General features: G+C 44.0%; 3 protein-coding genes across 11 annotated transcripts; 2 read left to right on the forward strand and 1 right to left on the reverse strand.

The window, feature by feature from the left end:
- Nucleotides 1–3,351: 3,351 nt before the first annotated feature.
- CBY1 (chibby family member 1, beta catenin antagonist) lies at nucleotides 3,352–13,843 on the reverse strand. Of its 8 annotated transcripts, XM_032346264.1 has the most exons (6): nucleotides 13,753–13,769; nucleotides 13,101–13,152; nucleotides 6,685–6,800; nucleotides 4,798–4,903; nucleotides 4,599–4,717; nucleotides 3,352–3,562 (listed from the first exon to the last, which is right to left on the reverse strand). In XM_032346264.1, the coding sequence occupies exons 2-6, from the start codon at nucleotides 13,132–13,134 to the stop codon at nucleotides 3,482–3,484; spliced, it is 456 nt and encodes a 151-aa protein (XP_032202155.1). In that variant the 5' UTR covers nucleotides 13,135–13,152; nucleotides 13,753–13,769; the 3' UTR covers nucleotides 3,352–3,481. The 8 variants fall into 8 exon arrangements, with proteins under 8 accessions (XP_032202155.1, XP_032202156.1, XP_032202157.1 ...); XM_032346265.1 differs by lacking the exon at nucleotides 13,101–13,152 and having other exon boundaries at nucleotides 6,685–6,797; nucleotides 13,753–13,843; XM_032346266.1 differs by lacking the exon at nucleotides 13,101–13,152 and having other exon boundaries at nucleotides 13,753–13,840.
- A 4,611-nt stretch (nucleotides 13,844–18,454) lies between these two features.
- On the forward strand, nucleotides 18,455–95,689 carry FAM227A (family with sequence similarity 227 member A). Of its 2 annotated transcripts, XM_032346272.1 has the most exons (17): nucleotides 18,455–18,596; nucleotides 20,325–20,407; nucleotides 27,118–27,187; nucleotides 27,755–27,831; nucleotides 29,956–30,102; nucleotides 37,286–37,387; nucleotides 37,858–37,962; nucleotides 39,900–40,023; nucleotides 45,624–45,728; nucleotides 46,995–47,074; nucleotides 55,825–55,912; nucleotides 62,166–62,260; nucleotides 75,264–75,421; nucleotides 77,696–77,848; nucleotides 86,942–87,082; nucleotides 89,100–89,226; nucleotides 95,595–95,689. In XM_032346272.1, the coding sequence occupies exons 1-16, from the start codon at nucleotides 18,455–18,457 to the stop codon at nucleotides 89,176–89,178; spliced, it is 1,749 nt and encodes a 582-aa protein (XP_032202163.1). In that variant the 3' UTR covers nucleotides 89,179–89,226; nucleotides 95,595–95,689. The 2 variants fall into 2 exon arrangements, with proteins under 2 accessions (XP_032202163.1, XP_032202164.1); XM_032346273.1 differs by lacking the exon at nucleotides 89,100–89,226 and having other exon boundaries at nucleotides 95,595–95,673.
- Nucleotides 95,690–102,994: 7,305 nt separating this feature from the next.
- On the forward strand, nucleotides 102,995–140,474 carry DMC1 (DNA meiotic recombinase 1). Its single transcript, XM_032346274.1, has 13 exons — nucleotides 102,995–103,072; nucleotides 103,850–103,894; nucleotides 104,827–104,973; nucleotides 107,890–107,972; nucleotides 111,134–111,186; nucleotides 112,972–113,013; nucleotides 114,318–114,390; nucleotides 119,079–119,170; nucleotides 119,583–119,656; nucleotides 119,780–119,894; nucleotides 120,257–120,317; nucleotides 132,590–132,706; nucleotides 139,869–140,474. Exons 1-13 carry the CDS (start codon nucleotides 103,022–103,024, stop codon nucleotides 139,936–139,938), a joined length of 1,023 nt encoding a protein of 340 aa, XP_032202165.1. The 5' UTR covers nucleotides 102,995–103,021; the 3' UTR covers nucleotides 139,939–140,474.
- The last annotated feature ends 2,943 nt before the right edge of the window (nucleotides 140,475–143,417 follow it).

Genomic DNA, 143,417 nt, shown 5'->3' on the forward strand with positions numbered 1-143,417 from the left:
TGCGGGGCTCAATCCCAGGACCCTGAGATCATGACCTGAGCCAAAGGCAGAGGCTTTAACCCACTGAGCCACCCAGGCGCCCCGGTGATACTAGCAATTCTTAACGTGGGTCAGTGGGCAAGCACAGATCCCTTCAAGAATCTTAGAGAAGCTGTAAGTCCCTCCCATAAAAAAACATGTATTAGCCTGCATCTGCACAATTATGCGGGTAGATCCCCTTTCGCCTGTAGGACCTTAAGGACTCCCTCCGATAGCCTCTAATCCTGTGCGCTTCCTGACACCCCCGAGTTCTCGTGCCGCATCCCCAGTAACTGCTCCCCAACCTGACATGCAGTGCGGAAATTCACAAAACTGTTGTAGTATCTATAAGGTCTAGTAAATGGCACTATGTATTTGGGTGGCCCCTGGGCAGCAGATCTGGTTCATAAAGTCTAATTTTAACCAGAATCTTAAGGATGTATGTGTCTAGATAGGGAAGAACTTGAAAGTAGATAGCATGGACAGGGGGACAACAGACACAAAGGCTGGGGTCGTGAGATGTGACCACCTTCCTTTTTTTCCTCACATCCATCACCCAACACAAACTGATTGGTGAGGGCGCCTGTGTGGCTCAATTGGTTAAGCCTCTGCATTCAGCTCTGGTCGTGATCACAGGGTCCTGGGATTGAGCCCCGCATCGGGCTCCCTGCCCTGCAGGGACTGTGCTTCTTTCTCTCCCTCTGCCTGGTGCTCCCCCTGCTTGTGCTTTGTGTCAAATAAATAAATAAAATCTTAAAACACACACACACACATTGACTGGAACACCTGGGTGGTTCTCAGTTGAGCATCTGGTTCTTAACTTCAGCTCAAGTCCTGATCTCTGGGCTGTAAGATGGAGCCCCCACGTCGGGTTCTGCGCTCAGCAGGGAGTCTGTTGGAGGTTCTCTCTCCTCTCCCTCTGCCCCTCTGCTGTACACTCTCTAAAATAAATAAATCATTACAAAAAATTGATCGTAGCACCACTCCCCTGTTCAAACTCAGCAACAGCTTATTGCCCTTCTCACTCAAAATGAAAGTCCTTCTTCACTGCAGAACTGTCCCACGTAACAGCTCCAGTCCTGTCTAGTGGCAGGGAGACTCGGGGACCCACATCTTTGTGACAACCAAACCTGCCCCTCCTGATTCCCAAGGCTCCACTCTTTCCAGCTGTGTCACCTCGAGGGGCCTTGTTTCTACCTCTAAAACCAAGGGCCGGTAACAAACCAGAATCCTAGGAGATCCAGCAACAGGTGTCTGGCCTCGAGGGCACTCAGTAGACGGTCGCCACTGATGCCGGGCCAGGACGAAGCCAGCCTCCCCCGCCGCGATCAGTGGGAGCGCTGACGGCCTGCTTACATTCGTATCACCCCACTTCTTCTGAGTTCTTCTCTCCTCGGTCGGAAAGTGAGCTTATGGGCTGGAGCGTCTATCCATCTCTCCCAGAGCTGGCCCATTAGAGGCCGTTCCCCACCAGCCCTTCCCTTTCACCAGGAGCGGCGAGTCATGACGCAGGCTCTCACACTTCTCTGCCCTATGATCCTGGACCAGTTTCTGAACCTCCTGGAATCTGGCTCCTTACCTCTGAGGACACCTGCGTCCAGTCCCCCACTCACAGGGCTGAGCTGAGGGACACTACAGTAGGAGGGCGAGGTGCTGAGGTCCATCCCACGCAGGTTACGGGCTTTCAGAACTGCTGCCCGTCGTAGCCATCGCCAGGCTAGAGCTCTGGGCTCTGCCCCCATCTCAGTGCCCTCCCCCTTAGCTTTGGGAGCTGGGCTCCGCTCCCTCTTACTCATTCCCTCCTCCAGCCAAAGCAGCTCGGCTCACATGGACCTAGGCACAAATTCCCTCTCTAGGAATGCGAACTCCCCCCACACCAACCACGACAGACCCCCCACATCAGCCACTCCACGACTCCACTGGGTCCCTGCCAGGTCCGAGCTAGCCCCCAATCTCTGACAGACTGATGAGGGGAACAGAAGGCAAGCTGAGGACAAAGCAGAAGCTGACACCCCGCAAACCGCTCCCCCGTGGGCACAGTCCTCAGTGACAGTCCTCAGGCACCCCTGGCTGCCCCAAATGAAAAACAAATCGTTACCTGTAGAGATCACAGTCCTGCAAGACCTGAGCCTCCCTCAGTTTACAAAATGTCCTCGTGATTGACAAGGAAGGAGCTTTCTTATCAACAGTCTAATTTGCAGAGAACTGTAACTCAGTTCTTGACGTCCTGACATCATCCTACAACGGAGGGAGGCTGAGGCAGAGGGAAATGTAAATGAAGCTCAATTTCTTCTAAACCTAAAGCTCACTGGCCAGGATGTGTGATGGCAGGAGTGGGATATTCCTCCAGGAAGCACCCAAATATCTCACGGTTAATGCCTTGCCAAAAGGAAAAACCACCTTAACTTGACAATAGCAAAGCCTCTGGGATCCTGCGTGTCTTCTTTAACACAGGAAAGTTCTTTCAAACCCTCCCTTTTTCCTTACATCCCCCAACCCCGTGTTATATAATCAGCCGCCCCTCACAACCCTGGGCAGCAGCATTTTTTTTCTGCCCATGGGTCCTATCCCCATGCTTTAATAAAATCACCTTTCTGCACCAGAGATGTCCTAAGAATTCTTTCTTGGTCATCAGCTCTGGCCCTCACGTCTATTCTAAAACTTCATCAGGAATGCAAAGGAATTTGGGCAGCGAGACTGTTTCTGTTCCCGGTCAGCTTCGGCGGATGCTCAGAAAGCTGGAACGCTTTTCCTGCCAGGGTGACATTTCCCCACAACTTTAACTTTTTAAAACTGTGTCTCTGGACAGCCAACGAGACGCTTAGACTCCAGGCTCCACTGACTACTTCAAGACCTGCTGCTTTCATTTCTCAGTCACTTTGGCCACAGACAGATGATATACCATCATTTAATTGTGAGAAAGTACACAGGAAAGTAGCACAAAAATAGAGTTTTCGTGGAAGCCTGGGGCTCGCCACAAGAAGCTGAAGCCAGATGAGGGGTGGATTTGGAGAATAAATATTCCTTAAGGGACCCCCAGGGAGGTGGCGCAGAGCCAGGAGGGCTGTTCATCCAAGGGCCCCAACACAGGACTCTAGAACTGCTGGCGCCACGCCCTAGATACCAGCGTCAAGGGTGAGGCAATGAACTTCAGCCGCTGCGGCCAGCAGCCTCTGTCCAGTGAGGCCAAGCCTGGGAAGGTGCGTACGAACGTGAAGTCACCACTGGACAGCACCCCAGGGTTTGTTCCGGCCCACCGCCCTGGCCTGGGGTCCCGGTTCCCACCAGCACGTGGTACCTTCCTGCTGCCAACCCAAGGGGGCCAGGGCCTGCTGGACCTATTATATGACCCTCTCTCCCAGGACCTAATCCCCTAGTTAGGCTACAAAAGACCCTTAGCCACATCCCACTCCTCTGGTCGGTGGGCTTCTCCCTTTTCTCCTGACGAAGGCCTTCACGGGCTTCATTTCCTCCTGCGGCTGACGCTTTTCAGCTCCTCCAGCTCCTTCTCCATGAGGTGGGACTCGGCGGTGGTCTCAGACAGCTGGAACGAAGCAGGAGGCGGTAATAGACCAGCGCCCTCTGGGCTGTGCCATGACTCCAAGGTGCCCCGTGCCCTGGAGAAAGGGCCCCCTGGCCTCTCTCTACCCTGCCCCCCCCACCAAGGGAACCCCTTGGGGAACCCCGAGGGCCTCCAGTACACAAAGAACAGTCCTGACCCACCCTCCCAACATTGTGGTCATGCGTTCACTGCCTTAAAGACAGCAGGCCTCGGGAGATGATGAAGGCAGACCATGGGCCATCCTAAGGCTAAAGAATTAGGGGTCTGAGTTGTTTCTGAGCCGTAGCTCACGTAATGGTGATTAGGGGGAAAATGCTTGAAAAAGAGTGCCACTTTCCTCATTCGGGTCTTTCAACATACTTGGGGTGGAGGCTACTCAGGACACGACAGAAACTTTACTCTCTGAAGCAGAGGACAGCTTACTGCCGGGGCGTGGGGGGCAGAAGGGACTATACTTCTGAGCACTTCTCTAGGCCAAGTGCTTTACTTGGGTTATTAACTCAGTACGAGGCCACTCCTCTTCTGGTGCCTGTTTCACCCATGAAGACACTAAGCTGCGACACACAGAGCCGTGAAGGAATTTGCTGAAGTCACAAAGCCCATGGCGCGGTTGCGCAAGGACCATGGCGGGCTGGCTCCAGAAGGCAGGACAGCTCTGCCGCGACCCGGACCCATCTCACCCGCACCCCAAGGCCCAGGAGCCTGTGGAGCTTCCGCAGCCACAGGAAACCGAGACCCGCACAGAGTGTGCTCCTTGGCAAGTCTGGGCCCGCTCGATATGGGGCCCCCTCCAAGCCACGGGCAGACTGTCCTTCTTCCTGGAACGCCTGCATCCCACCCTCCGTTCCTCCCTTTATCCACATTCAGTTCAAGTATCCCACCCTCCGACACGCTCCTGACTCGCAGAACGACTTGCTCTCTCCCCTGCGCTGACGCTGGTGCCCGGCCCGGACGCAGACTCCAACTGCGCTCTCCCACAAGGAGAGTACGAGGCGTCCCTTCCCATCGCCCCCCTCACCATGTCCAGCAGGATGTCCACCTTTAGCCGCAAGAGATTGTTCTCTTCCTCCAACTGCTGGTTCCGCCTGCGGAGGCGCTGGGCCTCCCTCCTGTCCACACCGCCGCTGATCCCCGTCTCTGGCGGAAGGACAGAACCGGCAGTTACACGGGGGCTCTCTTTCCACGGTCTTGGTGGACACCACGGCAGATCAGCCCACCTGCTATCCACTGGCCGTTTTCAAACTTCAGGCTTTGCCCGGCCAGGTTCATAGTGGGGGTCCCGTAGTCGAGGCCCAGCTCCACCTCCCGGGTTGACCGATCCAGCTGTGGATGAGACATCGCCCGGGGGTTCAAGAAGCACATGGACTCCAGTCCCTGCGCCTCTCCTGCTAACAGTGTGACGCTGGCAACTCATTTCTTTTCTCTAATCATCACTGGGCACATTTCATCACTTTTGTTCAAAGTCAGAAAATCAAATAAGGTACAACAAAAACTTTTAATCTTAGAAGAAGGAATCTTCCACTTTACTATACATGTTTCCCAGAAAAACTCTGTAAGCCGAAATCTGAATTATTTGACATCTGCTGGGCACGTCACAGTTTAAGAAATCCTACTATAATTTTTTTTAAAAGATTTTACTTGTTTATTTGAATGAGAAGGGAGAAGGTCAGAGGAAGAGGCGGACTCCTGGCAGAGCCGGGAGCCTGATGTAGGACTCAATCCCGGGACTCTGGGACCATGACCTGAACCAAAGGCAGTTGCTTAATCAACTGAGCCACACAGGCACCCCCTACTATAAATTTTTAATAAAGCAGAAAATCCTTTTTAGAGGTAATAAGTCCCTACATTATTCCTTGTTTACCATGGAGCTCTACAGGTCACAGAACAGGCATGAAATGGGGGCGCCTGGGTGGCTCAGTCGTTAAGCGTCTGCCTTCAGCTCAGGTCATGATCCCAGCCAGGGTCCTGGGATCAAGCCCCACATCAGGCTCCTTGCTCAGCGGGAAGCCTGCTTCTCCCACTCCCACTCCCCCTGCTTGTGTTCCCTCTCTTGCTGTGTCTCTGTCAAGTAAATAAAATCTTAAAAAAAAAAAAAAAAAGAAAGAAAAGAAAAAAAGAAAAGGCGTGAAATGCTAACACCCAATCTGCAGTCGAGCTGGTCTGTAATGTAGTTTTCAGAGTTTCTACCACTCACTCGGCAGCCCTGGGGTGCTGGGACCAGGCCTGGGCATTTCGGGGTACATGCGACCAGCCCTGCACTCCAGAAGCTGCATCTGGAGCTTCGACACACCCCTGAGCGCCACTAATGATGGTAAAACATCGTCCTTCAAGAATGAATTTGATTCTCAGACACAATTAAAATCAATTCCTGGCCAGGTTTTGGGAATAAAGTGAAAGCAAGTTGGATAATACCATTTGGGGACAAAAATCATCCTGAGAACGACTGTTTTACTAGGTTCTTGAACATGCTCTGATGATGATTTCCAAACAGGAGTTTAAAATGGTTTTTTTTGGGTGGTTCAGTCAGTTAAGCGTCTGCCTTCGGCTCAGGTCGTGATCCCAGGGTCCTGGGATCGAGCCCCACATCGGGCTCCCTGCTCAGCAGGAGGCTGCTTCTCCCTCTCCCTCCCCCACTGCTTGTGTCCTCTCTCTCTCTCTCTCTCTCTCACTCGCTTGCTCTTGTTTCTGTTCTCAAATAAATAAATAAATAAATAACAAAATAAAACCTTCTTAAAAATGTGTTTTTTAAAACTCGCAACTCCAAGGCTCGCACACTCTTCTGACTGAGCCAGACAGGCACCCCAGGAGTTAAAAATATTTTTAGCAATGGCAATAATACAAATTAGAAGGATGTGTTCCTTACAAGGAAGCCTGCTGGGGCTTCTGCAGCCGCAAGAAACCAGGACCCATGCAGAGTGTGCTCCTGGGCAAGTCTGGGCCCGCTCGATATGGGGCTCCCTCCAAGCCACGGGCAGACTGTCCTTCTTCCTGGAACGCCTGCATCCCACCCTCCGTTGCCACTGGAGGACCACACCCTCCGTCGGACACCAGGCCTGATGCTCCAGTCCCTGCACACTGGGATGGGCCTCGGTGGTGATACTCACGTTATGCAGGTTGGAGAGAGACGCGGACTTCCGAGGGGGCGTCTTCTTGGGACTGAACGTGTTCCCAAAGAGAGGCATCTTGGGCCTGATGAAGGAAAGGTCAATGCTCTCTTCTACTGTTAGAAAAAGTCACAAATACAAACACATGGGTCAATGACCTTATGCCACCATCCTCCGATCACGGAAACATACATCTTTCCACGTGGCTCTCAGCCATCCTGGGGAGGGCACCCATGTTGAGAGCTCACTAGAAGAACGCTCCGTGAAGCCCTTGTGTGAAACTCAACTCACAAGCCCCCCGTGTTTATTATTCTTCTTGTAATCCCCCACTGAACAGAGGAGGTCTAGAAAGACTAAAGTCCTAAGTGGGCATGAGCATTTCAGTGCAGACCTGTGGGGGTCTACAGTTTCGTCACCATGGACAAGGGCCTAACTTGCCTGTTTGGAGTTTTGTCACACAAGGTGACATCACCAGATTTATAATCTAGAGCAGGGAACACAGTCCTGCTTGTTCCTGGATGCTGGGGAGAATCACACATGGGGCAAGAGCCCCTGCACAGACTCTATCTTAAAAAAACGAAGCTCTAGGGGTGCCTGGGTGGCTCAGTCGCTTAAGTGGCTGCCTTCGGCTCAGGTCATGATTCCAGGGTCTTGGGATCGAGCCCATATTGGGCTCCCTGCTCAGCGGGGAGCCCGGTTGTCCCTCTCCAGCTCCCCCGTGCTTGTGTTTCCTCTCTCCATCAGAATAAATAAAATCTTAAAAAAAGAGAGAGAGAGAAATGAAGCTCTATACTTCCAGAGAGAGAATGGTGCCCCTCACTCAGTCCGAAGTCAGAAGGTCTCCTTTCTGTGTGGCCGGTGAGGTGTCCAGCTGAAGGAGGAGGCCCACCACGTGGCAGGGCTGACAACGGCCACCATGTGCTTTTAGCCCATCGCAACCTACTGCCATTCATGCTGGCCCAGTGAAGTCGATTTACCGACACTGCCCATTTGGGGGGTGGGGAGGTGGGGTAGATATTTTCGTATATTTATGTGTAACACAGGAGAGTATACAGATAGTAAATGTATGGCTTCATGAATTTTTACTCCACACACACACACACAAACACACACGCACACACATGCACGCACACCCTCCAGACCAGGATACAGAACATTTCATCACCCTCAAGCCTTGCCCAGCAGCCCTGTATCCATGGATTCGTGCAGGATGTCTTCTGTGTCTGGTTTCTTCCCACTCAGTATCATGTGTGTGAGACTTGTCTATGTTCTGTGTAGCTACACTTTGCTCACTCACATTGCAGTAAAACAGTCGACTGAGTAAGCAGACATTTGGAACTGTTTTCAGTTCTTGTCAATTAGAAACACTACTGCGGAGAACAGGCGCGGACATGAACTTCTGTACGTGTCAGTACGCTTCTCTGACTCTACTCCTGGGGGTGGAACTGTGAAGCTGTCAAACCTTCATATATTCAGCTCTAGCAGGACACTGCTAAATGGTTTTCCAAAGCGGTTGAGACAACTTATATGTCCTGCCAACAGTGGACAAATTTTTGAACTTTGGGCATTTCCTATCTTTTTCATTTTATTTACTCTGGTAGGTATGTAGTTATAATGATTGAGTGCTTAAACTGTTCAATTACATTGAGTACCTTTTCATATATCCATCAGATGTTTGGATAACCTCGTTTTGTGACATAGTTGTTCAAGTCTTCCGCCACATTTTTATTTTTTAAGATTTTATTTATTTATTTGTCAGAGAGCGAGCGAGCGAGCACATGCAGACAGAGTGGCAGAAAGACAGAGAGAGACGCAGGCTCCCTGCTGAGCAAGGAGCCAATGTGGGACTCGATCCCAGGACACTGGGATCATGACCTGAGCTGAAGGCAGCCGCCCAACCAACTGAGCCACCCATGAGTCCCTTGCCACATTTTTTTAAAAAAGATTTTGTTTATTTGACAGACAGAGATCACAAGTGGGCAGAGAGGCAGGCGGTGTGGGGGGGTAGATTTTGCCACTTTTCTATTGGGTTTTCCATCATTTTCTTACTGATTTGTAAGGGCTCTTTATTTATGCTGAATATATGTCCTCTGTTGTAGAGAGAGAATACTGAAAATATTTTCTCCCCATCTGCGACTTGTCTTCTTGCTTTCTTATTGGTTTCTTTTTGATTAAAGAAGTCCTTAATTTTAATGGAATCTATCAATTTTATTTAATGATTAGTGTTTTGTATCCTATTTTTGTATTTGTATCCTATTTGTATATTACTTGTATCCTATTTGTATCCTAATAAGTAATTTTGCCTACTCCAAGGTCATATTTTCATATATATAACCCTTTGCAAATTTTATTGTTTTAGCTTTCACATTTAGGACTATGATTCATCTGTAATTAACCTCTGTGTAAGGTGTGAGACAGAGGTCAAGGTTCATTTCTTCCCAGATATTACCCTATTTTAATTTATAATACAAGTAGTGGGGCACCTGGGTGGCTCAGTGGGTTAAGGCCTCTGCCTTCGGCTCAGGTCAGGATCTTGCGGGTCCCGGGATCGAGCCCCGCATCGGGCTCTCTGCTCAGTGGGAAGTCTGTTTCCCTCTCTCTCTCTGCCTACTTGTGATCTCTGTCTGTCAAATAAATAAATAAAATCTTAAAAAGAAAATACACAAGTGGTTTAAAAAGATCCTTCCAAGAAACTGCAGAGTGAAGATAATCATAACAAAAGCACAATGAACAGAAGGAAACAGAGCACTCAATTTTCCTACTCCTACATACAAAATCTTCTTCCACCACATTCTGAGACAAAAGCAGTAATGAATTAATTGGGTGCCTGGGGGGCTCAGTTAGTTAAGCATCTGCCTTTGCCTCAGGTCATGATCTCAGGGTCCTAGGATTAAGCCTGACATCAGACTCCCTGCTCATCGGGGAGTCTTGCTTCTCCCTCTCCCCTTGCTCCTCCCCGTGTTTTCTCTCTCTCAAACAAACAACACACACATCACCCCCCACCCCGCCCGGCAAAAAAACACACAGTAAGGAATTAATCACATCTGACAAGAAGCTGGCCAAAAAAAGGAGAGAACTTCTCAAGACCATTTGAAACAAGGCTTATATCAACTATCATTAAAAAGATAACTCACTGTACGAATCCATCAGTTAGGAAGACATGCACTCTATGAGAACGTGACGAAAAACCATGCTATTTTCAGTGATGTAAAAATTAATGTCACTAAGATTAAAGATGAAAGTCTAGAAGCTTGTTTGGAGGTTTTACAATAATACAGACGTTCATGTCTGTATGATTTATAAATAAATAAAAATAAAGATATTTGGAGCAGGTGTACTCATGAAAGTTTCATTGGTAGGTGTGTATTTTTAATTAAAAACAACAGTAGAGTGGCTCAGTTGTTAAGCGTCTACCTTCAGCTCAGGTCATGATCCCAGGGTCCTGGGATGGAGCCCTGCATCGTGTTCCCTGCTCAGCGGGAAGCCTGCTTCTCCCTCTCCCACTCCCCTTGCTTGTGCTCCCTCTCTTGCTGACTCTCTGTCAAATAAATAAATAAAATCTTTAAAAACAAACAAACCAGCAGTAGATTCACAACCTAGGGGATGGCATTTGGGCCAACACAACACAAGGGCTTGGACAGAGAAGAATGCTTCCAGCACGGGGGCAGATGGGACAGCGCTGGGGACCAGGATGCTGAGGGAGACTGAAGCTGCACTACCATGTCATCCAAAACAGTGGAAAGCTCTGGCCTCGTTCTGTTGGAGAAAAGTAAAAGGGTGGGAGAGGGAAAGACGATCTGATGACTGTAGAGGGCAGAACAGGAATGAAAAGGGCCTATCTGGGAAGAAAGAGTTTAACTGCAAAAAAGAAAAGAGTGCAGTAACACAAACTAGTATCATTTTCCGCAGAGCCACCATGGGTTGGGCCAGATGCTGAGCACACTGCAGCAACCCTATTAGGTAGGTATTTTCTTTTTCTTTTCTTTTCTTTTTTTTAAAAGATTTTATTTATTTAGGGCGCCTGGGTAGCTCAGTGGGTTAAGCCTCTGCCTTCGGCTCAGGGATTTTATTTATTTGAAAGAGAGAGAGATCACAAGTAGGCAGAGAGGCAGGCAGAGAGAGAGGAGAATCCCTTCTAATCATTAATTAGCAGAATCTCAGCTCTCTGCTGAGCAGAGAGCCTAATGTGGGACCCAATCCCACACCCTGAGACCATGATCCGAGCTGATCCCACATCCTGAGACCATGATCCGAGCTGAAGGCAGAGGCTTTAACCCACTGAGCCGCACAGGTATTTTCTACCCATATCAGGGATGAAAAGACTAGACTAGGGCGTGGACAAGTTAGCCGGTTTTCCCCAAGGTCCACAGTCATGGTCAGTCGGCTAAAGGTATATATTGACCTTGTATAAATAACTAGTGGGGTTCATCATAAAAGCATTTTCATTCACCATACTGGCAAAACTTAAAAGATAAGTAATATCCAGTGCCAGTGAGGGTGTGGAGAGAAAGACACTTTCGTTTTCTTTAGGTGGAAACAAGATGTTATAACTTCCCAGTCAGGCAAAATGTAGCAAAATTTTAAATGTGCACACTTTTTGGCTGTCAGATCTTCTAAAAATGTATCCTCCAAAAAGAATTGGACATATACACACATATGTTCCCTGCTGTTGGTAACAGTGAAAAATAAAAAACAATCCAAAATGTCTGCCAATGGTTGGTATAGGCAAATACATGGTAGCACCTTCTTCCAATGGAATGCAACAGGACAAGTAAAAACACTGAGGCAGCTTTATATGAACTGACCTGGAAAGACTTCCAACGCACTCTAAACATTAAGAAAGCAAGATGCAGAACAATGTATATAAAGCCAGGAGAAGACAGAAAGAAAAAAAAAAAGGGAAGAATATATGTACATTAAAAAAAATAGAAAAAAATTTGGAAAGATACACCAAACTCCTCACTGTTTGGAGGGAGGTAGGATGGCTGGCTTTAGTGAAATCATCATTTTATAGGTAAAAGGTGGTCAAGTGGTAAAAATTTTATATGTTACAATATCAAATTATATTATGTAATATATTAAATGATATATATGATATTAAATTATATTATATTAAAGAAATATACTTCTGGGGCGCCTGGGTGGCTCAGTGGGTTAAGCCGCTGCCTTCGGCTCAGGTCATGATCTCAGAGTCCTGGGATCGAGTCCCACATCGGGCTCTCTGCTCAGCAGGGAGCCTGCTTCCTCCTCTCTCTCTGCCTGCCTCTCTGCCTACTTGTGATCTCTCTCTGTCAAATAAATAAATAAAATCTTTAAAAAAAAAAAAAAAGAAAGAAATATACTTCTGAGGGTGCTTGGGTGGCTCAGTCGGTTAATCAGCTGCCTTCAGATCTTCATGATCTTGGGGTCCTGGGATCAAGCCCTAAGTCGGGCTCCCTGCTGAGTGGGGAGTCTGCTTCTCCCTCTCCCCTTTCCCTACTCTTGTTCTCTCTCTCTCAAATAAATAATTAAATCTTTTTAAAAAACTAAACAAAAGAGGGATGCCTGGGTGGCTGAGTTGGTTAAGCCACTGCCTTCAGCTCAGGTCATGATCCCAGGGTCCTGGGATCGAGTCCCTCATCGGGCTCCAGGCTTAGCAGGGACCCTGCTTCTTTCTCTCTGCCTCTGCTTGCTACTCTGCCTGCTTGTGCGCGCTCTCTCTCTCTCTGACAAATAAATAAATAAAACCTTTTAAAAAAAGAAATATACTTCTGGATTTAATAAATTACAATGATGTTCATTATGAAAAAAACAAAACGATGAACAAAAAAACAACTAAAAAGCAGCCCTTAACCTTCCAAACACCTGGAGACGTCTGAAGAAGGAAAAATATTTGGCCAAGTCATTCTTGGAAAGCCTGCCACTGTGCTAAGAGTACTAGGCCTGAGCATATTACTTGGACACAACAGACTAAGTTCCAGGTCTGGCTCTGCCCCTCAGTTGCATCCTAAACCTTGGCCAAGTTACTTTCTCTCCCAAGGTTTTAACAGGGGCACTTCCCTCGTGACCTCATTCTCATAACCCTTAAGCAGAGAACTATCATGAATATATTTCAGATGAGGAAAAGAAAGTGTCTGGACCAAATGCCTTTTAAGTCATATCCAATAATCCACAAACAACTTTGGCTGAGACCCTAAGATCTGGAACACAAGTGTGGACCCTGAGGTCCCAGCTGAGCTGAGCCCCTTGGCACAAGGTAGCGCGCTCTCTAGTGAAACTCCCTAGAGTTGAGAGGGCTCAACTCTAAGCGAAGGGAGAACATCTGGGTTCCCATCATGGCTCTGCTGCTCAGCCCCACTGGGACCCCCCCCCCCAGCTTAAAGCTCTCTGGGCCTCAGCCTTATTTGTAAACAAGGATAGCAACAGTACCCACTTACATGTAGTTCTAGTGTTTATAAAAAGCCGGGGCATTTGATGCTCACAACAACCCTGAGAAATAGATCGAGGTAAGTATGCCTCAGGAAACAGACAACTGAGTGTGAAAGAAGTAACTCGTCCCCATCACAGGGTGGGAAGGTGGTGGAACTGGGCTTCAAATAAGGTCTACTCCTCTGAGTTGATGAAAATCACTTCATCGCTGTGCAATGCTTTACAGTTTGCAATGGGCCATAAAACACATTATCTTTTTAAAATCTAACAAGAAGGGAGGGATTCTCAAAGAATTCAGAGCTAGCCAAGTACGTGCCACACTGATACTCTGCCTCCCCGAGCCGCTGGGCTCAACTAACGGTAGAGAACAAACGTGCGCCCGCACGCACTCTCATCCTCTTCGCAGCCGATCTGCGGAGAGGAATTACCAACCCAGTTTATAATTGAGGAAACCCACTTCGAGGAGGGCGACGATCCGCCAGGGGCGAACCCAACCTCCGCCCTCTGTCCCGCGCCCTCCGGCCGCTCCAGCGGCTGGGAAGCCCTGGGTCCCTGGACAACGCCCGGGCGTCCCACCCCCTCCTCGGGCTCTGGGGCGACGCGGTGCTCAAACCTAAGCACGTCCCATACGGCCAGATCCACAGACACACCGATACTTGCCGGAAACCGCGTGCAGGGTTCCGCGTCACCCGCCGCGACCACGACTCTGGCGTTGCTCCGCCCCCCCCTCCGCCGATGTGCGCACGCGCATCCCCGCCCAGGACTTTACCATCGCGGGCGGTGGGGGCGCCCGGCGCGGTGAAGTGCACAAGGGGACCCTACGCGAGGCACCAGAAACCCTTGAGGATTGCGCTAGGAATATTAAAGAGACTCTGAAGGGGATGTCTCCTGGAGCCACTGACATTCCCCGTGCTATAGACTGGGAAGAGGAACTACACTCTCCCCACAAACCCATTGGTCTGGTCTCCCCAGCCCCCCACCCCGAGCCGTCACCGTGGTAACGGCGTCTCGCGGACGCCGCCGAGGCTCACCAAGGTTCCATTGTTGTGGCAAAGGTGGAAGTGGTGACCGCGCCTGGCGTTGCCTTGAGAACGCCAGGACTCACAGTGGCAAAATGGGCCTCTCCCCGACGCCCCTCTTCCTCCTCACCACAAAGCAAAGGGCACCCCTTCCTGGTGGATGTGGGGGCAACAGGTGTCGGATGTCCCATCCAGAACTTTGCGGGGTCCGCTGAATGACCCGTGGCGGAACCGGCCCCAAGTTCGTCAGATTCCGCCGATGTCTTCAGGTAAGACGTAAAGACAGACGATGACCCGCCCTGCCCTCTTCCGCAGACTGCCACCTCCCCACGTCCCGGCACTGATCTGCTTTTACAAGCAGGGGAAACTGAGGTCCAGGGACCACTTCAAGGTGACACAGTGAACAAGGGCAGAGAACTGAGCCAGGATCAACGCCAGATCTCCTGAAGTGCCAACAGTGTGTATTATTGGTTCCATTTGAAAAATTAAACTAAGAGCCATTCAGGGGATGTTTATTGGGTACCTAGTACGTGAGTGCACCGGGTCATCCATCCAATGAGGACCAGATCCCATGGGTCTCTAGCTGCAAGTCCACTTTTCTTCCAGCTGCACTTAAGTGCATTGAAAAGGGGAGAGTTCTATGTCCTAGAATCAAACTGCATGGTCTAACCCGTCACTATCCAATGGAAACATACGGGGGCCACATGTGTCACTTAGAATTTTCTAGTAGCCATATTTTAAAGAGTAAAAAAAAAAAATCAGGTTATATTAATTTGAGTCTTTAATTTAACTCATGTGCCCCAAATATTATTATTTCAACTTATAGTCAATATTAACATATAATCATTTCAACATATAATCAACTGCTTCAGTTTGTAAGTTTAACTTAATTAAAATTAAAATTTCTATTCTTCAGTCACACTAATCAGATTTCAAGGACCTCAGTTGTCACATGTGGTTAATGGCTACCGTGACACACAGATCTAGCCTTTTCCTACCTGTCTGCACTAGCTCCCCTCTGCTTGGATGGTATTTCCCCCACCTTTATCTAATTAACTCCTGCTCTTCCTTCAAGCCATAACTGGGTCCATACCTAATTTCAGCTCATCTCACAGCACTGCATTCCTTCCTTCAAAGCAGTGGTTGCAGTTACAATTCACAATTATTTGTGTAATCATTTGATTATTGCATGTCTCCCCTGTAGACATAAGGTCTTTAAAGCTCATTAAAGCAGTAATAAGGTCTGGCTTAGCTGACCACCCTCTCCCCAGTAAGAGCACACTGCTGGGTTGTGCTGGACACTCCGTAAATCGAGTGGCTGAAGTTTATTTATTTTTTATTTTTTATTTTTTTAAAGATTTTATTTATTTATTTGACAGAGAGATATCACAAGCAGATGGAGAGGCAGGCAGAGAGAGAGAGAGAGAGAGAGAGAGAGAGGGAAGCAGGCTCCCTGCTTGAGCAGAGAGCCCGATATGGGACTCGATCCCAGGACCCTGAGATCATGACCTGAGCCGAAGGCAGCGGCTTAACCCACTGAGCCACCCAGGCGCCCGAGTGGCTGAAGTTTAAACAGAACAGAAGTCTGATTCCAAAGTCGGCACATTTTTACTTATTTAAACATGCTTAAAATCGTGTAACATGTTAACTTCAAACAGGAAACATCCCAGCTGTCAAATATGTGCTACATGAGGGCAGAATGTTTGTTACTCTTGAACTTGTCTGCCCCCAACACAACAGTGAAGCCCGCAGGGTAGAGAGTCAGCAAAATTCATTTTCTCCCCCATCGTTTTTTCCTCCCCAAGGAGTGCTGGTAAAAGCGTATCCTGTTTCAGAGAATACCTAAAACGGTATGCTGAAAAATTCAGAAGAGAACAGTGTGTATTTTAAACATTTCTTTTAAGAATCATAATAATAGGGGTGCCTGGGTGGCTCAGTGGGTTAAGCCTCTGCCTTCGGCTCAGGTCATGATCTCAGGGTCCTGGGATCGAGGCCCACATTGGGCTTTTTGCTCAGCGGGAGCCTGCTCTCCTGCCCCCCGCCCTGCCTGCCTCTTTGCCTACTTGTGATCTCTGTCAAATAAATAAATAAAAATATTTAAAAAAAAAAAAGAAACAATAATAGGGGCACCTGAGTGGCTCAGGTCATGATCCCAGCATCCTGGGATCAAACCCTGCGTCGTCGGGCTCCCTGCTCCGCGGGAAGCCTGCTTCTCCTTCTCCCACTCCCCCTGCTTGTGTTCCCTCTCTCGCTCGCTCTCTCTCTGTCAAATAAATAAATAAAATCTTAAAATAAAAAAAGGTCATAATAATAGCCAATTCTTCCATTAGGCATGAGGGAGAATGTTTAGCTAAAGCAAGAGGCTTCTTGACAGAGTCGTCCTAAGCCTGCTTCTCAGAGAACATGCCATAATTTTGCAGTCATGCTGGGGAGTGGGTGGGAGGAAAGTGAGAAGCCCGGCAATGCACCTGTCTCCTCCTTACCCTCTCCCCTTGCCTACGTAGTGAAAGACTAGGAGCTGGAAGGAGGAAAAATAATATTAACCTGGGCCTGGGACAGCCTTTCCTGTGATCCAGCTGACTTGGGACAGCCCCAAACTTCTTCAGACTAAAAGTAGGTATGGTGAATGGGTCTAAAATGGAATCGAATATTGAGGGTACTTAATCCCTAGGGATCAATTTGCCCAATGGAGAAATACGTGGAAGCAAATAATTCCAGTTCAGAATTATAAGTGCTGTGATGGAGAGATGAAAGCAGAATCCAAAACTTGCCAGAGGAGGGGCGGTAACTAATGGCCTGGAGTAATTCAAGAAGGTTTTCCAAAAGAGGGGCACCTGAGTGGCTCGGTTGGTTGTGCCTGACTTTTGATCTCAGTTCAGGTCTTGATCTCAGGGTCATAAGTTCAAGCCCTTAGTTGGGTTCCATGTTAGGCGTGGAACCTACTTAAAAACAAACTGTTTATAAAAGAAGGTTTTCCAGGGCGCCTGGGTGGCTCAGTGGGTTGGGCCACTGCCTTCGGCTCGGGTCGTGATCTCAGGGTCCTGGGATCGAGTCCCGCGTCGGGCTCTCTGCTCAGCAGGGAGCCTGCTTCCTTCTCTCTCTCTCTCTCTGCCTGCCTCTCAGTGTACTTGTAATTTCTCTCTGTCAAATAAATAAATAAAATCTTTAAAAAAAAAAAAAAAGAAGTTTTTCCAAAAGATACGTCATGTGGGATGAGCATGGAGCAGAGGGAACGGCAGGTGAAAAGACACAGGGTCACAAGAACATAGCGGAGCAGGGGCAGACATACGGGAAGCATGACTGCGGAAAAGAGGCAGAGCAGAGGGCTTCAGGGCTTGAGGGAAAGACAGTGTGGTAAGCCCTTGGGGTAATTTTCCCACTAAACTACCTTTTCTCTCTCCCTCCATTACATAGGAGCTTACTGAGGGCCGATCTGAGTCTTAACTTCTTTAGAACCAGGCCTGTGCTCCCAGGCTCCGGCCCTGGAAGACCCACAGATGGTAGCAGGAACTCCTGGCCTGTAAGCAAGGACCCAGGAGAACATTTCATCCAGAGTGTCCTGAAACCAGGAGGAGGAGCAATGACAGGGCCAGTTTTCTGGGAGGGAGCAGGAAGCCTTGAGTAGATCAGCAGCCCATGCTGAGGAGATGGACCTGGGGTCACAGAGTCCAGCATCTGAGAGCTGAGAAGGGTCAGGAATCCAATCCAGAACTCTGACTTGGCAGAGGAGTCTCCGAGAGACAAGGATTTGATTTCCTTTCTAATTTGGAAACTGGTTTGCTGGGTGGCCTGGAGCCCTGGCCTTTTCAGCCTTCTAGTGTCCTTGTTTAAAAAAAAACTAAAGGGGCACCTGGGTGGCTCTGTCATTAGTGTCTGCCTTCGGTTTAGGTCATGATCCCGGCGTCCTGGGATCGAGCCCCACATTGAACTCCCTGCTCAGTGGGAAGCCTGCTTCTCTCTCTCCCACTCCCCCTGCTTGTGTATCCTCTCTTGCTGTCTCTCTCCCTCTCTCTCTCTCTGTCAAATAAATAAATAAATAAAAACTAGAACCGTGTTCATGGGAAACGGGGCGGAGGAGCATCAACAGGAAAAAAAAAGTATGTATGTCTGGAATCGCTCAGAAGGGCTTGTCAGATGATGGCCTTCATTCCCCACGTGGCAGGTAGCATGTGCCTTGTCATCAGCCCCACTTTACCAGCTGAGCATGGTTGTGTTTTCTAAGATGGTTCTATGCTATCTGTGATTTCCAGCAGGCTGGTTGAACAGAGAGCAAGCTTGGAGTAGGAAATGGGGGGCTCTTAGGCAGAAAGTTACTGTTTTGTCCTTCTCCGAGAAACCGGACAATGGCTTATTTCAGGAACATGGATGTCATCAATGTCACTGCCTTGCCCATGTTGCCAATGGATGAGCACCTGACCGTCTCCCTCATGACCCGGAACGCAGTGGAGAACGCCCTGAGGAAGAGTCTGGAGGACAACCCACCCAGTATCCTTCTATGGTGCCGTCTACAATCCAGGCCAAATACACCTGCCCCAGAGGGGTAACCACTGCCTATGTCTGTGTCACGCACGATCAGCTCCTTTCCTTATGTGCTCGTTAATTTTTTCAATCAGTTAAGCCCTACCTGTCCTCTGAAAGAATCTGTTGAGACTGACGGATTGTTTGGTTTGAGTTTATTTTACTAGGATCATCAGAAAGGGCCCTGGAGGAAGAAGTACTAGAAATAATGGTCGAAAGGCTAGGGAAGAAGAAGGGGGAAAAAAAAAAAAAAGCTTATTCTTTTTTTTTTTCATTTTCTCATTCTTTCTCTTCTGTCTTCCCAGGAATTATAGATAGCAACTAAGAAGTCCCAGTGTAGCCCTCTGTCCCCAGATAAGTGACCTTCAGACACAACTTTGTTGTTGTTCTCACCCCAGCTGACCTCGCCTCTTGTCATCACCGGCCCTCTCCCTCTTCCTGGACTCCGAGTTTGCCCATTCTGGCATCTTCCAGGCTCTTCCAGCATCTGATTTCTCTTGCCCTGCCTTCGTTGATCCACATCTCACTTCTGACTCTGAACTCTCCGCCAGGGACCCTCAGAAGCCTATCTGTGGAGGACCTTAGAGCTCATTTGTCATATAACCCTTTTGGGTTATAAATAACCCCAGGTCGTCTTGTCTCATCAAGAGCTTGTTGACCTTCAAGTCCCGCTGCTGCCAGCCAGGCTGGCTGGGTCTGCACCTCTCAGGATCCCTTCTCAAGATGAGCACAAGTGATCCCATCAGGGTCTGCTTCAAGGACTTACTTTCCTGGGCCTTTTTCTGATATCCCCTCTTTCTTCTTAATCCCTCACTCATCTCAATGTAACTAACCCATTTCACTTTCTGTGATTCGTCATGTCCCTCCTGGGCATCTTCATTTGTCAAGTATCCTCCAATCTGTGAGAACCCTTGAGAGTAATGGAAGTAAGAGTGACCCTGCTTTATGTGAAGGCAGTGAGGAGTGATAGGATTATGGGGCTACTACAGAGGCTATATCCTAGACTGGTTGAGGCCAATATAGAAAGAAATGCATAGATAGAGAGGGTAACAAGAGGGGCCCTTGAGCTGAACAGAGATTTCAACAGTGATAAACAAGGTCAAGATACCCTCTGAGCCAGTCATCCCTCACCTGAAAATCTCTGTTGGAGGAATAATCCAAAATATGGAAACAGCTCTCTTACTGTGTACATCACAGCATTATTTTTAATTGTAAGACACGACGATCAACTTAAATATTCAGTAACCATGGAACAGTCAAGTGGTGTGTTCTCTAAATAGATTCATACAATGCCATTTAAAATAGTAGGATTATTTAGCTTTTTGGAAAATGATCATAATAACGAGTGGAAGAGAAGTCAGAGCCCTAAAATAGACATTTGCTGAGATTATAATGATAGGAAAAAAGTATGTATATCAAAAATACCGGAAGGAAATCTCCCCAGATCCTAACAGAAGTTGTTAACATGGGAGTGTAATGGAAGAATCTTTTTGTCTTTTCCAAGGTGTCTAGGATATGGTTAATTTTCATTTAGAATTCATAAAGCAGCTCATTTAAAACGATCAAAGAGGTGTGCATGTTTGTAAAAAAGTTAAGTGGAGAGAGACAGCTCAGAAAGAGAGTGAGCTAGGCCAGCCTGCCCCACGGCCGTGTGTGATCAATACGCAGAGAGTTTCCTTACAGACTCCCCACCAGCCTGCATTATTGGCTCCCTACGGCGCGTGAACCAAAAGATTGCCGAGCTCAGTCTGAGTCCCAAACCGTTGGCCAACAGCCTGGTGAGTTATGGGTGCTAAGACGAGGCTTCCAGGCAGGAGGGGACCTGGGGGCTCCTCCATTTGTTGGAAAGCACATTTGCGCAATAGAGATGTCAAAGATATATTTTAATACTTAGTAAACTTTATTTTTTTGGAGGAGTTGTAGGTCCACAGCAAAACTGAGCGGAAAGTAGAGAGTTCTGGCCTTCTTCCCCTGTCCCAGCCCATGGACAAGCTCCCCATAGGTTTGTTACATTTGTTACAATTGATGAACCTGCGTGGACACATCATTATCGACCCCAAATTGTTTACATTACGGTTCAGTGCTAACACATACTGTGAGCTGGGACAAATGTGTAACGACATCTGTCCATCTTTGTAGTATCATATGGAAGGGTCTCACTGCCCTAAAAATCCTCTGTACTCTTCCTTTTCATGCTGCTGTCTCCTGGCGACCCCTGAACTTTCTGCTGTGTCCATAGTTTCCTAGAGTTAGAACCTCCAGTGCGCTGGCTCCTTGCACTTAGTAATAGACATTTAAGGTTCCACCATGGCTTTTCATGGCTTGGTAGCGCATTTCTTTTTGGCGCTTGAATAGTATTCCTTTTCTCTGGATGCACCACAGTTGATTTACCTGTTCACCTCTTGGTTGTTTCCAAGTTTGGGCATTTATACATAAGGCTGCTGTGAAGCAGGGTTTTGTGTGGATGTATATTTTCAGTTCATTTGGGTAAACCGCGAGGAGTGCCATTCCTGGGCCATCTGGTAAGAGTATGTTGAATGTTGTAAGAAACTGCCAAGATGTCTCCCAACGTGGCTGCACCATTTTGCATTCCCAGAAGCCACGAATGAGAGCTCCCGTTGCTCCCCATCCACACCAGCCTTTGGTGGTGTCAGTGTACTGGATCTCGGCCGTTCTTTTTTTTGTTTTGTTTTTTGTTAGAGAGAGTGAGTGAGCACAGGCAGACAGAGTGGTAGGCAGAGGCAGAGGGAGAAGCAGAGCAAGGAGCCCGATGCGGGACTCGACCCAGGATGCTGGGATCATGACCTGAGCCAAAGGCAGCTGCTTAACCAACTGAGCCACCCAGGTGTCCTGATCTTGGCTTCTAATCAGTATATAACGATATCTCCCTGTCGTTTGAGTTTGCAATTTGCTAATGACATGTACTATTGAACATCTTTTCATATGTCTGCTTGCCATATGTCGATCATCTTAAGTGGGGTGTCTGTTCAAGTCTCTGGCCCATTTTTTGATAGAGTTGTTTGTTTTCTTCTGGTTGGGTTTTAAGAATTCTTTGTATATTTTGGGTGACAGTCCTTTACCAGATGTATCTTTTGTAAATGTTTTCTGCCACTTTACTCCAGCTAAATCTCCTAATCACCCTTGGCAGCTTGCTTTCCACCAAGTTTCTCTGTCCCCAGGGCACTGAGCTGGTGACTGTCTCCACAGATTTCAGCTTCACCCCCCTCCCCTAACTTTTCTAGTGCTGACTTTTGAGGTCAAGTCTGTCTTTTTTGGGGGAGGGATTATTTGACAGAGAGAGACACAGCGAGAGAAGGAACACAAGCAGGAGGATTGAGGGGTTGGGGGGGGTGGGTAAGCAGGCTTTCCGCCGAGCTGGAAGCCTGATGTAGGGCTCGATCCAAGTACCGTGGGATCATGATGTGAGCCAAAGGCAGACACCTAACAACTGAGCCACCCAGGTGACCCCCTTTTTCTTTTCTTTTTTAAAATTTAAGTGGCAAGGCATGCATGTTTATCCTAAAATATTCAAACCGGGGTGCCTGGGTGGCTCAGTCAGTTGAATGTCCAACTCTTGGTTTCTGTTCAGGTCATGATCTCAGGTTTGTGAGATCGAGCCCCGCATTGGGCTTAGCGCTCAGCATGGAGTCTGTTTGGGATCCTCTCTCTCTGTTTCCCTCCTCCTGCACCCCTCCCCCTGCTCACACAGTCTCTTTTTCTAAAAAAATAAATACTTTTAAGTAAGTAAGTAAATAAATAAATGGCTCAAACCATTTACAAGTATACAAGTAAACTTTGAAAGTTACTTCACTCCCAGCTCTATTTTCCTCCTTAGAAGTGACCATCATTAGTCGTTTGGTGGCTATCCTTCCAAAACCTTTTTTTATACGTTTAGAAATATAGAACACACATATTTAGGGTTATTGTTTTCTTTTTTTTTAAGATTTTATTTATTTATTTGACAGATCACAAGTAGGCAGAGAGGCACGCAGAGATAGAGGAGGAAGCAGGCTCCCTGCCAAGCAGAGAGCCTGATTCGGGGCTCGATCCCAGGACCCTGAGATCATGACCTGAGCCGAAAGCAGAGGCTTAACCCACTGAGCCACCCTGGTGGCTGTTTGTTAACCTGCTTTTTTTTTTTTTTCCTTATTCATTTTTAGAATTATTTTAGAATCTCTTGCAGATTCTTCAAAGTCCGTACTGTTGCCCTGCCCCTTTCTTTTTGTGGCTGCGTAATCCTGGAGAGCCCCTGGGGAGACATGCCAATGCTGGGGAATCTTGAAAAGCCCATAGCTGAATTTATCCATAGGGAATATGCCACATCGTGACGTAATAAATTCAACTGTTCCCTACTGATAACTATTTCAGTGGTATTTTCATCAGCGTGAACATGGGAATGTTTCCGTATGTGTATCTTGGGGCTTGTTCGCAAGTATTTCTGCAGGTAGGATTCTAGAATTGAAATTGTCAAATTTTGGTAAAAATGGATTGCTTTTTTTTTTTTTTAAGATTTTATTTATTTATTTGACAGAGATCACAAGTAGGCAGAGAGGCAGGCAGAGAGAGAGGAAGGGAAGCAGACTCCCCGCTGAGCAGAGAGCCCGATGCAGGGCTCGATCCCAGGACCCCAGGACCCTAGGACCCTAGGACCCAGGACCCCAGGATCCCAGGATCATGACCTGAGCTGAAGGCAGAGGCTTTAACCCACTGAGCCACCCAGGCGCCCCAAAAATGGATTGCCTTTTACGGAGGCTAAGCTGTTGGTTTGCTCATGCCGAAGTCAGACCACTGGTTTCAGTGGCCCCTCCCCCACCAATTGTGAGTAAAGGCAAAACACACACGGGGTATGGAGTGATGGCATGGACTTTAAGCAGCCTTGTACCTGTGTGTGTGCATGTGTCCGTGGGAGAGGGCATAGCCCTAGAGGCACAGGCTCCAGAGTGAGACTGTCCAACCTTAAACTCCCGCTCTGTTGTTTTCTCACATTGTGACATTAGGCAAATTATTCAACCTTTGTGAATCTCTGTTTTCTAGAAAATGAGGATAACAGTAATAAAGGTTCTCATGGGGCTGTTGCAAGAATTAGAAGAGTTAAAACTCACCAAGACCCCTAAACCAGGGCTGAGAAGAGTGCCTGGCTCACAGGAGGGACATTCTATATGTACAAACATGTAAGAGAAAAGTCTGGAAGGTTACACACAATCCATGGAGTCAGTTCTGTAAAGTGGGGGGGGGATGGGAGGTGAGTAAAACGTTTATTACTCTAAATAATTCTGTAGTATTTGGGTATTTTACAACAGAAATGTATTTGTATGTCCTGTGATTTTTTTTCCCCCCAATGATAATGTTAAAAGCAGGAAAAGAATGTTTTGCTCCCAGAAGCAGGATCCAGTGGCTTTTCAAGAGTGCCCAGCTTGGGCATATCTCCTTGGGTGCTCTCTGTCGCCAGTTGGATGCAGGAAGGGGCTGGCTGGAGCAGCCTCGGGTCCTCCTTGGACTAGGAGGAAGGGACCCCTTGCCTGTCCTTCCTGTCCTCTGCCCAAGCAGCTGGTCAGCTCTGTCGGGTCTGCCTTCTGCCCCCAGAGCCCATCCAGGGCTACCCCGCCCACCCTCTGTTGGCTGTGGTTTCCCTCGCTCTCTATTCACCAGGCCTTGACTCTGTGGCTGCTTCTCCAGAGGCAGCCCCTTAGCCAGACTGGTTTCTCCAGCTTCCATGCTGCCCTCCTGGCTGGCACCTAACATGGTGCCTGGGGCGTGAGAAGTGCTTTCTTGATGTGTACTAATAAATGAGGAAGGGGCACCTGCGTGGCTCAGTGGGTTAAGGCCTCTGCCTTCAGCTCTGGTCAAGGTCCCAGGGTCCTGGGATCGAGCCCTGCATCAGGCTCTCTGCTCGGCGGGGAGCCTGCTTCCCTTCCCTTCTCTTTGCCTGCCTCTCTGCCTACTTGTGATCTCTCTCTGTCAAATAAATAGGTAAAATCTTTAACAAAAAAAAAAAAATGAGGAAGCCCCACATCCCACGGCCATGTCCTATATCTCTTCCTTCCTCCCTGCGCTCAGTGTGGGTTTCCCTCCTCTCTGAACCGTGCTTAGCTCTTCTTAGCTCTCCTTTCCAGTCTTCCCCCCTTCCACGCTCTGCCCTCAGATCATCACTCTGGAAAGGCCTTCCCTGCATCTTAGACCCCAGGAGTAGCGTCAGTGCTCCTTCTGGGCACACGTCTGGCATCCTGTTTCTTCCCACGGCAGCATCCGTCACCTCATAATCACTTGCTTCTCCCCACCAATCCTCAAGCCCTTGGAAGGCAGGGATGGCTTTCACTGCTCACTGCTGCACTTGACCTGAGCATGGCATTGGCCTTTAGCAGGGGCTCAGGACATATCTGTGGAATGAGTGATACGGTTGCAAATTCTAGCTTCTCTCCTGTGCTTCAGCCTCATAGTCTAGCTACCTGGAGCAGTGACACTGAAACCTAACTGATCATCAGACGTCCCTGGGAGGTTTTTAAAATCTAAAAGTGAGGGGAGCCTGGGTGGCTCAGTCGGTTAAACATCCGCCTTTGGCTCAGGTCATGATCTTGGGGTGTCGGGATCGAGTCCCATGTTGGGCTCTCTACCCAGTGGGGAGTCTGCTTCTCGCTCTTCCTCTGTTCCTTCCTCCTGCTCATCCTCGCTCACTCTCTCACTCTCTTTCAAATAAATAAATAAAATCTTAAAAAAAACAAAACAAAACAAACCTAAGGGGCACCTGGGTGGCTTAGTCGTTAAGTGTCTGCCTTCGGCTCAGGTCATGATCCCGGGGTCCTGGGATGGAGCCCCGCATCAGACTCCCTGCTCGGCAGGAAGCCTGTTTCTCCCCCTCTCACTCTCCCTGTTTGTGTTCCCTTTCTCACTGTGTCTCTCTCCATCAAGTGAATAAATAAAATCTTAAAAAATAAAAAATAAAAAAAACCCTAAAAGTGAAAAAGAACATTGCACAGAACTGTATGTTTTATGTGCTCTCATTTGAACATGGAGGGTATGCAAGAACTGAGGGTGTTGTGGGGAGTAGGGGAATTAAGAGGGAGACTTCTGACTCTACTATTTGATTTTATACCTTGTAAAATAGTACTGGTTTTAAAAATTTAAATAGAACTATTCAGGCGCCACCATAAATAAACAGTTCCTGACCTAAGGCAGATGTCAGGAGCGAGCATCTCTAGTGAACTGGTCTATGTGAGTAATTCCCCAGCTGTGCTGGCCATCAGCCAGGTTCGGGAATTGACTTGGCACTTGTAGGTACCGCTGTCATCTCCAACGCAAACAGCCCCACGCTGGTCTCCTCATTTCCCCCTAAAACTTGTTTTTCTTCCAATGTTGTTCTGTCCTTTTCGCTCTCTCTGTGCAAATCTCATCCATCCTTGCAAGACCTAGACAATCTTGGCTACAGTGGCATCCCAATAAGGTTCAGAGATGCTGCTGTTTTGCTACATTGGGTTATACCCATCCAAGTCGCTCATTGTGCCTCCTCTTGGACTCCTTTTTTTGGAGCAATAGTGTTGACAGACTTACCTGTGTGACCCTTTTTCCCATCCGCCTACAGCTGCACACATGTCAATTTCCGATAAGGTGATGGGAAGCTGGAGGGGCATTTCACAGGGTATCAAGCACAATAGACACATGCCTCATCATGTCCCCCAACACTCGTGTCCCGCCTCTTCTGGGCAGTCCTCTGTGATTGCTCCAGCTCACACTGCTCTCATTTGTTCCAGTCCCAAACGTAGCAGTTCAGGACTTAATTGGTCCATGTGTGCAGATGTGAGTGTCCAGATCGATTGTAAACTCCTAAAGCAAGAGCACAGAGTCCTAATTCTTCATTAGCTTTATCATCCAAGAACGGTACCGAGCTCATGGTTGAAAATCAATACAACTTTTTGGGTCACTGACATTCAATTTTCTTTCCTTTTCTTTCCCCAAGAAGGGATTGGGGTGGGGAGAGTCAGAGATCAAGAGAAATCTCTTGAGAAGTCAAGGGTATGGTGATTAATAATATTAATAATTACCCTTTATTGAGTCACTCTTACCTCATAGCCTCTGTGCTTGTGTTTTAAGATGCGTTCAGTATTTTATATCTGATCCTTACAAATACCCGAGAAGGTAGATATCATTGTCCCCCTACAGAGGATTTAAACAATGGCTTTTAACCCATGGAGCTTGATTGGACCCATTCCAAACTCTATACCCCTCAGAGGTATAGACAGAGGAAGCATAGCCAGGAGGAAAGGCAGCACAGGAAAATGTACTGGTGGTTGACACTTGGTGGGGGCAGGGGCAGTCAGTGACACCAACGGCCACCACCGAGGTGGCCGTGGCCGTGGAGAGAATGTGAGGCGTGCCACCAACTTTGCTCCAGGCCTTTTCCACACCAGCAGGAGAAATGGCCTGCTCTCTGACACCCCCCACCCCAAGATCTGCATGAGTTCCCTAATGCTCCTTTTCTTTTTGATTTTTGAAGGCAATTGAGAGATATGAGTTGGAGAAGAAGGCTTTGAGAGAGAAAAGTCAAGACGGCCTGGGAAACAGAGGCAAATATCCTTTCTCATATAGCCTTGCTGGTGTTTTGTGGGATCCCAAATGCAGTTAATCAGGAATCCAGCATATCAGCTGAGGATGTTTTCATCCTCTTCTGAAGGAGTCTGAGTTGCTAGCGTTGGGCAAGTTAGGAGGGAAGGACAGCACACTTAGAAACAGCCTGCTATGTGGCGCACTGCGCCACGGCATTTGGGCGGACTCCTTTGTTAAAACTTCATAATGTCCCCACCTGTGGGGCAAGTGCCACTGGACCTAGTTTACAGATGGGACAGGCTCAGGGGCGAGCAAGGGAACAGCCTGTCTGCAGGCGGGCCTGGATTCGGGTGGCAGCCTGCCTTCACAAGCGCATACTCTGTCTGCTCCTCCCAGGGCAAGAAGTCTAACCCATCGTGGGGGGAATCTTAGTGAGTCACCAAATGCAGGTGGGGTCCAGTGAGACTACCAGTGTGGCCATCACCTGGCAGCTCAGGCAGAGTGAACAGTCATAGCCATAATTAGCGCACAGCAGGGGCCAGACCCCATGGCTACTCACATCCTGTTTCTCTTCCATTCTTCCGCAGACAAGAGTCGAAGCAAATCAGAGTTCATCTGCAGAGGCTCCGAATCCAGGAGCGTCAGACCTTTCATTTCTAAAAGGGTAAGGGATCTATTGCTGGGTCTCTTTCTGACTGGTTTCCATGGGGCACAAAATTAGATTTCATTCCTGGGGAGGGCATGCTGGGCACCTGGCTGGTGATGGTGCAGGGTGGGGGACCCACAGGGGGCCCCTTTTTAGAGGATCTTAAGGTATCTTAATAACTCTGAAATTTCTCATATACCACCCCCATAGGGGTAGAATGAGGAGTGTTCAGAAGTCATTTGTCTGTTTCTTTGTAGAGAATCAAAGGCGGGTCCTCCGGGTACTTGGGTGGCTCAGTCATTAGACATCTGCCTTCAGCTCGGGTCATGATCCCAGGGTCCTGGGATTGAGCCCCACATCCAGCTCCCTGCTCAGCGGGAAGCCCGTTTCTCCATCTTCTACTCCCCCCTGCTTGTGTTCCCTCTCTTGCTCTCTCTCTGTGTGTCAAATAAATAAAATCTTAAAAAAAAAAAAAAAAAAAAGGTGGGTCCTCTTAGAAACGGTAAGTTCAGAGGAGCCCTGGTGCTGCCCCATCCCAAGAGACTGGTTCACACCCAGTGCACGTGGTGTCCATCACTGGGACACCACAGGAAGCTGACAGCAGCCTGTCCAGCATCATCTCCTGGCTGATGGCAGAGCCCCCACCGCCCGCCCCATGTGGGGGCTGGCCGCTGCCTCTGGGGCTGCCGTCTGGCCCCACCTCGAAGCCACCCCAGTGAAGAGTCTTCTGAGCTCCCACATCATACATAATCAAACCACACCAGAACCCACAAAACCACCTATTATTGTCACCACGTTTTCACTTCTCGGCCTAGGAAATTCCCATGCAGTGGAAAGCCCGATGCTCGACAGTGGGTCGCTGAGCTCCCACATCATACATAATCAAACCACACCAGAACCCACAAAACCACCTATTATTGTCACCACGTTTTCACTTCTCGGCCTAGGAAATTCCCATGCAGTGGAAAGCCCGATGCTCGACAGTGGGTCGCAAGTGCCATGCTGCCTCTGACAGTGGCCGAGCAGTTGTGAAGGCCCAGCCCCAGGGGGCACAGCTGGTCAGGTGGTCTGGGTCCGGGTCAGAACAGTTCTTCGGGGAACTGCCAATGCCAATGTCATAGGCTGATAAGAAAGTTTCTTGATCCCACAGAACATTTCCAATAGGTGCCTTGGGTAATGGCGATCAATTTCCTCTTTCCAATTTTCTGTCTTTTCATCTATTTTTTGGTTATTATATTGCTTCTTTCAGAAAATCTTTCTAAGTAAATAAACCCAAAAGGAAGGAAGCTCTATGCTCTGATCATTAATGATGATAATATCAATTAGAGGTCATCAGTGAGTAGTTAATTAAATGATAGCACATCTCCTTAACAGGATCTATTATCTTTTTTTTTAAGATTTTTTTTTTTGAAAGATTTTTTTTTTAAGATTTTATCTATTTATTTGACAGACAGATCACAAGTAAGCAGAGAGGCAGGCAGAGAGAGAGAGGAGGAGGAAGCAGGCTCCCCGATGAGCAGAGAGCCCGATGCAGGGCTTGATCCCAGGACCCTGGGATCATGACCTGAGCCGAAGGCAGAGGTTTTAACCCACTGAGCCACCCAGGCACCCCTGGAAAGATTTTATTTATTTGACAGAGAGAGAGAGAGCAGAAACACAAGCAGGGGGAGTGGGAGAGGGAAAGCAGGCCTCCTGGTGAGCAGGGAGCCCAATGTGGGTCTTGATCCCAGGACCCTGGGATCATGACCTGAGTTGAAGGCAGACGCTTAGCAACTGAGCCACCCAGGCCCCCCAGAAGGATCTATTATCTTAAGTGATAAAGTTGAAGACAGTGTAGCAACATGGAAAATCTGAAGTGGAGAGAGCAGGGCATAAAAGAATGTGCGTGTGTTTATGTTTTGTAAAGTGAGTGAAGTTACACATACCCATTAGTATACAGCTGCTCAAAGCCTGAAAGGGAAAATAAAAATAACACAAATAGGGGTGTGGTAAGAGGTGCTGGGGTCATGAATGCACCCCCACTTTTTTTCAGCGTTGTAAAAAGTGGTTATGTCATCTTTGTGATAAAATGGGGAAGGTATCTTATTATTAGTTTTAAACCATCAAATGGCAAACCTTATTTCCATATTCTTTTTGTTTCAGAAAATAGCCCACAAAAATCTCTTGGCAGAACTGTACCAGTACACATCATTTAACAGCGCCATACCAAACAGGCTTCCAAACGGGGTGAACTTCTGTGACATGGTGGGCAACGTGGTCCGCTCTGAGAGACACCCCCTCAGTGGCAAGGTAAGGAAAGACGGTGGGCGTTTGCCCACTGATCACGCTCAGCTCCAGGAGGCCCGGCTGTACCCCAGCTTTATAGCAATGCGCATGGCAGGCACACGCAGCTGTCCCTGTTTTACACCCCCGGGAAGGGAAACGGAGTCCAGGTCACTAAGTCAGCCAGGGCCACACAGTTTGCAAATGACTGAACCGAGATTGGAACCCAAGCCCACACATTCCCTCCGAAACCTAGATTCTCCCTCCCAGGGGACTGGTTTCCACACTGTTTTGATCACGTATCCTATATCAGCAGGAAATTTTGATCACGTGCCCTCACCGTGTATGTTTCTTTATCAATGATACACATGCTCTGTTGTCAATAGCTACATTGTATGTTAGTGATCTTAATTTCTTGTTTGTTTTTTATAATTAGATATTAGTTAGAATATATTCCTAGAATATATTCCAAGGGGTGCCAAGGAGTGTGAGGAGGGGTGGGGAGGCGGAAGGCCAAGGAGGGGATCTGTAGCCCTAGCTGTGCCTCAGCACCCTTCACGAATGTTAACTAACTACCGTTCATTGTCCGGTCATGGTCCCCGCGGCTCCTAACTAGTCACCCCACCATTGCGGGGACCCAGCTTCTTAGTCTTAACTACCCACGCTTCCCACTGCTGCTTCAAACCCCTCACTCCCCCATCTCTCTCTCCCTTCCTCCCTCTGTCCTCTTTCTCTCTCCCTCCCTCCTCCTCTGTCCCCTCCCCCTCCCCGCCTTCCCTCCTCTCTTCTTCTCTGGTCCTCCCTGCGGCCTTCTCTCCAGCGCAGCCTCTGTGCCTCTGCGTCTGTCCCATCTACTTCCTTGTGTCTTGCGTTCAGACTTTCTAAGAGTGATGACCTGTTCCGACCAGTTACTGCCCAGCATGGGGATGATGTTTGCTGGAGTTCCAGTGCCTGGTTCCAGCATGGACTGCGGTCAGCAAGTGGACCGAAGCCTTTGACCAGGCAGTAGTGGCTCTGCGGTTGGGTACCTGATCCCCTGCTGTCCTTAGCTCAGAGGTGGAGGAGTGGCCTGCTCTCAGAGCACCACGTTGACCCCAGGACAATGTCAAGAAACGCTCCCCACAGGATTATCTATGATGGCAAAGACCGGGAAAGTAGCTCTCTGGACTCTGGTTTCTTCTATAAAATATGGATGTGAGCGGTCTCTACCTAGAGGTGTTATTATAAAATTGAATACAATAAGGATCTTATTAAGTGTATAAAAAGCACTTAGGGAGGGTGCCAGAGTGGCTCAGTCAGTTAAGTGCCCAACTCTTGTTTTCAGCTCAGGTCTTGATCTCTGGGTCATGGGATAGAGCCCCATGTTGGGCTCCATGCTCAGCAGAAGTCTGCTTGTGCCCCACCCCACCCCCCTGCCCATGGGAGAGAGCACACATGCACATACACACACACTCTCTCTAAAATAAATAAATAAATCTTAAAAAAAAAAAATGAAAAGCACTTGGCACCATGCTTAGTTAAATCATGAGTTCTCAAAAAATGGTAGTTTCTATTATCAGCATTATTAGAAATTGTTTAAGGATGATTAGTAGAAGGTCATCTCAGTCATTTTGGGTACATATATCGTGGCCTAGCTAGCCATTGAAATTAGTGTTTATAAAGAGTGTATTTTGCTCTCCTGTGATGTTAAATGAAAAATATTAGTATATAAAACTCTACAGGGGCGCCTGGGTGGCTCAGTGGGTTAAGCCGCTGCCTTCAGCTCAGGTCATGATCTCAGGGTCCTGGGATCGAGCCCCGCGTCGGGCTCTCTGCTCAGCAGGGAGCCTGCTTCCTCCTCTCTCTCTGCCTGCCTCTCTGCCTACTTGTGATCTCTCTCTGTCAAAATAAATAAATAAAATCTTTAAAAAAAAAAAACAAACTCTACAACACAGTATTCTATAAGCATACACATAGGAAAATCTGGGGATGAAACCATACATAGATATTACCAGTGTTCGCTGAGTGATAAGGTTATAGCTTTTTCTTCCCTCTTTCTCTGTACTTTAAAAAGAAAAAAGGGGTGCCTGGCTAGCTCAGTCAGAAGAACATGCAAGTCTTGATCTCAGGTCATGAGTTTAAATCCCACATGGGGCATAGAGATTACTTAAATAAATAAAACACTTTTGTATTTTTTAAAATTAACTTATAATGTGTAATTTGCTTTAAGGGTACAGGTCTGTGAATTATCAGTCTTACACAATTCACAGCACTCACCATAGCACATACCCTCCCCAATATCCATCACCCAGCCACCCCCAGTTTATTTCCTGGAGATTAAGAGTCTCTTATGGTTTGTCTCCCTCCCTGGTCCCATCTTGTTTCATTTTTTCCCTCCCTATCCCCCAGGACCCCTGACCTTGCCTCTCACATTCCGCTTATCAGAGAGATCATATGATAATGGCCTTTCTCTGACTGACTTATTTCGCTCAGCTTAATACCCTCTAGTTCCATCTATGACATTGCAAATGGCAAGAGTTCATTTCTTTTGATGGCTGCATAGTATTCCGTTGTATATGTATACCACATCTTCTTTATCCCTTCATCTGTTTAAGGACTTCTGGGTTCTTTCCATAGTTTGGCTATTGTGGACATTGCTGCTATAAACATTCGGGTACACATGTCCCTTTGGATCACTAATAAAACACTTCTGAATTAGATAGGTAGAGGATAGACTTGAGAACAAATAAATTGTATGTTTCAGGGACGTGCTGTCCCTGCGTAAACTTCCTGCCCCCTGGCACAGCCACACACACACTCATGTTCCAATTTGCTTTGTGGGTAGCCCCAAGGACAGTGACCACTCTTACTTAATGTCCTGTTTTGGAGGGCCCACAGGGAGTGTTCTCCTTAGGCCTTAATCCCCAGAAAAACTGTGCATCTCCTGGCATGCTTTTCATCTTATAACTGGTGCCTCTAACTAATGCTTTTCTTTGGCTCCCAGGAAACTCTAGGCAAATCTCTGTCTTACTGTTATTTTAATTTAATTTAATTTCATTATTTCCTTAAAATTTTTTTTTTTTTATTAAAGGAATCTCTACACCCAACATGGGGGCTCCAACTCACAACCCAAGAATCTCACACTCTACCAACTGAGCCAGCCAGGCGCCCCTTTGTCGTACCTTTAAAAGGCCCCTCTTTGGTCCTGCTCAGGACCATCACAAGCCACGCCCTCTCCTTGTCACTTCTCACCTCTCTTGGCAGCAGGGGTGGGCACCGGCCTGGCACCGAGCCTCGCCTGGGACGCTTCCTGCCCTCGCCTCTCACCGCCGCTCTCTCCCAGTGCTGCCGCAGCCTGCCCCCATTCCCGAGTCCCTCCGCCCTCCGCTCTCAGAAGGCCAAGTCCAATGGGTGTGTTCAGTTGTTCCCTTAGATGGGCTGTCTGTGGAACTGACCCCGAGGATGACTCTCTGTATCGGAAGTTCCATCCTTCCGTGGTTTCTCTGGCAGCTTCCCCGTCTGCTCAAGCAGCACGTTTGGGGCTTCCAAGCCCAAGTTCTTTAGGACCCCGCCTCTGCGCTGTCTTCTCCCTCCGCACAGACTCATGGGGGACTCAGAGGGTGGGCAGCAGTCATCTTCTCCGCACGCGAGGCTCCCCACTCTGTCATAGCTCCAAAGCCCATGCTGTGCCCCCAACTCCCAGATTCCTGGTGCCCAGACTTCTCAGCCTCCTCAGACCCGCTTGGCCTCCTGTCTACCGAAAACTGCCACCTTCCACCCAAGCATCAGCCGGTCTCCTGCCTCCCTTGCCCCGCTTCTGAGCCGGCCCTGAGATTCACTTCCTGTCTTTACTGCACCTCCTTCTCCTTCAATGCCACTGCCAAGTGCAGGCCCCACACGGTCCTGTCTGGATCGCTGCCCCTGCTGCTCGGCATGCCATCGGCCTCACCATCTCAGTCCCCTCTAATGCACCTTCTGTGCTGCCTCCAGGTATCTTTCTAGAACAACAGTTTCATGGTGTTTGCACCCTGCTGAAAATTCTTCAGGGCCGGCTCTCCCCTCTCCCCCTGTCCAGGGACGAAGAACCCTAAGTCCCAGCCCCCAGGAGTCTCACAGCCTGACCTCTCAGTGCCCATACCCAGTGCCTTCCATGGTCCAGAAAGCCCTTGAACCTCCCCAAATGTGTCCTGCTGTTTCCCAGCCTCGGCACATGCTTTCCCCTGTCTGTGCAGCTCTCAGCTCTCCCTTCATCCGGTCATTTTTACTCTCAAAGCCTCCCCTGGTACCCCAAGCACAGGTTAGCTGCCCCTCGGGGCTCCACGTCCCCCTGGATTCCTGCTCTCAGGGCACCCATCACACTAGATTACAAATGTCTGCTTACCTGGGAACATCTCCAGGGCAGGGACTCTCCATCACCATCCAAGCACCTAATAGGTGCTCAGTAAATATCTGTTGAAGGGCTGAAATGAAATCCTCTTTGGAAGGAAACAGAAGTGTGAATAAGTAAATAAACAGGAACTAGCACACCCTTAGCGAGTGTTTCCCAAGTGCCTGGTTCTAAGCACCTCATATGTCTCATTGCTCATGGAATCATCGTATCAGTCCTCGAGGTCAGGACTATCACTGGTCACCTTCATTCTCCGTGATGTCAGCAGGCTGTGCCCCAAGATCCAGAGAGGGGTCCCCAGGGCCAGCCAAGAGGGGCCCTGGCTGCTCACAGGCTAGAAGTCAAACCCAAGCCAGCAGGGTGTGAAAGCAGGATTTATTGAAGGAATTGAGAGAGGGCAGGTGGAGACAGAGCATCCGGGAGACTCAGAAAGGAAAAGGGTAGGAGTCTTGTCTATGTTTGGGGTCCAGGGTTTTTATTGAAGGTGGTGGTCTGGTGTATATGTCCTGTCAGGCAGCCAGGAATTGGTTTGAGCAATGACAGAGGCCCAGACACTACTCCTTGAAGCCAGGGTGTCCTGGTGTCAATGTCCGGCACCAGTGATCTAGAAAATGCACATGACCGCATGTCCGGTCATTCTCACTTGGTCCTTCCTTAGATGTTGTCTGTTCTAGAGAAATTGTTAACTTCTTGTCGTTTACAAGGAGGACATACACTATTTGCATTATGAGGCTTATGTAAAGTGGGTGGTGCAGGTCCTAGCAAGACTAGAAGCAGGGAAAAGAGCAAACAGCAGATTTCTTTCTTTTTTTTTTTTTTTTAAGATTTTATTTATTTAGTCAGAGAGAGAGAGAGAGAGTGAGCACAGGCAGACAGAGTGGCAGGCAGAGTCAGAGGGAGAAGCAGGCTCCCCGCGGAGAAAGGAGCCCGATGTGGGACTCGATCCCAGGACGCCGGGATCATGACCTGAGCCGGAGGCAGCTGCTTAACCAACTGAGCCACCCAGGCGTCCCAAAAAGCAGATTTCTTATGGAGATTCCCTGTCTCATCTGGTTGGGGAAAATGAGCACATACAGGTTCAAGAACATTGTTCAAGATCACACAGTTTTAAAGTCTAAGAGCTGGATTTGAATCCGGGCTGTCTGGGGCTGATGTCAGTGCTCTTAACTGCTCTGACGCTACTTTTCCTCCAGGGAAGTGGGAGGCATGGTGATATAGACAAAGCAGATACCAGGGCTCAGAGAGCTCCCTGCTAATGAGGGAGGCTTGCTTATCAACTCACCATGCCTTCCACTTCCGTGGGCCTGAAGGGAGGCCAGAGGGGGGGTCTCTCCCTTTGCATCCAGGAGGGGGACAAGCGTGGGATCTCTTTACTCTTCATAATGCTAAGGGGTTAGGTAACCCTACTTTAGAGCCTCCCGCGCCATGTGACCTTGGGCCAGAATCCTAAACTTTCGATCCGTACTTTCCTCTTCTATAAACTGGGGATGCCTGTGGTATCTACCGGACAGATTGTGAAAAATGAAGTGGGACAGGGAGGGAATGTGCATAGCCCAGTGCCTGACACATGGGCTATGTATATTAGCCCATATATCGATAACACGTATATTATCAAAAAATAGCAGATGTATATATCTCATATTTTTATGAATATACATAATATGTAAATACACATATATGTAAAATATACATATGTATATATGTATATTTTAAACTTTTTTTTTTTAAGATTTTATTTATTTATCAGAGAGAGAGAGGGGGAGAGAGCAAGCACAGGCAGACAGAATGGCAGGCAGAGGCAGAGGGAGAAGCAGGCTCCCTGCTGAGCAAGGAGCCCGATGTGGGACTCGATCCCAGGACGCTGGGATCATGACCTGAGCCGAAGGCAGCCGCTTAACCAACTGAGCCACCCAGGCGTCCCTATATGTATATTTTAAAGATCTTACTTATTTGAGAGAGAGACAGCACAAGCATCTGCCCTGAACTGAAGGCAGACGTTTACCCAACTGAGCCATCCAGGTACCCTGACATATTATTATATTATTATATATATTATTATATTATTAAGGTAGTAGCTTTGTAATCAGAGTAAGGTTCAAGACCCTGTTGCAGCACAATGAAATCTGATATCTAATTTTAGAATTCCATAGGCTTACTAGGAGCCCAACAGAATCCCCTGGTCCAGTGATTTGCAGTTGTATAATATCTGTGTTTGTTGATGACATCTGATCCAAGTAGGTGAGAGCTTGGGGCAGGGGCCTGGAGTGGCAGGTCTCAGTCCTCGCTCAGCCCCTTGCTGGCTGTATTACTTCGGGCAAGTAATTTTAGCTCTGGGTCCTCAGTGTCCTCATCTGTAAAATGGAGATAATATCATAGTGGTTAAATGAGAGCATGTAAAAACACCTGGAAAGGCTAATAGTTGGCACTCACTGGAAAGGATAAGTGTTGTTTTTAAGTTGATGCCAACACAGGTTCATTCCAAAGATGACTGGTGGGAAGACGGAGTAATTAGTAATAGTAACAAGCTGTGGAAAGTAGGAGGAAAGGCGGGTCTTGGATGGAGAAGATTATTAATCAGCCTTTGACCCAGGTGAAAAATGTTTTTTTCAAAAACAACAGCAGTAAGGGCGCCTGGGTGGCTCAGTGGGTTAAGGCCTCTGCTTTCGGCTCAGGTCAGGATCTCAGGGTCCTGGGATCAAGCCCCGCATTGGGCTCTCTGCTTGGCAAGGAGCCTGCTTCCCATCCTCTCTCTGCCTACTTGTGATCTCTGTCAAATGAATAAATAAAAAAGATCTTAAAAAAAAAACAAACAGCAATAATAATGTGATTTTCTTTCTCTTCAAGTCTTTCTGTTCGGATAAAGAATTAGAGAAGTTTCTCTCTTCTCCTTCTCTAAGAGCCATATGGCTGGATAGCTTCTGGTGGATCTTTCATGAGAGGTACCAGGTAAATGCAAATATGATCGCTTCTCTCCCTGCTTAAGTTATTTTTCTGCAGAACAAACTCCAGCCTCTTTAACGTGGGCTGAGCCTCTCTGATTCTGGGGAGCAGCCCTGCAGCCCCATCTGCCACGCCCCCTCCCCCCGGGCCTCACCCATACATCCTGTGCTTCAGCCACTGTACACGTAGCCCCATGAGCACCAGGAACCGGTCCCTGTCACTTGCCTGGTCAAGCACAGGGCCTGGAGCAGAGTCAGGACCTGCCAGCTCAGAGTCTGGCTGGGCGCTTACTTCAACAATCGGCCTCTACGCATAAATCCTCTAAAAATTGGTGTACTGTTTCAGAAATCACGTGAGGTTAAACATCTCAAGAATAATATTCCTAAACATGAGAGAAATGCATATTTCAGCATCTCAGCCATTGGCCATTTCAACCAGGGGCTCTAGTAATTTCTTCTCCACTTTTTTCCTGGTAGCCCAACAAGGAGTTCCAGAATAAAATGTTTGACCGGATAGCCCAAAACTACGCCTTTCTCTTATTGTGTGAATCCAAGTCCCACTATGAAGAGGCGCTCTTAAAAGTAAGCATCAACCACTGTTTGGAAGGGGGGAAAAAAATCACACTAGATATTTCTGCACTTCTAATGCTAATAGAATGCTCTGAGTGTTCTTCCCATGAGGCAGTAAGTAGTGAGTTGTGCGACATCCATACACCTACTTGTAATGCAGCAGAGACAGTAAATAAAGTAGATATATATACCGTTTAAGTGAAAAGCAGAGCAATTTATAGAACTCTGTGCTTAAAAATGTGTATGTGTATGTATATATGTATGTGTGCCTATGAATAGAAAAAAAAAATCTGGAAAAATTTGTACCAAACTCTTAGCAATGGTTATCTCTGGGGAATGAGGTTATAAGAGACTTCCTTTTCTATTTTAAATATTTCTGTAGTATTTAAATAAGTATGTAATTTTAAAATTATGAATATATATATATATATTCACAACGACCGATTTAACTACATAAATTATTTAAATTACCACAGTCAGACTTAAAAGGCAAAGGAGAAACCGCAGAAATCACGTGGCATATACATCACACAATGTAAAAGAACTCTTAAAATTGGTGCACCGGGCTGGCTCCGTCAGAGGCGCATTCGACTCTTGATCTCGGGGTTGTGAGTTCGAGCCCCACATTGGGTGCAGAGATTACTTAAGTAAATAAACACTTTAAAAAAAAAGAATTTCTACAAATCAGTGAGAAGAAAATGCAACACTGCACAGACCAATTGACAAAGTGCTTAAACCAGAAATTCCCCAGGGAAGGAATACAGATTGGGGCGGGGGAGGGTTCACCCTTAACAACAGCCATACATACAAATTAAAACAATAATCATTTGATACCCCTCTTTACCTGCTAGAGTGCATGGATTAAAAAGAGTGGTTCCCATGGTTGTGAAGGATCTAGGGAAATGGCATTCCGACAGTCTGGGAAGTGAGTTGATACATCTTTGCTACAAGGCGCTTATACTAATTAAGTGTGCGCCTACCAAGTCACTTGGATTTTCCGTGCCTCAGTTTCATCATCCATAAAATGGGCATAATGATGGCTCAGTCCCAGAGTTGTACTAAGGATTAAATGAGATGATGTTTGTAAGGCCCCTGACACAGTACCCAGCACCTGATAAGCATAAGATAGCTGCTGTAATTACTATCATGATTGCGTCTTCTGGAGGTCATAATCGAATACTCAGGAAAAGCTGCTTTCACACATGCTTTTCACAGATTTTTGACTGCCTGCTATGTGCCAGACACAGAGATAGCTTAACAAATAAAAACAATTAGTCCACGTAATTTGTAAAGTCTTAGAAACAGGAAAACAGCCATTGATGGGGGATGTCGAAGTAAATTTTGATATGCCAATCAGCCCAATATTATGAAGGTCATTCTTGGGGGAAAAAAGTTCCAAAGAGTTGATAACAACCCGAAGAAGTGTTTACATTATATTGTTAAATGAATAAGGCCAGATATAAATGTATAATTTGAGATCAAGTGTATAACTTGAGATCATAGTTAAGAAGGCCAGATATAAATGTATAGTTTGAGACCAACCATAGTTAAGAAGGAACAACAGTACCAATCATGCATAGGAAAATACCGAAACAGTAGTAGTACAGTTAGGTATCTGGGAGGTAGAAAGATGGGCAGGTCAAATGTATCTTGTTGTCTAGGCTACACTTTGGCAAAATGGGCTGAGCCGCAGATGGCGAGCAGAGGACCTGGGGGAGGGGGAGGTTCCTGGCCAAGCCTCTCATGAGGTTTAGGTGTGGTCCCCAGGTAGGGTGAGGAGTCCAGCACAATGTGGGCCAGCAGCAGATGGAAATTGCTCCCTCTCCCTGGGTGGAAAGCAGCGCTGTATCAGGTAGAGAGTTTTATCACAGATCCTTTCTGCAGTTCGGAGCTCTTTTCTGGGTCTAGAAATGTCCAGGATGTTGCCTGAGCTCTTTGCTGACCCACAGAAGCTGCCATCGCTGCTGAGTAAAGCCGTCTATACCAGCTTCTGTTGCTGCTTCCCTCAATCCTGGTTCAACACGCACGAATTCAAATCGAGCATCTGTAACACGGTGAGCCTGTGGATTTCAGGTAAGAGGGGGCTGCTCTGGGGTCGGGGAGGTTGCGATTCTAGAAACACACTCCTGCCTGAGCCTAGGGGTGTGGTTTGCCATCACACCCTTCACTGAAACCCTTGTCCCTTTCTCTTGCTGACATCAAAGAAGGGAAGATGTGCAGTTAGAGCCCCCAGGAGTACCAATTTCCTTGCTTCCACAAAAAGACAGTTCCGAGACATTTCTAGTCCCCTCTTTGTGCCCGGTAATCTGCAGAAAGGAGGTTTCAGCAGAGCGTAGTTAGCCACATGCTGTGGACTAATGGACCCAGAGCTCAGGAACCCAAGAAAGGATGCTGGTTGGAAGCATCCCAGGTGACCCCATGTGACCCAACTGTAGTCCCCTAGTCCCTGCCACACACAGTGCCAGGCTGATGTTCACTTTTAACTACTTGTCACTCCCGTTCCCTATTCCCCTCTTCTTGACCGAGCTATTTTCTAAGGTCATTAACACCTACTACCTATTAAGAAGTTCCCGTGTACTAAGTACTGTCCTAAGTCAGCACTTCTTTCCTGCTGTCTTGGGGGTCTCCAGGTTCATTGCCACATTAGGATATTTTCTGGGAGATCTCATAGCCTCAGCGTGTAGTTACATTCATGGCTAAGGTCATAGCAACTCTTAGGGGAAAAGACAGAGTCTGGAGGAATTCATGGGAAGGCTTCCTTCTGCTTCCTCCCTTCCCTGAAAAGTTAGGCAACGTGCGCTCATCCCTCTGCAACAAAATGTAGCAGCGCATGTGATGTCTCTGCCCCGGGGAAGCCTACTAGAGACACATGACCCAAGGTCTATACTGGGGGCCGTAGATACCTCTGTCTATCCTATACCAAAATGCCAGAAAACCAGATGTTCCGCAGAAGCCTCATTGTTCTGCAGCTAGCCTAGGCCCAGTGAGCCATTCTGATCAGTTAGGAAAAAAATTGCGCCCCAGCTATAGTGTTATAATTGACATATAAATTGTTTAAGTCTAAGATGCCCAAAGTGATGACTTGATGCAGGTACATGTTGGGGATGTTAACCATAATAAGGTTAGTGAACACATCCTTCACCCATAATTACTGTTTTGTTGTTATGGCAAGAAAACTTAAGGTCTACTCTCATAGCAGCACTCAAATATACAACACGGTATTTTTTTTTTAATTTTATTTAAGTTTTATTATTTTTTTTTAATTTTTTAAAAACATTTTATTTATTTACTTGACACTCAGAGATCACAAGTAGGCAGAGAGGCAGGCAGAGAGAGAGGAGGAAGCAGGCTCCCTAATGAGCAGAGAGCACAATGCAGGGCTCGATCCCAGGACCCTGGGATCATGACCTGAGAGGAAGGCAGAGGCTTTAACCCACTGAGCCACTCAGGCACCCCTTAAGTTTTATTATTTGGGAGAGAGAGAGAGCAAGAGAGAACAAGTGTGAGCATGAGCAAGGGGAGGGACAGAGGGACAAGCAGACTCTCTGCAGAGCTGGGAGCCTGATGCAGGGCTTGATCTCAGGACCCCAGGAATATGACCTGAGCCAAAGGCAGATGCCTAACCTGCTGAGCCACCCAGCCATCCCTACAACACGGTATTAGTAACTATAGTCATCACGCTTGTACATTAGATCCTGGAACTGGTTCCTCCCATAATGGGAAGTTTATGCCCTTTGACCAACATCTCTTCCTTCACTCCCGCCCCAGCCCCTGGCAACCACCATTCATCTCTCTGCTTCTCTGAGTTTGGTTTTTCAGGTTCCACCTGTAAGTGAGATCCTACAGTCTCTGTCCCTCTCTGTCTGCCTTATTTCACTTTAGCATAACGCCCTCAAGGGTCATCTATGCTGTCCCAGTGTCTGATTTTCCTTCTTTTGTTACGGCTGAATAATATTCCATCATGTAGCTGTACCCCTGTCCTTCTCCATTCATCCATGGATGGACACCCAGGTTGTTTCTCTGTCTTGGCTGTTGTGACTAATGGTGCAGTGAACATGACCCTACAGAGATCTCATGGAGACAGGGATTTCATTTCCTTTGGACATCTGTATTCAGGAGTGGGATTCCCGAATGGTACGGTAGTTCAGTTTTTAATTTTTTGAGGAGCTTCCCTACCGTTTCCCACAGTGGCGGTACCAGTTTACATTCCTACGCAGGGCTCCTTCGCCACACCCTTCCCCACTCTTGTTATCTCTTGTCTTTTTGATAATAGCCGTTAGAACAAATGTGAGAAGGACATCTCCTTGCGGTTTGGGTTTGCATTTCCCTGTTGATAAGTGATGCCGACTCCTTTTTCACGTACCTGGTGGCCATGTCTTCTTTGGAAAAATACCTGTTCAGATATTTTTTAATTTGCCCATTTTTTAATCAGATGATGTGTTTGTTTTTTGCTATGGAGTCTATGAGTTCCTTATACACTTTGGATATTTAACTCCTTACCAGATTTATGGTTTGCAAAGGTTTTCTTCCATTCCAAATGTTGCTTTTTCACTTTGTTGTTTCCTTTGCCGTGCAGAAGCTTTTTAGCTGGATGTAGTCCCACTTGTTGATTTTTTGCTTTTGTTGCTTGTGCTTTTGGTGTCGTAACCAAAAAGTCATTGCCAAGATCAATGTCAGATTTTCCCCTCTGTTTTATCCCAGGAGTTTCATGGTTTCAGATCTCACATTTAAGTCCTTAATCCATTTCAAGTCGATTTTTGTAAGTGGTGTAAAAGAAGAGGGTTCAGTTTCATTCGTTGGCATGTGGCTGTCCTCTTCGCCCAGCACCATATATTGAAGAGACGGTCCTTTCCGCATTGTATAGTCTTGGCCGCCTTATCAAATTTTAGTTGACCACATTTTATCTCTGGGCACTCAGTCTGTTTCATTGATCCATGTGTCTGTTTTTATGCCAGGACTGGACTATTTTTTGATTTCTTAGCTTTGTAATATAGTTTAAAGTCAGAGAGCGTGATGTCTGCGGCTTTGCTTACTTTCAAGATTGCTTTGGCTGTTCAGGGTCTTTTGTGGATCCACACAAATTCTAGGATGGTTTTCTCTACTTCTGTGAAAAATACCGTTGGAATTTTTTTTTTTTTTTAATTTTGATAGTGCATTGAATATATAGTGGCTTTGGGTAGTTTGGATATTTTCATAATTTTAATTCTTTTGATCCATGACATAGCATCTCTGTCCATTAATTTGTATCTTCTTCAGTTTCTTTCATCGGTGTCTTACAGTTTTCAACATATAGATTTTTCACGTCCTTAGTTAAATTTACTCCAAGTAGTTTGCTGTTTTTGATGTTATGGTGAGTGGGTTGTTTTCTTTCTTTTTTTTCACATAACTCATGGTCAGTATATAGAATATAGAAACCCAACTGACTTTTATATGTTAATTTTGTATCGTGACAATATACTGAATTTGTTGATTAATTCTAGCTTTTTTTGGTGGACTCTAGGTTTTTCTATATGCAACATCATGTCATCCGCAAACGGAGACAAATTTACTTCTTCCATTCTGAGTTGGATAGTTTGGATATTTTCTTTCTTTTTTTTTTTCTTTCTTTCCTTTCTTTTCATCTTTGTTGTTGTTGTTATTGTTTTGTTTGGGTTTTGTGGGGTTTTTTTTTGTTGTTGTGGTTTTTTTGTTTTCTAATTATTCTGGGTGGTGAGAGTGGATATCCTTGTCTCATTCCTGGTCTTAGAAGAAACACTTTTTTCATCATTGAGTATGATATTAGCTGTGGGCTTATTCTATGTGGCCTTTATTACATTATGTTCCCTTTGTACCCAAATGTGGAGAGTTTTTATCATGAAAGGATGTTGAATTGTGTCAAATGCTTTTCCTGCATCTACAGAGATGATCGGGTGATTTTTATCTTTCCTTTTATTAATATGGTGTATCACAGTGATTGATTTGTGGATGTTGAACCATCTTTACATCTCAGGGCTCAGTCCTACTTGATCATGGTGTACAGTCCTCCTAATGTGATCTTGAATTCTGTTCGCTAATATTGTTTTGAGAATTTTTATGTCTATATTCACCAGGAATATTGGCCTGTAGTTCTCTTTTCTTGTAGTGTCCTTATCTAGCTTTGGTATCAGGGTAAAGCTGGCCTCGTAAAATGAGTTTGGAAGTGTTCCCTCCTCTTCAATGTTTTGAAAGAGTTTGAGAAAGATTGGAGTTCATTCCTTAAATATTTGGTAGAATTTGCCTGTGTAGCCATCTGGTCCTGAGCTGTTCTTTGTTTGGGAGGTTTTTTGATCACTGATTCCACCTCCTAACTCGTTATCGGTCTGTTCAGATTTTATATTTCTTCATGATTCGGTCTTGGGTAGTTTGTGCACTTCTAGAAATGTATCACTTCTTCTAACTAGTTAGGGAAAATGGTATCATGTAAAGAAATGTTTACCAGCCAACTTGCACATGCTGGCCAAAGGCCAACCTCGCAAGCAAGATTTTTCAAGGATAGCAGCCCAGGGCCTGCTAAGTCTCCCCCTCCCACACACCCATTTGATCCTCTTAATATATGCAAAATCAATGAGGTCCCGCAGCAAAAATAGGGGCGTAGGCATTCAGATCCAGGCTGTCCCACTGCGCAGCTAGGTCTTTGACCACTACACCATCTTTTTTTTTTTTTTTTTTGAAGGTTTTATTTACTCATTTGACAGAGAGAGAGAGATCACAAGTAGACATAGAGGCAGGCGGCGGGGTGGCGGGGAGCAGGTCCCCCGCTGAGTAGAGAGCCCAATGTCAGCCTGATCCCAGGACCCGGAGATCATGACCGAAGGCAGAGGCCTAACCCACTGAGCTACCCAGGCACCCCAACCACTCTGCTATCTTGCCTCGCATTCTCTGACCTTTTTCTTTCTGTTCCTCCTTTTTTATTCTCCTTTTTTGTCCAAGGTTGTACCTCTTTCCCCTAATCCATCCTCAATAATAAACTTCTTGTCCACTTACTTTGTCCAATGGAGACAGCGTCTTTGCATGAGAGTTCAAGATTTCTCAAGCAATCCTTGGTCTTTTCCTTTCTAAACCAAAGAACGGAGGGAGACAGCGGAGTCCTTCTAATGTCTGAGGGTTCAGGTTCCAAGAAGCCAAGACTGAAACACATGGTTTGCTTACAAGAAAAGCATTAGGCCCATTAACATCGCCATCAAATGTTTAGGGAGAGCCCTTTCGGTTAGCAAATACTAAGCTCCTTTCTGTCATGCGCTAGGTCCAGTGCTAAGCCCTCAAGGGGTAAAAGTGAGTAAGATCCAGGGGGCTCATAGTTCAGCGAGAGCAGAGAAGATAAGCAGGAAAAGGAATGATGACAATGCCTGCCTTCACATCTGTGCCGCACAGGGTCACATGTCCTGGTGTGATCCAGTCATCAGACCCATCCATGCTCTTGGGGGGTCGGAGGGGTGGGGTAGGGCAAACCTAACCGTTTCTTTTCCAGAAGAAGGCACCAAAGCCTCCCACAGAGGAAGTGACTCCCCCAAGACTACAGGGCCAGTGTAGGGCGAGGCTAATGCTAGAAGCTTCCCCCCGCCCCAGGACCAGCCGGGGGGTGGGGGCTCTGTCTTCAGCTTTCTGCCTCCTTTCTCCTTTATGGAGGTTTTCCTCCTCATTCTTCGCTCCTTTAGGCATCTACCCTTGCCTACAGAGCTACAACAGCTGGAACTACTCAGAACTGGATCCAGAGAGATTCCGGAGAGAAAAATTAATTTTGCAGAGAAGACTGTTAAAGAGTAAGCTACCCCTTGTGCACCTAGCGCCCACCCACCCCCGGCCCCCCTGACGGCTCCCCTGCCGTGCCAGCTACCATCCAGCTGGGGCAGGATAGGGCCTTGGTATGTAAGTACTCAGGCCAGGTTCCCTCTCACACTCCCCCACATTAGCTACTAAAATGACTGAAATGCCTCGTGCTTAGAAATTATAGTTAGACTCCGCAGCATCACGGCTGGGATGCAGGGGTGGGACTTGGTACTGTACTCACGGATGCCAGGGACTGGGTGTCTGCTCTGGGTCAGGCTCCTTGCTGGCCTCCTTATCCTTTTACTTAATCCTCACAACCACCAACTCAAGGACACACTAAATCCATCTCACAAATAAGGAGAGTTAGAGTTCAGAGAAGTCAGTGGCGGAAGGCTTCCTTTCTTATTGATGCGACAGATGAGGAAAGGGCTCTCTGCGCCCCGGATGCACAGCCCAGTGGCACAGTCTAGTGGGAAATTTAGGCCACACAGCCACGTCCCTAGTAGCCCCGGGGTCTACCTCCCTTAGGGAACGTGAGGCCGCTCAGCAGGACAGAGGGGCCTCCCGAGAGGCGGTACTGTCCACACCAGTACTGTCCACACCATGGTGATCTTCCTGACCCTGGAGGGACGCGGGCAGAGCCTAGAAGGATGAGCCGCGTCAGCATCTCTGGATAGGCGCCCCCTGCCCCCCGCCATGATCTTTGAGTGCTGTCCAGTTTGCGAAGCACTAGCCCAGGGCACAGGGAAGCCATCTGCTTTCCCAGGAACCACCAGGAAACACACAGAAGTTTCAAAGTGAAAAAAAAAAACGTAAACTGTAAACTGTCTCCAACTTTAATGACCCTCCCTCAGGTCGATAGACTGTTACTTTTTTAAGTGTTTAATTCAACATTTACTCATTTTGATATTTCAGGGTTTTGAGTTTTTTGTTTTTCTTTTGAAGCCAGTACTTTATTTATTTTTTTTTCCATATGAGTTGAGTGCTTGCCCTGGGTACTGGCCTCTGCTTACATTGTTTACTTTAATTGGTTCACCAGCCCTGCAAGGTGTTTAGTACTCAAACCTTTAACAGGATCAGGGGTTAGGTAACTTGCCGAAGGTCACACAGCAGAGGGAATGACTGAGGGGCTCTGGTTTGCCTGAGGTTCATTGTCCTGCTGTTGCTGTGGCCCCCAGGGAGGGGGCTGTGTCAGAACTTGTGGTCTGCAGTGTCCTGTCTGGGACAAGAATGAAGCACATTTTTCTTCTCTTCCCTAGAAAGAGAGTTCTCTTTGTTCACTTCTAAGAGACATGTCTCCCAGACATCTATCCAGTACAAGAAAGTTCCCTACCCTAAGGTGAGTAGAGGGGCACAGACCCAGACCCCTTGCATCCCCAAAAGCTTCAGTGACTTCTAGTTGGTGCCACGTCTCTGCACTCCCTGTCCATCATCTTGGGTCCTGGTGGTCCTCTAGATCTGTGCACATGAGTAGAACCACCAGAAGGTCACCACAGAAATGCAGTGATTTGGGGGTGAAGGGGATGGAAGCAGTTTCTAAGCACAGGCTCAGCTCAAAGTGTTTTCATAGCTTTTCCTACCACTCCTCACCGTAAACCCGCACCTGGCTGTCCTATCTGATGTAGGAAAGATGTTAGGATTCAAAGCTGCCGGCTTCCTTTTGAAACAATTCTTGAGACATCTTTGGTGCAAAAAGGTGGTTTTATTAAAGTACAGGGACAGGACCTGTGGGCAGATAGAGGGGTCATGAGGAGTGGCCCCTGATATATTTTCAAATTGGGAGGGGGTTAGGGAGAGCATAAGTCTCCAGGGAATTTTGGAACAAGGTGTCTAGGACCTTGAGGGGGCTAGCTACTGTTGAAAAAATGTCATTTTAGTGTCTAGTAAAACCTTAGTCATGAGACCCTTTAGATGTAGATCAGTGGGTGTTAGGCTTGGGGGATGATTGCCAACATGTATCTTGGGGAGCAGAGACGAAGGAAGTTTCCAAAGAATTTTTACATGTTAAAGTAGACTCACAGGATCCTGGGGGTGGGTTGAGATTGCATGTTGCCCTTCCCGAAGCATTAATATTGAGGCAGCTGAGTTCCTAGAGGAAGGTCACTGCCCGTTTCAAGGACTCATCAGTGGGTTGTTCTCAGGGAATTTAATTTTTCTCCTGCCATTGTTTCCCGCATCAAGAGGCTTGCTCCTCTCTGCCCTGCCCTGTGGTGTTCCCTCCCAGGCAGCTCCAGAACCATCCTACCCCTCCCCTCCCCTCCCCTCCCCTCCCCCCCCAACAGTCCAGTTGGAGCCCCTTCACCATTGCGGTAAGCTCCTGGCTCCCTCAGGCTCCCCAGTACCCCTGCAATCTTTTCAAAATGCAGATCTAATTATGTCATACTGTCCCCCCCCACCCTGGCCCCAGCCTATTCCCCTTCCCCTAAACACCCTTCCCCAGCCCAAATGAAAAATACCTCCCTAGCTTCACCTGGCCTCTGATCCCTCTTGTCCCCAAGTAAGCCCCCTCCCCTCACTGCCACCCATCCCTCTGGTAACACGAAACCTGCCAAACACTCCCTAGCAAGACCTCCTTTTTCCAGAGAGCTGGAAAAAAAGTAAATGCCTGGGAAAGCCACTAATGAGGCCTGCTGCTGCCCATTTTTGTAAGTAATACATCACTGGTACCCAGGCGAGGTCACTGGTTGACTACTGCCTTTGACCATCTTCGTAGGGTTGAGTAGTTGTGATACAGACTTTACGGCCTACAAAGCTGATTTATGTTCCTTCTTTGCAGAAGGAGCCCAGTCATCCTTCTACCTCAGCCAAATCCATCAGGGTGGGTAGTCTCCACTCTGGTCCACATCTTGTTCTACCGCTCAGAGCCCTCTCCTCCCGAGCGAGGGAATTATTGGGTCATCCACTGATCGTGGCTGTCTCTCCCTCACTAATCTTTAAGCTATAGACCAACGTCCTCATTTCTAATACTCTGTAAGTAGCCTGTGAGGCTTGATTCATTGTCAGACCAGCCTTTGCCCTTAGTCTGGTGCCAAGTTGGGGCTGTTTCCACTCTGCAACGGTCACCCGGTGTTTGGAATGGGTGAAAGGTGTGCCTTTTCTTTTGTAAAGTGGGATAGAGGCTATCGCTGACACCCGCACATGGTCAGGATGTCCGCTTTCAGAAAACAGGAGGTGAGGACACTTGGGGATCTGGAAATCCAACTGGCCATCCCAGTATTCCTTGGAAAGTCTGTGTCCCCACAGGGGCCGAAGGTGTTGGGTTAAAACCCTGCTCTCTGTTCTGAAGAGAAGATTCACAGCAGCCACCATACTCTTCAGTTTGACTGGGGGAGACACTTTATTGATTATATAAAAATCTAATAGAAAAGGGAAATCTGTGCATAGGTGAGGGCAGTAAAGGAGAAGACAAAGTTCCATCAAATAGGACACTTCAGATATCCAGCCTCTTATCGGCTAGGGCAGCCCTGTGGCGACAGCCAGGCAGGAGTCCCCAGGAAAGGCCTGGGTGGAGCGTCCTCCCCTCGGCGAGAATTCCAATTGACTGTGCCCATAAGGGCCATATTTATAGGGCACATAACTATTTATAGGGCACATGGGGGTCTGAAGTTAAACACTGTTTGCCCACGGGCAGTTTGGAAAGCTGCATTTCTCTGTTCTGTCTTTACGTCTCCTGGGAGCCTGGTTTAGAGGTGCTCGCCTCCCCTCCCGGATTCCCATCCAGGGGTCCGGCCCTGCCTGGAGCTGGAGGGTCTTGGTGTCCAGACCAGAAGGGCCAGTTGGGACCTGGAGGTCAGCTCAGGTCAACGAATCGGGCTTCCAGGGTCACTCATGCAGCCCGAGTCTCACAGACAACATGCGGGACACATCACAAAAACCTCCACACAATACATTCTCCCGGCCCTCACCTTCCTACCCGGATCTGTACCCTCACCATCCACCAGCCCCTGATGCCTGTGGAGGAAGGGCCCTGCCGCACTTGGGTCTGGACCTTGTCCCCTGTGGGCACAACCCCGTCTTTCATCATCTTTTCCCACTGTTGACTGGCTCCCATCACCCAACACTCCTGCTCTGGCACCTCTTGCCTTTGCCTCTGCACCCCCATTTCCTGCCACCCTTCCCACCAGGCTTTCTCAAAAGCCTCATCTGTACCCACAGATCCCGCCTTCAGCGCGTCCTAGTAGCTGCTCCTGCCTCCGTGGTCCAGCCCTGATCTGCTCACCACTCTAGTCCCCGTCTCGTGGTCTCGTGGTTGGCTGCTCCCACCTTCACCAGACTTCTTTTCTCTTGGCTTCTATGTTGCCAGTTTTGCGAGTGCCTGCCTTCCTGTCCGTCAGTCTGTCCTCCCCTTCCCCTCTACCTGTTTTCCCAGGTGGTCTCATCTAGTCCTCCTTTTTTTTTTTTTTATCTAGTCTTCTTGATGTGGTTTTGGACTATAGGTGAGGTTCAGTGGGGTGAGGTCTGGAGCCCATGACCAAGAAAAAATTCTTAATACTTCTTTGGTGCAAAATGGTGGTTTTATTAAAGCACAGATACAGGACCCAAGGGCAGAAAGCGGCTGGAGGCAGGGGGAGGCACCCTTTTGAGGAAGGGCCCATTATATGCTTGGGACTTTGCGGAGTTGGAGGAACTAAGGAAAAGGGAGGATTCAAATGAATTTTCATACGCTGAAGGAACTAAGGAAAAGGGAGGATTCAAATGAATTTTCATACGCTGAAGAGGACCTACCATATAATAGAGGCTTTGCCATTGTCAAGTTAAGGTTCTTTACCCCTCTAGCAAGGCATTAACAAGATACTTGGGGGATTCCCGGAAGAATGTCCCGCAAAAGCCTCCCAGGAGTGGGGGTGGGGGTTCCTGTAGGGTGTCAGCTCATACTTTGTCTTCAGCTAGCCTTCTGGGGCTCCTTGTCTGGCTTTTGGCGCCAGTGACACTCAGATCTCCCTCCCTGCCCTGGTGTATCCAACTGCCCCTAGGGCCTCAAGGTGGGCATGGGGAGCTCAAAGAGCAGGTTTGGGAATATAGGTAAGGCTAGTGGGGTGGGGTTTGGAGCCTCCAGCCACGAAAGAATTCTCAAGACATCTTTGAAGCAAGGGGACAGGACCCCAGGTTAGAAAGAGCTGCCCCGGAGTTGTGAGGAGCAGTTGGTTTTCTACTGTGGGGTTGGGGGGACATAAGTCTAGGGGAGGTTTTCCAAAGAACTTTCTTGTGCTAAAATGGACCTACCAGATACTGGAGGCTTTATCATTGTCAAGTTCAAGTTGTTTTCCCCTCTGGCAAGGCATTATCAATAAGATAGTTGAAAGTTCCCTGGAAGAATGTCACACGTGTCCCACCCAGGCGTGTGGGGGAGGGGTGGTTTGCAGGGCGTCAACCTCACGCTTTGCCTTCCGCCTGCCTTCTGCTCCCCCATCATCAACAAGGCAGCGGGGAGGAGGTCACGGATTTCCAGCACCCAGCGTCTGGCTGAGGGCAGCAGCCTCTTCCTGGGCTCCTCCCTTTTACGCTTGACCCCAGACCCGTCTGTACACAGGGATGAGAACCACCTTTTCACAGACACACACCAGATCAGACTATTCTCTGCTTAAAAGCTCCAGCGCCTTCTCCAGTGTACTTGGAATCAATCCAGATGCCTTAGCCTGACACGGACCGCCCTGCAGAATCCGGCCACCACCTCTCTCCCCAGACTTCTCGCCTCCTTTCACTCCCTCGGCACCAGACATCAGCCCGCCAGACTTCCTTCTGCCTCTTGGACATTTCAGGCCTATGTCCGGTTGGGCCTGTGCACTGTGACCTTAGCCTGGAATGTGCTTTCTTCTCAGAGTTCCTAGGGAATGGCTGGCTCCTTCTTGTCCTTCAGATCCCAAGTTCACTGACATCACGCCAGCAAGGCGGGTCCTGACCGCCCAGCTATTCTTATCATCGTGCGGCCATTGACCGCCCAGCTACTCTTATCATCATTGCGGCCTTGTAGGGTGCTTCTCATAGGCAGCTCTTCCCGTGGGGGACTTACAGGTTGTTTAGTGTCTGGCTCTATCAGGATGCCAACTCCAGGAGGACAGGGCTGTTTTTCTCACTGTTTTATCTCCAGCTCCTAGGACAGACCTAGCACAGACACTCAACGGATACCTCCTGACCTCTCACGCATGGGGCCATCTGTGTGAAGTCTTGGTCCCGCACTCAGCGTATGATGATGGTCTCCTTACAAGTGTCCGTCCCCAAGAAGTAGAGACAGAGCAGGCACTGCAGAGGGCTAACTGTCACTCGGAGACCAAGATCACATCATTTAACGTTTCTGCACTGCCTGTCACCACCGTGCAAAACAAAATGTAGTTTCTTTGTACTGAAATAACATAAAATCCCCCTGAGAGTTATTTCAGAAACCCAGCTAAAGATTCAGTTTTCTGCCCCAGAAATAGAAATAATCAAAAGCTTTCCAACTGTGAAATTCGCTGAAGTTTTACTGGGGGAACCAGGATGGACTGGTGGGATTCCATGGTGAGGACAGAGCCTCTCTCTCATTTTTAGCAGACTTACTTTCTCATCTGCTCACGGAAATAGCAGTCTGTGTTCAAAATATGTTTTTCAATGGCAACAATCTGTCTAAGAGTCCGCAGTTCTAAGCTGCTTTAAGTCCAACCTGTGGTCTGTCCTTTTCCTATCTAGTGTTGGGGGATTCTGCCGAGTGGGAATGACAAAGCTTCTAATGGTATATTGGGTTCTGCTACGAGGCTCCGCTATAAATACGGACTTCTGCCTTTTAGAGGCAGGGTCATTCATTCATTTAACAAATATTAGAGAAGATCGGCAAAGACAGTCTTTAGAAGGAACAGTCATTGTCAGATTTCTTACCTGCAATCAGGAAGAAATGTATTCAAGGAAAACGGTGGCGCACTGCTCCCCTAGGAGGGCCAGCTCGTTAGTTTCAGAGGCCATGCCATGGAGAACGATGCCCAAGATGCCCCATCTCTGCCAAGGGACACTGCTGGCCCCGAACCAGTGTTCCTGGGGAGTGGGAGCTCCAAGCTCCACTCTGCTTTCCTGTCAGTGGTCATCCCGGAACTGGAGTCTGCATGGTGCTGTCTCATCCCTTTGCTCATTTGTACCTCAAAGGATCAGGAAGGTGCGGTGCATCTGAAAGGTAGACCGTAGGTGAAATGTATGCATCCCAGCCACAGAAGCAGCTAGGGGAGCAGTGTGAGTCTTTCACCTTGGGGCATGGATCTTGTGTATATGGAGAAGCCAGGGCACACATGTGACAGGTAACATCACCAGAAAGAGCACTTTGAGCTAAGAACCAAAGATGAGGAGTCAGCCATTAAAAGAATGAATGGAAGAACCTTCCAGAAAAAAGGGAATAGTATGTGCAAAGGTCCTGAGGTGAGAACTAAAAACCAAAAAACCCTTGAGATATTCAAGGAACAGTGAGAAGGCCAACAATACTGTCACTAGCCCTTGTAGGAAAGGGGCAGGAGTTGAGGCTGGGGAAGTAGCAGGGGCTAGGTCCTGTACAGCTGGGAGGGTCACAGTAAGGAATATGGATATAATTTTAGTGCTGCAGGAATCCATTAAAACAGGGAGATGACACCCTCCGATTCATATTTTTACAAGATCACACTTGTCTTCTGAATATGGAGAATGTAACAGAAGGGGACAGACGACCGGTTAGGCTTTTTCTCTCAGGAAGAGAAAGTGACAGCAGGTGGTAAGAGTGAAGACTTGAAGTGTGTTTTGGAGCCAGGTATTTCAACAGGTGCATACCCGTTGGCTTTGGGAATGGGGAGGAGGGGCAGGGAAGGAAAGGAGGGAGCCAAGGGGGATTTCCTGGGGTGTTGCTTAGGCATCTGAATGGTGCCCTTTTACTCAGAGAAGAGGGGAGATAAGGGAAGGTTACCAAGAGTTCAGCTTTGAACTTACCTTTAACATACATGTGAGAAGTATGGACGCAGATATCACCTAGGTAGTTAAGTCTATAAGACTAGGCTTTGGAGGGGAGGTCTAGATTAAAGAATGAACAAGTCCTACCGAAGTCATCTATATCGGTGACAAAATATGGGAGCTAGGAGTGAAAGACCCCCATGGAGCCGTAGGTGAAGACAGGAAAACAGACCTCTTGGTTCTGGAAGATCTAAATTTCCCTCCGGGTGATACTACCTCTCAGTTGTACAGCTTTCAGCAAAACTGAGCCTCTGTGTTCTTAACCTGCAAAATGATCATCACGACTGATACTCATTCTTGCAGATTGAGTCCAACGACAGGAAATGCCCAGGCTTTTTCAGTCGGGTCCTGTTAGAATGTCTGCTCACTTTAACCAGTTTTCCCGAGTTACAGGGCATGGGTACAGTAACGGTCATTAATTGGAATGACCCCAATTCCTCCAGCTCATGTCCATACCTGCTAATACCAGATCTGTAAAGCCTACTGCCCTCCCAGATACTTCTGGGCAGCCCCAGATTGAATCCCACATTGGCTCAAAACCTGGCTGCCTGGCCACCCTGTCCCATCACAGCTGAGCCCTTGGCACAGGGGATCTGAGCAGCAGGGTGAGCACGTGGGGCAGAAGGGTTCCCTCTCCTCTGGGCCGTGGTGGGGAGAGGATCCCAGAGTGGTCTCAGCTTACCCCCCACCCACACAATAGTTGCCTTGCCTCACAGCTCGGACCTGGTCATTGGTCACAACCCAAGAGACTAAATGGGAAGTGTCCGCTCTAGGCCTTCCAACACCCTTGCAGGCAGGTAATTATTATCGTTATTTGAAAAAGGAAGCTGTAGACTCAAGAGGTGAACAACTTAGCCCAGACCACGCACCTGACCTCCACCAACATGGGGACCGCCCCACTGCCTGTCCAACAGACTTACACCCAGGATTAGAGTCTGTTGGAGTGCATTTATTCTCTGCTGGAGTACAGATCTCTGAAGCCTGTTAGCAAGGAGCTGTGATGCTTCCTCGAGCTGGGAGCATTTTTTCTCTCGCACATCCCAGGACCCATTTCTATGCTCTAAAAAATCAGTAGCCGTTGGAGAGCCGGCTGCATGGACACGGGAAGTCCTCGCAGCTTGCCTCCCATTCAAATACCGTATTTCTATAAAAGCAAAGTGGCTGCTGCGGTTGGTGGACTGCTTGTCTGCCGCGTGGTGGGCCATCTGTTCAACATCGCCCAATGCTTCCTCCTCCTCAAAGACAGAAGTGTCTTCTCCCCTTGGAAGCCCTCCAGTTCCCCCCAAGACAAAATCCTGAGCATTCCCCACCCTGGCTTCCGATGATACTCTGCTCGTACGGCTGTGGCAGACTGTGTGTTGTCCCCCAATATTGGAGAGCGCTGGCTGCCATCTTGGACCCTAAGAACAAGCCTCCTGTCTTAGGAATGTGGTAACCACGAGCTGGGAGAAGTCAGAGTCCCTAAGGATTTGTCACCGCCGAAATACCATATCAGCCCCACAGTGCCTACCTTCAGAATGTTCTGTGGGAGGAAAATTTCTACCTAATTTGAAACACTGTAATTTTGAGTCTGTCACTCCCCCAACCCCAACTTACATCACCTCTCTAAGAAATAGGTGAGACTTCCCACCCCTCAGCGTAACTGTCTTATTTCCTGCTCTCTCCTGTGGCTCAGTGGGGAGCTCCTCGGGGCAGGGCCCAGGTTCCAGGGTGCGCCCAGTGGCAGACCCAGCGGTAGCTGCTCAGTGAAATGTCTCCTTAGGGAGGTGGGGTGTAGGAGTGTGTAAGCAACGGCAGCAGTGCTCATACAACACTTCCCATGAGCTTTGCACGCACGTGCTGACTTCATCCTGCTAGGGACCCAGGGGGAAACCAAGACCACCAAAAGGTTCAGGGACTTGTCCAAGATTAGCAGCTACTTTGAGGGACAGGGGCTGGGACCGGCGCCCCGGGCTGCTCCATCCCTAGGACGTGCGTTTTCCATATCAGCCACCTCTTGGCCATGCTCCCGGGTTGGAGGGCTGAGTACTGGTCTCCCGCCGCGTGTTCTGTCTCTAAGAACAATGAGATGTGCTAGGAAATTTCATATGCTCTGTATTCCTCTCGGAACCGGTTTTATGAAATTTTTTCTTTTTCTCCTCCCCTCCCCTGGAGTCTCCTGGTCTAAATTCAACCACTGAGAAAGACTCTTCGGCCAAGAAGAATTCAGCAGATACACCCCAAACCCAGAATGCCACAAAAGGTAAATTAACAACCTAAAAAGGAAATGTAGGTGTTTGACATAGTTATGATCTCCCAAGACCTAGGTGCCTGGGTTTGTCCAAACATAGTTTGCCACCCTAGTTTACACCTGTAGTTCAAGCCTGGGCCTCGGCACCAAGTAATATCTGAGGAGAGGACAGAATTATTTTTCAGGGGGCGCCTGGGTGGCTCAGTCGGTTGAGCATCTGCCTTCAGCGCAGGTCATAATCCCAGAGCCCAGGGATCGAGCCCCCCCATCGGGCTCCCTGCTCTGCGGGGAGCCTACCTCTCCCTCTCCCTCTGCCTCCCTCTCTTTCTCTGTCTCTCCTGAGTAGGTAAATAAATAAGCTCTTTTTTTTTTTTTAAAGATTTTATTTATTTATTAGAGAGAGAGACAGTGAGAGAGAGCATGAGCGAGGAGAAGGTCAGAGGGAGAAGCAGACTCCCCATGGAGCTGGGAGCCCGATGCGGGACTCGATCCCGGGACTCCAGGACCGTGACCTGAGCCAAAGGCAGTAGCTCAACCAACTGAGCCACCCAGGCACCCCATAAATAAGCTCTTTAAAAAAAAAAAAAAAAGAATTATTTTTCAGTTCAACAAGCACAGATTAAGTTCCACTTTGATGATGAGTTTAGCACAGTGCTAATATCTGTGGGAAGAGAGGTTGTTAGCAATGGAAGAAGAAAACCTAAGACATGATTACTGCCCCCTCCACGGTGCCTTCAGAAACCAGCATTTATTGAGGTAGGAAATGATTTGTGTCCAGGTGTTAATTTATGAAGGAGACTGAGTGACTACACAGAGAGGCCGATGCCTTTGAAATAAAAGTTTGCCACTCACAGTTCTGCTAGAAACAGAGGCCTGGTGTACCACGCAGGGCCATGGGGGAAGCAGCTGGGTCCATCAGGAGGCAGAACGGAGCAAGGGGAAGCCATAGGCCATGGCCTTTACCAGAATTTCTTTACAAAAGATAAGGCATGTAAGGGCAACAAGTTAGGGTTAGCTAGTTGGAGTGTTTCTTCGGGGCTTTGGGGCATAGGGGCCGTCCCTCGTTATCTGGCACCTGGTGTCTGGGTGAATTAGGGCATGGGGGAAAAAAACCTGCCGTTGTCTATGAGAGTTAGAGAAGTAGGTGGCCCAGAGCATGGGCTCTGGGTTACAGGAGAGACGTGAAGAACTATGGCCATTAGTTTTGCCCTGGAACTACAGGATGCCAAGTAGACAAATACAGAACCTGAAGGAACAAAGAACAGGAACTCCTAAGTATCATTCTAGACAATTATGTACATGTCATCATTATTCCAAAAAAATTAAACAATCCTTTTTCTTGATGGAGAAATGAAGGCTCAGAGTATGTGAATTATATTTCAATCAAGCTGTTTTTAAAACAACAACAGGGGTGCCTGGGTGGCTCAGTGGGTTGAGCCTCTGCCTTCAGCTCAGGTCATAATCCAGGGTCTTGGGATCATAGGGCCCTCTGCTCAGCAGGGAGCCTGCTTCCCTCTCTCTCTCTCTGCCTGCCTCTCTGCCTACTTGTGATCTATGTCTTTCAAATAAATAAATAAAACATTTTAAAACAAACAAACAAAAACAAAACAAAACAACAACTGGGGAACTACCCTTGAGAGATATAGCCAGATTTCAAACAGAGGTAAATATTTGTAGGAGACTTTCCAAAACATAAACATGCATTGACTCTTGAACATCACAGGGGTTAGGGATTCTGATCCCACCACTCAGCCAAAAATTCATGTATAATTTTGACTCCCCCCCGCAAAACCTTAACTGCTAATAGCTTAGTGTTAACTAGAAGCCTCACCAACCCCATAAACAGTTGATAAACACATATTTTGTATGTTATATGTAGGATAGGCTGTGTTCTTACAATAATGTAAGCTAGCAGAAAGAAAATGCTGTTAAGGAAATCATAGGGATGGCGCCTGGGTGGCTCAGTCAGTTAAGCATTCAACTCTCAATCTCAGCTCAGGTCTTAATCTCAGGGTCGTGAGTTCAAGCCCCACGTCTGGCTCCATGCTGAATGTGGCATCTTCTTAAAAACAAAAACAAAGGCCAATTATCTATTCAGTTCATGAAGACCCATGAGTCAAAGAGGAAGATGTAAGGGCCTATTTAGCCAGAGTAATTCCATCCGGTTAAACAGTGATTTTGTTGTTTATGCAGTAAAACTTAAACTGACCCTGCCCCTTCCTCAGGGAACTTACTTAAAAGTAAGTCCAGGAAACCAGTCCCAGGTAACAAAGCCCAAATACAAGGGTGGTTCAGGTCAGGTGGAGACATGCAATCAGTAGAGCATGCATACTGTCTCCCTAGCTACCAGAGTGTGGGCTCCACCTTTTGGGTGACTTTTGGGCGCCAGTTCTAACCAAGGTTATAGGCTAGTTCAAATAGTTACTATGGGGTGAATTGTAATTCAATTGGCCACCCATGTGTAACCTAGCATGACTGTGCAGTTTTCTCTGTGTGTTACAATCTCGTTGGCCACCTGTGTGTGGCCAGGCTCAACCACATGGCCTTTGCTCAATAAAAGTTAGTCCGTGAGGGGGCGCCTGGGTGGCTCAGTGAGTTAAAACCTCTGCCTTCGGCTCAGGTCATGATCCCAGGGTCCCGGGATCAAGCCCTGCATCCAGCTCTCTGCTCTGCAGGGAACCTGCTTCCTCCTCTCTCTCTCTGCCTGCCTCTCTGCCTACTTGTGATCTCTGTCAAATAAATAAATAAAATCTTAAAAAAAAAAAAAAAAGTCTGTGAGGCAGGGTGGGGTCGCCCTCTCTGTAAGGGGTGGCCCTGAAAGGTCAGTTTGACGGTCAGTTTGATTCTTGATGCTTGGCGTGAAATAAAGCTTTGCTTGACCTTAGCTTTGTATCAGTCTAGCTCCTTTGACCATGGACCCATTATTGGGGGACCCAATATTGGGGACCCAACAGTCTCAGGGTCCTGGGATCGAGTCCTGCATCGGGCTCTCTGCTCACACTCTCTCTGCCTGCCTCTCTGTCAAATAAATAAATAAAATTAAAAAAAAACAAAACAAAAAAAACAAAAAACCTCTTCATCAGTGTGGTTTGGTGAACTTCCAGGTTGCTGGGCTCATCAGCAGGCTGGGAATGTGGTTACACTCTGAGGACGGCGTGGACCTTCCACCCCCATACCTTGCCCTATGTATCTCTTCCATCTTTCTGAGATGCCCGTTTTCTAAAAGATTTTATTCATTATTTGAGAGAGAGAGAGAGAGAGTGAGCGAACACACATGGGGGGAGTGGCAGAGGGCGAGGGAGAAGCAGACTGCCCGTGGAGCAGGGAGTTGGACATGAGGCTTGATCCCAGGACCCCGGAATCATGACCTGAGCCAAAGGCAGGTGTTTAACCAACTGAGCCACTACCCAGGCACCCCTCCAAGCTTCATTTTTTATAATAAATCAGTGATAGTAAATACAGCACTTTCCTGATTCTGTGAGTCATCCTAGTGAATTATCAAACTTGAGAGTGGGTCACAGGAACCCCCAAATTTGTAATAGCCTGGATAGAACTATGGGTTACTGGGCATCCCATTTGAGACTGGTGCCAAAAGTGGAGATGGTTTTGTCAGACTGAGTTTTTTAACTTGTATGATCTGAGGCTAACTCAGATTTGGTAGATTTGGAACTAAACTGAATGGAGACCCAGTTTATATCAGAGAATTGGAGAAGTGTAGAACCACACATGTGGCATCAGAAAATCACACAAATTGGTAATTTATCTTTTAAAAAAATGTTTAAGTTAAAATTCAAATAATTAACATATAAGGAATTACTAGTTTCAGAGGTAGAGGGCAGTGATCCATCAGTCTTACATAATACCCCGTGCCCCTTACATCGTGTGCCCTCTGCATGCCCACCACCCAGTTACCACATCCCCCACCCCTCTTCCCTCCAGCAACACTCAGTTTGTTTCCTATATTAAGAGTCTCTTATGGTTTGTCTCCTTCCCTGATGACTTCTTGTTTTATTTTTTCCTCTCTTCCCCTACGATCCTGTTTTGTATCGTCAATTCCACATATGAGTGAAATCACATGATAATTGTTCTTCTCTGATGGACTTATTTCCCTTAGCACAATACCTTCTAGTTCCATCCATATTGTTGCAAAGGCAAGATTTTATTATTTTTTTTAATGGCTGAGTAGTATTTCATTATATATATATATATCTCACATCTTCTTTATCCATTCATCTGTTGATGGACATCTGGGCTCTTTACATAGTTTGGCTATTGTGGACACTGCTGCTATAAACATTGGGGTGCAGGTACCCCTTTGGAGCACTACATTTGTATCTTTGGGGTAAATACCCAGTAGTGCAATTGCTGGGTCATAGCGTAGCTCTATTTCCAACTTTGAGGAACCTCCATACTGTTTTCCAGAGTGGCTGCACCAGCCTGCATTCCCATCAAGTGTGAGAGGGTTCCCCTTTCTCTGCATCCTCTCCAACATCTGTTGTTTCCTGACTTGTTGATTTTAGCCATTCTGACTGATGTGAGGTGATATTTCATTGTGGCTGTTTTGTATTTCCCTGATGCCGAGTGATGTGGAGCATTTTTTCATCTGTCTCTTGGCCACTTCGATGTCTTCTTTGGAGAAATGTCTGTTCATGTCTTCTGCCCATTTCTTGATTGGATTACTTGTTCTTTGGGTGTTGAGTTTGATAAATTCTTTGTATATATTGGATACTAGCCCTTCATCTGATAGGACATTTGCAAATATATTCTCCCATTCTGTCAGTTGTCTTTTGGTTTTGTCTACTATTTCTTTTGCTGTGCCAAAGATTTTGATTTTGATGAAGTCCCACTGGTTCATTTTTGCCTTTGTTTCCCTTGCCTTTGGAAATGTGTCTAGCAAGAAGTTGCTATGGGCAAGGTCACAGAGGTTGCTGCCTGTGTTCTCTTCTAGGACTTTGATGGATTTGCTCTCTCACATTTAGGTCTTTCATCCATTTGAGTCTATTTTTGTGCATGCTGTAAGGAAATGGTCGACTTTCATTCTTCTGCATGTGGCTGTCCAATTTTCCCAACACCATGTGTTGAAACTGTATTTTTTCCATTGGATATTCTTTCCTGCTTTGTTGAAGACAAATTGGATTTCTGTTGATCTATCTTCAAGTTCATTGTCTCTTTCCTCTGTTACCTCAGTTCTGCTATTGATCCCACCCAGTGGATTTTTTTTTTCAATTGTTTTATTTTTCAGTTGTAAAATTTCTATTTGGTTCCCTGTCATAGCTTTTTTTTTTCCCCAACTGAGACTTACTATTTTTTTTTTAATTTGTTTCAAAGTGTTCGCCCTTACTACTTACAACTTTGTTATAATGACTGATTTACAGTCTTCATCTGATGGTTTCGACAGTGCCCCTTCACCTTTGTTTTTGAAGATAGTTTGCTGGGTACAGAAGTCTACCTCCGTGCTTTGATGATTTAATTCTATTGTATTCTGCCTTCCCTTGTTACTACTGAGAACTCTGCAGTCATTCTGATTGTTATCCCTTTATTAGATGATCTGTTGTTTCTCTCTGCCCATCTTTAAGACAGTCTATTCACTTTTTTCCACTGAAGAGTCATAATTTTGTGCAAGAGTTGGCTCTTTTATCCTCAACACTTTTCATGATTCTGATTAGCATTTATTTATTTATTTGTTTATTTATTTTGTCTGTCTGTCTGTTTGTTTGCTTTTAGTAATGCTTCACCCAACATGGGGCTTGAATTCATGGCCCTGAGATCAAGAGTCGCATGGTCTACTGACTAAGCCAGCTAGGTGTACCTCTGCATAGCACTTTTGAGGCCATCAAACCTCTCCTTCCTTATTCTGTGGCCACTTGTAGAGAATTCTGTGCACAGCCTTGAGTTGGTCTTACCCTTATTATTGCATGCTTTTTTTTCCCCTCACTCAACCATGAGTTCCTTGAAGATAGTCTACTTCCAGCACTGAGCACAGGCCTAACACACAGTAGATGCTCAGTAGATGTTTACTGGATGGATGAATAGATGGATGGACAGATAAGTAGAAGGACAAATGTATGGCTGCAGGTGTATATCTGGCTAAAATGCAAGTAAAACTGCATGAATTTACCTGAGCTGCTACTCCTAGCACCTCCCAATGATCTGAATACACGCAGGCATTTTCACAGTAATAGGAAGCTGAGATCTGCAATACGTGCTTTCCCATCACAGCTGAAAAGCTCCAATGAGCCCTTTCCTGTTAATGTTGTATTGACAGAGCATCCTGGTCAGAATCTGATCTTGAGGAAAGCTGCAAAACTAGTCAAGAGGATATCAGAAGCAAGAGAACGTGAGAACATGCTTCCCAAGCAGGTGAGTACATGATTGGAAATTTAATTGTAGAGATGATTTAAGAGGAGCTGGGAGATCTGGTGAGAAAAGCCAGCTTTGTGAAGATGTCAGAGTAAAAACTGGGGTATTTCTTTTTTTTTTAGTTTTTTTTTTTCTTTTAAGATTTTATTTATTTATTTGAGAGCAAGGGAGAGAGCATGAGAGGAGAGAGGTCAGCGGGAGAAGCAGACTCCCTGCCAAGCAGGGAGCCCAATGTGGGACTCAGTCCCAGGACTCCAGGATCATGACCTGAGCCAAAGGCAGTCACCCAACCAACTGAGCCACCCAGATGCTCCTAGAACTGGGGTATTTCTGATTGTAGACTAAGGTGATACAGTCAGGAAATCTCCTAAGGGTGATTCCTGGGTGAGGTAGGTACTAGTTAGTTGAGTGAGCATTTCATCTGGATTTCTGCCGGGATTTAAGTTACCCGCTTGGAATTCAGGAGCCTTGGTGTAATAAAAAGAGAGCACTGAGCCTCTGTTTCCTACTCAAGAAAATGGGGACAATAATTTCTAGGTCCTGGTGTTCTTATGAGGTTTACCTAAGGTAGTAATGATAATAAATGATCAGTTACTGTATATCAGATATTAAACTAAACCTATATTTGCAGTATATTTTATTTTCCTGTCTCAGTTCTCTGGGATAATTAGTCCTGCTCTTCTTTAGCTTATTAGTGAGGGAAGTGATGCCCAGAGTATTATCCAAATTCACAAAGCAAATAAGTGATAAAGCCAAGACTTGCAGGCAGGCCTGTCTCACTCTGAGCTTGAGCTTTTCATCTCTGAGCTTTGCCACTAGCAAAGTCCCCAGAACTTGAAAGGCCCTGGGTTAATATGTGTTCTCTCCTCTTCTCCTTCCCACCCCTAACTCCCCCACAAACCTCTGCAGACGGTAGTTTACATCAATGGCACCTTCCGAGTTCTTGAACTTTCTTCATTTCTCCATAGTTTACCTCTGCCTCTTAAGCAGGTTGTTTAACTTTTCTGACCTTATTCTGTAAAATGGGGGAAATAGGGACACATGGGTGGTTCAGTCAGTGAAGCATTTGTCTTTGGCTCAGGATCTCAGGATCCTGGAACTGAGCTGCACATCAGGCTCCCAGCTCCTCCGGGAGTCTGCTTCTCCCTCCGCCCCTCCCCCCTGCTCTTCCATGCCAGACCCTATGCCCCCTACGCAGAGGCAAAGGCTATTTTCCCATATATCCTTGTAGAAATGGCTGACGGATGTCAAGGGATATAAACACTTTTTTAAATACACAAACTGTAATAGAATATACATGATTTTGCACTTTGGTTTTTCAACCTAAGACAGTATAGCTAATGCTTACTGAGTACGTAGTATATACCAAACATTTCTAAACCCATCTTATATATTAACTCATTTAATACTCCCATAACCCTATGAAAAAATTCATTTTAATGTACAATTTAGTTGCTTTTTAATTTCTTCACAAGGTTGTACAATCATCACCACTATCTAATTCTAGAACATTTTTATTGCTCCCCGGAAAAAAACTGTATACTCATTAGCAGTCATTTCCTAGTCACCTCTCCTCTAAGCCTCTGCAACCACCAATCTACTTTTCTATGTGTAGAGATCTGCCTACTCTGGACATGTCATATAAGTGGAATCATACAATATGTGGTCCTCTGTGACGGATTCCTTTCACTCAGCATTATGTTCTCAAGGTTTGTCCATTAATGGCATCTATCCGTACTTCATTTCTTTTTCTTGACTGAATAACATTCCATATATGAATAATCCACATTTTTTAAAAAAGATTTTATTTATTTATTTATTGACACAGAGAGAGACAGAGAGGGAACAGAAGGAGAGGGAGATAGAGAGAGAGAGAAACAGGCCTCCTGCCGAGCAGGGAGCCCGATGTGGGGCTCCATCCCAAGACCCAGGGATCATGATCTGAGCTGAAGGCAGATTCTTAATGACTGAGCCACTGAGGCGCCCCCACATTTTGTTTATCCACTCACCAGTTGATGGACATTGAGGTCTTTTCTATCTTTTAGATCTTAGTGAACATTCACGTACAAGTTTATGGGTGCATGTAGGTTTTCTGTTCTCTTGGGTACATAGCCGGCAGTCGCATTGTTGGGCCATATAACTAACTGTGTGTCTCACTTTTTGAGGAAATGCCAAACTTGTTCACACAGCAAATGCACCATTTTTTTAAAAAGATTTTATTTATTAATTTGACAGAGATTATAAGCAGGTAGAGAGGCAGAGCAGAGAGGGAGAGGGGGAAGCAGGCTCCCCGCTGAGCAGAGAGCCCGATGCGGGGCTCAATCCCAGGACCCTGAGATCATGACCTGAGCCAAAGGCAGTGGCTTAACCCACCTAGGCACCCCAGCAAATGCATTATTTTACACTCTGACCATCAACGTGTGAGGGGTTTGTTTTCTCCATACCCTTGCCAATACTTCTTTTCCATTCGTTCATGACCATTATCCCAGTTGGCATCAGGATGTATTTCACTGTGGTTTGACTTCCACTTCCCTACTGGCTAGTGAGTGATACTGACCATCTTTTCATGTGTTTATTGGCAGCCGTATATCTTCCTTGGAGAAATGTTTATTCCAATCTATTGCCTTTTTTTTTTAAGATTTTATTTGATAAAGAGAGACCTAGTGAGAGAGGGAGCACAAACATGGGGAGTGGGAGAGGGAGAAGGAGAAGCAGGCTCCTCGCTAAGCAGTGAGCCCAATGTGGGGCTCGATCCTGGGACCCCAGAGATCATGACCTGAGCTGAAGGCAGACGCCTAACGACTGAGCCACTCAGGCACCCCTTACGCATTTTTAGATCAAGTTGATTGAGCCAGAATTTTAACTTGAGCAGTCTGACTCCAGATCCTATGCTCTAAATCAGACTCTGTTCTGACTTCAGTGTATCTTGGGTAATGTTCCATATGAGAGCACCTGGAGATCCATTACACGCTGTTTTCATGTTTACACCTGTGTTCCATAGTTCATTAACCATTCCTAGCAGTAGACATTGGGTGCTTCCAGTCTTTGCTCTTATAAATACTGCTACCTTGAACATCTTAGTGTTTAAGTGTTTCTTGGCTCACATGAACAAATACACGTGTAGGAAACATTCCTAGAAGTGGAATTGCTAAATCAAAGTACATCTTAATTTGCTCTCCAGTGAAGTTGTGCCAATTTATATTTCCACCATTAGCATGCAAGAGATCTTCCATGTACCGTTTCCAGTGTCGTGCATTATCAAATTTTTTGTTGCTATTCTCATGAGGGGGAAATGGTACTTTTTATTGTTTCAGTATTAATGCTTTAATTATGAGAGAAGTTGTCTTTTTTTAAAAAAGATTTTGTTGGGACACCTGGGTGGCTCAGTTGGTTAAGCAGCTGCCTTTGGCTCAGGTCATGATCCCAGCGTCCTGGGATCGAGTCCCACATCGGGCTCCTTGCTCAGCGGGGAGCCTGCTTCTCCCTCTGCCTCTGCCTGCCATTCTGTCTGCCTGTGCTCGCTCTCTCTCCCTCTCTCTCTGATAAATAAATAAAATCTTTAAAAAAAAAAATTTTGTTTATTAATTAGAGAGAGAGAGAGAAAGCACGAGCGAGGAAGGTGGGGAAGGGATCCCCTGGGGCTCAATCTCAGACCCTGAGATCGTGACCTGAACTAAAGGCAACATTAACCAACTGAGCTACCCTTCTACTTATTTATATATATTTATATATAAGTATATAAGTATATGTATTTATATATATAAAATAAATTATATATACATATATATAAATAAATAGAGGGTGGATTTATATATATTTATATTATATGTATTTCTTTTATTTATATTTATGTATTTATAGATTTATATATATAAATATATATGTATATATACGTATATATTTATATGTATATAATATATACGTATATACATATATAGATACATATACATATATAGATATATACATATATAGATATAGACTTAGTATATATAAAGCCACCTTCTCTTTATTTATATATATACATATATGTATATATATAGATATATATACGTATATATGTATATATATAGATATAGACTTAGTATATATAAAGCCACCCTCTATTTATTTATATATAGGGTGGCTTTATATATACTAAGTCTATATCTATATATGTATATAGTACATATATATGTACTATATACATATACTAAGTATATGTATATAATAAGTATATATCTATATAGATATATACTTATATATATATCTATATATATATAATATCTATATCTATATATATCTATATAGATATATACTTATATATACTATATATATAGATCTATAGCTATATCTATATATAGATATCTAGATCTAGAACTAGATATCTATAGATATATACTAGATATCTATAGATATATACTGATATATATAATCTATATATATAGATATATACTAAGTATATATATATATACTTTTATATATATATATAAAGCCACCCTCTATTTATTTCTATTTATTTATATATATACATATATATATAAAAATATAAAGCCACCCTTTATTTATCTATATATATATAGACATATATATATATATATACACACATATATATATATGACTTTGGAAGTTATATTTCTGTGAAATGCCTGTCTTTTTTTAAATTTTTTTTCCAAAGTAGAAATATTTCAACTTCTGAGGTTGAGTTTCTTAGTCTTATGCTCATTATTCATTTGTAGAAACTCAATTCTTAGTCATATGTTTGGCAAAAACATTTACTATTTAATCGTTTTACTTTATGATATTTTTTATGAGAAAATTATAACTTTTTTTACAGTCACATTTATTGGTCTTCTCATTTATGGCTTCTCGATTTTGTGTCTTACAAAGAAAGATATTTATCACTCTAAGAGTATATGAAATATTCTCCTAACTTTTTCTACAATATTTTTGTTATCACCTATTCACAATGCAGAAACTCTACTCACATAACCAGATGTCACCAGGGGTCACTCTGCTCCTTTGAATTTAGTTAAAGACTGGCTCAAGCATTTGCTATATGATTTGTTTGAAGCCCAGTCCTCTCCCCACGTGTCTGTGAACTCTGGGGCCTTGTGTTTTTCCTGGCGCTGAGTTCCTCTTCTGCTCATACCATGTCGCCCAAAGATGGAGTCACCTCTTCCCTTCAGTTTTGCAAAACTGCCCACACAGGCCTGCGTGTGTGTAGTGTGGATAGAAGGTATTACTGGGTTTAAAGATGTGGGAAGAAGGGGGACCCTATCCCAGTGCTGCCGAGAACAGTCATGTGAGTTACCCTTCTTACAGACCCTGCAGTCGCCCAGCTGGCTAGACCCCAGCCCCAGCCTTCTCCACTCTCCTTTCTTCTCTTTCTGGAATCTCCAACTCCCGCTCCTTTCTGACTCAGAGCAGCGTAGCCCTCCTCTGCCTTTGGCTCTAAGCTTCTCACCAAGTGGCTAATTGACATATGTTCCTGAGCAAGAGCAGTCCCCTTGCTGTGGGAAACAAAGGCAAAAGAACAAAATTAAATTTCCTTACTGCCTACAGCCCAGTGACCAATCCTTGAGACAGGCAGAGTGACCTTCCTCTGGGAGCTCAGCTGCCTCAATATTGGCACTTTGCTAAGGGCAAAGGCAATCTTAGCCCAACCCCCAGGATGCTGTGAGTCTAACATATAAAAATCCCTTTGGAAATTTCCTTTATCTCTAACCCCAAGATAACATGTTGGCAATCATCCTCCAAGCATATGGCCCACTGATACACATTTGAAGGGTCTCAGGACTAGGGTTTCACTAGACAGTAATAAATGACCTTTTCCTGACAACAGCTCACCTCTCAAGGTCCTGGAAACCTTGCTTCCAAAATTCCTCACAGACCTACGCTATCCCTAACACCGCTCCAAACTTGAAAGCATATAATCCGCCACTCCTCACGACCCCAATGCCTCTCTTTCTGCCCACGCATCCTGTCATAAATAAAAGCACCTTTTTAATAAAGGTGCTTTAATAAAACCACCTTTTTGCACCAAAGATGTCTCAAGAATTCTTTCTTGGCCGTAGGCTCCAAACCCCAACATTTTCTACGTCACCCTCCCTGCGTGGTAAATTCTGGTACCAGCTAACACAGTTTTTTTACATTCCAGTAACAAGAGGAATGGAAGGGGACATTGGTAACTGGAGAGAGACATTAGTATCAAAAAACCTGCAGACCAGTGAACAGTAGAGCCTTTGGCTTAGCACCAGGAGCAAGGAAAGGACTCTCATCTCCACTTCCTTTTTTTTTTTAAGATTTTATTTATTTATTTGATGGGGGGAGAGAGAGATCACAAGTAGGCAGAGAGAGGGGGGAAGCAGGCTCCCTGCTGAGCAGAGAGCCTGATGTGGGGCTCGATCCCAGGACCCTGAGATCATGACCTGAGCCGAAGGCAGAGGCTCAAACCTCTGAGCCACCCAGGCGCCCCTTCCACCTCCCTTTGAAGTTGTTCTCAACCCAGACATCCAACGTCAGGACTCCCTCACTTCCCTAGACCTCAAAGGATTTTCCTTACTTTCTTGCAAGCTCCTCCATTCATTGAAAAGGACTTTAAGGGGCACCTGGGTGGCTCAGTGGGTTAAGCCTCTGCCTTTGGCTCAGGTCATGATCTCAGGGTCCTGGGACCGAGCCCCCCATCATGCTCTCTGCTCAGCAGGGAGCCTGCCTCCCCCTCTCTCTCTGCCTCCCTCTGTGCCACTTGTGATCTCTGTCAAATAAATAAATAAAATCTTAAAAAATAAAAAAAAAAAAGAAAGAAAGAAAAGGACTTTAAGGGGCACGTGGCTCAGTTGGTTGGGTGCCTGTCTTTGGCTCAGGTCATGATCCTGGGGTCCTGGGTTGGAGCCCAGCATTGGGCTCCCTGCTCAGCAGGGAGTCCCCTTTTCCCTCTCCCTCTGCTTGCCACTCTGCCTGCTTGTGTTTGTGCATGTTCTCTCTCTCTCTCTCTCTCTGTGTCAAATAAATTAGTAAGGGGAATCTTTAAACAAAAGAAAAGGATTTTTAAAATAGTTACTATCATTTTTTATGTTATATCATGAGTTTAGAGCATCCCATTAAAATTTTAAATGTATATACCTATGACCTAGCAATTCCATTTCAGATCATCTACCCTGTAGAAATGTTCATATGTAGGGGCGCCAGGATGGGTCAGGGGGTTAAGCCTCTACCTTTGGCTCAGGTCATGATCCCAGGGTCCTGGGATCGAGTCCCGCACTGGGCTCTCTGCTCAGTTGGGAGCCTGCTTCCATCTCTCTCTCTGCCTGCTTGTGATCTCCCTCTGTCAAATAAATATATAAAATCTCTAAAAAAAAAAAAAAAAAAAAGAACAAAAAAGAAATGTTCATATGTGGCCATCCATTACATTAACCTGGACTGGGGGAAAAAGAAAAAAAAAAACAAAAAACAACAACGAAGAAAACTTAAATTTCCATAGATAAAAAAGTAAATTGTGAAATATCCTAATATGGATACAGCTGCTATTAAAAACAATGAGAAGGGGTTTTTATTTGTTTGTTTGCTTGCTTTTGGGTGGTTTTTTTTTTTTTTTTTTGTTAAAGGTACAAACAGGCACTCTTATTATAGCATGGGGACAGGACCCGTGGGCAGAAAGAGCTGCACGGAGATTGTGAAGAGTGACTCATTACATACTTTTTAAGTTTTGTGGGGGAGAGAGTAGAGATAACAGAAGTCTCTAAAGGGATTTCTGCCTGTTAAAGAAAACTCACAGGATCCTGGAGCTCTGGGGTTGTCAAGTGAAGGCTGCTTTTAGTCTCTCACAAAACTTGACATTGAGGCGGCTGTGAGTTTCTTGAGGACTGTCACGCTCTGCTTGTCTCAGGTATTTTATCAGTGGGCTGCAAGTTATAAGGAAATATAATTTTTTTAAGGAAATTTAATTTTATCTGCATTTCTCTTGCCTTTATTCTCATCATTTTCCCTCCCTGAACAATCTTAAATCTTTAAGATTGCCAAGGGCGGCGGAAGGTCTTACCTTCTATAACTTCTTCCTGCTGAAGAGGGGCGTGGAGATGTCCCTACCTCTGGTCAACACTGGTCAGTTGGGGAATTTATTTAGAGAGGGATTTTGAAGGGCAGAGGGAGCCAAATCCAAGGTAGACAACATACATGCATCCAATGAGACAGATGTATAACTTCTGATAGGAATGAGTCAGTTGACAATGACTAAAGTTCATAAATCAAGAGAATCTTACTGGTAGCATATTTAGTTACTGGTGAGTGGAAAATAAGTAGCAAGACATTATGTAGAGTATGATTCCATTTTTATTTTTGAAATATATTTTTGGTATAAAATCAGTATGTGCAAACAAGAAGGCTTGGAAGGATACCCAGAAAAGTGTTCATAGTATTTATTCTTAGCACTGCAAGTGGGGATGAGGAAGACGTTTGTCTTTTACTTTTTGTCTTTTTAAAAATATTATATGGGTTTTTCACAGTGAACATGAATTTATTTTGTTAAAAAGAAATAGAGGTTTTCATCCTCAGAGATATCTGAAAAATGATCTTCAAGTGTCAAAATAAAAAACTTCCAAAAGGGAAGCTCTGTTGGTGCAGAATGAGAAAGAGGACAGTTCCACTTCAGAACGTTTCACCAAACATGTATGCAGAGGGAAGCATCTGGCTTGAGTCTGTCCAGGAGTTATTGGGTTGGAGAAGACAAGACATAGAGAAGATCAGGTGCTCTCCTCCAATATTTTAAGGACCATTCTGTAACACATGGTTCTGGAGGAAGATGGGTTGGAATTACAGAGAGTCAGATTTTTATCTAGGGTAACAAAGAACCTCCTAAGGGTCCAAGTGGTCATTTTAAACCAGCTTTACCCCCTGGCTCTCCAGCAGACCATCTGCTGGGTTTGTCCCAGCTCTGGCTCTCAAACCAACTCTGTCCTCTTGCCAGATGTCTGATGCCAGCCCTTCACTCTAGCTCCTACTCTGCTTTCTCCCTGCCCCTTGGATCTGATGTTACAGAACTTCTCATCTTGCACACTGGCCAGCCTTTGCCCAGTGCTGTGGCTAGGAGCCAGCCCTTTCCACTCCGATCCCCAGGTCCCTGTACCCAACGCCCATCCCCCTGACTCCCACCTGTGAGGAGAAGTCAGATGCTTAGCAACAAGGGAACTGGATGTTTCTGAAGGTAGTATGTCCCCCCATTTCAAAGTTAGGGAAGCAAAATGGACAATATCTATTGAGAATTTTTTAAAAATTTTATTTACTTACTTGACAGACAGATATCACAAGTAGGCAGAGAGGCAGGCAGAGAGAGAGATGGGGAAGCAGGCTCCCCGCTGAGCAGAGAGCCCCATGCAGGGCTCTATCCCAGGACCCTGGGATCATGACCTGAGCCGATGGCAGAGGCTTTACTCCACTGAGCCACCCAGGCGCCCCACCTATTGAGAATATTATTGAAAGGAAGTATATTAGTTGGAATTCTTTGTAAATAACAAAATCTGGGGGTGCCTGGGTGGCTCAGTGGGTTAAGTAAGCCTCTGCCTTTGGCTCGGGTCATGGTCTCAGGGTCCTGGGATCGAGCCCTGCATCGGGCTCTCTGCTCGGCGGGGAGCCTGCTTCCCCCTGTCTCTCTCTGCCTGCCTCTCTGCCTACTTGTGATCTCTGTCTGTCAAGTAAATAAATAAAATCGTTAAAAAAAAACAAAAGAAAAGAAAAAAATTTGTCCTTGGCCAACTTGAGCAAAAATTGGAAGAACATTGAGTAGCTAGAAAGTCTGAAATTGAGTCCAGGTATTGGGAGAAGAATCGTGGCAGTTTCAACCCTTGAACCATCACTTCAAGGTGACATGTCTGGAATGGGTGAACCCCCATGTGTCGTCAGTCTGTATTTTACCCCACTGAAGAGTCAAAGTCCCAGGAGCAGGAGTTTTGACTGACCAAGCTTATTCTATGTGCCGTGGCTCGGGCTGGGTAGGTGAGAGGCAGGCTGCCTCTGAGGACCCCTCCAGTGCCCTTTTGGGGGAGCAGGACTTTTGACTTACAGTCCCTTCAAGCCCAAATGCAGTTGGGGGCAGGTAAACTCTCCTAAGCACAAGAATCAGGGCCTGTCAGGAAAGGAGGTTGGATTCTGGGCAGCCAAAAGAACAACTCTAGGATAAATTTAGAACTAAATTAGTAGATCCTGGAATTTTGGAATGTTCAAGACTTTGAAAAAAAAATTTCTAACAAAATAATTTCATTAAAACAAAATGACTGCTATCTACCATCACCATTGTTTCCCAGAAAGAAGGTCATTAATACAAAAAAGGAGAAAAGGTAATATCAGAATAAAAGAAAAGCCTTCGGGACGCCTGGGTGGCTCAGTTGGTTAAGCAGCTGCCTTCGGCTCAGGTCATGATCCCAGCGTCCTGGGATCGAGTCCCACGTCGGGCTCCTTGCTCAGCAGGGAGCCTGCTTCTCCCTCTGCCTCTGCCTGCCACTCCGTCTGCCTGTGCTTACTCTCTCCCCACCTCTCTCTCTGATAAATAAATAAAATCTTAAAAAAAAAAAAATTAAAAAAAAAAAAAAAAAAAAAAAAAAAAGAAAAGCCTTCAAGCACATAATCTTACTCTGTGTCAGATTCATTGTAATATTTTTTTCCCTTGTGGCCCTCATTTCACTGGAGACCAGTGAACACAGATCAGCAGTTCGGCGGTAGGGTTTTAGGAATCATTGGGCTAAGTGGTCTGTAGGTTCCTTACTAGCCTCAAGTTTCTGTGAACCCAGTGGGATCCTGCTGTTAAACAGTGTTTCTCCACTGGGGGCAAGTTTGCCCCCTAGGAGACTTGGCCACACCTGGAGACATTTCAGGTTATCACAGCTGGGTGGTGGTGGAGGAGATAGAGTCCTACTGGCATCTAGAGACCAGGGATGCCATCGAGCATCCTACTGTGCACAACACAGCTCCCGCCACAAAGAATGATCTGGCCCAACACGTCAAAGTGGTGAGGTTAAGAGACCATCTATAGATAGAAAAAAAAAAAAAAATCTCATGAAGCAATTCAAATGGAAAGTACTAGAGAATAGTGCGCTCAGCTGTTACCACAGCCCTTATTCACGAGGCAGACTTTTAGTTAAATTTTATCAGTTTCTTTAACAACATTACTGACATTGTTGGAAAAAGGCAGAGGAATAATAAGCAAGGAAAACAAGTCACTCTTGGCCCCAGCCACTCTCTCTCCGGAGATACTTCCTCTCAACTGTAGCGCGTCCAAAGCAGACGTTTTGATTTTCCCACCCCACTCACCTGTTCCTTCCCAGTTCCTCTCACCGGAGCAACTGGCACCTACACCTTCAGACTCCTCCTTGACTTCTCCTCACACTCGCGTCGAGTCCTGACAATTCTACTTTCGCAGCCGATTGCCAGTCCCACCCCTTGTCACCCCTCTCTGCAACTGCTCCGCTCAGTCCCAGCCCAACACCCCCCACCCCTGCAGAGACCTCTTGACCACTCCTCACAGCTGCCTTCACCCACGGCAAGCCTCTCTCTCCACACCAGTGAAAGGGAGTGGTAGAAAATCAATCTAATTCTGTGGAACCTTCCAGTGGCTTCCATGACAAAAAGATCCTCATTCCTTACCTCCTCGTAGCCCTCCCTGACCACCCCGTGGAAAAGATTCCTCTCCTCCCCAGGCTCCCTTCCCACAACCCTCCACCCTCCACCCCTTGCCCAGCTTGATTCTTCTTTTTTTTTTTTTTTTAAGATTTTTATTTATTTGTTTGACAGACAGAGATCACAAGTAGGCAGAGAGACAGGCAGGAGGAAGCAGGCTCCCTGCCTAGCAGAGAGCCTGATGCGGGACTCGATCCCAGGACCCTGAGATCATGACCTGAGCCGAAGGCAGAGGCTTAACCCACTGAGCCACCCAGGTGCCCCCCCACCCCCACCAGCTTGATTCTTATCTAAAACATTACTTCTTCCATAATGTCATCCTATTTCTTTATTCGTGGAATTATTTATTGTCTTCGTCTCAACTCTAATACAAGCTCCATGAGGGCTGGAATTTGTCCTCTTCTTGGCTGAGTCTCTAGCACCTAGAACAGTGTTTATACATGTTCGTGACCCAATAAATATTTGCTGAATGAATCATTAACATTTTGGTAACTATGTTTTCCAGTCTTCTATCTTTCTTTTGAACTGATTTGTTTCACAGAAAACATATAATGCTATATTCCCAACTTTGCATCTCAATTTTTAAATTATTTTTTAGTTTATTTTGTGTTTTTAAAGATATTATTTATTTATTTATTTATTTATTTATTTATTTATTTATTTGAGAGAGTGAGCGGGAGACTGCAGGAATGGGGGGAGGACCAGAAGGAGAGACAGGCTGTCCGCAGATCACAGAATCCAACTCTGGGTTTGATCCCGGGCCCCTGAGATCATGACCTGAGCCGAAGGCAGACGCCTAACTGAGCCACCCAGTGACCCCTGCATCTCAGTTTTTTAATCTACTATTAGATCTGAAGCTGTTTCTTAGGACCAACTCTTCATAAACATTTTAATGACAACATAACTATTCCTTGGGATAGAAATATCAATATCTTCAGGGTACCTGGGTGGCTCAGTGGGTTAAAGCCTCTGCTTTTGGCTCAGGTCATGATCCCGGGTCCTGGGATCGAGCCCCACATCGGGCTTTCTGCTCAGCAGGGAGCCTGCTTCCTCCCTCTCTCTCTGCCTGCCTCTCTACCTACTTGCGATCTCTCTCTGTCAAATAAATAAAATCTTAAAAAAAAAAGAAATATTAATATCTTCTTGAACATTTGGGTTATTCTAATCTTTTGCTGTAGTCAGTATCTCTGCAGCAAGCATTCTAGTACTTAAATCTTTTTTCTTGAATTTGGGTAATTTCTTTAGGATAGCATCCTAAAGTTGGAGTTACTGGATAAAGAACATTATTACCTTTATGTTTCTTAATCCATGCTGTAACAATGACAATATATAATTTTTTTCCACTCTTTTTCCCAATCAGTCTCACCCAGCGTGCAAAAGCCCTGAGCTGACTTCAAACTTCTTCAACATTTACGGGAAGAGCCCTCTGATTGTGTACTTCCTCCACAACTACGCCCATCTGCCCCAGGGTGGTGAAGACGTGTTGATAGTCAGGAGGGAAAGAACCAGGAGCATCCCATATCCTTTCTGCCACAGGAGGGGCACATGTGCCTCCAGGCCCTGCTGCTTCCACCTCTGAGAAGCAAGGGTGTAGAAGGGCACCCGGCCCTTAGCTCAGTGCCTGGTACCCATCAAGGGTAGTCATTGATAGGAGCCGAAGGCTCAGAATGTTGAGCATTTTAGTTCCAAGCCGGCTTCTTAAATTGGCTGCATGGGATCCTAGGCAAGTCAGATTTCCCTGGGTGCAAAATCTCTTCCTGCTAACTAGGTGTTCGAACATACTTTGCCATTCACTAATGACTCCCCCTGTGCTCATTGACCCTAGAATCTGTATTGATCGCGATTTGGGGTCCAGATGTATGTTTCTTGTAACATCCTCTTCATACACACACACACACACACACACACACACACATACACATACACACACGCAGGCACGCACGCACACATGCATGCACACACCCTCCTCCAGACCCATCAGCAAATCTCTGGCACAATTGGTATTGGTTACCAACTTAACCAACCAACTTAAAGATTCAATAACCCAACTCAGATCTTAAGAAAACAGATGTGACCAATTGGTGTCCTGAGACCTAGCATTTTCCTATAAGGGGTCAGACATGGGATCAAGTTAGCCCAGACTCAAGCACCAAGTCAGCGGCTGACCTCACTGCTCTGTAGTGTAGTACAGTAGGAGGAGCCTGGGTTGGGGATACACAGCCCCAGATTTGAGTCCAGCTCAGCAACGTACTGGCCTTCAGATCTTAGGTGCACTGCTTGACCTCTGAGCTCAATAGTTTTATCAAGTTCTTTGTAAAATAAGGATAATTAGGGGCACCTGGGTAGCTTGTTCAGTTAAAGCATTCAACTCTTGGTTTTGGCTTAGGTCATGATCTCAGGGTCATGGAATCGAGTCCTGCCTCGGGCTCTGTGCTCAGTGTGGAGCACACTGTCCCTTGCCCTCTGCGCCTCCTCCTGCTCTCTCTGTCTCAAATAAATAAATAAATAAAATCTTTTTTTTCTTTTAGATTTTATTTATTTATTCGACAGAGATCACAAGTAGGCAGAGAGGCAGGCAGAGAGAGAGAGAGGAGGAAGCAGGCTCCACACTGAGCAGAGAGCCCAATGTAGGGCTCGATCCCAGGACCCTGGGATCATGACCCAAGCCGAACGCAGAGGCTTTAACCCACTGAGCCACACAGGTGCCCCAATAAATGAAATCTTAAAAAATAATTGTAAGATAATTATAAAAAATATAATTTATATAATTTATATTATATAATTCATAATAAATTATTAAAATAAGTATAATTATTCCAAAACAATAGTGTTATGATCAGGATTAAATGGCATATGGCTGGTTCTAAATAAACAATAATGATCATAATTATTATTAACATTATCGAAGGAGGAATTATTATCCTTATTTTATAGATCGGAAAATAGAGACAGAGAGGATGACTCATGTTGGATGGAAATCCCAAACGCCTGAGATTCTGACCAGTGCAGAAGGGGTAGAGAGGTGGGGAGGCCCAGAGGGCTTTCCAACATACAAACATGATATTGGGAAGGAGGTCTTGAGACTGAAAGTTGGAATCCCTTCCTCTTCATCACTGTGATCATAGAGTAAGAATAGTATTTATTTGCCTATTTTTTTATTGAGGTATAGTTGACCCACAACATATTAGTTTCAGATGTACAACACAGTGTTACTACGAAGTGATTCCCATGATAAGTGGAGTCGCCACTTGTCACCCTACGGAGTGAGAATTTTATTTATTTATTTTTAAATATTTTATTTATTTATTTGACAGACAGGGATCACAAGTAGGTAGAGAGGCAGGCAGAGAGAGAGAGGTGGGAAGCAGGCTCCCCACTGAGCAGAAAGCCTGAGGCAGGGCTCGATCCCAGGACCCCAGGATCATGACCCAAGCTGAAGGCAGAGGCTTTAACCCACTGAGCCACCCAGGCACCCCCAGAGTGAGAACTTTAGACGACAGTCTGAAAAGAGGATTTCCTAGCTCTTCCATCAGCAGGAGGAGAGAAGGGCTGTGTTAAAAGATCAGGAATGGCCCAGCCGCTGGGGAGGATAGCCCCTTGCCTTCACCCATAGTCAGAGGGCAGGAGTCCTTTCCTGCTCAAATTTTGGTGATGTGGTCCAGAAACAGGTCATTTCCCCCCTCTGCCATCTCGCCACCCCCTTCCTCTCCATGCGGTAGGCCGTCTTGCTGGTAACACTCAAGAATCAATACCAACCGACAGTGTGAACTTTTCCTTGACGGCCAGTGCCACTGAGTCCGTCCTGACATATGCTGAGGTCATTGACCTGACCCTGAGCAACATGAAGAAGCGGAGAGACAACTTGGAACAACTGAAATGGCTCCACTGGAATGAATGGAAGTATTTTGATGTGTACCTAAGGGAACTGCAAGAAAACTTCCTCAGGTATTTAAGGGGCTTTAGGGAAGGGACGTTGTTTGAGCATCTGCCTGTTCTTACACATGACAATTTAAAAATTTTTTTTTAAGATTTTATATATTTATTTTTTTTAATTAACATATAATGCATTATTTGCCCCAGGGTACAGGTCTGTGAATCATCAGGCTTACACGTTTCACAGCACTCACCATAGCACATACCCTTCCCAGTGACCATCACCCAGCCACCCTATCCCTCCACCACCCCCCCACAGCAACCCTCAGTTTGTTTCCTGAGGTTAAGAGCCTCTTATGGTTTGTCTTCCTCCCCAGTCCCATCTTGTTCCATTTTTTCCTTTCCTACCCCCCACCACCCCCCCGTCCTGCCTCTCAAATTCCTCATATCAGAGTGATCATATGATACTTGTCTTTCTCTGATTGTCTTATTCCGCTCAGCATTAATACCCTCTAGTTCCATCCACATCATTGCAAATGGCAAGATTTCATCTTTTGATGGCTGCATAGTATTCCATTATATATATATATAGTCTCCTTTATCCATTCATCTGTTGATGGACATCTGGGTTCTTTCCATAGTTTGGCTATTGTGGACATTGTTGGTATAAACATTGGGGTGCACGTGCCCCTTCGGATCACTACTTTTGTATCTTTAAGGTAAATACCCAGTAGTGCAATTACTGGGTGGTAGGGTAGCTCTATTTTCAACTTTTTGAGGAACCTCCATGCTGTTTTCCAGAGTGGCTACACCAGCTCGTATTCCCACCAGCAGTGTAGGAGGGTTTCCCTTTCTGTGCAAAAGATTTTATTTTTAAGTAATCTCTACACCCAGTGTAGGGCTTGAATTCAGAATCCTAAGACCGAGTAGCACATTCCACTGACCAAGCCAGTAAAGCACCCCTGCACATGAAAATTTTTTTTACATGCATTTTATTTATTCTTTTAAAATATTTTATTTATTTATTTGACAGAGAGAGAGCACAAGTAGGCAGAGTGGCAGGCAGAGAGAGAGAGAGAGGGAAGCAGGCTCCCCGCTGAGCAGGGAGCCTGATGCTGGGCTCGATCCTGGGACTCTAGACCATGACCTGAGCGGAAGACAGAGGCTTTAACCCACTGAGCCACCTAGGTGCCCCTTTTACATGCATTTTAAAGATTTATTTATTTTATTTTGAGAGAGAGAGAGCAAGAGCAGGAGAGGGAATACAGAGGGAGAGAAAGAATCTTGGGCAGACCTCCTGCTGAGTGTAGAGCCCGACGTGGGGCGGGTCTCATGACCCTGAGATCACCCACGACCTGAGCTAAAACCAAGAGTCAGACCCTTAATGTACTGCACTAGCCACTCACTCCTGCACATGGTAATTTTTAACTGGGGGCCTAGTCCTGGGACTATCTTAGGCATGTTTCTTGTGGTCAGAATATAAATGCCATAGTAACAGAGACCAGATCTTTCTTTTTTTTTTTTTTTTTTTTTTTTTAAAGATTTTTATTTATTTATCAGAGAGAGAGAGGGAGCGAGAGCAAGCACAGGCAGACAGAGTGGAAGGCAGAGACAGAGGGAGAAGCAGGCTCCCTGCCGAGCAAGGAGCCCGATGTGGGACTCGAACCCAGGACGCTGGGATCATGACCTGAGCCGAAGGCAGCTGCTTAACCAACTGAGCCACCCAGGCGTCCCAGACCAGATCTTTCTTTTTCTTTTTTTTTTTTTTTTTTTTTTAAGATTATTTATTTATTTATTTGCCAGTGATAGAGGGAGAGAAAGCGAGCAAGCACAGGCAGACAGAGAGGCAGGCAGAGGCAGAGGGAGAAGCAGGCTCCCTGCCGAGCAAGGAGCCCGATGTGGGACTCGATCCCAGGACTCTGGGATCATGACCTGAGCCGAAGGCAGCTGCTTAACCAACTGAGCCACCCAGGCGTCCCACAGATCTTTCTTTTAAAGTTATTTTTCCCTAACTACAAAAGCATTTATGTTCAATGAAAACAAAAAAACCTGGAAAAGCACCTGGAGACATATGTTGCCAACATTTTTCTATAAATCCTTCCAGTCTTTTCGCCTGGGCCTGTAGAGGTGTATCTTTAGACAAAAGTAGTAGAGTCATACCATCAATCTGGTTTTTAGACTTTGTTTTCCCACTTAGCTGCGTATGATGGGTATTTTCCTGTGCCTTCTGACTTTTTCAGTATTTTTATTTTCTTTAGAAATTTTTCAGACCTTCCAGAAATGTTGAAAGGATGGTGCAGTGAACACCATATGTCCACCCTGCGTTTACCAGTTATCCACTTTTTGCCACATTTTCTTTCTCTCTCTAGTAATTAGGTCAAATTCAAATTTCCCCAGTGGTGCCCAAAATATCCTTTTTGGTTTTACTTGCTGCTCCAGGATCCGATCAAGGATTGGGAACTAGATCTTGCTGTTATATCTCTTTGGGGTCTTTTCATTGATAACAATGCCCTGCCGCCACCTTTGTTATTATGTCATGAATCAATGGTTACATTATTATTATTATTATTATTATTATTATTATTATTTTATGACACAGAGTCTTTTGAAACACTCAAGCCACATTCTGGATTTTTCTAATTATTTCTTCAGGGTATCATTTAACTTATTCCAAAATGCCCTATATTTCTCATAAACTAGACATGGGGTGATACTAGGTGCTTGATAGAATTCAGGAAACACCTCATAGATGATGATGTGTGTGCGCAGTACACGGCATCAGGAGACACTCAATGTCAAGTCAGCCAGACAGGTGGTCTCTGCTAGACCTCTCCATTCTAAGACCCCTGTTTTATGTAGTTAGTCTGTAATAACTGGTGTGATTCTTTGAGGCTGAATGAATCTGCTCTCCCCAAACCAACGTCCAGCGGTTGTTACATCCACTGATGCTCTTTGCCTGGATCAGTTATGACAGCTGGGGTTGCAAAATAGTGATTTTCTACTTCCACTCCCTTCTCCCTTTATTAGCTGGCACTTTTTTTTTTTTTTCTAAAGAGCTCACCTTCTTTTGCCCCTTATCTCTCTCTCGTGTCTTCTCCACCTATTCCCATAAGTCTCTCACATGGACATCCGGCTGCAAAAGAAGCTCAGGAAATATTTGGCAAAGAGAAATGAGATTTCCATGCCTGAACCAGAGCAGAACTGCCTGGGCACTTCATTACCCAAAATAACACTGGATTCAGTTAGCGGGAGAGAAAGGGGGAACTGCTGTTGGCCAGACAGCCGTTGGTATCTGCCATCGTAGGAGAGAAAGGAAACAATGAACACATTGGTAACTGCTTTGTTTTACAAAGTGATACAGTAGCATTATTGGTAGCATTGGTAACTGCTTTGTTTTACAAAGCATACAGTAGCATTATTTCCAAATGAGATACACACACAAACACACAAACCTGTTAAGCACCAGCCCCACAAAAATGCAGTTCTGCCTAAATGTCCATCAAAAGGTGTTTGGTTAATCAGATATCATATGTATGTGCTCTGCTGCCGAGAAAAATGGCCGTGTCGATCTAGTATTCTTATTTTATAAGGAACGATGGTCATAAAATATTATTGGACCAAAAAAAAAAAAATCAGGGTATAAAATAGTGTGTGTAAGAAGCACGGTTATTTATCTCCATTTTACAAAAGCCAAGGTCAAAGACAGAAACTTGGAGGGCAACCACATTTGTGGGGAGGACAAAATGTGGGGCCACAGAGAAGGAGTGGCTAGAGGGAAAGGAGAGCCTGTGTGTGAAGGCACAGCAGCCACGAAGCTGAGGGAGGAAAGGGCCAAGGGGAGTAGCGGTCAGCAGTGGGGGTGCCACATGTAGAAGCCCTGGGCTGAGACAGGTTTGGTGATTTGGCAGAGAGTGGTCTTAACTGGTCAGACACCAGAGCCTGGGACGTTGGGGGAAAGGTGTGGCGCCCCATGGGTGAATGAGACTACTAGGAGGCAGAAGGAGCAAAATTCTGCACCAAAAAGGACAAGATTGGACGGGGAGTAGCAGGGCTCTTTCATTGTCAAGTGGAAGATCCAAGGCCATGGGAAGCCAGAAGGATTGGAGAGATTGGAAAAATGCAAGTAAGGGAGGACAGGGTTAGGATTGAGGAAGGGAGAGGACCCAGGAGCCGTTTGGGGTTTTTTGTTTTTGTTTTTGTTTTTAGTTTTAGTTATTGGGGCACCTGGGTGGCTCAGTCAGTTAAGCATCTGCCTTCGGCTCAGGTCATGATCCTGGAGTCCCAGAATCTAGCCGCACATCCGGCTCCCTGCTCAGCGGGAGTCTGCTTTTCCCTGTCCCTTACCCTGCTCGCTCACGTTCTCTCACTCTCTCACTCTGTCTCTCTCTCAAGTCAATAATAAGATCACAAATAGACCTTCCCTTTTCTATTCCTTTGGCTGGAACTTAGTCCCATAATTTAAATTTAATAAAAATAATATTAAGTTTATTTAAGATTAAGTCTACAGCATATATATTTCAGAAATATATAAGGACATCCTTGTTTAATAAAGGCGTCCTTATAGGGTGAATTATAGTATACATATTTTAAGTCTGTAGAAACTTTGTAATTATGTGTTAGCAATCTCATTGCTAAATATATCCACTTTTTGTTGGGTAAGGCATTATCAAGAAGTTCAGCATGCCTTCTGTTAATAAAGTGATTCTCAAAATTTGTGTCTACAGAATAAAATGGTGGCCTTGAAACACATCTGTGCCATTAGGGGCACCTGGGTAGCTCAGTGAGTTAAGCATATGACTTTTGATTTTGGCTCAGTATAGACATTTTAACAATGTTTATTCTTCCGGTCCAAGAGCAAGGAATGGTCTTCCATCTTTTTGTGTCTTCTTCAATTTCTTTCATGAGTGTTCTGTAGTTCCTTGAATACAGATCCTTTACCACTTTGGTTAGGTTTATTCCCAGGTATCTTATGGTTCTTGGTGCTAGAGTAAATGGAATTGATTCTCTAATTTCCCTTTCTGTATTTTCATTGTTAGTGTATAAGAAAGCCACTGATTTCTGGACATTGATTTTGTATCCTGCCATGTTGCTGAATTGCTGTATGAGTTCTTGTAGTTTGGGGGTGGAGTCTTTTGGGCTTTCCGTATAAAGAATCATGTCATCTGTGAAGAGAGAGAGTTTGACTTCTTCATTGCCAATTTGGATACCTTTTATTTCTCTTTTATTTCTTTTCCCAGCTGTTGCTAGGACTTCTAATACTATGTTGAACAAGAGTGGTGAAAGTGGGCATCCTTGTTTTGTTCCTGATCTCAACGGGAAGGCTGTAAGCTTTTTACCATTGAGGATGATATTTGCTGTGGGTCTTTCATAGATAGATTTTATGAAGTTCAGGAATGTTCCCTCTATCCCTATACTTTGAAGCGTTTTAATCAGGAACGGATGCTGGATTTTGTCAAATGCTTTTTCTACATCAATTGAGAGGACCATGTGGTTCTTCTCTTTTCTCATATTAATTTGTTCTATCACATTGATTGATTTGTGAATGTTGAACATCCTTGTAGCCCAGGGATGAATCCCACCTGGTCATGGTGGATAATCTTTTTAATGTGATTTTGGCTCAGGTCATGATCTCAGGGACCTGGATGGGGTCCTGCATTGGCAGGCTCCAAGCTCAGTGGGGAGTCTGCTTGAGATTCTCTCTCTCCCCTGCCCCTCTCCTCACTCCCTGTGCTCTCACCCTTGCTCTCTAAAATAATCTTTAAAAAAAAAAACCCCAAAAACCCACATCTGTGCTGTTAGACATCATAGCAGATCTACACTCAGGGAAATAGGGCTTGCCTGAGTAGGGTACAGATGAGGGGGCTTCTGGGGAGCTCACAGTGTTCCATTTCTTGATCTGGGTGCTGGTTACATGGGTGTGCTTAGTCCACAAAATCTCCTAGAGCTGCACATTTAGAGTCTATGAATTCTTTGCTATCTATGTTCTGAAGGAACATATTAAGGAACTCCTTGTACTGGTGTATCCTTTTTCTTTGTAGAGATATTATAATGGTTTTGTAGTTACCTATTTTTTTATTTTTTTCTTATTTTTTTTAATAAACATATAATGTATTATTAGCCCCAGGGCTACAGGACTGTGAATAGCCAGGTTTACACACTTCACAGCACTCACCATAGCACATACCCTCCCCAATGTCCATAATCCCACCACCCTCTCCCTCCCCCCTCCCCACCAGCCACCCTCAATTTGTTTTGTGACATTAAGAGTCTCTTATGGTTTGTCTCCCTCCCGATCCCATCTTGTTTCATTTATTCTTTTCCTACCCCCCAAACCCTCCACATTGTATCTCCACTCCCTCATATCAGGGAGATCATATGATAGTTGTCTTTCTCTGATTGACTTATTTCGCTAAGCATAATACCCTCTAGTTCCATCCACGTCATCGCAAATGGCAAGATTCCATTTCTTTTGATGGCTGCATAATATTCCATTGTGTATATATACCACATCTTCTTTATCCATTCATCTGTTGATGGACATCTAGGTTCTTTCCATAGTTTATCTATTGTGGACATTGCTGCTATAAACAATCAGGTGCACATGCCCCTTCGGATCACTACATTTGTATCTTTAGGGTAAATACCCAATAGTGTGATTGCTGGGTCATAGGGTAGCTCTATTTTCAACTTTTTGAGGAAACTCCATGCTGTTTTCCAGGGTGGTTGCACCAGCTTGCATTTCCACCAATAGTGTAGGAGAGTTCCCCTTTCTCCACATCCTCGCCAGCATCTGTCATTTCCTGACTTGTTAATTTTAACCATTCTGACTGGTGTGAGGTGGTATCTCATTGTGGTTTTGATTTGTATTTTCCTGATGCTGAGTGATGTGGAGCACTTTTTCATGTGTCTGTTGGCAATCTGGATGTCTTCTTTGCAGAAATGTCTGTTCATGTCTTCTGCCCATTTCTTGACTGGATTATTTGTTCTTTGGGTGTTGAGCTTGCTAAGCTTTTTACAGATTTTGGATACTAGCCCTTTATCTGATATATCGTTCGCAAGTATCTTCTCCCATTCGTAGTTACCTATTTTTTAAAGGAGTCAAATCTGGGGCCGCCTGGGTGGCTCAGTCAGTTGAACATCTACCTTTGGCTCAGGTCATGATCTAGGGTCCTGGGATGGAGCCCCACAGCAGGCTCCTTGCTCAGCAGGGAGCCTGCTTCTCCCTCTGCCTACTGCTCTCCCTGCTTGTGCAATCTCTCTCTAGCAAATAAATAAATAAAATCTTAAAAAATAAACAAAATATAAAAGTGTCATGTCTGAAAGAGATTCCTAATGAAATGTTTCTGGATGAGATGACATGGTATCTAGGCTCTTCTTGAAAATCACCCATTTGGGGTGGGAATGGAGGGGTTTGAAGGGAGTAATGGATGTTTCAAGATTAATCTTATGTTGGTAACTATTGAAGCTAAATAATGGGTAAATGGTGTTGATTGTGCAATTTTCATTACTTTTATATATTTTTTGAAGTTTTTTTTTTTTAGATGGTAGCTATAACAAAAACAAAAGATGTCAAATGCCCATATGGACTATTACTTGCACATGGGCTAGGACTCCTTTGGGACCTCAGTTACCATCTTATTTCCCAAATAGAGCATATCAGTAGGAAGCACTGGCTTTGTAGTTGGACAGACTGAAGCTCTGTCTCACTCTCTATCTGAATTATGTCCATCACAGCCTGTGTGAGGCTTGGATACCGACTGTAAACAGGGACACAGAGTAGCTGTGGGGGAATGGAGATGTCTAGCTCTGTGCCTGGCTCAAAGAAAGTGCTCAGTAAATGCCGACGGCCAGAGATAATACCTGTGACCCCGTGCCATGGAAATTGCAGGGTCCAAAGCAGCGCAGGACTCAGATTTGAAAGTCTGTGATTGGGGAGTCCTGGAGCAGCCCCTATTAGAAAAGGCAATCCACGGGCGCCTGGGTGGCTCAGTAGGTTAGGCGTCTGCCTTCAACTCAGGTCATGATCTCAGGGTCCTGGGATGGAGCTCATGTTGGACTCTGTGTTCAGTGGGGCATCTGCTTCTCCCTCACCCTCCGCTCCTCCCTGACTCATGCTTTTTCTCTCTCTCAAATTAGTAAAATATTTAAATAGATAAATAAAATAATAAAATAAATGGAGTCCCTTCAGCTTCCCTACCTCAGTTCAAGGCCAAGTTCACTGCTATTTTTTTTTTTTTAATACTGATCTTTCTGCCTCTATCCTTCATCAGCAGAGAAGTGTATGGCAGACTCTTAATTCATACAAATATATTTTTTTTAAGATTTTATTTATTTGAGAGAGAGAGAGAGAGAGAGAGAGTGAGAGTGAGCATGAAAGGGGTGAGGGGCAGAGGGAGAAGCCAGCTCCCTGATGAGCAGAGGGCCTGATGTGGGACTTGATCCTGGGACTCCAGGATCATGACCTAACCAACTGAGCCACCCAGGTGCCCATACAAATACATTTTTATTGCTATTCTGTCTACCCTGAGTGCCCGCAACCTGCTTCGTCATCAAGTAAATGTCTGCTCACATTCAAAAGTCAGCTGATGTATCACCCAATTCCTTTTCCCCGTTGTGTGCCCCATGCTTATCTCAATACACTCCACGCGTCTTCTGTAAGAACACCAGCAGCACAGGGCATTTCTGGAGCACTTCCTTTATTTATGGTGTACCAGACACTGAGCTAAGCACTTGAACTGTGGCAACTCAGTTAACCTTCGCCACAACCCTAGGTTCTACTATCACCAAGTTGAGATGGGTACACTGGCAGCGAGAGGTTAGGTAATTTGCCCAAAGTCACACAGCAAGCAGCAGATCCCCAACTTGAATTCAGCTTGCCTTCAGTATTTGGCTTTCTTTCAGACTGCTGATTTTTTTCCTGTGCTCCTAATTTGAGTGTATGTTCCTTGAATTCAGCGACCACATCTTATTCCTATCTGTGTCCCCAAGCACTGACATGACCCCTAGCACACTGCAGGGGCTCTGGACTTACAGTCCGTTCTCTGCTTGCTCTTAAATAAATAAGTCTGTAAATATTTCTCTCTCTTTACATATGAAAATAGGAGTGAAAATATCATGCTGACTCTTCAGTATTTTTCCATATGTGCCTTTGTGATTTCCCCACAGGGAGGTGAAGAATATCGATCAAAGAGCATTAGAGCTAAAGAAGACAAACCACATGTTCATCCCACCTTCCACCTTGGTTGAGGACTCCTTTGACAAGAAATCTAGAGGAAGTCCTGAGAGGGAGACTGCATTTCTTTTAAGGTTTGTTCCGACAAAGACCATGGACAAGTTGGAAATATGAATACTGTTAGAATTTTTTTATTTTAAGTGGGCTCCACACTGGGTGTGGAGCACAACATGAGGCTTGAACTCACAACCCTGGGATCAAGGCCCAAGCTGAGATCAAGAATAAGATGCTTAACTGACTGAGCCACCCAGGCGCCCCGTCTGAATACTTTATTTTTATTTATTTTTTATTAACATATAATGTATTATTTGTTTCAGGGGCACAGGTCTGTGATTCATCAGTCTTACACAATACCTAGCACTCACCACAACACATAACCCACACCACTGTCCATCATCCAGCCACTCTCTCTTTTTTTTTTTTTTAATGATTATATTTATTGGGGCGCCTGGGTGGCTCAATCAGTTAAGTGTCTGCCTTCAGCTCAGGGCAGAATCCCAGGGTCCTGGGATCAAGTCCCATATTGGGTTCTCCTGCTCAGTGGGGAGACTGCTTCTCCCTCTCCCTTTGCTCCTCCCTGTTGATCATGCTCTCTCTGTGTCAAATACATAAATAAAATCTTAAAAAAAAAATTCCTTTAAAAAACCCATTTTAAGTGATTTTTTAAATATTACTATTACTTAATAATATTACTGAGGGGGTAATTTACCATAAAATTTGCTCATTTGAAGTACATTAATTTTAGCAAATTTACAGAGTTTAGCAACAATTGCTGCCATCCAGTTTAAGAACTTTTTCATCACCCCGGAAAGATCCCTCATGCTCAGTTGTAGTCAACCACTGTTACCCTCTCCCTTTCTAATAACCTCCCTGGAAGTACCATTTAACATTGCCACTTTATTTCAAGGGTTGGATATTAGTCACATGGTGATGTTAGTTTCAGTGGAGGCTGGGAAATGTAATTTATTTATTTTTTTTAAAAAAGATTTTATTTATTTATTTGACACAGAGAGATCACCAGTAGGCAGGGAGGCAGGCAGAGAGAGAGGAAAGTAGGCTCCCTGTTGAGCAGAGAGCCCGATGCAGGGCTTGACCCCAGAACCCCAAGATCATGACCTGAGCCAAAGGCAGAGGCTCAATCTGCTGAGCCACCCAGATGCCCCTGGGAAATGTAATTTAAAAAAAAAATCAGGGACATTGCCATTTTAAACAAAAGCTGGCTCATTCTTCCATCAAAGTAAAAGGGAGAGCAGACGATGTGTTGGTAACTAGCCATCTCAATACAGATAGATGGTGTTATACTATCCATTTTAGAGAAGAAACCAAAGCTTAATGAGTTGAGAAAGTTATCCAAGGAAACCTTCCAATCTTAAGTCTTCCAATTTTAATTTTCCTTTGATCGAGAAGACCACAATTTTTTGATAATAGCCGTTTAGCTTGAGACCCACCTGTTTGAGCCATGGAATCTTAAAGGATCAGTGGTAACTCAGCAGATCTATCAGAAATAAGCTTTCTGATATCCACCTTAGATTCTCAGAAATCTAAGCCAACGCAGTTTAACTTACCAATATTATTATTCTTCCCTCAGACTTGATTATATTTCAGATAGTTCTTAATCTAATGAACAACTCGCAGACCTTTAAAACCCAGCTGAAAAAAATAAAAAAATAAAACCCAGCTGAGGCATCACCTCCAGGAAGTCTCCCCTGACTTGCCTACTCAGGGTACCCGTTATGTGCCCTGTGCTTTCCTGATCATGCTCCATAGATCTTAGCCTACTTAATCATAGACTTCCTTGTCCATCTCCCTAGACTGAATATTTGGCCTCAAAGAATCTTGCCCTGGGTGATCTTGTTTTCCTGGGACCAAGTCCAGAGCCTTTTAGGTACCCAACAGTGCCTAAAAGACAGATGATGGGATCGTGCAGTGCATTCAGCATTCTGTTCTGGTTATTTGCTGTCGCCACTATTGGTCCCTTTGTAAACATCTCTTGTCAATATCAAGATTCCAGTGACACCTTTGAAGAAATCACACTGAATTTTTGAGCCAATTTTTGTTAACTGGTTTTTTTTTTTTTAATTTCCCCCACAGGAAGAAAAAGGAGGAGAGGGAAAGAGAAGTAAGAGAGAAGCTGGACTGCTCTCCCTTGTCCCTGTCAGACCCTGACTAATTCTCTCCCCCTGGGAAGCTCCCTCAGGAGCCCTGATATTTCTACCAGGTAGGATAAAACAACAGGAGAAAAAGGAAACTGTGGCCAAAGACAGAAACAAAAAGAGCTATTCCCAGGATAAGGGAGATATTCCATCATAGTTGCTCCTAGGCTGAGTGAGAAGCAGGAGTGAGGCACTGTGTTTATTCACGCCTTTACTCTTTTACCCACTGATTTATTTTAAATATTACAACTCACAGTATTAAACTATAATATAATAATGGCTTTAGTTGTTAACTAAACAAGTAAGGTCAATGCATGACAGACATCACCTCATTTTGACCTTCATAACAGCCGTATGAGGCAGACATGACCCACTGCATTTTACACAGTAGCAAGCCCAGGTTAGAAAAGTTTTCAGGGGGATGCCTAGGTGGCTCAGTCAGTTAGGCGTCTGCCTTTGGCTTGGGTCATGATCCCAGAGTCCTGGAATCAGGTCCCTCTTCGGGCTCCCTGCTCGGCAGAGAGTCTGCTTCTCCTTCTGCCTGCCGCTCCCCCTGTTTGTGCTCTCTCTCTCTCTGACAAATAAAATGAATTTTTTAAAAAAGAAAAGGTTTCAAGGATGCCTGGGTGGCTCAGTCAGTTAAGCATCCAACTCTTGATTTCAGCGCAGGTCATGATCTTAGGGTAGTAAGACGGAGCCCTGTGTCAGGCTGTGCCCTCAGTGTGGAATCTGCTTGCGATTCTCTTCCTCTCCCTCGTCCCCTCCCCCGCTCTCTCTACATTAAGAAAATAAGAGGTTTCAGAAGTTCCCTGAAGTAGATACTGGGTAAAAAAACAGTCGCTAACACACAGTCCCTATTTTCGAGAAGCTCACACTCTGGTAGAGAGAAGGCAAATGCATCAATCAATGAACACCCTCAACTCTGGAGGTGCTTTAGACAGAGGGGACCCCAGGAGCCACGCAGAAACACTTCTTTCTTTTTAATTTTTTTTTTTAAAGATTTTATTTATTTATTTGTCAGAGAGAGAGCGAGCGAGAGCGAGCATAGGCAGACAGAGTGGAAGGCAGAGTCAGAGGGAGAAGCAGGCTCCCTGCGGAGCAAGGAGCCCGATGCGGGACTCGATCCCAGGACGCTGGGATCATGACCTGAGCCGAAGGCAGCTGCTTAACCAACTGAGCCACCCAGGCGTCCCGAGATTTTTTTTTTTAATTGAGTAATCTCTACTCCCAGCATAGGGCCCAAACTCACAACCCTGAGATCGAGTGTTGCACGCTCTTCTGACTGAGCCAGCCGGGCGCCCTCAGAAACACTTTACAGAGGTGGTGTTCCTTGAACTGGGTCTGGAAAAGATAAGAAGGGGTTTGCCAGGCCGAAGGAGGAGGAGGAGGCAAGAGGCTGGCGTGAGCCTGTGGTGGACAGATCAGCAAAGGCGAAGGCTCAGAGGCAGGAATTAGCATGGCGGGGGATCAAGAAGGGGTTTGAAGGGGGTTCCAGGAGAGGTGAACACAGAGAAGATCTCCGAACAAGCCATGAAACACTTTATTTTCTAAGTCTTCGGGAGTTGTGGATTTTAAAAATATTTGGGTTTTAAAAGTCCTGATGGGGGCGCCTGGGTGGCTCAGTGGGTTAAGCCTCTGCCTTCGGCTCAGGTCATGATCTTAGGGTCCTGGGATCGAGCCCTGCATCGAGCTCTCCGCTCAGTCGAAAGCCTGCTTACCCCCCTCTCTGCCTGCCTCTCTGTCTACTTGTGATCTCTGTCTGTCAAATAAATAAAATCAATCCTAAAAAAAAAAAGAAAAGTTAAAAAAAAAAGTCCTGATGGCACGGGGTGCAGGGGTGGCTCAGTGGGTATTTGTGAGCATAACAAATAGCATGGAGAACAAGGGGAGATGGAGAGGAGAAGGGAGTTGAAGGAAATTCGAAGGGGGAGGTCAACCATGAGAGACTATGGACTCTGAAAAACAATCTGAGGGTTTTGAAGGGGCGGGGGTGGGACATTGGGGGAACCAGGTGGTGGGTATTAGAGAGGGCACGGATTGCATGGAGCACTGGGTGTGGTGCAAAAACAATGAATACTGTTACGCTGAGAAGAAATAAAAAATTAAAAGCAACAACAACAACAAAAAAAACAAAAAAAACTCTGCCTTCCGCTCGGGTCATGATCCCAGAGTCCTGGGATGGAGCCCCGCATCGGTCGGGAAATCTCTGCTCAGCAGGGAGCCTGCTTCCTCCTCTCTCTGCCTGCCTCTCTGCCTACTTGCAATCTCTGTCAAATAAATAAATAAAATCTTCAAAAAAAAAAAAGGTCCTGATGGCAGATGAAGCAGTAGGTTCTACAAATAGAGTAGACTTTATTCTACAAAGATCTGGGTTTTGAATCTTTGCTCTGCTCCTTCTGCAACCTCAGGTCAAGAACCTTTGTCCTCTGGGCCTGTTTTGTTGGCCCTAAAAGATGTGGATGGCGGTTACGTGTGGAGAGCTCAGCTATAAAAAGAACCTGCCATAGAACCCGATAGTTACTAATAGTCGTTGTATCATTGTTTCATAAAGCTTCCTACCTTCCCTTATCCACGACATCTTTGAACATGCCTGTTTGAGACCACTGGTCTACCCCAGCCCAGAAGGACTCCCAGGCTTTCTGGACCCTGGACCAACTGAGTTCTTAGCTCTTAGGGCAGTCCCCTAAGCCACCCCTGGGCACTGAAATGGTGAAGCTCCAGAAAACACAAATTCTTAACTTGCAAGGAAGAGCCTCCAAGCTCCAAGCTTCTCACATTTTTTAAAAAAGATTTTATTTATTTGAGAGGGAGAGAGCAAGAGAGCACAAACAGGGGGAGAGGCAGAGGGAGAAACAGACTTCCTGCTGAGCAGGGAGCCTGATGTGGGACTTGATCCCAGGACCCCGGGATCATGACCTGAGCCAAAGGCAGATGCTTAACTGAATGAGCCACCTAGGCATCCCTATGATTTCACATTAAGAGAGGGCACACACAGGATCCAAAAATGTCTCCCCAGACACTTGTTTCAGAAATCACTAAGGACTGGCCACCCCAGAATTTTCAGAGCCTAAGGAAGAGCAGACCTGTTCCCCCTATTACAAATACTGGAAGGGGAATTGAGGGAAGTTGTCTTGGCCCTGTGCTAGGCATGTTCCATTGTCCCATTCAAGTCTAGGTAAATTTTCTTTTTCCTATTTTTCAAAGGAGGCAGCTGAGGCTTGCATGAGTCGAGGCCCAGGTTCCTTATGGGTCAACTGTACATTGGACCATTCTGCACTGGGAGGTTTGAGGCAGACCCAATTTGGAGAAAGCATCTAGCCATTGTTTTATAGGATTACTGCTCTAGGGTGGAGGAAGAGGTAGGCAGGCCATTTTCCTGAGCTCAGAGCCTTGAATCTCCCATGTGTTGGGGGCAGGACTGCCAGAAGTCATAGTACTCTTTGCAGAAACCCATCAAAATATCACCGCTTTAAATTCTGCCACCCAAATAAAGTACTATTGAGTAGCATAAAATATAGAATTTCAGTATATCTGAAAACTTTATCTTTTTTTTTTTTAAAGATTTTATTTATTTATTTGACAGACAGAGATCACAAGTAGGCAGAGAGGCAGGCAGAGAGAGGAGGAAGCAGGCTCCCTGCAGAGCAGAAAGCCCGATGCGGGGCTCAATCCCAGGACCCTGGGATCATGACCTGAGCTGAAGGCAGAGGCTTAACCCACTGAGCCACCCAGGTGCCCCTGAAAACTTTGGTATCTTAAAGTAACATATAATATGTTAAGAAATTATAACTTTTTACAGGTTTTTTTTTTTAGTTTAATTTTTTTTCTTAATTTTAACTTTTACTTATTCATTCATTTTATCACTTTGAGCAAGGGCACCCAAGGGAGTCATGCCAGCTAGATATTACTCTGTTCTAAGCATGGTCTGTGTATGCTTTAAACCCCACAACGCTCCTATAAATTCTGGGGTGGTGTTGTCCTCATTTTATAACTGAGGCTGGAGAGGTTTAGTGATTACTGCCCAAGCTCCCACCTTTGGTAGACGGAAGAGCCAGGATTTCAAACCCGCAGCCAGACTCTAGGGCCTGCCCTACAGCCTATTTCTAAGAGAAGTGTTAAGAAGTAAACTTAATATGAAGACAAGTTTTATCAGTCTATTTTTTTCCCTTTGATTAGAGAAATAGCCACTGTTACTGGCATATAGCCACATGTTTTTCAGCCCCACTGGTTTGGGCTGTGGAATCTCTCAGGTTAAGAGAGGCTTGTACATACTGTTGTTTCTGACCTTCTAATGTTTCAGAATGGAAGAAGAATGCCACTAATTCATTTCACTTTAATAAGTATTCATTGCTCTGTCCTCTTTCTTAAATATCCTTTAGCCACTTTTTCATCTGGCCAACTCCTACCCGACCCTTAAAACCCAGCAAGGGGGCATCACTACCTCCAGGAAGTCTCCCCAAACTGCCCTAGTGACTTTCTACTTTGTGTTCTGTGCTTTTCTAAGTTTGCTTCCCTGAATATGACTGACTTTAGTGATGGACTTGTCTATCTTTCTCTTTGTGCTAGAAGTCTCCCAAGTTCAAGGACCTTGTCTAATTCAGCATTGAATCTTTTGTACCTGTTCCTATGGCTTGCTCATAGTAAGGATTCAGTGAATTTTTGGTGAAGGCATTAGTGATTAGCTAATGTGTGTTTAGCATTCTACTTCAGTTCATTGCTTATACAAAAATTGATCACATTTTAGAACTTTGCCTCTCTATACCCATGAAGTTGAATAAATCCTCTTAAAAGATCACACTGATTTAAATTTCTTTTGCTTATATTTGAATTAAAATAATTCATATTCGGGCGCCTGGGTGGCTCAGTGGGTTGGGCCGCTGCCTTCAGCTCGGGTCGTGATCTCAGGGTCCTGGGATCGAGTCCCACGTCGGGCTCTCTGCTCGGCGGGGAGCCTGCTTCCTCCTCTCTCTCTCTCTCTCTCTCTGCCTGCCTCTCTGCCTACTTGTGATCTCTCTCTGTCAAATAAATAAATAAATAAATAAATAAATCATATTCATCCTTTAAAAATTAAATAGAGAGGCAACTCTGGGGTCAGATCACCTGGGTGTCAATCCCAGCTCCTTGACCTATGACTGACTAGCTCTGTGACCTTGAGCCTTACTTAATTAACTTCGCTGTGTGTCAAATTTCTTCATTTGTAAAATGGGAATGATAATGGTATATATAGCATAAGAATTTAATTGGTTAACATTTGTAAAGCATTGCGAACAGTGCCTGATGTAAAGTAATATATAAGGTGCCCATTAAATTAACTGACTGATGGGCACCTGGGTGGCTCAGTTGGTTGGCCATCTGTCTCTCCTTTTTTTTTTTTTTTAAAGGTTTTTTTCTTTTTTTTCCTTTTACATAGAGAGAGATCTCAAGTAGGCCGAGAGGCAGGCAGAGCAGAGAGCCCGATGTGGGGCTCGATCCCAGGACCCCGAGATCATGACCTGAGCTGAAGGCAGAGTCTTAACCCACTGAGCCACCCAGGTGCCCCCATCTGTCTCTTGATTTCAGCTCAGGTCATGATCTCAGGGTCCTGGGATGGAGCCCCTCATTGGGCTCTCTGCTCAGCAGGGAGCTTGCTTCCTCCTCTCTCTCTGCCTACTTGTGATCACTCTCTCTCTGTCAAATAAATAAAATCTTTAAAAATAAATAAAATTTAAAAATTAACTGATTAACTATGAAAAGCATAATGTAAGTACTTATTAAATTAATCAGTTAATAGTTGGACAAAGCTCGTTACAAAAGATTGCACTCCTCTGGACCTGCTTTCCATTCCCGGCAACACATTTTCCACTTTCTTCCCTGATTGTTTTGGTGTTTGTTTTCCTGTTCCTGTTGAAATACCGTGGTGCTCTGGCTCCTTGATTTTTCATTGTTAGGCACTGTGCATTGAGTTCTCAGCAGGGAAGGGAAGGACTGGGCTCTCTCTCACATGCACACACCTCCTATCTCATCCTCTCGGTGTGTTTCTGTGGTGGTTTGGTGTGGGTCGCTAATCAGCGTTGTTATACCATCAGCACAATTGCCATGAGCCGTGGAGAGTGATGCTGTGATTTTTGTTTTCCTATAGAACCTTCTGCTATCCCTGGAACTAAGTCTCTCTCTCTCTTTTTAATCTGCCTGTTTTCTTGCCTTTTTCTTTTGTCATGTTCGTATCACGATTTATCTCCAAATTTCCCCTGGGTTATACAACTCTGCCCCACACTACATTCAGACACATTACATAGTCCGTCCATTTCACCTTCATTTCCCAGTCTTCTGACTAGTTTCACTCTGGGTGGTTGATTTTAGGCTGTTTATGTAACCCTGCGGACTCACTTCCATTCTCTTCTTCACATAGTCCTTTTAATCTTTTTCTCTTTATATTTTTATGATTTATCTACAGGGAGGAAACCGAGACGTGAAAACCAATGCAGAAAAGTGAATCCAGCTTCCTTAACCCCTCACCTTCTAGCTCTCCTGGATGAACCCTTGTCCAAGAATGGGGACAACTATTGACTGAAGCCTGCCCACATTGTTGGGTCTCATCGAAAGCAGAAGCAACACAACAGTAATACCACAACACATGTAGTTGCTTCCAGTCCATGGGACAAAGAATATTAAAGTTCACTTCTACCCCTGGACAAAGTCAGGATTTAAGTTGCAGTTAAGTCACCTCATTCCCTCATGCATTCACTTACTAATTCTTTCACTCACTTACTAGTGGTAATACTATGGAAGATTTAATATTACTATATAACGCAGTAATAGTAGTCATAGGAGACAGTTACTGAGTACTTATGATATGCTGAGTACTCTGGTAAGTCTGGCTTAGACATGATCTAGGTTAACCCTCCTAGTGGCTCCCCACAAGGTGAGTATTGTCACCTCCATCTCTCCTGGGAAAACACTGGGATTTGGAGGGGTTGCGCAAGCCCTCTAGATGTCTATTTTCTACCATGCCTGCAGCCGTCCCAGAGGGTACAGAGATGAATAAAGACACAGTACTTGGCCTTAAGGTGCACCACGGCCTGGAAGAGAGGGGGAAGGATATAGAAGCCAATAAATACATTAAGCTTTGCCAGAAATCTGTGTGGAATCCAAGAAAATCCAAATGGAAAGCGACTTTCCCAAGACTCAGAGGTGCAGGGGTGAGTATGTGGAAGGAGCTGGGCTGACGGGTGTGGCTTTTATCACTTGGTCCTTAGGGCACTAGAAGAAGACCTGGTCTGTGTTATAGCAGTCTGCCTGCTATAGTTGGAAGAAAAGAAGCAGATGGCTATTTGCCTGAACCAAGAAGAAAATAAGTACCTTCTTGGGATCTCCAGTGTCGCCCACAGATAACATATAATCATTTGAACAGTCCTGGTAAAGGGATGGGAGAAGGGTGATAAGGAAAGAGGAAAGAGTTCAAGCGTTGGCCCCCCAAAATTCAGGGCTTAGAGTCCCTACCCTGCCTCATGATAGATGTATGACGTTAGGCCTAGTAGCTGTGTAACTTGACCTTTTCTGAACTTGTTTTCTTGAAGGCAGAAAGGGAATGCCTGCCTTGCAGTAGTGTTGTGATCATTAAATGAGATAATTTATGCAACGTTCTCGGCACAGGGGTATTTCACTTGGCCATTGCTACCCGCTATTGTTGTCATTGCTGTTAATTTACACTTCTCCTGAAACCAGGATGTACGGAGCCCTTGCCATGTGCAAGGCGCCACATGAGATAACCAGAGGTTTCTCACGTCTTCCCTTCCCACTCAAATTGCAGTTAGCCCTTTATTTACAGTTTCTCTAAGGAGTCATACTCTCTCCTATTGCTGGGTCTTTCCTCTGCTTCTGTACCTGAAAATCCCTTTCCCTCCTCACTATGAAGTCCCAATAACACTCATTCCTGCTCCACCTTCTGGACCCCACATAGGCATCCTCTCCTTCAGGAAGCCTTCCCTGATACACCGCCAACAAAGTTGGCACAGGGACCCCTCCTGTGCACTCCCACAGCCTTTCATGCCCCTCCATCATGGTAGCAGTTACCATAATGGATGTAATCGCCTGTCAACCTGTCTGTTTCTACTAGCCCCCACCCAGAAGCTGTCCTGGTTTTCTGGACCCAGATTGTCTTATGGGACAATCCTTTGCACAGCTTGGGGCCAAGATCTCTGCACAGACCCCTTCCAGAAATTACTGAGGACTCCTAATCATTGGCCTCTCAGCAAATTCCAGATCAAAAGACCTGTCTCTGTTCTTTGTAAATATTAGAAGGGAAAATTTTGGCGAAGGATACTTTGCCCTTTATAAGGGGAAGGGGGTAGATAGAGTGTTGCAGGGAACTAACATTTAAAAAGCATTTACTGTAAAACAAATGAGTAATTGTGTAATACTCCAATTCTGTCATTCCCAGTGTTGCTGAGAACCAGCACCCTCAGCACATTAAAGTAGAAGAGATGAAGGTAAAATCCTACTGTCCTGATTTTGAACTGATGATGAACTAAGGATGTATTTAATGTTTAAAAACAGTTGCCTGAGTAACCAAGAGGAGGGATGTCTAGAAAGGGGAGGGGAGGAGAGAATGGAAGGGTTTATAAAGAAGCCTGAAGCAGCTTTTGGGGTGATGGATATGTTCACTTCATTGTGGTGAAAGGTTCTCAGGGGTAGACAAACAGTAGATGAGGGGAAGTTTCTCTTTTAGAAGTATTCCACTTAATAAATTAAAAAGGAACAGAATTAACTAATCTGTACGCCCAATGTGGGGCTCGAACTCACAAGCCCATGATCAAGAGTCACTCGCTCCACTGACTGAGCCAGCAAGGCGCCCCTGAACTAAACACTTTTAAGCATATTTCCACATTACTGTCTTCTCACTATATTATTGTCTTCTCACTCTGTGAGTGAGGTGCAGTTTTCCCCATTTTCAAAAGGCCTTTTTTTTTTTAAAAGATAGATTTATTTGACAGAGAGCGATCACAAGTAGGCAGAGAGGCAGACAGAGAGAGTGAGAGAGAAGCAGGCTCCCTGCTGAGCAGAGAGCCCAGCTCTACTCGGGGCTCCATCCCAGGACCCTGGGATCATGATCGGAGCCGAAGGCAGAGGCTTTAACCCACTGAGCCACCCAGGCACCCCGCTGTCCTTCACTTTTGAGAGCTATTTTCCCCCTAGCACTTTTCCACCCCAGCAGAACCACTTGCATTTCCCGAAATAAGCCTCTGTGTTGCCTCTGCCTTTCCCACCCTGCCCAGCTGGCAAATCCTCCCTTGTCCTCGCAGCCCCAAATTAAGGGTCACCTCCTCTGGGAAGATCATGCTGTGAGACACCTACCTGTTAACCCAAATGCACGTATAATCCCTCTTACCTTGCCCTGTGTGTGATTATGTTTCAGTGTCTATCTCCCTTACTAGACTCATGGCTCTTGAAGGGCAGAGACCTGTCTTCATCTTCTTATCCAGCAGAAAGCTAGAATCAAGCTGTGCTTATTAATTTTTAAAGATTTTATTTTATTGAGAGAGAGAGAGAGCACAAGCAGGGGGAGAGAGAGAAACGGTGCTTGATCCCAGGACCCTAGGATCATGACCCAAGCCAAAGGCAAGACACTTAACTGACTGAGCCACCCAGGCACCCCATCAAGCTGTGTTTAGTAAATATTGGTTAAATAACTTGTCAGGGACATGCCTCTCTGGGCAGCTATGTGCTGAAGTTGCAAGTTTTTCAAATTTGGCAATATAAATAAATGAGAAAGCCCCCAAATGACTGATATGTGTGTGTGTGTGTTTCAGTATAATTGCCTATAGTAATTGCCTATATACATACCAATCTATAGCCCCCATTAGGGTTTGTATCTTGTTGGTTGTTGAATCTCGGGTACATAACCCTTAGCACAGTGTCTGACAGATAGTAGGGATTCAATAAACATCTTTTGAACGGATTAAATTTGTTGAAGGGGAGATACCCAGTGAAATTCTTTTGTGTGTGATGATCTTTCATTCTTAAGTTCTTTACCAAAGCATTTCTCATATTTGAGCTCTTGAAACTTCAAGAACATATAGTCACAGGCACCAGTTTGAGGAAACCTGACTGCAGACTGTGGGATCATATGACTTTATTTGATTATAAGGCGGTTGTCCACAGAGGGGCAGTAAAGTGTAATGGTTTAAAATTCAGGTACTCCCACTGCCTAGTTGTTTTCAGAATACCATAAAAATGAAACAAATTTTTAAAATTTTGTAGAGGATTTGTAGACTCACTGAAGGATTTGAGAAATTGGGAAAGCTGTTTCACACAATTACTAATTAGTTACTGATTGCTACAAAAGCTCTGGCTCCCCATACTCTATCTAAAATAGGAAAGTAGCATTTTACAATGCAGGTTTTTTTTTTAAGTAGTCATTTTTATAAGTATTTTATGGCTTCTGAATTTTGTGTCATATTTAAAAAGATTTTTCTTATTCTGGGATAATTAAAAAATTGTCTCATTTTCTTCTAGCACTTTTGTTATTACATTCAGATTTATTCTATTGATCCATCTGGAATTTATCTTGGTATAAGGTGTGAAGTAGGGTTCCAATTTTATTTTTCTTCCAGATGGCTACCTAGTTGTTCCAACACCATTCCCTGAATTCATCATTTCCCCACTGATCTGAAATATCACCGTCGTCATATTCAGAATTTTTATATGATATGAAAGTCTAGTCTTTTTTTTTTTTAATTTTTTTGGCCTGATTTGAGTGGATAAGTCTTCAAGTATACTTTTTAACACAGCTTTTGGGTTAAAAATTTTTTTAAGTTGCCTATAACCATCATTACCATATCCAAACACGATTTTTATCCTCATTTTATGAATTTGTCGTTCCCAAGCTCATTTCTGTTTCTTTAAGTGTAGTGCACACAACCTTCAAATATTATGAACATTTCTCTCTCCCAGCTGTCACTACACCAAACTACATATGTTAGATTTCCCTAAATCGTCTTGCTGTGCTCTTTGCAGCTCTTCCATACACTTGGGTGTCCTCACCTAACGAGCTGCTCGAAAGTTCTACAGTCATTAGGTGAGGTGTCAAGGGGAAGGCCTGTCACCTCTATCCAGTTCGTCCATCCCCAGACCGGGCACTGATTTCCATTTAACACGAAGGACAGGCTCTGTTTCTGGAAAGTAAGATCTTGAAGGAGCTACAGTAGTTATTTGTTGGCTTTTTAAACAATCCACTCTGAGGGGGAAAAAAAATGTCCTACAAAATGCCAACTGCTATTGTGGGAATTTTTTTTTTTTCTATTTATTCCAACAAAATGATTCAGACACTGAAGAAAAAGGGTCGTCCTGTACTAGGTCTTGAACTCCGAGAACTGTTTGCACAGACACCCATGCTAGCCTCCACCTCAACAGATGCTCTTTCAAATGTTTCATGACTCTCGTCAACAGTCAGTCTCCATTTAAGGGGAGCAGGATGACGCCGCCAGAGACGGCTGTGCTGGCAAGAAGGCGGGCCCCAAATTTCTATTTAAAAGCTGGACCAAAATATGCTTGGCTTCTGTTGTCTATTTAAAATTTCAAGTTCAGACGCAGAAAAATTACTCTCCATCCTGAATGGGCCCTGGGTGCCTCACTGCCAGAGAGCGAGCGGCTGATGGTACGGGAGCCACAGAGAAGGGATGGAAATCAGGAATGCTGGGGTCTCAGTGAGGATCCCATATTCCACCTCCTGACCTGAGGGTCCCCAACAAGACAAGCATTTTGCGCGGCACCCGCCGCCACGTCAGCCACCTCCGCTGAGGGCCCACTCCCCGCCTTGGTTGTCCACCTCACGACCCTTTCCCAGCGGCCTCTCTCCATTTCGAACAACCCCCACCTCAGGGCCTTCTTTCTCACAGCAGCCTGTCTTCACCTCAGCGCCCTCCTCAGTGGCCCCTAATTTCCACACGTCTCCTCAGGGTCCCCACCCTGGAGTCTTCTCCCCACTTCAGCATCTCCCTCAGCTCAATGGAGACCCCCAGCCTCTGCTCGTATCAGGGTCCCTCTCCTCAAAACATTTCCTCTGCCTCAGAATCCCTCCCTCTCCCCATCGAGCGCTCCCGCGAGGTTCATGTGGAAGCGGCTCCTAGCGGCCGCTCCCCCATACCTACCGCACCGGTGCCTCGCCCCGCCTCCCTGCAAGCCCCGCCCCTCCCCGCCCCGCCCCATATGGGCCCTCACTCTTGTTCCACGCCCCGTCTCTGTCTCAGCCCCACCATGTCCCGCCCCCACTGTGGACACGCCCCTGGGTCCTCGCCCGGCCCCGCCCACGCTGGACCGGCGGCCAGACTCTCGTCCGTTGGCGCCAAACCTGCTGGTCAGTGACGCGAGGGCTGCCAGTCTCAGCGTTCTGGTTCGGGGTCAGAATCCCTGAGGACGGGAAAGCCCGGGTGGGGGGCGGAAGGGAGTGACCTTGAAAACTTCGCGGGACTGTAGGTACGAGCGGGGTCTGTGGCAAAAAGCGCGAGCGTGTGGAGAATGGGGAAAGCCAAGGCTTGCTTCCTTTGGTGGGGCTTGGTGGTGGTCGCTGGGCCCTGGGCTCGTGACTTTCTGCGTTCTGTCCGCACCCCCGGAGGAAATCTCAGTGACCCCGAGGGATTTCTGGCAGCATTATTTTTAAGCAAGTCAGACCTAAGTCTTCACTCAGCCTCCTCGGCCTCGTTTGGGGGGAACCGGGTGTCGGGAAGATGCCCATGGCGGCTCCCCAGCTGCGACGCCTGAAACCGAGGTGGCAGGGAGCCTGCTTTTAGGATCCAGCTCTAACCCCCATCCATGGCCACTTGAGAAAGAACTCTCTTTCATTTTATCAAGGCGAGAAGAAATGAAAGATTTTTTTCTTCCATGAGGGCAGTGTGGAATTTAGGGTCGTCCTGTATGTGTTGACCTGTCTGAGGGACAGTATTCCCGAAGATCCCATTCACGTCGTCTCCTCTTTGCCTCAGATACTGTGCTGCTCAGCGGAATTAGCTGGCGGCAATCATACGTCTACCGTAGTAGTTGGTGTTCCTTCCCCTGGGCCCCAACCATGACTTTGGTAGGAAGCGAGAAAACACAATAAACCAAGAAAACTGATTGCTTGGACGACATTGTATTCTATGGTCATGCCTTGTAGATTCCCGAGATCTTAAAACAACTACTACAATGTTTAACACTCCATTTATCTGCTTACTGGCCCTCATGTTATCATAATATTGGGTATCTACCATAATTTTAAATCTTAAAAAAAATTTGAGACCAGTAAATATTACAAAACAAAATAGAGCTAATGTTTTAAGAAACAAAGAAATATGTTGCAAGAGAGCCCATTCATAATTAGGAGGCAAGAAGGCATTCATCGTATATGAGAAAGTTAAAATCTATTGATTGAGGCTAGACTAAGTTCTAGGAGCCAGGAGAGATACAGGAAGAATGACATGAGGTCAAAATTCGTGTTGTTAACAAAATTGGTATTGTTAACATAAACGTGAAAGGTTAAACAGCAACATGGAATACTAAATAGTATTCCAAGACAACAAAAAAGATATTAGCAGTCATGATATCTGTGCTTTAGGAAATCAAAAGATGAGAAAAGTAACCAATTTTCAGGAAAAGGAGTAGAAACTAAGTTCCCCACCCTCACATACATACACCCACAAAAGAAACAATGTCACATACCCTGCAAAAAGCAGATAGGCCAGCCCATTCATTCTAAATGAAATGTTTCTCTAATTCCTCTTCTGGTCCTCGGTGACTTTGCAATGAAATCAGGAAGATCTCTGAGCAAAGGATTTTTATCTATGACTATTTCCTAAATAATATTTATTTTCTCAGAACTGATTATTTTTCTGCTGCTCACCTTTCACAATGAAGGAGGATCAAGTCGTGCTGGAAGAACCAGGATTCCAAGATGAAGAGGTATGGCTAGAATGCTGAAACATGGGTAGACGTTCAGTCATTCCACAAAAATGCTGCTCTGTTGGCTATTATTTTTAGAAACTGAGAGTGGAAAGAAAACATAGTTCTAGGGAGAGGCAATATTACAAATATGTAACGACTTGTTTGGCAAGGGGGGCTAAGATTAGCTACTTCGCAACTAGCATGAAAGTATTTTAATAACTGAACTGGTATGGCCATAATGGTATCAATCCATGCTGGTACTGAAGGAGTTCAAGGTCTGGTGGGGCAGAAAGTTGAGAAAACATATTTTTAAAAGGGTTAACTGTTGGGGCGGCTGGGTGGCTCAGTGGTTTAAAGGCTCTGCCTTCTGCTCAGGTCATGATCCCAGGGTCCTGGGATGGAGCCCCACATCGGGCTCCCTGCTCAGCGGGGAGCCTGCTTCTCCCTCTCTGCCTGCCTCTCTGCCTACTTGTGATCTCTGTCTATCAAATAAAAATTTTTTTTTAAAAAAGTAAAGAGGTTAAATGTTCCACTCCTTTGGGTTAAGGTCTTAAAAATCTGGACAGGACACAACAAAAATACTGGGCTTCCCAGCCCTTTCAGTGTTGGTGCATCTTCTAAGTATATAACAATGTGTTTGAAAAAACATTATTGATCCCAACTCGCTCTGTCTAAGAAAGTGGAATTTGAGGCATTTTGGAGTGACTCATAATACTGAATTAACTCTTTAAAAGATATGATACAATTGGATATGAAGAATCAAAGCTCTTTTTTTTTCTGTTCCATCTCCTCCAGGAATCTTTGTTTCAAGACATTGACCTGTTACAAAAACATGGGATTGTAAGTATTTTTTCAATTTTCCATGTAAGTAATTTTTCAATGTGAAATTGTTCAATTCGAAGTTTCTCAGCCTTGACCCTACTGACATTTGGGAATGGGCAATTCCTAGTGGGCGGGGAGGGGACTTTCCTGTGCATTTGTTGAGTGTTTACAGCACTCCTGGCTCCTGACCCCTCATTAGATGCCAGTAACACCCCTCTTAGTTAGGACAACCAAAAACTTCTCCAGACGTTATCAGGTGTCCTAAGGGGGCATACTGTCCCCAGCCAAGAACCACTGGTCCAACTGGAGGCATTCAGAGCTACCCACCCCTGTCTTCATCAACAGAAAATTCAGTTCTGTGGCAGATGATCAGAGTAAATAATGTTGACTGAAATCAGACTTTAAGTAGATGCATTTCAGCAGCAGTTCACTGATAGTAAAACTTCCCTGACATTATCTTTTGAAGCCCTCACATTTAATCTCTTTCAGTTGGATTTAGAAAATAGGAGCAAGAGAAAATCCTAGTCCTTTGGTGATGTAGTTATTTGCATTTTCCAAGGATCGAGGGGGAAAAATTTTAATTTTAAAAGAACATAATCATAATGAAGTTCTCTAGAAGGAAAGAGATGAACTGAGTGGGCGGACGTGTGATACATTTGCTAGCTTTTCCACCAACAGACTTCTCTTTTGAATTTCTTGTTACATTGCCATGGTCTCACTAACATTCTTGGGAAATCAGGGCACAGCCAGAACATTTGGCAGCGTGCTGGATATGTTCTACTCAGATATTTCCAGAACATTTGGCTACATGGTGGGTGGGTTCCACCTGGCTGCTTGGATAAAATTGGCATCTTGGTGGAAAGAGATGGACTCAAAAGCACATGACATAGTATGGGAGCCTTGCAGGCTGGCATTTTATCAATCTGCTGCACCCATTCTTTTATTTACAGAACGTGGCTGACATTAAGAAACTGAAGTCCGTAGGAATCTGTACCATCAAAGGGATACAGATGACAACTAGAAGAGCACTATGCAATGTCAAAGGGCTCTCAGAAGCAAAAGTGGACAAAATTAAAGAGGCAGCCAACAAACTCATTGTAAGCAAAATCAGTTCTCTGTTGTTTTAGCTTAGAAGGGTCTGTGAGGCTCTATAGCCTTTCTCATTGGACCTTAGACACTTCTCGTGAACACCAGAAACTACTGTGGGGACCCCAAATTTCTGTAGATCACAATCTATTATACCCCCTCACATTAACTTTTTATCACTTCAGTTTCAAAGCAACAACAATTAATTTTTGACAGACTGAGACAGGTATTAAGAGACTTGAATACTACTAAAAAGGTAATTATTTTTACCAAAAAAATTTTTTTGTTCTCCTTTTATATTTACTTTTCTCCCTTTCTGTTTCTCTGCCTTAACTCCTCCTTGTTTTCGCTTTGTCACCTCAAATATTGTATCTTTGGTTGTTGCAAAGCACTAGCACCAAAGAAGTTGCTGTCTCCTGGTACAGGCCAATTAGTAAGAGAGAATCCGGTTAGAAAAAAACTAAGTGTGGGTCTGCATGTGTATGGTCGAGATAAATATGACCAAGAATATGGTCACTGAGGCAGACCCGCTAAAGCTGAACTGAACTCACACCTTGTTGCTGGCCCACACACACTGGGTGGCCCATACAACGAAGAGGCTCCAAGCAAAAACATGTCTTTGACTCAAGCTTTTGTGTTGTCCTTTTGGGGGATCTGTGGAGGCACTATCGCTGGAAACAGGAATGTGCAGAGTCACCAGTCTCTCTTTTTGCAGAAGAACAAGGCTCTCCATGTATGTCTACGTATGTATGTAAGAGTCTCGTTCCCAGCAAGTCCTAGAAGCTCTCTTCACTGACAGCCATTTGATTTGCTCACCCAGAGGCAGCTGAAGTGTGGCAGTGATGACAGCGGTGGTATGGTCCTGAACTTGGAGAGCGCCTAACTGAACTGCTCTGAACTGAGCTCAGCTGCTCTAACTTCTGAGTAAATTCAGACAGTATACCCACAGGCCAGCTCCACAACTGCCCTCAAGCAGTACCCAGAGTTTGCGAAACTGCCACGTTATAGCTCCTAGGAATTAGTCTGATTTTCTTTGCAAATTAAATCCCATTATCAAAGAAAAGAATCTCTCTCCTTCTCAAGCATCCATTACTATATCCAGAGTCTGCATCCTTTCCTAACTAAAGCTGTTTATTCTTAGAGAGAAAGAGATGGGGGGGGGGGGAGAGAAAAAGGAAGTTAATTTCATAGTACAGTGGTTCCAAACATTGTTGTGTATCAGAATGACCTGGATTGGCTAATAAAGAACACATAGTCCCAGACTCATTGAAATAGGATAGGGCTTGGGTTTGGTTTGTTTTTGTTTTGTTTAAGAGTTGTGATTTTAGGGCACCTGGGTGACTCAGTTATAGGGTGTCTGTCTTTGGCTCGGGTTGTGGTCCTGGGGTCCTGGGATCGAACCCAGTGTTGACCTCTCTGCTCTGCAGGGAGCCTGCTTCTCCCTCTCCCACTCCCCCTGCTTGTGTTCCCTCTCTCACTGTCTCTCTCTGTCAGATAAATAAAATAAAATAGTTGTGAGTTTAGACTTTTTATTTATTTATTTATTTTAGAGGATGGGGGAGGGGCAGAGGGAGAGGAAGAGAGAGAATCCCCAACAGGCTCCATGCCCAGCCCAGAGCCTGATGAAGGGCTTTCTCCCACAACTCCGAGATCATGACCTGAGCCAAAATCAAGAATCAAACACTCAACTGACTGAGTCATTAAGGTACCCCGGCCTGGGCTTTTTTTTTTTAACACCCTCTTAAGTTCTCCAAAGTTTGAGAGCCGCTGTCATAATATAAAACAAAAAGGGAAATACATTAGGGGTACTTGGGTGGCTCAGTCAGTTAGGCAGCTGCCTTTGGCTCAGGTCATGATCCCCGGGTCCTGAGATTTAAGTCCTGCATCAGGCTCCCTGCTTAGTAGAGAGGCTGCTTCTCCCTCTTCCTCTGCCCCTCCCTGCTTCTTGTGCTCATGCCTCTCTCTCTCTCCCTCTCTCTCCATCTTAAATAAATAAAATCTTCTTATTTTAAGGGGAATACATTAGACCATGTCATGAGAGCACATTGAGCCTCTTCTTGCTAGTTAGACTACTGCATCAGCTATAGCTCATTGATTTGTCAAATAAGTAGTATTTCTACCATTGCAATATATATTGTCTCATGAATAGTGAACACTGGAATTTCTGTGCTCCTTGAAACTTCCAGAGCAAGTGAAAAATGATGCTGTTCAATGAAATCAATTGAGTCATTCGGTAAAATACCATTCTGCTTTATGCCATAAATATACCTCATTTAAACTTTACAACTACCCTATGAGAGAGACACTATTCTTTTTGAAAAAAAATATTTTTATTAACATATAATGTATTATTTGCTCCAGGGGTACAGGTCTGTGAATCATCAGGCTTACATACTTCATGGCTCTCACCATATCATATACCATCCCCAATGTCCATAACCCAGCCACCCTCTCCACACCCCCCTCCCCTCAGCGACCCTCAGTCTGTTTTGTAGGATTAAGAATCTCTTGTGGTTTGTCTTCCTCCCGATCCCATCTTGTTTCATTTTTTCTTCCCTACCCCCCAAACCGCCCACTCTGCCTCTCAAATTCCTCATATCAGGGAGAGCATATGATAACTATCTTTCTCTGATTGACTTATCATGGTTCTTATCCTGATTTGGTCCAAGCAAGGAAACTGAGGAACAGCACGATTAAGTAGGTTACCCCAAATCGTACAACTAATAAGTATTAGACACTTATTTTGAACCTAGATAGGGTAGCTTCAGCATCAGTTTTCTCAACCACGACCTTTTGCTGCCTTCAAAGACTAATTTAAGCTCATATCAAATGATTACCCTGATAATCAAGTAGAGAGTTTTGGGCAGTGTTTGAAATGAAATTATCATCTTATACCCCTTTGAACCTTTCCTTTTGTCTTTTTGTAGGAGCCAGGATTCTTGACTGCCTTTGAGTACAGTGAGAAGAGAAAGATGGTTTTCCATATCACCACTGGGAGCCAGGAATTTGAGTGTGTACCTCATATTTTTTATGACCACTAGACACAATCTTTGGACTGTTGTATCTCTTTGCTTGAGTTTGTTAGAAATAGTTTCTTTTTCTGTAGTTTTTTTTCTTCCAAAAGTCTACTGAAGCAAACAAATTCCAGACAATTTGTAGAAGCAAGATTAAATTTGTTACAAGAAATTCAGACCCAAAATATAAGTAGTTTCTGAGTCAGCCTGTATTTTAAAAAACCGTCTTGAGAATCAGTTTAACTTTTCATTTTCTTTTCTCCTTGTTGATAAAGGAGATTCCATTTCACTTTTGCTTTCACTTAAAAATCAGTTGTTTATATTGAATATTTAGAAGAAATAATCCAGTGGGTTTTTTTTTTCTCTTTAGCATCAACTGCTTTAACTTCCCTTTTTATTTACTGCCTCAAGATTCCTAAGACATAGTTATCATCTTCCTAATGCAAGTTGACTAAGTTGTGTTTTTTTCCCCTTACCTTCCTAGGCAGAATTACTAGTTCATAGGTTAGACGAGTGGCCAAGAGCAATTTGAACAAAAGCAGTATTTCTACAAAGTATTCCTCAAAACCCTGTCCTCATAAGGTATTCCAAGAAAAAAGGATTTCATAGTCAAATATTGCTTCCAGTTGGATGTCTCCCAGGCAGTTCAGACTTCACAGGTCCAAATCCAAACTTCTGTTATCTGTCCCAGATCTGCACCTCCCAAAGCCTCCCTCCTCTCAGATTTGCCTCTTTTCTAATCCTCAGAACTAAAACCTTGGTGTCATCCTTGGCACTTTGTTTTTTTTTTTTCATCTCACACCCTAACTCTTACTCCCTAAGAGTGTGCTCTACCTTCTACAACAAACCACCCAGTTTCTTCAACAAATAAATTACAAAGAATCAAAAAACAGATGCAGTCAAGGAGAAGACCTAGAGATTAAAAGAGATTTAAAAGACATATTACCTAATCCCCAATATGTGGTTTTCATTTGGATCCTGATTCAAGCACAGTATTAAAAAATAAGCTAAATATGAGATAGTTGGAAAATTGAACACCTACTGTATAGTTGCTATTAAGGAATTACTACTTGTTTAGGTAATAATGATGATACGATTATGTTTAAAATAAGAACATACGTCTTTTAGAGATACCTACTGAAATATTTAGGATGAATGATATGTTGTCCTGTATCTGCTTAAAATAACAGGAAAAGGGAAGGATGTAGTTGGAGGTTTATATGAAAAGAGATTGACCATGAGTTCATAGTTGATAACTGTTGAAGCTAAGTGAGAGGTACATGATGGCTCGTTATTTTTTTTTAAGATTTTATTTACTTATTTGACAGAGAGAGATTACAAGTAAGCAGAGAGGCAGGCAGAGAGAGAGAAGGAAGCAGGCTCCCTGCTGAGCAGAGAGCCTGATGTGGGGCTCGATGCCAGGACCCTGGGATCATGACCTGAGCTGAAGGCAGAGGCTTTAATCCACTGAGCCACCTAGGTACCACTCATTATTTTTTTTTAAGATTTTATTTATTCATTTGACAGGCAGAGATCACAAAGTATGCAGAGAGTCAGGCAGAGAGAGAGGAAAGCAGGCTCCTTGCTGAGCAGAGAGCTCGATGTGGGGGCTCGATCCCAGGACCCTGAGATCATGAGCTGAGCCAAAGGCAGAGGCTTAGCCCACTGAGCCACCCAGGTGCCCTTTGATGGCTCATTATTATAGTGTTTCGTCCATGTTAGTTTATGTTTGAAACCTTCCATAATAATGTTTGTATCTTTTTCCTGTGTGTGTGTGTATAGAAAAAAAAGAGGAAATAAGAATTCAATCATTAGTTTAAATTACCTATTAACTTCGCCTCTGGAGTAGTATAATAACTTCTAACCTTTCTCTTTTTCAGACCTTGCCCCTAGTATTTAGTCTTCACACAGGAGCCAGAATGATCCCTTTAAAACTTAGGTCAGGGGCTCATTTGGTTGAGCCTCCAACTCTTGTTTTTGGCCCAGATCATGATCTCAGGGTCATGGGATTGAGCTCCGGGTCCTCAGCCTCTGTGCTCAGCGGGGAGTCTGCTTGGGATGCTCTCCCTCTGCCCCTCCCCCAACTCTCTTCAAACAAACAAACAAACAAACAAACAAAAACCAGTTAGGTCAGATCATGACATTTCTCTGCCCAAAACTACTCTAATGACTCCTCATTTCAGAGCAAAAGCCAAAATCCTCTCAAATCTAATCTCATCTTTTATCCTTTTTTCAGTTTGCTATGCACCACACTGACTTCTTTGCTATTTCTAGAACATGCCAGATACACTCCTGCGTCGGGGCTTTTGCCCTTACCATTTCTTCTGCTTGCAACACTTTTTCCTCCTGTATCTACCTGGCTTGCTGTTATCTCTTTTAGATCTTGGCTAAAATATCTACTCAGTGAGGTCTTTTCTGGTCACTTTATTTAACTATTTAAACTCCCTGCCTTGGGGCGCCTGGGTGGCTCAGTGCATTAAAGCCTCTGCCTTTGGCTCAGGTCATGATCCCAGGGTCCTGGGATCAAGGTCCACATTACACTGTCTGCTCAGTGGGGAGTCTGCTTCCCTTCTTCTCTCTCTGCCTCTCTGCTTACTTGTGATCTTTGTCTGTCAAATAAATAAAATCTTTAAAAAAATAAATAAATAAACTCCCTGCCTTCATCCTCTGCACTTTTTATCTCCTTTCTGGATCTAATTTTTATTCATAAATTTAATAACCTCTGACTTACGACATATTTTGCTTATTACTTATTACTGTTTCTTATCTGTTCTCCCACTGAATGTGTATTCAGTTGACTTTTGGAAACATAGTCCCAAGCACAATGTGAACAACCCAGTTAATAACTAAAACCATTTGCTCAAGCTTCAGTTCTAAAGAATGATGAGACCTAAGCCTATGTAGCCTATTTCCTATTGGTACCTAGAAGCTAGAGCAAGAACAACGAAAGATTTTTTTTGACCTTTTGTTGATCCACTGCCCATATACAGCAGAATCTGTGTTCTAAAGAGTTAGCATGTCATTGTTCAGCCAAGAATTTCTGCCCATGGTGGATAGAGAGAGACAGACAGACAGATACGACATTAATGGCACACTTTCTCCTTTCTTGATCTCTCTGTTTCTGTTCCTTTTACTAATGCTTACTTTTTATTTCCAGTAAGTTGCTAGGAGGTGGAATTGAAAGCATGGCAATCACAGAAGCTTTTGGAGGTAAGTAGAACCTTACTATTTTGTTATATGAAAGAAATTATATACACACATATATATATAATTTTAAAACAACCAATAGTACATTGAATATCTACTTTGAAACTTATGTTGAAATCTCAGTTATAATACAGGATCATCCTTCCATCATTAACAGAGAGGTCCTATTGGCATTTGTCATTTTTTAAATCTCTGACTTCCATAAAAGAAAAAATAATTTTTTTTCCTCATTCCTTCAGAAAGTAGTTGGGTAATGAGACCAATCTTATTTCTAGCATATGCATGTTCCATGGACATAGTAGATTTTTTTTCTTCCCTGATTCTATCTTCTCCTATTTTTCTTCTCCTAAAAATAAAATCTTAAAATTTTTTAAAGATTTTATTTATTTATATATTTATTTATTTATTTTACAAACAGAGTGAGATAGCACAGTAGGGGGAGTAGCAGAGGGAGAGGGAGAAGTAGGCTCCCTGTTGAGCAGGGAACCCAACCCAATGCAGGGCTTCATCCCACGATCCTGAGATCATGACCTGGGCCAAAAGCAGCCACTCAACTAACTGAGCCACCCAGGGGCCCCTTTATTTTTCTTCATAACAATTCATACACAGGTATTGTATATGCTGCACCTTGCAACTCCAGTATCTGCAATCCTTGGGGAACTAGTCTGTTTTTTGTGGTTGTTGATATTTCTGTTGACAAAGAGAAATAAATCTGCTTTTGATTATTCCTGTCAACTGTCAGGGTTGAATGGCTTGCTCTCTTGTGTATTTATTGATATTTCTGAGCTTATTGCCTGATTTTGATCTACGGGAGCTCACTGGACCTAAACTGGTGAGTGGGGAAGTTTTTCTCCAGAGAGAATTTGCTTCTGTTGGAAGGTAGGGCATGCCACCAGTCTGAGACTACTTCAGCCTTCCTTTGAGGATCTCAGTACAGTGGGACAACCCCAGGCTTTCCTTCCTTATGGTAGGGTCTTAAACTTTCATTTCTATGACTAAAATGAAAAAACTCGGGTTTTTTCCCCTATATAGGGAAAACCCAGTTCTTTCCTACTGTGTATTTTTTTTTTTCCTGTAAGTCTCTTTCACTATTCACACAAACACTTCACTTCTGACACTTCTGGTCACCAAATATATGGACGTTTCCCCCGACAACAACAAGCAATTCTTGGACACCTGCAGGGTATCCAAGAATTCAAGTCAATTCTGCCACTACCTACCCAGAGACAGTGCCAGATTCCACAGGCTAAGTATGGACTCAGTCCCATAAGAATCCCGCCCCCCCACCCCCCCCACCCCCCCCCACCCCCGCCCCCAGAGGCCAGTCACAAGCCCAGATTAAAACTGTGCTTCTGATAAACCGGCTGTAGGTCCAAAGTTCCAGTGTCCCCTTCCTTGGGTTTGATTAGTTTGTTAAAGCAGCTGACTGAACTCAGGAAAACACTCACTCATGTTTACCATTTTATTAAACGTGATAAAGGCTACAGATGAACATTTAGAGGGAAAAGATGAGTAGGAGAAGGTATGAGGGAAGAGGGGTGGAGCTTCCATGTCCTCTTTTCCATTACCTCACAATGACTAAGGAAAACTTGGTTTAAATAAATTTTTTCTAAAGGACAGTTCTATGAACAAACACCTTGTATTGCTGGCTTCGTCCATGACACAGTGGTACTTTAGGTGTAAGATTTTACAGTTGGAAAGAAAATCATACTCTGAGACTGTATTTTGTTCTTTATGAAAATATCTAGAAATTAACTATGTGGTTTTGCTTTTTTCTATATTTCACAGAATTTCGTACTGGAAAAACCCAGCTCTCTCATACCCTCTGTGGTAAGGATTCATAACAACCACAATAATGATAATAATCATAGTAGTCACTTACTAATGTACTTTGTGCCTAGTACTTTATATAATCTCAGGTAACCTGGAATTTGCAAGGAAACTAACCTGCCTATGGTTACACAAATAGCAAAGCCAGTCTTTGAATGTTTGACGCTTGAGGTAATGTTGTATGTGCTGCACTCTGCGCTCTGAACACCTGAATGGAAACCAGGAGGAAGTGAAAGGGTATATGAGTGTAGTGCTGGTGGTGGGTAGAGGCCCTCACTGTCTCCATTTTTCTCAATCCATCTTTTCTATATTCTATCAACAAGAATGTCCCAAAATCAGCTGAGGCCTAGAATCTCTAACTTTCCATGAAGTAAAGTTGGCCTTAGGAAAGACTTAAAAATAAAATTTTCTAAAACAGAATAAACAAAAATACCTCCTTTTGTACAAAGATGTTACTCCACATTTCTTTGACCTAAGCAGAAGGAGCATGACCAAGCAGTTAAGAAGTGGATTCTGGAGGCGCCTGGGGGGCTCAGTGGGTTAAGCCTTTCCCTTCTGCTCAGGTCCTGGGATGGAGCCCCACATTAGGCTCTCTGTTCAGCGGGGAGCCTGCTTTCCCCTCTCTCTCTGCCTCCTGCTCTGCCTACTTGTGATTTCTCTCTCTGTCAAATAAATAAATAAAATCTTTAAAAAAAAAAAAAGAAAGAAAGAAAAGAAGTAGATTCTGGAATCAAAGCACCTGGCCCCAGTCTTGGCTCTACCATTAATAACTGTGTGACCTTGGGCAAATTCTTCACCTTTTGAATTTTCCCTGTCAGTAAAATAGGTATAATGATAGTGCCAAAGTTAGGGTTGTCTTGAAAAATAAATGAAATAATCCATGATTCTAATATAAAGAAATTCCTTCGTGTCAATTACTAATACCTATAAAGAAAATGCATTTTAAATTTTGACATGCATTAATTGAAAGGTGACTCAAATGGGTTATATAGCATAAATTATATTTGTGATTATTTCTTATAACAAAAAAGTAATATTTAAATTCTATTCTTTAGGAGAACTAAAGATTGTGAGAGATATGGACATTCTTTGTTAAATTATCATGCTGATAGAATACTTATAGTTTTACCACTGGTTAGTAATATAAAAATATAACATGCTGTTTAGAAATTAAAGGATCATGATTTTTTGCCAGATTGACAAAAGGGTTGCAACCAACATAAATCCTGTTAATTTATATATTTGCTTGTGCAAAGTTTATTCAGTTCTGTTAATATTATTTCATTTTTTTAATTGCTTCCTAGTGACAGCTCAACTTCCAGGAGCAGGTGGCTATTCAGGAGGAAAGATTATCTTCATTGATACAGAAAATACTTTGTAACCTTTTTATTTAAATAAGTTGCTTGCAGAGTAGTGTGATGTAGTAGTGTTACTATAAAAGAAAGTTTGAAGTATATCATTTATATAATCATCCCCTAAACCAGCAATAATGAGAAGAGCCACAGGGAAATCAGTTGTTGGAAGTTTTCAAGTCACTTTTTATTTTAAAAAAGTCTCACTTCTCTAGATGTATTTGGTGTAAAATTCACAAAATGAATACATGAGAGGGACTTATATTTTATTTGTTTTTAGTCCTCTTACTTCTCCAAAGATGGTACTTAATAGGTGGAGGAAGATTGTTGACTCAAAGTCATGGTTCAAAATAAAGGGAAAAGAAAGAAGAGAACAAAAGTACAGGATGGGAAAAGGCAGAATGTGGTTGGGTCACAGGAAGAATTGTAGTTTAATTGAAATGTAAGATGTTTCAGAATTAAGGCTGGAAAGATGATTTGGGTCTTAGATATGAAGGGCTTTAAAACCAGATGATGGGTATAAATTGATATTTTTGCAATATTCTAGGCAAGTAATGAGAGCTTGACCTAGGCTGGAAGCCTGTATAAAAAGAACAAGACAAGGGGTGCCTGGCTGGGTCAGTCAGGGGAGTATGTGATTCTCGACTTCAAGGTTGTAGGTTTGAGCCCCATGTTGGGTATGGAGATCAAATAAGGATCTTAAAAAGGAAAAAGGGACAAGAAATATTAGGAAAATTGATAGGACTTGATGACTGTATTTGATAGACAAATCAAAGAGAAGTTTGAGAAATTATCAGGTGTATTATCTAGATATTGGGAGAGAAATGATGCTAAAGACAGAATTGGAAGGGTCATGATTCAGACAAAAGGTGTGTTTCATTTCAGTGTGTTAAGTATGAGAAACAGGAGGACATCCACATGGCAGTTGGAAATGTTGGACTCTGTCTGAGAAGGGGTAGAGCCAGAGATATACAGATGGAATAAACGAAAGGGCAGGAGAACTTAGACAAGAGGAGACCTGAGACTATCACTTCCCTGTGTGCCTAAGTTTAGGAAGAGGGACTCAAAAAGAGGATGCCATAGAGACAGAGGAAGTAGAAGGAAATCTGTCGTAGAAGCTAAGCAAAAGGAAAGTTTAAAGAAGAAAAGGGTAGTCAGCAAGAGAGAGAGAGAAGGCATAATCTGAGAAAGATCACTGAGATTTGAAATTAGGAATCCAAGAGAGCATTTTCAGTTCCAGAAGATGATGGAAGCTTGTTGCAAATGAACAGTAAAGAATGGAGCCAGTGTGCTATTAACCAGTAAACAGAAGAAGAAATAAATACAGTAGTTTGAGGTATCAGGTTCAGAGGAAATTGTTTTTAACAATAGAAAAGACTTGCGCACAAGTTTGTAAGGCCATTCACAGTGAAGCCCCAACCTAGCTCTCCAAGCTCACTACTGACTATTACCACTAGTAGAGGCAAAGGGATCCAATCTGTTCTCTAAAATTGTCTCTAAAACATGAAAACTTTGTACATCAGCAAACTTTGTACATTGCTCAGGCATCCCTGGGCAATCTGGATTTTATCAAGAATGATAGAGAGGAACAGTTAGTCTTAACTATAAAGGTATTCATTAATTTTCTTCCCCGTATCTTTGTTTTCTCTGCATACCTATTCAAGTCATTCTTTCAGAAAAGTAATATGGATGGTAAGCTTTGAGCCCTAGCATGTCTGAAAATGCCTTTATTTTGCTCTCACTCTTAAATGTGAATCTGGCCAGTCATAGAGGAATTGCATGGTATATTTCTATCCTCCTTGGATATTTGATCCGTCTGTCTCTACCTCAGTCTTCCTGAATCACACAAATCCTTTAAGGCTCTCCTTTGAAGGCCTACCTTTTCTAATCTTCTCTAATTACCCAACGTAAATAACCTCGTCCTTCTTAATCTGTTACAGAATTTACTATCTAGGGACGCCTGGGTAGCTCAATTGTTAAGCGTCTGCCTTTGGCTCAGGTCATGATCCCAGAGTCCCAGGATCCAGCCCCACATCAGGATCCTTGCTCAGTGGGGAGTTTGCTCCTCCCTGTCTCCTTGCTTGTGTTCCCTCTCTCGCTGTGTCTGTCTGTCAAATAAATAAATAAAATCTTTCTAAAAAGAGAGGCAGGCAGAGAGAGAGAGGGGAAGTAGGCTCCCCGCTGAGCAGAGAGCCTGATTCGGGGCTCGATCCCAGGATCCTGGGTCATGACCTGAGGTGAAGGCAGAGGCTTTACCAACTGAGCCACTCAGGCATCCCTGGGCAATCTGGATTTTATCAGGAATGATAGAGAGGAACAGTTAGGAGCCAAGTCTTCTGCAAGAAGGAGTAGGGAGGACAGCTTAGGGGAACAAGGACATTCAAGAGCCCCAATGGAATGTTCTCATTCCTTTAGTTTCTTTCTTTTCTTTTCTTTTTTCTTTAAGGATTTTATTTATTATTTATTTAGAAAGAGAGCGAGAGAATGAGCAGGGGGAAGGGCAGAAGAAGAGGAAGAAAAAAACCTCAAGCAGACTCCACACTGAACACAGAGCCTATTGTGGGGCTTGATCCCAGGATCATGACATCATCGCCTGAGCCAAAACCAAAAGCTGGCCACTGAACCCACTGCACCACCCAGGTGCCCCTCCTTTAGTTGCTCTTACGTATACACTACTCTTCTCCTGATATTTTCCTTTTTAAATGTTTATATTTTGCCTTCTTATTTATGTTTTACATTTACTTGTAATACGGATGGGTTTTACAACTCCGTATATGATACCGCAATGCACTGGTAATTGGTTAAAATAGTAATCAATTCCATATAGTAATCGGCTAACAAATACTTAAAAATTGATTTGAACTTCCCTTCAGCATAAGCCCAACTTTTACACTTTCAGTCACATGGTAACCAGATTCTGTAAAAAGTGATGTACTGAAAAGCATTTTTACTGTGTCTTCTAATTCTCTGCTGGCTTTGACCTGTCCACCAAAAATATCTCCTGGGTAAACTCAGGAGCAGTGGAAGATTTTAGTGGTTGTCGCTGAAGCTCTGAAGAAAAGAACACATGTAGTGCATTAGGATATAGAGGGCTGGGGAATTGGAAAGAAAATCTAATTCTACATACACGGAGCTAGTTGTAAACATCACAAATAAAATCGCAAATTGTCCTCATTTTACAGTTGTAGTGTGATCAGTACTATACAAACACTGTAAACAAAGTGAAATGAGAACACAGACATGGATTTTATTTTAGCTCACATCAATTCAGAGAATACTATAGACATATTTGGATCACTGAAGACCTAAAAAATGTGGATTACTTCTTTATTGTTTAGATAGATTTTTTATTAAGATTTTATTTATTTATTTGACAGAGATCACAAGTAGGCAGAGAAGCAGGCAGAGAAAGAGGAGGAAGCAGGCTCCAGTCTCCCTGCTGAGCAGAGAGCCCGATGTGGATGCGGATGCAAGGCTCCATCCCAGGACCCTGGGATCATGACCTGAGCCAAAGGCAGAGGCTTTAAACCACTGAGCCACCCAGGCGCCCCTATTGTTTAGATAGCTTTAAGTGATTATTAGCATCTTCCAAAAAACATTTGCAGGTACACTGAATTTGCCTCCCTATGAATTTTACTAATTTCAGAAAGCTAACACAAGTCTTTTAGAAGAAGGGAGATTTTAAATTTTTTTTTTAAGATTTTATTTATTTATTTGACAGAGAGAAATCACAAGTAGATGGAGAGGCAGGCAGAGAGAGAAGAAGGGAAGCAGGCTCCCTGCTGAGCAGAGAGCCCGATGCAGGACTCGATCCCAGGACCCTGAGATCATGACCTGAGCCTAAGGCAGCGGCTTAACCCACTGAGCCACCCAGGCACCCACAGAAGAAGGGAGATTTTAAACCCTAAACAGACCAAAAACCATAGGTTGCTAATTTCCTTCTGGTCCTTGAAATTCTTTTTTTTTTTTTAAGGTTTTTTTTTTTTGTTTTTTTTTGTTTTTTTTTAAGTAATCTCTACACCCAAAGTAGGGCTCGAACTCACAACCTCGAGATCAAGAGTCACATGCTGAAACGACTGAGCCAGGCACCCCATGATCCTTGAAATTACTTACTGATTCTTTGGTTCATGTAGTCAAATTTATCATTTGTTGGCAACTCATGGTTAACAGTATGTTAAATTACTTCATATTGAACAAGCGAGGAATTTAAAGCGAGTGAATTAATTCACTTTGAAGTGACTTGAATTATAATTCAGTGATATTATCTTCCTAGAATAGATCTATTTTTATACTGAAATCAAAAGAGAGTCACAAATCTTAGTGTCTGGTTTTTTCCTTGTAACTGATTTGCTGCATAATCCTGAGTCATTTGCCTAATCTCTGTTTGTCAGTGTCTTCATTTGTAAAATGTAATATAGGCCATAACAACTAGGTTCCAAAGCTATTGTAAAGATCAGAGTATTCTGTATTTAAATCCATCAGTGCTCATCATTTCTATCATTGTTATACACTGAGTTATTTATTAATTTGGGCACTTATGAAAAAGAAAAATCTGATGTAGATTTTAAGTGGTTATTAGCATCTTTCAGAATACCTTTCCAGGTATGATGTTTGCCTCTCTGTTAGTTTACTTACTTAAGATATTATTTTTTGTAGTTGTTCTAAACTTTTTTTGAATTGATTTATTGGATCCTTAATCTTGGTATGCTCCAGCCGTCCAGATCGCCTTCGGGACATTGCTGACCGCTTCAATGTAGACCATGACGCAGTACTGGACAACGTCCTTTATGCCCGTGCATATACTAGTAAGAGCCCCATGTACCTGATGCTTGGGCTGTTTCAAGGTTGGCAACACTGATTTGCTCTTGAGTTGATCCTTACAACATTCTGATGCTGTTCTTTTCTCTTTGCATTTTGCTTTCCTCCAAATTTATTTAGTCAGTCCACAGATTTTATCATCTGGCAAGCCCTGAGGTATTAAAATGCCCTCAAATGACTTCTTGTTCTTGTCTTTGAAATGGAGAGTAACATTCTTTTTGGATAATGTAGCCTTTGGCATGCATGCTAAGGCAGAATGTGAAATCATATTTAATAAAGCCATGAATAATGAAGAAAATCCTTTCAGGACTCTCTTTTGCTTGCCTCCAGGACCATAAATGATTTTAGCCTCTGCTTCTTCTAGCTGTTATAACATTTTCTCACTGCATTTCCCACCAGGTGAACATCAGATGGAGCTACTTGATTATGTAGCAGCAAAGTTCCATGAAGAAGCCGGCATCTTCAAGCTATTGGTACAAGCTTTTCTATACTGCTCCCTCGCAGAGCTATTTAGCGTATTATTTTTCTTCTATTGATTCCAATCCAAATTAATTTCTTTCCATTTCCATATTTATTTTTACATTAATCCTGTGCAGATCATTGATTCAATAATGGCACTTTTTCGAGTAGATTTCAGCGGTCGTGGGGAGTTGGCTGAACGGCAGCAAAAATTGGCCCAGATGTTGTCACGACTCCAAAAAATCTCAGAAGGTAGATTTTTTAAAATAAGTGGTGCTATCAGAATAGCATCTGTGACTGTTGAGTAGGCTTCACAGAGAAGCTCAGAATAATGTCAGGAGGCAATACACATTTAAAAATAAATTTACCTTCATGGGAATGCAACTCCTTTTTTTTTTTTAAATCAAAATACTGATTCTAATATAGTAGGTACCTAAATAGTAATAACAATAATAATTTTAAGGAAGTTATTAATCTATGTTACCAATGAAAAATTGGAATGTGATATTGTTTATAAAATCAATTCATAGCACAGTATTCCTAAATTCTGAAGTCTAAGCAGTGAACTTTTTATATTGCCATCATTAGTTCCTTAATTTTATTTCTTGATGCAGAATATAATGTGGCTGTGTTCGTGACCAATCAAATGACTGCTGATCCAGGAGCAACTATGACGTAAGTCCCAATATTCTGTTTTTGTATTTCCCAAAGGTTAATATCAAAAGGGTTAGAATGAAGAACAGAAAGTAATTCCAAAATTATCAGTCCCATTGTGGGCACAAATATATCACAAATTACTCTATTGCACGGTGAATATTACTTCATAATTGCAAATATCACTTGTTATCGAGAATCTATTTTTCTCTAGTTCTCTATAGAATAAAGCAATAGTTTTAACCATTTTCAGAGATATTTTGGGCTCCTCTTTTGTCTAGGGCTAAAAGGATATTAGAGGACAATAAGGAAAAGATAAAAAATTATTTCCCATTTACATGAATGGCTTTTATTGTACTGATAAGCCATCAGCCTAAAAACAAAAAAAAAGGAGGCTCTCTGCAGGATGTACAAGGATACATTTATAAGAGATCCAATGAAGAGAAGTCTCCTGTTAGAAGAAACAGAATTTCAGTTCGCACTTAGGCATGTTCAGAATCTGTTGAGGTGTTCGTGCACATCATAGACTTTTTGATGGCTTTGCTTGACAGATGGCCGTGAACAGAAAGGCAAGGAGAGCTAAATAAAGTAAGATGATGAAAACAGAAAATTCAAAGAATGATTAGTTGCCACGATCAAACATTTTGAACATTATGTATCTGAATAAGCAATCAAAATAACACTGAATTTGTGATATCAATCTTTCCAGCAAGTTTTTATTTAAAAAATTGTTTAACCAGAGAAAAGTTACAAGACTAGTACAATGAATACACATATATCATTCAGCTAAGTTCTTCTGTTGTAAACATTTGCTGCATTTTTTTCCTCTGATGTTTTGTGTGTCCCTGTGTGTGTGCATATGTGTAAACTCTCTCTGTACACACACACACATACTCAAATATACATTTGTGTATTTTTTGGTGAACCATTTAAGAGGTTTTCCACCTGAACTGTTGAGAATTATTTACAGATATTAGGACCCTTCTCCTCTTAATAATTCAGCATATTTCTTGCAAGAACAAGAAGATTCTCCTGCATAACCACAGGGTAACTATCACCATCAGGAAATTTAACAATGGCACACTCGTGTTTTCTAACATACATTTATATTCCAGCGCCTCCAATTGTCTCAAAAATGTCCATTATAATTGCCGGGGTTTTTTAATTTTGTTTTTGATTCAAGACTAATTTAGTATCTATCACACACGGCCTGGAGTTAGTTGTCTTGTCTCTTGAGTCTCCTTTCATCAGGACAGCTCTTCAGCATTTTTTAAGCTTTTATGACACTGACAGGTGTGTGTGGGTTTTTTTTTTTAAGATTTTATTTATTTATTTGACAGACAGAGATCACAAGTAGGCAGAGAGGCAGGTAGAGAGAGAGATGGAAGCAGGCGCCCCGCTGAGCAGAGAGCCTGATGTAGGGCTCGATCCCAGGACTCTGGGATCATGACCTGAGCCGAAGGCAGAGGCTTTAACCCACTGAACCACCCAGGCGCCCCGACACTGAGTTTTGAAGAGCACAGGTCAACTGTTTTTCAGAACGTCCCTCAATTTGAAGGGTATTTTTCCTCATTATTTAAAATGTTAAATACTTTTGGCAGGAGGATTACATAAGCAATATTATGGCCTTCTCCCTACATCATATCAAGAAGCACACGATGGTGGTTTGTCCCATTATTAGTGATGTGAAGTTTGGTCATGGGATTACAATGGTGTTCACAAAATTTCTCCATTATAAAAGACCTTTTTGCTTTCATAATGAATAAGTGACTTGTGTTAGAGTAATCTGAGATGTGTGTGAATATCATGTCCTGCAGTTAGCTCTTACCAGTTGGTTTTAGCATCCATGGAAGGTTCTTGCTTAAATCAGTTATTACTCTGATGAGCGCAATATTTAAAACCAAGGCAATATATCGGTTAGTAGCAGTTAAGCGGGTCAATGACATATGTATTTGAAGATATTCAATCCAATGTAAATTATGTAAATTGTACTGAAACGAATGTATCTCTCTTTAGGCATTCTCTGTTTTATTCTTTCTTTCTTTCTTAGATTTTATTTTTAAGTAATCGCTACACCCAAAGTGGGGCTCAAACCCACAACCCTGAGATCAAAAGGTGCATACTCCACTTACAGAGCCGCCAGGCACCCCTATTTTTTAATTTTTTAAAAAGACTTTCTTTTTAAGTAACTTCTATACCCAGTGTGGGCCTCAAACCAACAACCCTGAGATCCAAAGTCACAGGCTCCCCTGATCAAACCAGCCAGGCATTCCCCTTCAGGCATTTTCTTTCTTTTTTTGAAGATTTTTATTTATTTATTTGACACACAGAGAGAGAGATTGCAAGTAGGCAGAGCAGCTGGCATAAAGCCTGATACAGGACTCAATCCCAGGACCCTGAGATTGTGACCTGAGCCAAAGGCAGAGGCTTAACCCACTGAGCCACCCAGGTGCCCCCTTCAGGCATTTTCTAAACTCACCCTAAGAGTATTGTTGCATCTTCTGCAATTTGTATTTCTCACTTTTCAATACCCTTTTTATGAGTATTTAATCACAGGAGAGTCCAATGTGAAAAATATTAACTACATGAATGGTATTAAGCAAGTTAAAAAGACTGAGGAGAGGGAGATCAACCATTTATTCGTGCAGTAAATACTTATTGAAAATCCATGTATCAAGATTCTGGGAATTCACTCCTGCACAAAAGAGACTATGTGCCTTGACTCCATAAAGAAGAAAATAAGTGGTGTCCATTTAACTCAGAATTGTGAAGACTTGGTAGGTCATGCATTATCTGTAGTCCTTGCGTAGTTAAGGCAATCTTCTCCATTTTATAGGGTGTCTTTCATACACAGGACATGAAGTACTTCACAAAGAGAATAATTTTAAACTGGAGAGAAATGGAAGATTTTCAGGGCTCACTTTAAAAAGAGAAAATGACTCATTGGCTCAGAGGGAGGAAGTGGGTTGCATTCAAATAAAACAGTACGAGTTAAAGAGCAGTGTTCTTTCTTCAGGTGTGGGGAGGGAACACTGCAGAGGCCAAAACTGTCTATCTAGGGTTAGAAGGCAAAGGAAATCTGTGGAAATTAGGTCAGATAGGGGTTCTTTTTCTTAAACTCATAGACAGTTTCAAAAAGAGTAAGACCATTTTGAATTGACTCCACTAAGACAACGAAAGGGGACAGAGAGAGATGACAGAAAGAAACAACTGTAGGAGCTGGGGAGGGGACATTTATAGTGAAGTGACCTGAGAGCCAGGCTAATACTTTTGTTGGATGACTCTGCTTTGAAGCTTCATATCCTTCACCAAACCAAGTTGTGAGGAATCAAGGTTCACTATAATTAGTATATTCTAAAGTATATTAAATTATAACAATATAAATTAAATGTGTGTCTTTATATAAAGCAATAGATTGCCACAACTAAATGAAAAAAAAAAATAGTACAGTTTTAAACTAAAGGAACTCAAATGCTATTAGAAAATCTCCCATAAAGAAAAGCTTTGTTTCTCGGTGTTAAAGAACTCCAAGCTGCAGCTTGCCTGGGACCTGTCAGAGAAATATCACCATAATTGGTATGAGTCCCCAAGTATGCTGACAATAATTGAGGCTTATGTCCCATGCATTATACTTGATGGCACATCGTATTAAAAAGGAACAAAATTACAGAGGCGGGGAGCTGCCGTATGATACAGCAGAGCATTAGCTCCTAGACGAAGCTTACAGATACAGATTTTAGAGCTAGAATGATCCAGTTGATGAAGGCCTGGAGATAAAAAGTGAGAAGTATCAGCCTGCAAATCTCCATACCAGGGCAGAGAATATGAGCCGCTGTGTATCTGTTTAGCTAAAACCAAAAGTCATCTTAGAATATTTGCATGTCTTGTAAATGTGCAATTTGCTCTCTAAGTGTGTCACTCACTGATCCAACAGCGTGCACGTAAATTAAGAAGCAATATGGTTAAAGAAAAAACATTAAGCCAAGTTCAGAAGCATGGTGACCTTGAGCAAGTTGTTTAAACTGAACTTCGGGTCGTGCAGTCAGAAGAGCATGTGACTCTTGATTTGAGGGTTCTGAGTTTGAGCCCCACTTAAATAAAAGAAAAACTTAAAAAACAAATAAGTAAAAATAAACTATATGAACTCCATTAAAATATTAAGAGGGCTTATATTTATTGATTGCTGCCAGGTGCTTTTATGCATTGTCTTATATAATTCTCTTATCACCCCAGCTCAGCCTGCCTGTGCCTCCCTCTTCCTTCTATGAAACTAGTCTCCAAATAGTGCTATGTTCCCTGCCCCAGAATTCCATCTTCAAACTTTTGAAAAAATTTTAGATTTTTCTGCCGATTTTATGAGAAAAGTATCAGGGTGGGGAGATAACGTAACAAAACTTCTTAAACATACCTCTTATTATTATTTTACCTTTTTTTTTTTTTTTAAGTAGGCTTCATGCCCAGTGTAGAGCCCAACACAGGCTTGAACTCACAAGGCTTGAACTCCAGGGCTTGACCTCATGATCCTGAGATCAAGACCTCTGAGCTAAAATCAGGAGTCAGACACTTAACTGACTGAGCCACTCCGGTGTCCCTAAACATAGCCCTTTTCAAAAACCATCTCTTCTTGGGGGTGCCTGGCTGGCTCAGTTGTCGGAGCACGTGACTCTTGGTCTCAGGGCTATGAGTTCAAGCCCTACATTGGCTGTAGAGATTACTTAAAAATAAAATCTTAAAGTCTCTTCTCCTTCCCCCCCCCAATTTTCTTTTTTTTGCTGTACTCTTCTTTCCCTATCTTCCCTTAATCTCAAAGAATCCTCCTCATTCCTGGGCATGTTCATTCAGCCTTTCTCTCCTCAATAGATCCCGTCTCAAAAATTCCATCCAAAGCTTCCCCTGCGGCATGTCCAAAGGACCAGGAGTTCTGCTGTCCCTCAGGGACAGTACCAGCTTGCCCTTGTGCTGGCCCCTGAAGGTCCCTGCTCCAACCAGTATTTGACATAGATACTATTATTATTCCTAATTTGAAAAAGAGGAAACAGAGGCTCAGAGTATCTACTTCTTCAATCATCCAGTTTAAAACCGGAGTCAGGGGGGACACCTGGGTGGCTCAGTAGGTTGGACGTCTGCCTTCGGCTCAGCTCAGCTCATGATCCCAGGGTTATGGGTCCCAAGTCAGGCTCCTTGCTCACCGGGGATCCTGCTTCTCCCTCTGCCTGCTGCTCACCCTGCTTGCGTGCTCTCTCTCTTTCTGGCAAATAAATAAATAAAATCTTTTTTAAAAGAAGATTTAAGAATGGGAGTCAGGATTTGACCCCAGGTATCTTTGAATCCAAAGTTTTGCTCTTTTAGCCTCACTGTGCTACCCTCCGTATCCCCCTCCTAGGAAAATATCACCTACCCTACCATCACCATCATCTTGTACTACATGACCCCAACACCCCAGTTTGAAGCTGGGAGATCAGGCTGCTCTGGGTCTTACCCTCAGCAGTCTAATACACTATGTCCAGTTCAGCCAGATGCGGATAAATGGCAGTCTCTCTTGGCCCCTCTTTATTCCTAATATCCACGCCTCTCTCTTCCTCCTGCTTGTCATACTCTGCCATCTCCTGAGAAAAGGAAGAAAGAAGAGAAGAAAATATGAAAGAAGGGAAAATAAGAATAGGTTGAAGGAGGAATGTGGGTGGTTTTCTGAAGCTGTTTTTACTAGGTCAAAAATAGAAGTAAATTAAAGCCCTCTGAAAAGATGCGGAATGCTACATCTTCTCGTACTTTACCTCAAGCCCTGGTTGTAACTGTTAAAATACTCAGGAAGTTCAAAGAAACTTTAAGAAATTTTCTTATTCCACATGTCCCTGAAAGAGTGGCTGTTTTAACTGGATCATTTAATTAAATATCTCTTATGTGCCAAGATTAGTGCTAAGGGTAGAGCTAATGTACATAAATGACCTAGCACGGTTCCTGGCATGCAGTAGGTATCACTGAGTTATATTAAATATATCTTGAATGCTCATGACAGTCCTTAGTGGTAAGATATTTTTGATCCCATGTTACAGGGAAAGAAACTGAGGTTCATGAACATAAGTAACTGGCCCAATGAAAACATTGAGTCAGGATTGGGAAAGTAGATAATTATATTCACCGGGCTAATGCCTTCCTTAAACTATTTTATTTTATTCTTACATATACCCTACCAGTTAGGTACTTTTATTACCCCCCATTTGATATAAAGAAACAGACACTTAACAATGCTTAAGTAATTTTCCTGAGGTCTCATTGTTGGCTGGTAATCTGAAACCAGAACCTGGGTCTAACTCCAATGCTCGTACACAGTACATCAGAGCCATAGATGCCTGGAGAGAGGTTGGCAAGCTGTCATTTGAGAAACTTTGCAGGGATGTATCCATTACCCTGGTGAATTGACCAGAGTTCAACACCCTTAGCCTTATACGCAGAGATCTGATTTGGTCACCTACTGAGAACCAAGAATCTCTAAAGGGTAGATTCATATTAATCAAGCTCGGGAGACTCCATGATAGTTCAGAGGGCCAGTCTACTGACAATGAAAAATGTAACTGTATTTGAATTTCTTGTGACCAGTGCATTCTCTCCCTGTAGGCAGACCTTTATAGGAATTTAAGTTTTAATCTGAAGTTATTCACTAAATGTGGAAGCAAAAGAAAATAATTGGATGAGTTAAGAAGTGTGTCTGTCACATAGTACAGACTCAGTAAATCTTAGGTGTTATTATTTTTTTAAATACATTTTTTAAAAGATTTTATTTATTTATTTGACAGACAGAGATCACAAATAGGCAGAGAGGCAGGCAGAGAGAGAAGGAAGCAGGCTCCCTGCTGAGCAGAGAGCCCAATGCAGGGCTCTACCCCTAGGCTCCATCCTAGGACCCTGGGATCATGACCGGAGCTGAAGGCAGAGGCTTTAACCCACTGAGCCACTCGGGCGCCCCAGGTGTTATTATTATTACTAATACTCATCTGCCTCAGAGGAGAGAGAAACCATGAATCCCCTAAACGAACATGAAAAGTTCATGTACATACAAATGTGCATTTTTCTGGGAGAGAGTCTATATCTTTTATTAAATTATCCAAGTGTTAGTGACCTTTAAGAAACGTGAAGAACCATCAGTTCTACACGAAATTCTCCACAGAATCCTGACACCTTGATGGAGCAAGTAAAATTCGAGTTGGCGTGATATTCTCCCAGAGCTAAGGTTGTTACAATATGTGGCAATCAATTTTGGTTAAGTACAACCTCTGTTTGAGTCACTTTTTAAAAAAAGATTCTATTTATTTATTTGACAGAGAAAGAGATCACAAGTAGGCAGAGAGGTAGTCAGAGAGAGGGGAAGCAAGCACCCCACTGAGCAAAGAGCCCGATGTGATGCTGTGATACGGGGCTTGATCCCAGGATCCTGAGACCATGACCTGAGCCGAAGGTAGAGGCTTAACCCACTGAGGCACCCAAGCGCCCCTGTTTGAGTCACTTTTGAGGACATTTTTCTTCCCATGATATCTTTCCTATTTTTTTTTTTTAGTACTTTTGCACATTCTATAATTTATTTCCCCATTTAGTTATTTAAAATCTCCTCCCTTTGGAGATAACCTTTTTTTTTTTTTAGATAACATTCCTAACATTCAGGCTCTTCACCTGGAGTCATCAGTAACAAGCAGTAGTACATATTCTTTTTTGTGCATAAGGTATCACATTGGTCACAGCAAACAGTAATTTGCTAAGAAAAAATCATGGCTGTGCATCTAAAAGCTCCACATTCCTGCTCTTCTTTAGATGATCAGTAAATGGGGGGGGGGGATAGGATTACTTGAATTAGAGAGAAATTCTGTCTCCTTCTACATTTGCCTTTTGGTCAGAACACCCTTCAAAAGCTCCTTAAATTACATACCGTCTTTGGAGATGTGTATCCAGATCTGTATCCAAAAGAATGTAGACCAGGGACACCCAAGTTGTCCTCCCTTCTAGTCATTCAGCAATATTTATACAGTGCCTTTTATATTACACATACTTTTCTAGGAGTTACACAGCTGAATAAGGATTTGGACTATAGTAGGGGAATGGGAACTATAAATTATAAAAATCATAATGTGGAGGTGTCTGGCTGGTTCACTTGGTGGAGCATGTGACTTTTGATAGCAGAGTCGTGAGTTTAAGCCCCACATTGGGTGTGGAGCCTACTTAATTAAAGAAAAATTACAATGTAGTGTGCTTTCACAGAGGAATATACAGTGGTATGAGAGCACAGACGGGAAGGCTTCACTCTGTTTCAGAGGACCAGGCAGGGTTTCCAAGAAGGGCTGACACTGGATGGGTGAGTAGGAGCTAAATTAACAAACACAGTGGGAAAGGGGCTTTTGTTTACAGGGAATTGTTTGTGCAAAGGCATCAAGGTGTCAGAGGATTTATTGGAAGAAGGAAAAAGCAGAGTTTGAGAGGAAAGAAGGCAGGATGACTACAACTATAGAAAAGTATTTAAGCAGCAGATAGAAAGAAGGGGAAATTGAAGGAGCTTCTTTCTGAGAACACTCATTTCTTTTCTACAAAGAAGCAAGCTTTGTTGGGGTGCCTGGGTAGCTCAGTCTGTTAAGCATCTGCCTTTGGCTCAGGTCATGACTTCAGGGTCTTGGGACAGAGTCCCACATCGGGTCAGGCTCCCTTCTCCGTGGGGAGTCTGCTTCTCCCTCTGCCTGCCCTGCCCCTCTCTTGCAAAAATAAATAAAATCTTAAAAAAAGAAAATGGTGGAAAAAAAAAAAAGAAAGAAAGATAAAGGTGGGGGGCACCTGGGTAGCTCAGTCATTGGGCATCTGCCTTCAGCTCGGGTCGTGATCCCAGGGTCCTGGGATTGAGTCCCATGTCAGGCTCCCTGCGCAGCAGGAGGCCTGCTTCTCCCGCTTCCACTCCCCCTGCTTGTGTTCCTCTCTCGCTGTCTCTCTCTGTCAAATAAATAAAATCTTAAAAAAATAAAAAAAGCAAGTTTTGTCATCCAAGATAAAAGGACAAGAATGGAAAAGGGGGCTTAAGGAGACTCACCAAGCTCATACAGGAGAATTACAAAGAGTACTGAGAGACCATCTGTGAGAAGCAGTAACATAACTGTTGAAACTTCTCTTCACCATGTAGCATCTTGTCTCCTCTTGATAGAAATTTTTAATAGGTCTACCTTCTGTGGCAGCACCAATCTTTCTACAGTCCAATATTCTCCTTGATATTTTTGTAACTTCCATATCTTATCTTCAAAAATATTTTTGAGGGCGCCTGGGTGGCTCAGTGGGTTAAGCCGCTGCCTTCGGCTCAGGTCATGATCTTGGGGTCCTGGGATCGAGTCCCGCATCGGGCTCTCTGCTCAGCAGGGAGCCTGCTTCCCTCTCTCTCTCTCTGCCTGCCTCTCTGTCTACTTGTGATTTCTGTCTGTCAAATAAATAAATAAAATCTTTAAAAAAAAAAAATATTTTTGAGCATGCACTATGTAGCTGGTTGCTCCAATGTTAAATACAGTGTTGTCTGCCCTTAAGGAGCCTAGTGACAGGTAATAGAAGAGAGATTGAAGGGAAATATAAAAGGTGCATAATAGTAGCACTAAAGGCACAGTATGAAAAGTGCATTAAGGAAAGGTAAGTATAGTATTTGCAAATTCAGAGTCCTAGCCCTGTTTGATATCATCAGGACCCATCTGTATAGAACCATGGGATTCTTTTAAGACCTTGAATAGGATCACCTGGAAAATTTAGAGCCATTCCATTAAGAGTGACGTTAATCTGAAAGCATTACACAGACAACTCAAGTTTAGCTATTTCATCCAACTGAGATCACATTATTGTTGTTTTTTTTTTTAAGATTTTATTTATTTGACAGAGAGAGATCACAAGTAGGCAGAGGGGCAAGCAAAGAGGCGAGTGGAGGAAGCAGGCTCCCGTCTAGCAGAGAGCCTGATGCGGGACTCAATCCCAGGACCCTGAGATCATGACCCGAGCTGAAGGCAGAGGCTTAACCCACTGAGCTACCCAGGCAGCCCACATTATTGTTTTACTCCCCGTCAGCTGCCTGCAGAAAGCAAACTAGCCTTCTGACTTCTTTTTTTTTTTAACTTTTATTTATATTCCACTTAATTAACATTCTGTGTAATATTAGTTTCTGGTGTACAATTTAGTGATTCAACACATCCATGCATTGCCCAGTGCTCATCACAGGTGCCCTCCTTAATCCCCATCACCTATTTAAGCCATTCCCCACCTTTCCCCTATGGTAACCATCAGTTTGTTCTCTATAGTTAAGAGTCTGCTTCTTGGTTTGCCTCTCATTTTTCCTGCTATGATCATTTGTTTTGTTTCTTAAATTCCGCATGTGAGTGAAGTCATCCAGTGATTGTTTTTCTCTGACTGACTTATTTCACTCAGCATAATACTCTCTAGCTCCGTCCACATCATTGCAAATGGCGCTATTACATATTTCCCAATGGACACAAAAACACTAATTCGAAGGGATTCATGCACCCCGAGGTTTATAGCGCATTATCAACAATAGCCAAGTTATGGAAAGAGGGCAAATGTCCATCGACGGATGAATGGATAAAGACGTGGTATATAGCCTTCTAACTTCTTAACTGCTGTTCCTCTCAATGGCCTGGCTACTACTTTCTTGATGGTAGTTCACTCCAAAACCAACTTTCTGTGTCTATTTCAACATTGGACCTACTGAATTTTAACCAGTCCTATCCAGCCCCAGCCAAGAATCTTCTGGTCCTAACTCCTGAGCCATTTAAGCGAGCAGAAGTTTATAAGCAAATTCCTGCTGGTATCAGCTGACTTCTTCACCAGAGAACTTCTTATTCACCAAGAAGCTCTCATCCCCACCACCCTGCTACCTACTCAACCTCCTGCCAGTCAGCTACATCCTTAGTACACCATGCCTCATGCTTAGAGTAACCAGAATCCTGAGCAGGCTCATGAATCAAGCAGAATTTAAACTGACTTGTAACCATATTCTCCCAGAGCTGAAGTTATTAGGCTCTGTCACAGTTTATTTTGATCAAGTATAACCTGCTAGTCTATATTTAGTTCCCCTATTGATGATTTCAAAGCCTAGGTTTTCTTCTGCATCAACCGGGATGAGTATATGGGGATCTTTTCCTTTCATTCTTTTGATCTGGTATGTTACACTGATGATTTTCCTATGTTGATCCACTCTTGCATTTTTTAAATAAATCCTCCTTGGTCATGATGTATAATCCCTTTAATATGCTTCCAGATTTGGTTTGCTGGCATTTTGTTGATGATTTAAAGCACCTGGGCTTTTTTTTAAAGGGTTCACAATTAGGGCTATTAAGGACCCTTCACTTCTTGCCAAGTGAGTGTTAGTACCCTAGTATGTATATTTCTCAAGATGAGGGTCATAACTCATGCAATCATAATATATTTTTAAAATTCACACATAGTCAAAACTTATCTCTTCTGTATCCTCTTTTAGAAGAATAAACTTTGAGCATCAGTGATAAAGACATTTCCAAGATTATTCTCACTGCAAATTCATAACGAGTGCAGCATTGAAGCCTTCCAACATACAGTTAATGAACAAGAAGGAGGTTCTCAGTCTGCTCTCAGTTGCATCATGACCCCATAGGGATAATTGGGCATTTATTTTTTTTTTTTTTTTTTTTTTTAAGATTTTATTTATTTATTTGACAGAGATCACAAGCAGGCAGAGAGGCAGGCAGAGAGAGAGAGAAGGAAGCAGGCTCCCGGCTGAGCAGAGAGCCCGATGTGGGGCTCGATCCCAGGACCCTGAGATCATGACCTGAGCCGAAGGCAGCGGCTTAACCCACTGAGCCACCCAGGCGCCCCTAATTGGGCATTTCTTATTCATGAGACTAAAATTGTGTTTGGCATATAGTAGGCCATTAGTAAAGATTTCTGATAAATGAATGAACGAATAAATAAATTCGGTCTTGGTATTTTGTAAAGAAGAAAAATTGCTTACCCCCAAGAATTATCCTAAGACAGTGAATAACATAGTATTTGTGTTTTATCCTTTTAAAAAAGCAATCAAATTGTAACTTTACATCAGGAGCCTGAATGGGATGGCAAGGGGATATATGACAGCTCCAAACCATACCCCACTCCATAGTTAATGAATGAGCCCCTGCTTCCTTAGAACACACACCTACCCCATCTCCTGCTGTGATTTGGAGAAAAGTTGCCTTATAATTGCATATTTTACTGTATATAGTCCCTATGATGAAACCTGAAACAGTGTTTTATTATTTTAGTTTTCAGGCAGACCCCAAAAAACCCATCGGGGGACACATCCTGGCTCATGCTTCAACAACAAGAATAAGCTTGAGAAAAGGAAGAGGAGAACTGAGAATTGCAAAGATTTATGACAGGTAAATATTTTCTTATTTTTAATCAGATTCTTGGGCATATGGCATTAAATAGAATTGCCTCTCCTCAGAAGCTTTAATTTTTTTTAAAGATTTTATTTATTTATTTGTCAGAGAGAGAGAGATCACAAGTAGGCAGTGAGGCAGGCAGAGAGAGAGGGGGAAGCAACTCCCTGCTGAGGAGAGCCCAGTGCAGGTCTCAATCCCAAACCCAATCCCAGATCTGATCCCAGACCCTGAGATCATGACCTGAGCTAAAGTCAGAGGCTTAACCCACTGAGCCACCCATGAGCTCCTTGAGAGGCTTTAATTATACCACTGGCAGATCCTACATGTTTGAATTTCCTTCTCAAAAAGTATTTACTCTGGGTCACCTGGGTGGCTCAGTTGGTTAAGCAACTGCATTAGGCTTAGGTCATGATCCTGGAGTCATGGGATCGAGTCCCCTATCGGGCTCCCTGCTCAGCAGGTAGTCTGCTTCTCCCTTTGATCCTCTCCCCTCTCCTGTGCTCTCTCTCTCTCTCTGAGATAAATAAATAAAGCCTTAAAAAAAAAAAGTATTCACTCCATTGGGAAGTCCCTACTACAGGCTAGGTTCTAGGGATTAAGGGATTCTGTTGATGAATGGACTTGGTTCCTGACCTTCCAAAGCTTACGGTGAAGCTAGATAGCCAGAGAATGATTCCAAGTGAGGTTTGTTCAGTGCAGGGAAAGTACAGAGTATGACAGAGAAATATTCTTCTCCTTTCCTCTGCTGGATTTGTTTTTTGGGAGTTTTGTTTTGTTTTGTTTTATAGGTTTCAATTTAAACATCACTTCCACAGGGAACTTGTCCCTAACCCTCCGGTCTAAGCTACACTATATTGTAATTTATATTCTTTCATGATATTTTACTTATTTAATTAAGAATTATAAACAAGGGGGACCTGGGTGGCTCAGTGGGTTAAGCTGCTGCCTTTGGCTCAAGTCATGATCCCAGGGTCCTGAGATCAAGCCCCATATCGGGCTCTCTGCTCAGCAGGGAGCCTGCTTTCCTCTCTCTCTCTCTGCCTGCCTCTCTGCCTACTTGTGATCTCTGTCGGTCAAAAGAATAAATGCAATCTTTAAAAAAAAGTATTATAAACATGGGGCTCTTGGGTGGCTCAGTGGGCTAAGCAGCTGCTTTCGGCCTGGGTCATGATCCCAGGGTCCTGGAATCCAGCCCCACATTGGGCTCCAGCCCCACATGGGGCTCCCTGCTCAGTAGAGACCCTGCTTCTCCCTTTCCCTCTGCCCACTGCTCTGCCTACTTGTGTGCTCTATCTCTCTGTCAAGTAAATAAGTAAAATTTAAAAAAAAAAGAATTATAAACAAGAAATTTTTACAAGAGATGTACTATACACCAGCTGTTCTAGGTTCTGGGAATAGAGCAATGACTAAAAGAAAAAGACAAGGCCCTCATAGAGCTTATATTCCGCTGGCAATGATTTATATAATGCATGCCATCCATGCTAGACCCCAAATACCCAGAGTACAGGAACCCAATTCTCTTGCTCACTGCTGTATTCTCAGTACCTGATCCATGATAGATGTACAATATTTGTGATTGACTGATTAGCCAACCCTGATGAACAAGGCAAAGATTTGTGATAACTATACTACGGAGGAAAAATCAACCAAAAAGAAATTACATGAGCTCTTAATCTGGTATTTGCTCTGAATAGCAGTACTTATTATGGGCTGTCACTGAATAAATATTAAATAATCAGTTCTCTCATCTGACTGTTATTTAGACCATTTTGCTTTTTGTGACCTATCCCTGTAGGCTATAATATACAAATGCTGTATTTAATGGATTTCAGAAATCTCTAGAAATTTGCTATGAATATGCTTTGTTGAATTCAATAGGTAGTAAGATTGTTCCATCTTTTTACTATAATTTCTTGGTCTGTATCTTAGATTGCTGTGCTTAGAAGTTTCCTAGGAGTGCCTGTGTGGCTCAATTGGTTAAGCGTCTGACTCCTGGTTTCTGCTCAGGTCATGACTTCTGGGTGGGGAGATGGAGCTCGGGCTCAGCTTGGAGTCAGGCTTCCTGCTCAGCAGAGACTCTGCTTTCCCTGTCCCTCTCCCTCTGCCCCTCCCCTCAACTCATGCATACTCTCCCTCTGTCTCTCTGAAATAAATAAATAAATAAAATACTCTCCTAAACAGTTTTCACTCTGAATTGCATCAGCTGATTCCATGTAAATCTCCCTCACAGCAGGGACTGAGTCTGATTCACAAATGTCCCCAACACTAACATGGTACTTGGCACATAATAGGAACTCAGTAACTATTGGTCAAATTAACAAATGAACACCATCTACATGTGCAGTCATTCGCATATTTTATCAAATCCTCCATATTTGCAGGACCAAGTAACTCCTACAGTTCTTACAGTCTTGAGAGAATACGAGCATTCTGCAGACTCAATAAAGGATAATTAAAGGGATTGTAGGGGTTAGAAATTCAGATATCCAAAAATTTGAATTAAAACAGCAAAACTAGTCGGGGCAAAAAGTATCAAAATTTAGTTTGCTGTGCAGCATGTCCTCCCTTCTTTCTGGTTCCTTAAGATTTCCTGCAAAGAATTCTTGACTTCAGAGAAAACTTTTTAGTTGAGAAGATGATGGTGCTATTAGCTATGTTGCTATTAGCTAGATGATGATGCTATTAGCTATGATGGTGCATTAAGCTATTAGCTTAATGATAGCTAATACATATTGAGTGGCTGCTGCATACTAGGCCTTCCACCAAGTACTTTATTTATATACATATATATGTATATATTTAGAAAATATATAATTATATATATTTTATAATTTTATATAAAATTTATAATTTTCTATAATTTATATAAATTATATCTGTAATTATATGTAATATAATTATATATGTGTTTCATTGTTTATGACAACAACTCTAAGAGGTGGAGGTCATTATCCCTGTTTTTCACATGCGCAAACCAAGGGCTCAAGCAGCTAGGTAGCCACTGTCCCTTTACAGTCTATTTTAAACACAGAAGCCAGAGTGATCCCTTATAAAATTGAGTCAGATGATATCTGTCCTCTGCTTAAAAGCTCCAGTGGCTCCCCATCTTAACTCAGAATAAAAGCTCAAGTCTCTGTGATGGCTTACTTAGCACTACGTGCATGTCCCTGTCCTTGTCCCTGCTCTCCCTCCCTCACAGCACTGCGACCTCAGTGGCCGTATGATGTTCTATAAATGTGCCAGGCGCAGTTCTACCTTAGGGGCTTTGTACTTGCCTAGAATCATCTTTCCCCATGCAGCTTTCATTCTGGTTATCATTCTCCGCCCCTCCAATCTTTGATCAAATAGTACCTTCTCCACCACACCTGTCTAGATCTCCCTATTTAAAATCGCAACTCCTCCCAGTTTCCACACTTCTATTGTCCCTCACCCAGCTCTGTTTTTATCTTTCCCCATAACACTTACCATCTTCAAACAATTACATAATATATTATGTTCATTATTTATTATCTGATTCTTCTTCTCCCCAGATATAAGTTCCACAAGGACAGGGATCTTTGTCTGTTTTTCCACTTCTAGATTTCAAGTACCTACAACAAAGATTTAGCAGGTGCCCAATAGATACTTTATTAGTGAGCACATGAATGGCCTTGCCCAAATCACACAATCAATAAAAGATGGAACCAAGATTAGAATCTGTACTGCCTGAATCTAGGACCAACACTTTTAATCATTACACTATTTCTTAGTTTGTTAAAGATGCTCTATTTTGGACAGTCATAGCATCTGCTACAGCTACTCCTATGCCTTCAACTACTAACTTACGCAGATGTAAGGGAAAGACAGTTCTCATTCAAAGAAAACACAGAATTCTCGAGGAATAGAGCAGAAAAGGGCTATCAGAAGAATTCCCAGATATATAGGAGTGACTACAAAAACAGACTAAGCTCTTTCCCTAAAGTGTCACTATAGTTTATAGCTTCCATAAGTAAATATAGCTGGACCCCAGTATGCATTTTTCTCTCTTTAAAACTTTTTTTGGGGTGCCTAGGTGGCTCAGTGGGTTAAAGCCTCTGCCTTCAGCTCAGGTCATGATCCTGGTGTCCTGGGATCGAGCCCCACATCCGGTTCTCTGCTCAGCAGGGAGCCTGCTTCCTCCTCTCTCCCTGCCTGCCTCTCTGCCTACTTGTGATCTCTGTCAAATAAATAATAAATAAAATACTTTCTAAAAAACTTTAAAAAAAAGATTTTATTTATTTATTTGACAGAGAGAGAGAACACAAGCAGGGGGAGCAGGAGGCAGAGGCAGAGGGAGAAGCAGGGTCTCTGCTGAGCAGGGAGTCTATGCAGCGCTGCAGCGCTTAATCCCAGGACCCTGGGATCATGACCTGAGCCGAAAGCAGTCACTTAACTGAATGAGCCACCCAGGTGCCCTGCTCTCTTTAAAACTTTTGAATGAAGAAAAAAAAAAAACATTTATTTTATTCCATTTAGCATATTTGAGATTGGTGGACATTAAAAACAACTCAGGGCATCTGGCTAGCTCAGTGGGTTAAGTGGCTGCCTTTGGCTCGGGTCATGATCCCAGGGTCTTGGGATCAAGCCCCAAGTTGGGCTCCGTTCAGCAGAGACCCTGCTTCTCCCTCTCTCTCTGGGATCTGATTCTCCTCGGGCCTTCTTACCCAGCTCTAGTTTTAGTTTAGCAAGACCAGCCTTATTTATAGCCCATTTGCTATCCTCAGGGGAGGCCCCCCTACTATTTCCTAAGGGAAGTAACCTAATCCATAGTGTGCTCAGAATACAGTGCCTAATCTCCACCCCTCTAACAAAACAAAACAAACAAAACCAAAAAACAAAAGCCAGCTTTAAGAGGCAGTAAAGTCTGGTGGTTAAGAACATGAGCTTTGGGACCCTTGGGTTGTCAGTTGGTCAAGTGTTTGCTGTTTGCCTTTGGCTCAGGCCAGGGTCCCAGGGTTCTGGGATCAAGTCCCACATCAGGCTCCTTGCTCAGCTGTAAGCCTGCTTCTCTGTCTGCCTGTCCCTCCCGCTGTTTATGCTCTCTCTCTCTCTCTCTGACAAAATAAATAAATAAAATCTTAAAAGAAGAAGAAGAAGAAGAAGAACATTGAGCTTTGGAGTCAAATAATTTAGTCTCCAAACTGGCACCTTCCTTTACCAGCAACTGTGACTTTGGGAAAATTACTTCTCTCTGAACCATGATTTTTCTCATCTATAAAATGGGGATAATAATGCATACCCAAGAGTTCTCATAAAGTTAATATAAAATCATAAAGAAGACCAACATGTAGTAAATTAGTAAATACTTAATAAATGAAAGCTATTAATGTTACTAAACAGTCACCATAACCTGAATGTAATAATAACATAAAGTAGCAGTAGGCTCTTTCTCTCAGGATTAGTGATTTTCAAATTTTTATTTCTTGTTTAGTTTACTTGAGTTTTAGATATTTGTTTCCAACTGCTTACAGAACTCCTCTGCAGGACTATCACACAGGTACTTCAAACACAACATACCTAAACCTAACTTCTTATCCTTTTTTCTTTTCTTTTGTTTTGTTTTGTTTTTAGATTTTATTTATTTCTTTGAAAGAGAGAGAGAGAGCACACAAGCATGGGGGTTGCAGAGGGAGAGGGAAAAGCAGGTAGATGCTCAACCGACTGAGCCACACAAATGCCCCATTCTTCTTTCTTACCTATTAAACGAGTATCTAGTTCTCTGCTTTTGTTCAGACTATTCCCTCTGCCTTGAACACCCCCATTTCTGCCTCAAAAAGCCTCTATGAGGCTTTATATTATCAACCTTACTGGTATAATCAACCTTTCTTTAGAGTTCTGTAACATATATATTGACTTTATGAAATTTATCTTACTTTGCACATTTGTCATACGTCATACATAGTTCACCTGTTAGACTTCTTGATAGTAGGGACTCTGTCCCATTTTTGTGAAATCTGTAGGATCTAGTACCTTCTAATGTATGATTTTCAGAAGTTGAAAAATGACTTTCTTGCAAATAAATACAAAATAAAAGTGTGTCAAAACATTAATTCAACTCCGGTGATGGAGAATCTTATTCAAAGGATAATTTGATAGAGATTTGTGTAGTCAATCAGAGGAATGCAGAAATAAATTTGCAAATAGATGAAAAACTGGTTAATATCTTACAAGGCAATCAATTGTAACATTTGAAGTTGTTTTCTTTACTGGAGGGAAATCAGTTGCTTCTCTACACAGTGAAATTCATTTCCGGTGCTATAGACTGGAATCATCTGCAACACCCACAGACAGGAATTGCCCGCATTGCTGTCAGTTTTCCACAAATTAACCTCTATTCCTACGGTGTTGTAGAAAAAAGTAAAAGGTAAAATCTAGTAGATCATATAATCACATACAAATATAAAATGTCAAATATTTTATTTAATTCATTAATTAATGCAGGAACTAATAAGACTTTTATAACCAGATCAAAGAAAAAATCAAATTAACACACATACGGAGCCAAATAAGGAATGCTAAGTGAATTAGAAATTGACCAAAAACAGATCAATATCCATAGGACAAGAATCAATTGCATTCCTTCTTGTACAATTCATATTTCTATGGACAAGAATAATTTGTATCATTCATGGTTACCTACAACTTGCAGAGTTGTCAAGTAGCTCAAAGACAACAAAAGGCAGAGTCCTTACAAAATAGGGGAACCTGGAAGGATGTGCTAGGCAACCTATTTTCCATTGAAAGTACGTGGCAACCTTTTAGTTCACTTCAAAGTCTTTCACAATTTTGCCCTGCATTGGTCTAGTCACAGAAATGTGCGCCCCCCTTTTGACCCAGGCCCTGCCACACTGTGCCTCAGAGTATACCAAAAGAAAACCCAGTTATTCCTTCTGCCTATTTCCAGATTTGGGGTCATTTCTCTTGACATTCAGAACCTTAAAAATGGAAGCTGTTCAATAAGTGTTTGTGAGGCTTGGTAATACTTGTAGGTAAATTCTGTAGTCCACATTTAGCTGTAGCAACTCTGAAATGTCTCTGGAGACTCAGACTGATAGAGGGGTGTGATGCCTGTGACATGAATATGGTATTTATAGAAATAGAGCTTTTTATAAACTTCTGTTCCCTTGTATTCTGTTAGCCCTGAGATGCCTGAAAATGAAGCCACCTTCGCAATAACTGCTGGAGGAATTGGGGATGCCAAGGAGTAGGTGGCAAATTGATGCAAATTGCTTCTTAGTGCTTATTAGGAGCTGAAGAAATGGAAAAGCAGTCTGAAATTTCAGAACTTGAAGTAAGAGTTTGTTTTTTTTCACATGCTATTAGAGGAAAGTCAACAAAAGAAATTGAAATCTTATATTTATCCTAAAAGTCCCTGATGTATAATCCCTATACATTGTATGTCAATTCAGGAATATATGTGTACATATATAGATGTATATGTGTATATATGAATAAAGCTATAGAAAACTAGTTGGGAAGGGGGTACCCGAACCCATCACTTTAGCTGTCCAAAGTCAGCCACTAAACAGATAGAAAATCTACAAGCTCAGACACGCCCCATTCTCCCACCATTTTCCCTTGAACACTTACAGAAGTGGAGACACTTCCAAAGGAGGGAGCCAGTTAAGGAAGGAATGTTTACAGAACACACAAAAAAGCTTTTTTTAAATTTACAACATCAAACTGTACCTTCACCTCTATAGCAATGGAAAAGAAGTATTAAATTAAATTAAGTTTTAATCCATTTGACTTTTTGATGAGTTAAAATTACTTTGAAAAAGAATATTTCTGATACAGACATATTTTATGGGGGATAAAAGAGGAAGCTAACTAGGAACTTTATAGTTTGGGGTAATCAGTATAGCATGAGTTTTATATTTTAAGCTCAGGGTAGAGAATTCAAAATATTTTGTTAAAAATACTAAGGTTAATTTACATGTAAAATTTCTGAACACTAAATTCAGAAATGTGTAAAAGAATATTGTTTTTTTTTTCTGTTAAACAAAAATAAAATCTGGTTTTCAGAATGAATGTATGATAAAAGTATTTGAAAATTAAAATATGAATAGTATTTATAATGACAATCTTTATAGATTTCAAAAAGATTTCATCTCTTATGTTGCATCACCTTGTATGAAACTGCAAGTATTGAAAGTACCATTTATTACAAAAAGTATTTGATTATCCATTCTCATTCACTCAGCAATGCTTGGAACTAAAAAATACACAAGGAAAGTATGGTTCTTGCCCTCAAAGACTATGTACACTGGTTAAGAGAAAATACAACATTTATGAAAGAATGAAAGAGAGCAAATGATTATATAATTAATTTATCTGTAGTGTGGTCTTGGATTATAGGATTCCAAAAATGAGAGAGGAAAGGGTAAGCTGTGAGACAGCATGTGCAAAGGCAGAGAAGCTGGGATTTGGAAACAGAGACCAGCCTGACAAGCAGAAATTGTTCAGTATGGGGTCCTGGGAAATTAGAGCTTTTTTTTTCTTCTTTTTACTTCTTTTATACCACAGAAGCCACTTTCTGAGTAAGCAGAGATATCTAGGAACAGATTTTCTGTATTCAGCAAAGTCACTTAAATGACTTTTTTGGGTATACAAATATAAATGCATACTTTTGTCCTGGGGAAGGGAAGATTTTGTTACTTGATAAAAACTGAACAACAGCTAAAGATTCCCTGGTATGCGGAGCACTGGAGGGAATGGACTAATTTATGTAGGAGCCCAGAGCCTTTTGGTAGGAAAGGAAACAGAAGTCCCAAGACTTGAGATTCAGAAAAATTTTCTGGATTAAACTGAGTAACCCCCTCACCAGTGAGAATTTACCAAAAGGTAGGCAGTATGTTTGGAAATCAGGGCCTAATCCAAGGGCACGCAGCCCTGTGGGGAGGCTAGTTATAATACAGCATGTAGCTAAAGCTGGAATCCTGTCTGGGTCCAGCTGCTCTGTGTGTCCTGCTTTGGAGAACAGTAGCTGAGAACTGAGGACAGTGAACTAAGGAGCTGTAACCTTGAGGCCCAGCTTTGGGAAAGCACAACAGATGGTGCAGTGCCCATGGAACTCTGCTGGGCCAGGGTTCAATTTGCTGGGGCTTTCCGGTCCTTCCAGTTCACCAGACTGCAGAAGCAGCTCTCACTCCTTATTCTAAGGGGGACAGAAGAGCTCAAAAAAGAGCTTGTATTGGTCAGGACTCTTTTGGTTGCAAGCCATCAAAACTCAAAGTAGCAAATGAAGATAGGAATTCATTGGCTCATGAAACTGAAAAGTCCAGAAGTAGTGCTGTCTTTAGCCATAGATGGAGGCAAGATATCAAACAGCATCATTAAGACTTGCTCTCCCTACCTCTTTTTCCTGTTCTGATCATTTCCATGCCACTGTTGTTCTCAGACAGGCTTTCCCCACGTAGTAGCCAAGATGTTGCTTGCGGTTCTAGGCTTACATCCCACTAAGTTAGAAAACCCACTAGAAAAAGCATGCATTTTTCCTCCATAGAGCATTCATTCCATGGCAAAAAAAACAAACAATGACTATCAAGTGAGAATAGAGGTTATATATTCAGAGTTTGCTACAGCAAGAGAGTCAGTGAGCTCTATTTACTTTTCATAGAGACTCAAAGGCAAGCAGAGGAATGGGAAAGCTTTATTGTAGAAAAAAGGAAAGGGTATAGGTATGCTCTGATTGGAAGTTTGTTGGCATTGGGAAGCTGGAGCATTAATCTGATGGAAACACAGAAAATAGATAAAGGACATAACACTGGCATCAGGGATACAATTTAGGAAACAGTTATAAAAATTCAGTTCTGAGAAGGTATAACCTGGGACTGGAGTAGCAGTGAAACAGACATTTCAAAAATGTGGTTCAGGGGCGCCTGGGTGGCTCAGTGGGTTAAAGCCTCTGCCTTCAGCTCGGGTCATGATCCCGGGGTCCTGGGATCGAGCCCCACATCGGGCTCTCTGCTCAGCGGGGAGCCTGCTTCCTCCTCTCTCTCTGCCTGCCTCTCTGCCTACTTGTGATCTCTGTCTGTCAAATAAATAAAATCTTAAAAAAAAAAATGTGGTTCAGTAGGTTAAGTATGGGTGTGAGATAGAATAAAAACAGAAGAGTCACAGGTGACTGTTGACAAATTTCTCTAACCTATGAGAGGAGATTGTATTTCTATAATGATCAGGAATGAGGAAGTGGCAAGCAGAGGTGAGGGCTTGTACCTGGGAAGGTTTGTGTATTAGTTTGCTAGGACTGCCATAACCAAATACCATAAACTGGATGGCTTAAACAACAGAATTTTATTGTCTCACAGTTCTGGAGGCTCTAAGTCCGAGGTCAAGGTTGGTTCCTTCTGAGGTCCACGAGGGAGATTCTGTTCCCTGTCTCTTCCCTAGTTCCTGCTGGTTCTCTGGTAACCTTCAGCATTCCTTGGCTTGTAGAAGAATCACCCTGTTTCTGCCTTCATCTTCACATGACACTCTTACTATGTATATGTCTTTGTGTTCAAACTTCCCCCTTTTATAAGGATACCAGTCATGTTGGATTAGATGCTCACCCTACTCAAATATGACCTCAATTTAACTAATTATATCTATAATGACCCTATTCCGAAATAAGGCCACATGCTAAGGTATTAGGGGTTAGGATTTCAATGTATGAATTTTAGTGGGAACAGGGACCCAAGCAGTT

This window comes from Mustela erminea, chromosome 6 (genome assembly GCF_009829155.1).
Source record: "Mustela erminea isolate mMusErm1 chromosome 6, mMusErm1.Pri, whole genome shotgun sequence".
Classification (NCBI taxonomy): domain Eukaryota; kingdom Metazoa; phylum Chordata; class Mammalia; order Carnivora; family Mustelidae; genus Mustela; species Mustela erminea.

Coding starts and splice junctions, on each gene's coding strand:
- CBY1 (XM_032346264.1), bottom strand. CDS start 13,134: ATGCCCCGGCTTTTTATAAACACTAGAACTACAT. Junction 6,801..13,100: donor TATAAACACTAGAACTACAT/GTAAGTGGGTAC, acceptor TTTTTCTAACAG/TAGAAGAGAGCATTGACCTT. Junction 4,718..4,797: donor AAACGGCCAGTGGATAGCAG/GTGGGCTGATCT, acceptor TCCTTCCGCCAG/AGACGGGGATCAGCGGCGGT.
- FAM227A (XM_032346272.1), top strand. CDS start 18,455: ATGGCTTATTTCAGGAACATGGATGTCATCAATGTCACTGCCTTGCCC. Junction 27,188..27,754: donor AGACGGCCTGGGAAACAGAG/GCAAATATCCTT, acceptor ATTCTTCCGCAG/ACAAGAGTCGAAGCAAATCA. Junction 62,261..75,263: donor AGAACATGCTTCCCAAGCAG/GTGAGTACATGA, acceptor TTTCCCAATCAG/TCTCACCCAGCGTGCAAAAG.
- DMC1 (XM_032346274.1), top strand. CDS start 103,022: ATGAAGGAGGATCAAGTCGTGCTGGAAGAACCAGGATTCCAAGATGAA. Junction 107,973..111,133: donor ACTGGGAGCCAGGAATTTGA/GTGTGTACCTCA, acceptor TTTTATTTCCAG/TAAGTTGCTAGGAGGTGGAA. Junction 111,187..112,971: donor AATCACAGAAGCTTTTGGAG/GTAAGTAGAACC, acceptor TATATTTCACAG/AATTTCGTACTGGAAAAACC.